Source organism: Cydia fagiglandana, chromosome 19, assembly GCF_963556715.1.
Source record: "Cydia fagiglandana chromosome 19, ilCydFagi1.1, whole genome shotgun sequence".
NCBI lineage: Eukaryota > Metazoa > Arthropoda > Insecta > Lepidoptera > Tortricidae > Cydia > Cydia fagiglandana.
The window spans coordinates 8027381-8164647 of record NC_085950.1 but is presented as its reverse complement, the minus strand read 5'-3'; the positions used below and the strand labels follow the sequence as shown (position 1 = coordinate 8164647).

The following is a 137267-nucleotide window of genomic DNA, read 5'->3' as shown; positions in this document are numbered from 1 at the left end:
AAAGAGAGTGTATGAAGGAGAAGTGGAAGTGGGAGTTGGAAGGGGTAGACCTCGGCGGACTTTCTCTGATCAGATCGGGGAAATCCTGAAGAAAGGCCAGGTCAAGAGCACCCTAAACCGGCGAGCGTGTATGAGGAATGTTAAGAATGTGAAGGAAGCGCAAGGGGTATGTCAGGATCGTAGCAAGTGGAAATCCGTGGTCTCTGCCTACCCCTCCGGGAAATAGGCGTGATTATATGTATGTATGTATGTATGTATGTATAAACCATTCTCCTCCTTTATGCATTCGAACTCAAGACAATAAATTCGTGGACATGGTCATTAACAAGACAAAATGGAGAAAGGAGCAAAGGAGCACGTGGGCTTCTAAAGGAGCTCGGACAGGAGACTCGCGCAAAAGATTGCTATCACGATACAGCGCATCAGGAACGCTGCCTGCGTGATGGGCACCTTGCCGAGGGGCCATGGTCAGGGGTGCGAAACTCCTGACTTCGGTCAAACTCGGCTCCGTTCGGCTCAACATTGCTCCGAGCAATTATTAGGGTTGGCACCACTTGACTTCCTTTTGCGTGCACGGCCGCAGATAAGATAATCACTTGATTTTTGACAACCCTAAATAGCCGAAAGGGATAGTGCCATATGTTAGAAAGAGACAGCATGATTCGACCCTGAACCGCTGTCAAACTTCGTTTTTGTATTAGGAAGTTTCCTTTTTGTACGGTAGTACTATTAATTATTCTGTGCCATGGTTTAGAAGGTAGCTTTTAGGTATTTGTATTTTTTAGTTAGGTTTATTTTTTAAGTACCTATTTATATTTAATATTATTTTATTTTGTTATGTAACTGAAATAAAGTTTACTAAAGAAATGGCTGTTAAACATCATCTTTATTGGTCCATCAGCAGCGATGTGTCGGGTAAGCGTCATGAATACCGTCGTTCGTAGGTGTATAGAGATCCTTTAGGAGTCGTAATCAGATATGGATTTTAGGTACGCTCCAAAAATTTCTTTTTTTTTTTGAAAAATGGTACCTTTGCATACAAATGGGTTTTATATGCGCAGGTAATTTCAAAAAAATATAGGTTTTACTTAACTTATTCTAAACTTTTAGTCTAAATTCCATAGTCTACGAATAGATGTGTTTTATTTGTTTATCAGTCCATCGATTGTGGTTAGTGCTAGGTATCTAAAATATTTTCGGATCACACACACACACACACACACACACACACACACACACACACATTACACACACACACACACACACACATGATACACACACACACACACACACACATGAGGACACATTATGGAATCCTTAAAAAATACTATAACTCGGCCATTATATAAATGTAAACGTCTTAATTCATTCAACTTGGCACTACGAGGCAGTGTCCGTAGGAAATATATTTATTTTCATGCTACATACTTTAATTTGTACATATATTTAAGACCCGAAACAACAGAAGAACCCTTTTAGAACACCATTGTAATAATTTAATTTATCTGTTTATTACATAATATTTACACAGAGCTAAACCCCCGCGAGACGGTTATGGGCGCTGAATCAAACTGGGGTTTAAGAAGAAAGCCGGCCGCTTCCCCATACAAACGTAGACCCCATTTTCCTCTCTGGATATTGACATTATGGAAAATATTTTTTCATATATTTTCCTCTCTGGATTGTTGCAAAGTTGCACATCAACCATAGCTATGCCCCTACGTTTGTCTTTTTAAATTTTTTTGATTAATGTAAAAATTTATTGTCCTCCGATGTGCAAAATGAGCCAGAGGACCAAATCACTTTTATATTTATTATTAGTAACTAGCATGTAGATTAAGTTCAAAACTAACAATATGTGGACCTAATGTTGTCTATTAATAAATAAATTCATTCAACCATTCATTCAAAAATTAGGAGCTAATAGATTTTATACAAAATGTGGAATGCTCCTAACTCTTATCATATTTAATTTAAGAATCTAAAAAAATAAAACGGGCATAGCTGTGGTTGATGTGCGACTTTGCAAATGAGGACTACAGCCTAGGAAAAAAAGAGTAAGTACAAATTAAAACGTGTCAATGCTGTAGTGTCGTCCCGTTCTCTTATATTCTTATATAATTGATTTGAAAGGGACGACACTACAGTGTTGCCACTTTTTAATTTCCACTCTTTTTTTGCCAGGCTGTACGTTTGTGTACAAAGGAGATTTTACGCGAGTCCTACACTTGCGACTTAATTCATGTTTATACTTGGTCAAGCAGATCTTGTCAGTAGAAAAAGGCGGCAAATTTGAAAAATGTAGGCGCGAAGGGATACCGTCCCATAGAAAATTTGAATTTCGCGCCTTTTTCTACTGACAAGATTTGCTTGACCAAGTATAAACATGAATTAAGTCGCAAGTGTAGGACTCGCGTAAAATCTCCTTTGTACACGAACGTACAGCCTGGCAAAAAAAGAGTGGAAATTAAAAATTATCGTTTTTAAAAAAACCTACGAAACACACGGGACTTTTACTGCTGAAAATATGCTGAAAAGATTATTTTTCTGTTTAGGTTGCTGAGATTTAGGTGTCTAACCAATCTGGGTTATTCCCACTAGTTACCACCAAGTTTTTACCAGTGGTAACTACTGGGAATTTTTTTCCCACCTTTTACCACTGGTAACTACTGGGAATAAAAATTCCCAGTAGTTACCACCAACTCGGGTTAGTGGTAACTACTGGGAATTTTTATTCCCAGTAGTTACCACCAAAACTTTGTTAGTGTTAAATACTAATAAAAACAGTAGGTATGAATAGTATAAATAGAGTTATTTTGAATTACCTAATAAAATCACTTGAAAAATCATCTAAATGGATTATTAAAATTATCTTTTAGTACATATATCATAGTTTTTGTACAAGTACCGGTTAAACTGTTTCAATATTTTTGGTCACTTTTAAGGGAGTTTACTAAAACACTAATCGACTTATAATTATTTATTAAATTACTCTATATATTTATACTACACTATTTATAGTGTTTTTATTAGTATTTAACTCTAACAAAATTTTGGTGGTAACTACTGGGAATTTTTATTCCCAGTAGTTACCAGTAGTAAAAGGTGGGAAAAAAATTCCCAGTAGTTACCACTGGTAACAACTTGGTGGTAACTAGTGGGAATAACCCAACCAATCTAGTCTACTGACCGGTAATCTACTGATCTGTTAGGGACTCAACTATCGAAGCTTTTTCCATAGAGCTAACAAAATTTTGGTGGTAACTACTGGGAAAAAAATCCCACCTTTTACCAGAGGTAAATACTGGGAAAAAAATCCACCTTTTACCAATGGTAGCTACTGGGAAAAAAAACCCACCTTTTACAAGTGGTAACTACTGGGAAAAACTAATCCCAGTTGGTGGTAACTACTGTGAATTATATTCCCAGTAGTCACCAGTGGTAAATGATGGGAAAAAATTCCCAGTAGTTACCACTGGTAACAACTTCGTGGTAACTAGTGGGAATAACCCCTCTTCACGTTTTAAAGTAACCGCTAAGGTATGGCTAGAGTATTTAATATGTAAAACAGCGATACAGCCTGGTGACAGTGACAGACAGACGGATAGTGGAATCTTAGTACATAATAGGGTCCCATTATTAATCGGGCACGGAACCCTAAAAATAGACTTAGCATTAGCAAATGCGTGAGTTTTATCTCAAGTAAAGCTATTAGAGAGCGTTAGATTCTTTTTAGGCGTATACCTTCGAAGAATATCGGAATACGATGGTCAAAGGGTCCATCCAGGAGGATTAGGAATTACACGCGAAATGGCCCTGAATACCACAATACAACCAACACAACGCGCACGCACCTGCCGGGTCGCACGATCTTTATTCACAGGTTATACAGGGTGAATTTGTTGCCTATCTAATGGCTCATCTACACGATGGGCCAACGCCGGCCACTCCAAGGGACGCAGCCGTGCGGTAGAATGAGATAGCAATATCACTTGCTCCCTCTAACGCATAAATGCGTCCCTTGGAGTGGACAGCGTTGGCCCATCGTGTAGAGGAGCCCTAAAAAGATCTTCCTCGCGTTGTCCCGGCATATTGCCACGGCTCATGAGAGCCTGGCGTCCGCTTGGCAACTAATCCCAGGAATTGGCGTAGGCTCTAGTTTTTTACGAAAGCGACTGGCATCTGACCTTCCAACCCAGAGGATAAACTAGGCCTAGATTGGGATTAGTCCGGTTTCTTCACGATATTTTCCTTCATCGAAGAGCGACTGGTATTATATCAAATGATATTTCGTACAATAAGTTCCGAAAAACTCATTGGTACGAGCCGGGGTTTGAACCCGCAACCTCCGGATTGCAAGTCGGACGTTCTTAAGCAGGCCACTGACGAGCCTTCCAAATGGATGCCGTTACAATGGATTCATCCAAATAGACGGCATTCTAATATTAAACATTGTACGTTTTTGACATTCACGGACCGATTTTGGATTGCAGCCACGCTATTTGGACTGTTGGAAGGCTCGTCAGTGGCCACCTTTACCGCTAGGCCACCGCTGGTGGCCTATCTACAAATATAAATAAGTATAGGTAGGTAAATAAAATAATACCATCGCCCACATTGTTAACTGTCCATCGGTAAACTTTATTACAAAAGGCAGGTGTACTTTCGTTTGGGCCAAATACATTTCGCCAAATTTCACTTCCCAACAAACTTATCGCAATAGTTTCATTTCCCAAAGGAACCTTTAGCAAAGTCACACTTCGCATATAATTTATTTGGTTAAATTATCATTTGGCATGATTTGACTTTGTCAAATGTTATTAGGACAAAAACTTATTTAGCAAACGTTTTTTATTGTCTAATATTATATTCCAAAAAGATGTTTGGTCAAAATTGTCACTTCGCAAATTTGACAAATAGGCATCTCTATTTAAATTTGTACTTTTTGTTATGTTAATATAGGTACGTTAAATTCTACGTAATTTGGGTAGGTTGGGTTAGGTTTGAACTGCGATTCTCACAAAACGGAACCGCTATCAGAAAAGTGGGTTAGGTTAGGTTAGAACTGTGACCCTCACAGAATCGAAATGCTATTAGATAATTTTTAAGAAAAAAAAACCGACTTCTATGGGGCCCGGTGAAAGATTATGGTAGATGGTGCACTATGTAGAAAAGGAGGTAAAACCAGTACCTACTTTCTAGTAGCATTTCGTTTCCGTAAGGGTCGTAGTTATCTAGCCTAACCTAACCCACTTCTCTGATAGCAGTTCGGTTCTGTGAGGATCGCAGTTCGAACCTAATCAAACCCACTTTGCTAGTAGCATTTCATTTCTGTAAGACTCGCAGTTCTAACCAAACCTAACCCACTTTTGTTCGGTTCTGTGAGGATCGCAGTTCAAACCTAACCTAACCCACTTAACGGCGCATGCGGTGCGGTGTACGGGAGTTTGAGCGGGAGGGGTTTGGCATCATCATACCCACATTTTATGGTAGGTAATCATAGTGGTTTATTTAGTTTAGGTATCATAGTGGTTTTCCGGGTCAAGGTCCGGGTCTCTGAGTCAGAGTCCGGGTCCGAGTCCCGGTCCAAGTCCGGGTCCGGGTCCGAGTCCGGGTCCGAGTCCGGGTCCGAGTCCGGGTCCGAGTCCGGGTCCGAGTCCGGGTCCGAGTCCGAGTCCGAGTCCGAGTCCGGGTCCGAACCGGATCCGGGTATGAGTCCGGGTCCCAGTCCAAGTCAAAATCGAAATTCGAAATCACCAAACATGTACTATGCGTCGTTGAAGAGTTCTGTTCTGATCATCATCAGCAGTTCCACTTCATCAAATGCGACAGTTTTTAATGTAAATGCTTGATTTTATGATGAAAATACAAAAAATTCTATACGTATGCCTTTAAGATTTGAGGAGTTCCCTCGATTCCTTATGGATCCCATCATCAGAACTCGAGCTTGACAAAAATGTGGCTTAAAAACTAAACTTGCTTAACAAACATAACGAAGAGGACAAATCGTCAAACGTGAACTATGCGTCGTTGGAGAGTTCCGTTCTGATCATCATCAGCAGTTCCACTTCATCAAATGCGACAGTTTTTAATGAAAATGCTTGATTTTCTGATGAAAATACAAAAATCTCTATACGCATGCCTTTAAAATTTGAGGAGTTCCCTCGATTTCTCATGGATCCCATCATCAGAACTCAAGCTTGATAAAATTGTGGCTTAAAAACTTAACTTGCTTAACAAACATAACGAAGAGGACAAATCGCCAAAGGTGAACTATGCGTCGTTGAAGAGTTCCGTTCTGATCATCATCAGCAGTTCCACTTCATCAAATGTCACGTTTTTGAATGTATATGCTTGATTTGTTGATAAAAACACAAAAATCACCATATGTATGCCTTTAAGATTTGAGGAGTTCCGTCGATTCCTCATGGATCCCATCATCAGAACTGGATTTTGACAAAAACGGGACCAATCTGTATGCATATACATACAATCAAAAAAATAATTTTCAAAATCGGTCCAGTAATGACGGAGATATGGAGTAACAAACATAAAAAATAAAAATAAAAATAAAAAAAATAAAAAAAATAAAAAACATACAACCGAATTGATAACCTCCTCCTTTGGGATTTGGAAGTCGGTTAAAAAGTGGGTTAGGTTAGGATAGAACTGCGATCCTTACAGAAACGAAATACTATGTACCAGAAAAAGGTCATCGAAGTGGATTAATTAATTTAATAGAATAACGAAATGTAAAAAAATTGCATGACATTTTAAATTAAAATGTGGTGTAAATATTGGTGGTTATTTACTGTTTTTGGGTTACAATGATTACTTTGGTGTTATTTGCTTTAATAGAATAGCAAGATGTAACAAATTTGGTTATCATTTTACATCAAAATGGAGTTTTAATTTTAGTGATCGTTTACTACATATTTTTGGCAGTGAGAAGGTTTTTTTTTTGACGTTACATTTTCTGCAGCCTCCTAAGCTCTCTATTTGTATGTAAATTGTATGCCATGCAATATTTTGGGACATGTAAGTTATGCTTAATGATACATTTGACTAAATAATATTTGGAAAAATGAAACTTGTCCAAGTAATTATTTGCTAAACAATAACTTGCCAAAAAAGACTATTGCTAACTGAACATTTGCGATAAGTTGTTTTGCCAAACATTTTTTTGGGAAATGATAATTTGGGAAACATAGTTTGGGATGCGATACTTTGGGAAACGTTTTTGGCCCATTCGTTAGTAAACCCAAAAGGCATAAGGTCCACCGATGGATAGTTAAGTGTTGCTGTTTGTACATGTTTTTAGGGTTCCGTACCTCAAAAGGAAAAAACGGAACTCTTATAGGATCACTCGTGTTTCTGTGTGTCCGTCTGTCACAGTCTATTTTCTCCGACATTTGAAATTCGATACACACATGTAAGTTTGTGACCCAAAGACGGACATGTAACGTAAACAAATGATTTTTTAACATGGGGCTCTTTTAGGGGGTAAATGCTAATATATTACAAAATTAAGTTTTTCCAACTATCTCGTGTTATAATCAAATGAACGAACTCATTGTGGGGATCTCAAATATATATTTTTTATAATTTTAAGATATAGAGTTTAGAAGTTATTCAAGAAAATAGCCAAATATAACCATTCCCCCTTTATCTCCGAAACTAAGTACTAGGTCTAAAATTTTGAAAAAAATAGACAAAATACTTCTTTACCTATAGATGACAGGAAAACGTATTAGAAATGTGCCGTCAACCGCGAGTTGGACTTAAAGTACGGAACCCTTGGAACGCGAGTCCGACTCGCAAAAACCGATTTTTCAAAGAACTTTCCAGCCAAAACAAACAAACTTAAAATCAAACTGCCTAAGTATCGTACCAATGTTAAATATATCTTTTTGCAGAAGAAAGATATATATGTCATTGTATATTTTATTTTAGGGGTCATAAATTTGTTTCCGAGACATGAAAAGTCCACATCAAATTTTAGTAAGTGCACATCAGCCGGCCTAGCCAAGGTTACAATCGCTATCGCTTCGACAACGAAACGCTTTGTGTCTCTCTATCACTCTTCCATACTAGTGCGACACAGACAGTTGCGTTTCGATCGCTACGGAGCGTAAGCGATTGGCATTTTGGCTACGCGGCCTGACTTATTTCATAAAAATATTTTTTCACAAGCACTAGTACATAGTATCAAACAGAATATAAAGCGGCAAGAAAAAGGTCTTACAGTTGTGTCATACATATGATCAATTTGACTTCCGATATGACGCGGCTTTTTATAAAATGACGTTAGCAAGTAACATGCAGATATACTCCTTAAATTTCTTTATACATATCACATAATCCTTATTAACTTTTCGCCAATGATGCTCTTACTTACACACTTGTCATATTTTTTAATTTTAAGTGTAGGTATTAACTTGTCGATTAATTGGCATTTTGTGCTACGGACTGGATCTTACTATCAGCGGCGCTATTTACAAGCTTTTATTTAGTTTCACCTGACCGTTGTCTGTGTGTAATCAAATCTTGCAAGTTAAATTTGATCCACTTCCCGGTTTCCGATTGAGCTGAAATTTTGCATACATACGTAAGTCGGGTGACAATCCAATATTATGGTACCATCGAACTGATCTGATGATGGAGACCGGAGGTGGCCATAGGAACTATGTGATAAAACAACGAAACCTAATTGTGTTTGGGGTTTTTAGAATTGTCTCGATGAGCATTAGTTGCCTGTGGAAAGAAAAGTACAGTCTTAAAATTAAAAAAAAGTAAAAGCTTGTACCAATAATGAAATTATTGCCAAAAACTTTTTTTAAATACACTCAGCGTCAAAAAAATCGCACATCTTAACTTTTTTCTTTCAAGCGGTTTTAAACCTTATAATATATAAGGCAAGATAAGACCATGGGGCCTTATTTGAAAGGTTATGAAACCCTCTATTGGAAAATGTCGTAAAATGGACGATCTACCCCATACAAAAATAAAATTTTCAGGAAAAACGAATCGACGTGTATTCAGGTTAAAATTGCAAAGAATAAAAACAGTACAAAATCAACAGATACGGAAAAAACAAACTTAAAACTAAACTTAAAACCTAGTGCTGCCTCCTCTTGCCCTCGGAGTAGCTTCCATGTGTTCAGTCATGAGTGCCACGATGCGTTTTTGAGGAAAGTTGTTCCACTCCTCAATAATGGCGTTTTGAAGCCTGTCGAGAGTGGCAGGAGCAGGATCAGGCGACCGAACCCGCCGGTTTAGCTGATCCTAGTGAAGTTCGATTGGGTTCAGGTCAGGGCTCCTTGCTGGCCACTCCATTACCGTGATCCCAACCTCCCACAGTTAGTCTCACCCAAACAACGCAGTGTGACAGCGGGCGTTGTCATGCATAAACTGGAAGTTGGGTCCAACAATACCATCATATGGGATCACATGCTCCTCCAAGAACTCCGTTATGTAATGCCGAGCAGTTAGGGATCCCTGCCTGTGACGACCTTCAGTGCGGGAAATGCACAGGAGATCAGTTTACTCGTCGATCGGAATTGCGCCCCAGAACATGCGAGATCCGTCCCCTAAGCAGACGGTTTCTTCAGTGCAGACCTGCGTAAATTGCTCTCCCTGCCTCCTACACACCCCCCTGCACCTGTCGTTGGTGTAAAGGCACACCCTCGTCTCGTCGGAAAAGAGGAAATTCCTCTATTGTTCAAACGTCCAATCTTCGTGCAGTCGGCAAAATTGCCTCCTGGCTGTTCGATGCTATTGCTTTAATTGGGGGCCTGTAGCAGCTCTACGGGGCAACATTCTCTTCTCTTCCGGCTTTCTTCCGATCGTAGAGATGCTTACTGCTGTTTTTTGAGCTGCTTGAAGCTACTGCTACAGCTCAACAGCCTCGGAGAAACGGTTCTGCAAAGAGTTCGATACAATGTACCTATTGTTTCTAGCGGAAGAGCAGTGTTGTCTTCCAGGTCCAGGCCTCCTGATGTAACCACCAGTCACCTGGAACCCAAGCAAGACTCAACGCACTCGGAAACCGCTTATGTTTAATCTTTCAGCAACTTCTTACTGCCATTATTTTAACTATTGTGTGTACAATTAATTCGCTCGTTCCATTCGCCTCTTCCTAAACTGCGAGAATTTTCCAATTCTAAAACACCATGTATATAAGTTTTCATGCAAACTAACAAAAGGTGTCCGATCAAAGGAATGTCCATGGTATCCACGTATTGTCCAGTGTCCACTACGTTCAGTTTAGCTCACAAAACATATCACACGCGACTATAATCCGATTTCAATTGACCTCTAAATTCCTTACAACTTATAAGAAATCGGGGGTCAGACTAAGACTGGTCTACCTAAGTCGCGAAACCTATTGAACCGCCTTCTATTAAGAGAATAATAAATTTGTTCTATACTCTACGTATATTTTCATAGAATTCAGTTAAAACGGCTTAAGATTCTCACCTCAAATGGATTAACTGCCAACGCGAGATTTTGGTGTGATATTTCGAATAGACATACGCGGTAAAGAATTAATGGTGTACAATTTAAAAAACAGAAATATTTCTACTAATCTTTCTCGAAATCCATTGATCCACCTTTCACTTAAACATACTACTTAAGGGCCCCCCCACATCTGGCGTCTTTCGAGCGTCGGCGTCTGTCGGCGTCGGTCCAGCGCTATGGAATATGACGTCGCTGCGCAGTTGCGTCGACGCTGCGTCGACGTTGCGTCGACGTCGGCCATAGAATTGTAGACGCCGACGCTCGAAAGACGCCAGATGTGGGGTGGCCCTTAAATGACTAAGCCTACGGTAGGCTGAGTAAACTTCCTGAGGATATTACGGAATATCACTGTTTTTATTATTGTGTTTAAGATTAGATAGGTATCCTAGACTTTGAATACAAAAGTTTATTTAGTTTGTATAATGATTTTGAAGGTAATTTAATATTTTATATTTATTTAATAGTAAGAGAAATAAAAAAATTTATATTCAATATTATATTAAATCCAGCTTTAGCCTTCTTTTGCCTTTGAGTAATCTATTTAAAAATTATATGTATTCTAATACCTTTAAACGAGCAATTATTTTTGTTAAATGTATCCGTAAAAATAAATTATTTAATTAATATAGTATTTAAGAACGATTACTAACACCGTTATCCCTATTCTTAGTATTCTTGTTTATTTAAATGTTTATTTATATATACATACATATTATATTATATGACATCACACAACTATCTGACACTCCCCCTCTTATCCCACCATCAAAGAAAGTATCTTATCTTATCACACTTCGTAGATAGATAAATAGTGGCATGTATAGATTATTATCAGATAGCGTTGTATTTACTCGTTGTATCTAACGATCTACCTACTTATTATTTATTGCACACATCTACCGATCAATCTTATTAGAACAGAATATTTAGAATATTTTCATTTACAATAAAAAAAGATCTTACAGACACATGAACACAGGTTATGCCTGTGACTTGGGCTCTTAAAATGCAGTTGACATTAGAAAATTTTACAGAAAATATTATATTGTACAAGTGGGATTAGTATTTTATTTACTTTTATGTTTACATGAATACAAGACGCGCTAGTAAAAAGTGGCAACATTGTCTTACTTTTTTTGGTCTTGAAATACGTTTTGCAGTATAGGGCTTAAGTTTATGGACTTCACATATATTTAAAAACATCATAATCTTTGCTACCTTCAATTATAAGTGTTCATGCCTACTAAAATGTGGGTACATCAACATTTTTCTAACAGTTGCTTTTAACTGTTCTGACATAACCGTTCGTCAGATGTTTGAAACTCACCAAAGGAGTTACACACTAATGTATTCAGTGTATTCACCTTGTATTTAGTATTAATATGAGTAAAAATTTATAGTGAAATGTGTAAAAGAACAAATGCTGTGATGAACTAATGAATCGCTAATGTTCGTCAGAAAAGTAATTCAATTATGATTTTTGGGCCGGTCCATTTTGTGTCATCCCTTTTTTGCTCGATTCGTCAGAAATTTGCAAGCCAAAGAATATTCTCTCACGATAAGTAGGGAGTTTTGGACCTTTTTGCACTCGATCCAATGGCCTTATACCTTGAGATAGCTCGTATCATCAGTTGTTCGTTAATAAACACACACTACACACGTCTCAACAATAGCAACAACAGAAGAAATATCTCTGGCGTGCCGATTGTGAAGTGATGCGCGAAGTTTATTGAACTCAGGTGAGTTGTAGTTGTAATTAAATCTAAAAATAACAAGTATTTAATAGTCTAACTATGGCTACATTCATTTGGCTTGGAAAGTGAACTGGCGTGCCAAATATCGAGATCTGATGAAGAAATGGGTCGGATGTGAATGTCGAGATCGGATGAGTAGAAACCGGTTAAATGTGATGCAACCGTTTATAATTATTACGTATGTTAGTATCTACTTAAGTATTTACGTTATTGTTTATCTAGCTGACTATCTTGACCTATGAGTAGTATCTTTCTTTAAGTAGTATCTACTACAGTATTTACAATTAAAATTGTACCTACTTTTGTACCATCAATATTTTTAGGGTTCCGTACCCAAAGGGTAAAACGGGACCCTATTACTAAGACTTCGCTGTCCGTCCGTCCGTCCGTCCGTCTGTCCGTCTGTCTGTCACCAGGCTATATCTCACGAACCGTGATAGCTAGACAGTTGAAATTTTCACAGATGATGTATTTCTGTTGCCGCTATAACAACAAATACTAAAAACAGAATAAAATAAAGATTTAAGTGGGGCTCCCATAGAGCAAACGTGATTCTTGACCAAAGTTAAGCAACGTCGGGCGTGGTCAGTACTTGGATGGGTGACCGTTTTCTTTTTGCATTTTTTTCCGTTTTTTTTTTGCTTTATGGTACGGAACCCTTCGTGCGCGAGTCCGACTCGCACTTGCCCGGTTTTTTTGTTATTAATTTTCTGGAGACCTCTCATTCACATGACGATGCAATACGTACCTATATATTTTATTTAAAGACGCTGGTTTACATATTGATGTATTATATATGTACTGTAAATATACAGTAGGTACGATCAGAGTTGGGCAAAATGTAATCGATTGACGATTAACGATTAAAATTAACCGACTTATTCGCGAGCAACGATTAAAAGTGACGATTAATTAATTTTAGTCGAAAAGCTCCGACTAATATTGTCACGATTAAATTAATCGTCGACTAATTACCGGCGATTAATTTTTTTAATCGATTAATTAGTTCGATTAATTTTCTCTCGATTAATTTTAGCAATACATATGGTCTTTTTAACCGACTTAAAAAAAAGGACGAGGTGCCTAATTCGTCTGAAACATTTATAAATAATATAAGTAACAGACGAATTTTTATGTATGTTCACTTGGAGACTATTAATTTCGACCGTATTCGATAGGATAGTATCCGTTCGATGTAAGTAGTAAGTAATTACTGCATTGACAAGTTGAAACCTTATAGAAAACAACTGATAAGAGGTAAGTAATGTGTTTGCTCTTTCATACACATACGTCGTTCTCTTTCTAATTTTTATACCTGCGCTACAAGCCCTAAACCCTTACCTAGAGATGCCGCGCTAAGTTATCCGCATTATTATGGTAACCAATGTAACCATCTTATACTATTGAAGCACATTTATAACACTGGAATGGTTTTTAATGTGTACGCAAGAAGTTTTGATTTTTAGTTACATACAAAAATGACCACCAGTGTCCTGTCTACTTTCAATCGAGAGTTAATCGAGAAATTTAATCGATTAATATTAAGATTAATTCAATTTCAATCGTATGTTAGGTCGACTAAATTAATCGCGATTAAATTAATCGCCGATTAATTTTGACGATTAACTTTTTTAATCGATTGATTAGTCGATTAAAAAGTTAATCGATTAATGCCCATCTCTGGGTACGATGACCCAACTTGTTATTGATTTTTATAAATATACTGTTTTGTATTACGATGCTTTTAAATACTTACAACAAACTGTTGCTCCTTTCTTGCTAATTCGGTGTATAATTTATGCGTTTTATCGTTTATATTTATATAAGACATTATAAGTGAGCATTATCAAAATGCTACATTCGTATTTTTAATATACAATGGGCATACTTATCAATGTCAATGAAAGTTTATTTCGGGTAGGTATTTTAAAGTTTTTTGTATCATCTGTTTATGTTACTCTTGCTCTTACGCCCCCCCCCCCACATCTGGCGTCTTTCGAGCGTCGGCGTCTACAATTCTACGGCCGACGTCGACGTAACGTCGACGCAGCGTAGACGCAACTGCGCAGCAACGTCATTTTCCATAGCGCTGGACCGACGCCGACAGACGCCGACGCTCGAAAGACGCCAGATGTGGGGGGGCCCTTACGTGCGATCATAGTAGCTAACGATTGGCCATGCCATTGCCAAGCCACTGCCATGGGCAACTGCGTGAACATAACAGGCCACGCTACGGCACGATTCCTTTGAAGTGTCAAAATAACCGACAACTTCCCGATTTCGCACCACGATAGACAACTGATGGCCAGTCGTCCGCCAGCGTATACCATTACCCCTGTAGACTATAGAGATGGCTTGTCATGGACCATCCTTGACCACTGTGTACTGGAGTCGTTAGAAAGTGACGGCTACTGCAACAGACGATACAAGCGCGACCATCATACGCCCTAAACTTTATTACATTCAAAGAATTTAAAAACTTAAGTAAAATACCCATTAGATACCCTTTATTTTCAATAATAATATGTACATATTGAATATAAAATAACTTATTTAAATCCTCTAGTAGGTCCGCCTGTGGCATGGTACCCATAAATACTTTACTACCTATACTTACTAATTGTAATTGCCTAAGTTAGTTTTTATCAGATACTTACCTCTGAAATCTGTCCCACATTTGAGTCATCCGACAAACAGAATTAAATGGAAAAAAACAGTACCAATCTCCGGCATTGATAAGAACACAGTACTACAGTGACAACCGGGTATAAATAATAATAAATATCATATAAGAATTATTGAGGAAAGCGTAATAACGTGAACTAGTCGAATTTATTATTGGCTGCCAATGCAAACTGACGTTGAAGTTGCAATTGTTACTCTGTTTTTAGTTAATCTGTGATTCGGTGGAGATTTGAGGACATAACTGAGCTAAGTGAGTTTTGATTTCTTTATAGTATTATTTTGTTTTGAGTAAATAGGAGAGGTAAATGTAAACAAACCGTTTTGCTTTATAGTGATTGACGATTAAGCAATAAGCATGCTTAGATGTATCATTGTTTATTATATTAAATCAGGCTGAGGTACTTTATCTGTAGATTTAGTTTTGAGCCACCCAAAGAATAGCATATAATTTGAATAGTATAATTACCCAATGTTTTTATTTTTGGCCACTTATATTGCGCCCACTAAGGTTGTTGGATTAAAATGTTATACATATTATTCACGAACTCTCACCTCGTATGGGTTTCAGTGGCAACACTAATAATATTAGTCTAAAAGCAGTGGGGAGACACTCCTGACTTCGGTCGAACTCGGCTCCGTTCGGCTCAGCATTGCTACGAGCAATTATTAGGGTTGGCACCACTTGACTTCCTTGCGCGTGCACGACCACAGATAAGATAATCACTTGAATTTTGACAACTGTAAATAGCCGAAAGGGATAGTGCTATATATTAGAAAGGGATAACATAATTCGACCCTGAATCGCTGTCAAACTTCGGGTTTGAAGGAAGTGTCCTTTCTGTACGGTAGTACTACTATTTCTTCTGTGCTAAAAGTAGGTACCATCTCAAAATAGGTTCCTGCACGACCGTAGTTAGAAAATGTAAAAACCCGGGCAAGTGCGAGTCGGACTCGTGCACGAAGGGTTCCGTACCATAATGCAAAAAAAAAACAAAAAAAAGCAAAAAAAAAAACGGTCACCCATCCAAGTACTGACCACTCCCGACGTTGCTTAACTTTGGTCAAAAATCACGTTTGTTGTATGGGAGCCCCATTTAAATCTTTATTTTATTCTGTTTTTATTATTTGTTGTTAAAGCGGCAACAGAAATACATCATCTGTGAAAATTTCAACTGTCTAGCTATCACGGTTCGTGAGATACAGCCTGGTGACAGACGGACGGACGGACGGACAGCGAAGTCTTAGTAATGGGGTCCCGTTTTACCCTTTGGGTACAGAACCCTAAAAATGCTAACAAAATAATAATTATCTACACTTTTATAATGAAGAAACGGATCTGCGACATTTCCACGGATCAGAGACCAGATTACGGTAGAGACTGACAGTCCCCGTACGTTACCACAACGTTACCTACGTACCATCGCCCCCACTGTTAACTGTCCATCGGTAAACCTTATTACAAAAGGCTGTGGTCCACCGATGGACAGTTGTGTGTTGGTGTTTGTACGTCCGTAGTTGCGCTCGACATTATTGTAGATGGCGCTATATGCGCGAGTATATATGTAGTTCCATATAACATATAACTAAGCACTTCAAATGGCTTGGGAGTTTATTGATTGATGGTGGTTTTTATACATTTGATATCATAAACAACATAAAGCCAAAGGCATAAACACAAACAAACATAAAGGCATAAACAGCATATAGTCGATATTTCAAATAAGTCGACCATTATTGAATTCATACATCACGACATCTATTGTCGAGTAGCAGCACTAATAATTCATCGACTACGAAAATGATAGGCGTTTTGGCAGGCCTATGGAACTCTCCGCGCGAGCTCGGATTTATACCTACGAATCTGCTCCCGTTCACGGTAGAAAAGCGAGCCAGTTGGTTGCCACACACGCTCACGTACGCACGTCACCGCGCGCCGCACTGTCAATTTTTACGATAGTTACAAGCTACGTAGTACCTACCTACTATTGAATTTCTTTAATTGAACATGTAATGTTTATTAATTTTATTATGTATGACAAATGTATAGTTTTAGATATCTATAAATTTGAAATAGGTAGTAAATTTTTAATTTATTTTGGTAAATGTTTATATTAACGACAGTAAGTTAACTTTACACCGGAAAGTGCAGGGACATATGACCTTTTAAAATGACTATTTCGCAAACACGCGATAACGCATAATCGGAATATTAGGTACTTATAGGTAATTTAAGATTTAGCTTTCCTTTTATTTCACTTCGCTGTTTAAGTAGGTATTTATTTATCATTTCGAAGCGTCAGCAACCCTAGCGTTGTGCCGGTGCGCGCGGTGCGGGGAGCGGAGCGTTGAAGGTCACTCCATTGTATTTTAGTGTAGGTATCAAAACGGTAGGTATTTGCTTTTTCTTTGAGAGATAAGTATCTGTTCGTAAGAACTATTATATACTTAATCTGTGGTTTTGGTAATAAAACTGATGTATGGAGTTAGCACTCTATGATTACTTATTTCTCAGCTTTCTATGAGAATATTAATGAAAAAACACTCAGGTTTAATATCTAGGTGTAACCTGGATGTGCCCTTAAACTAGGGTTGCCATACGTCCCGGTACGCCGGGACATGTCCTGGTTTGAAGCATGATGTCCCGGTGTCCCGGCCCATAAGCAAATTGTCCCGGTTTATAAATCATAGTTATTTAGTAGGGGGCATTGAGACAGACAGACGGCCGGACGGTCAACAAAGTGATCCTATATGGGCTCCGTTTTTTTCCTTTTGAAGTACGAAATCCTAAAAATCTACCTACTATTATCTCGAAAAAAATTTCGCACTCGCTTCGCTCGCGTTTTCATTTAGGTACCTACATTATTTGTGACAGTTAAGTTGAAAGTTTGGTACACATATATTATGTCAATCTATAACCCGAAGACGGACATGTAACGTAAATAAAATGAATTTTAAACATAGGGGGCACTTATTGGGGGGTAAATGAGACAGTTAATAAACAAAGTTTTGCAAATTATATGGTGTTATATATCAAGTCATAGAGCTGTGGGAATTTCAAATATATTTTATTAATAATTTTAAGATTAATAGTTTAGAGGTAATTTAAGTAAATAGACAAAAAATGACCACTTCCCCTCTCTATCTCCGAAACTACTAAAATTAAAAAAAAATATACTAAATAGTTCCTTACCTATAGATGACAGAAAAACCTATTAGAAATATGCAGTCAAGCGTGCGTCGGACTTATTACTTAGTTTTTGATCGTCCCTTACGGGTCTTTTTTAAACATTTCACTCACGTTTCACATCAAAATAATATACATTGTTGAAAATTGTGTAATGTACGGAACCCTTGGAAGGCGAGTCCGACTCGCACTTGGCCGGTTTTCTTTAAATGTCCCGGTCTGAGCCCCCACACTTATGGCAACCCTACCTTAAACGGATCCCCACTATTTTTGTTACTCCTTGTATTCCTCAACAAGACCACAGCCACGCCGTCTTTACAACACGAGGAATGTTACTGTACGAAGATAGACAATCTTTAATGTTAACTTTTCTCGATTATCGCATAATTACGAGTATGTACCTACATATATTTATAAAACATTACATCCAGATTAAGTAAACAGTAAGACAAAGTAAGTTTAATTCTTAATGTCCTCCTTTATAAAACATATGGCAGAAACCATATCTCAACGGTGGAACCGTTCTCTAAGCACCATACTGGGCTGGCTGAGATGTAGGATCAGTATCGCCGTTATACGCGCCACCAGCATGTGTATCCGAGGCACACGCCACCGTTTTAACCCTTAAATTGGCATTGTGCATCACAGTGTACGTTAGTTAGTAAAAATTCCTGTCGTAAACATATCTAATTTCCTAAGCTTTTATTAACAGAAACTACTTAATAATGATGTTATCAATAGTAATTAAATATGTGATATGGCATAAAATTAAAATTAACGTCGCTATCAAAAAATCTGTTCGAAGCGGCGACGCTCGCCAGTACCTCTAATAAGTTTTATTAAATTTTAACAACTTTTCTGTAGGCAAGTTATGATTATTATGTTTTGTGTTTCATAAGAAAGTGGTAAAGTATATGAATAATTGGTCATTTTGTGTGCATAAGGCATAATAATAAAGATAATCACTGGTAAATTGGAATGTACACCACGGTTACCGTTGACAAGTTTGTAAAGATGTACTTACATTCAACTACGGTAACCACCGTGTACGTTGCCAACCTATCTGTACTTAACTTTTGTTTTTAATCTATCGATTTTACGTGTCCTTGTTTATTTAAAATATTTTTAAACAGAATGGTTTCCTTTCTTTGTCTGTAGTATTTAATACTATGTAGATCGCATAAGATTTTAGCTTTAATTCACGTAAAAAATGTATGTTCCGATTATGAATCAGATTCCGATGAGGAACCAACGCGCATTCAAACAATACTATTCTGACGATAGCCCTGATCCACCTTCTATAAATTCTTCTTTGGAGCGATTAAATTTGCTAGACAGCTTGTCGGACGAGGATGATGTCGATAAATATAATCAAGCACGATTTAATTCCGAAAGCACGTTGATTCTCTTTCGAGCGTATTAGAGTTCTGTAATCTCCATCTACAGTTATTTATGGTGCTTTGCCTACACTACACTTCAACACTCATCGCCATTAACTACATACTAGGGCAACAAGAGGTTCATATAAACACGTGAAATGTACCAGCCTGAAAAAAAAACAGAATTAGATACTGCTTTAGGTTACTTTTAGAACTTCCGGATTGAGCTAACTATTCGAAGGACATTGTAAAGCGACGAAGATTGGTAACCGATGAAATGAAAGTTGAGAAACTGTGCCATAAGAAAAAAAATACAAAAGGCTCTGAAATAGCGTCCTAGAGTTACAGACAGTCTTTGGTTTAACAACATGGGGCATTTTCCTGAGAGTGGACCGTAAAATGTACACTACTACAGGGATAGACAAAATTTTATAGCGTCAAATGCAACATGTTCCTTTGTTTAATTGTCGGAGAAACAAAAACACTAAATTGCTTTTAACAATTTCACACTAAATTATGTTTTTTCATAATAATTTACATTAATTTTTATATAATATTTTACTGGCTTCTTGGCAGCGGTAACCAGCGTGTACATAGAACAATGTTACTTTTCTTGTTATAAAATTGGCAACGTGCATGGTGATGTACATAGATTTTCTGAAAAACCGATAATACTGGATTTTTTCAAACATTTTTCTGTAGACCCCCAGACGGTATTAAATAAAGGTATGCTACTATATCACTTGTTTTTACAAATTTTTACTCTTGCCAATTTAAGGGTTAAGTCGACCGCCAGGTGGCTTGGGTTCGACGACGGTGCCGCCCTTCCACACATCGATTGAAACCACTTTTCTACCCTACCCACATATGTATTGCCTAACCCTTTGCCTATGTACTTATGATTGTTTTAATGTAATAAATTTTTGTTATTTTAGTTTCATTCTTAGATAAAATTGTAAAATATAAAACAATATTAGTTATAACCAGTAAACAACTTATTTAATAACTACTTACCAGCGGGGCTCAGAATGTATACTTTTTGTCTCGACTACGCGATTGGACAGTATTACTAAGCCGAATATTAGCCTTTTTGTTTGTGGAATAATGTGGTACTTTTAAGGTACAGTTAAGTATAAAAATATGGGTGCACAAATCATCTCAAAAATATGTCCCATATCTCTTAAATATGTCAGCAAATTAAGAACTATGGGACGTATATTATTTTTGAGTAAGTTGTCTACAACTTTGTTGTTGTTTTTTTGGTTGTTGTGTGTTGTTGTTGTAGTTGTGTAGTCGTTGTGTGTGTAGTCGTTGTGTGTGTAGTTGTTGTGTTGTTGTTGTTGTTGTGTATTTTTACACTCGACTGTACAGGTCGCTTACGCACCTGAGGGCCTTCTACTAAAACGTTAATCTGCCTCTCTGTCGAATGCTCAAGAGCGATAGAGAGGCAGATAACGATTTTCGATCTTTCGTTGTTGGCGGTATCGGTAAGCCTCTAACCTTTAAGATAAGTCGTGTAAATGAACTGATAACATTATATAATATATATTCATCAAGGTCCTGCAACAAAGACATATGTAGCTTCGTATAAGATGAATAAAGTCTAAGGAAAAAACGTGCCTCGGAAATCAAGAAAAAGTCATTCTCGGATAGATGCCGCACACTCCTTTAGCCTATCCTCGGCTAGATGGCGTGACGACACCGATTCATATTTAACAATTTTAACACATAGATATCAGTGAATGTACATGGATCAAAATGATATAAAAATAATTAAATCATTTATCCATATATTGATAATTTTATACATTTTCATTTTGAGTTTTAGTCGTGTGTCGATAGATGGCAGTAAATGTACTGTGACTACAAAATTTACAATGACAGGACCCCTCTACACCTACTAGAGTCTGGCTAGCCAAAAATTGTTGACAGATATTTCGGTGTTGTATCACCAATGAACCGTCTATGATTATAAAAAAAAACTAAAAGTCTGATGTCAAATTATGTCATTCATTCAAATTTTTTGCGGTTTATAAGGGGTTTATTTTAAATAATCTTAATAATTTCTATACTGAGTGAGGTTCGCAAACTATTATTTAAGCTCGTAAATAATTACGACAATGTGCGAAGTCGCGTGTAGCGTTGTATGTTGTATAATGAAAAACTGCAATGTTTACAACTCCTAACCAAATGTAAACAAATTAGGAGGTTGGTGCTCTATAAATATTTTGATACTTTAAGTACTAGTTCTAACATTCGCCTATTACTTTGATTAGTTAAGTACGTGAATTTATTAATGCCTGAATCTCATAAACAGGACAAGTGTATAAAGAAACGGATAAACTAAACGTTCTGAAAAATATCTATAAAATCTAAATCATCATCATCATCATCATCCCAGCCATAAGACGTCCACTGCTGAACATAGGCCTCCCCCTTATGGGGGGTGAATGCCATAATCGCCACGCTTGGCAGGCGGGTTGGCGATCGCAGTCGAGTACACCGAATTTGAGGGACGCTGCTGCCCGTCCACCGGTGGTCTTGGACGTAGTTTAAGGACATACCCGGGTCCATAAAATCTAAATATTTGAACGTAAACATGTGTTTTTCGTTGACTGTACTTTAAATAGTGGTAGAAATTATGTGAGCTGACTTTGAGCGCACGTAAACGCTTATTAAACTTATTTCCTTAGGTACCTTAATTACTTGTGCACAGAAAATCAAAAATATTGTCTAGTATCAAAACTACTATACAAAGTGTGACCAGCCCAAGATTTTTTGAATTTCCCGCCAAATATTGGAGTAAAATTTCAGTAGCCAGACTCTATCTATTCTTTTTGCCTGCAATAATGCTACTCTTCGAATGCCGCAAAAATATGTGACACGCTCTTATGGCTCTACAAATAAGATCGTGTCAGATATTTTTGCGGCCTTCGTGTGTAACATATTATTGCAGGTGACTGTACCTCGGATACAGCCAGAAGATCGTTTTCCAGAAGGTCACGAGTTTTAGGCGATATTTTTTAATTTTTTCACCACACCAGCTCGGAAAGGCTTACTTTGCATTTCAAAAGCTGATAGCAAAGTTGCATTTTATTCACATGTGAGGCAAAGTAATTAAATGCAAATTTTGAGTTGTTTTCTTATGTTTGCTGGTAAAATTGACTTAATGATGATTTTGGATGATAAATATTTAATAACATTCATTTGAATTTGAGTTGGTGTGATTTTGTTTGATATTTACATTTAATATTTGCTTCAGGCTGGTGTGGTGAAAATTTTTGTGTTTCACTCGGGGACAAATTTTGTTTAACCCTTCGTGCTTTGAAACCCTCGCAACGCTCAAGATTCAATTTTTCGAATATCGAATATATATATCAATATATATTCTATGTATTTAAGTATTTGTATATTATATATATCGTTGTCTGAGTACCCACAACACAAGCCTTCTTGAGCTTACTGTGGGACTTAGTCAATCTGTGTAAGATTGTCCTATAATATTAATTTATTTATTTATATCGCAAGAGCGGTTAAACAACAACTTGGCCCCCTTGTAAAACAAATAACTTCCGCGAACATATACTTGTAATAATAAGAAAAAAACCAGCTCTTCTACAGGTATATCTGGTCCACAGTGATGAACGAACATTTTTAATTTGGGGTTCCGTCAAATATTTCGCTTGCCGAAAGGGTTCCGTCACCAAAAAAGTTTGAGAACCGCTGATGTAATACATCGCACTTTCGAACTCCCGGCTCTTGAACCGGCCTAAAACATTGATAACGGCCTAACGGGGTTTGATCAGTAGGTAGGTACGAAAAGTCGTGCCCCGTGATATCATGGTGACATGTCACGTACACCATAATATTTATATCGCTAGCTTGTTTTCGCGGAGGGGTTACAGATATTTTGTGATAATTCGCGAACTATAGAATCATGGTGACATGACCATACTGATATGGCAAGTCACGTACACATGATATTTATAATGGCTATCTTGTTTTCGAGAAGGGGTTGATGGTTCGCGAATTATCTCTATTACATAAGCAGGCCTCTAACTGTCATGTGGCTAGATAACATATGAGTTATACCCGGTGTGGCCTGTAACACGAGCAAATAATTAAAACATAGATTGTACTCCTCAAACGATAACCGTTTTGTTCAACAAACTTGTAAAAATTATGAAGTATTTTGACTCCCTATTTTTCATACAAAATAAATATAATCTTCAATGGACGCCATCGCCACGCCATATCATTGGGATTGACGTTGCTTGTCACGCCTTAAACTTAACAAAATTCGCAATACATTGCGTCTTAGCATAAACTTTAAAGTGAATTAAAAATCAAACCACAAGTTATTTTGAAAAGTCGCTGAACAAATCTTGGTCAGTATGAGGAGTACAGCCTACAGTTTAATTTTTTGCTCGTATTACAGGCCACACCCGGTTATACGACCCTTTTTCTTATAAAGAAAATTACAAAAGTAAAATAGCGCTTATTATCTGCTACAATTTTTACCTGCCTCCTAAAGTTAAGGAAAAACTGATGATTATATTAATTTATTTAATGACATTAGACAAATAGAAGCCATGTGACTACACTACCTGTTATGTTTGTATGATCTGAATTGGCCCCTGAGTTTACCCTCTATTCCTGCATAGCATTAAGTAACTTGAAAGAAGGTAAGCGATCTTGACATGTCTTTTAATTGAAAAACGCTTTTCAAAAATCAGTAACAATTACTTATGAAAACAGAAGAATGTAAATGATCATATTAGATTCATAATTGTTACATATTTGCTGTAACTTATTTTTAATATGTGTTTTTCAATTAAAAGACACATCAAGTATTTCTAATGCTAAAAAAAACTAACTATATAGGTACAATGCGTGGCAACAGTGGGTGTTCACTACATTTAACAGTACCTACAAGCTTGATTTTGGTATAGTTTTCGTAGGTATAGGGATATATACAGCTAATAATAAGCATATTTTAAGAATAAAGAATGAATTAATGTATTTAATTAATTATTAACCTGTCACTCAAAAATAATTAGGAATACTATTAACTTTAACCCTTTAAATACTTAGTTTCTTTTATTTAAGCACTGTTCAAATAATGCCAATGCTAATTAAGTTAATTAACTATATTCAACGTCTTAAATTCACAGAAAACTTCAGATTTATTAATTTTTAGGGTTCCGTACCTCAAAAGGAAAAAACGGAATCCTTATAGGATCACTCGTGCGTCTGTCTGTCTGTCTATCTGTCCGTTTGTCACAGCCGATTTTCTCCGGAACTACTGGACCAATTAAGTTGAAATTTGTGTACACATATGTAAGTTTGTGACCCAAATACGGACATGTAACAAATGAATTTTAAACATGGGGGCCACTTTTGGGGGGTAAATGAGAAAATTAAAAAATAAAGGTTTTCAAACTATATCATGTTACAAATCAAATGAAAGAGCTTATTGTAAGGATCTCAAATATATTTATTTTATAATTTTCGAATAAACAGTTTAGAAGTAATTCAAGAGAATAGGCAAAAAATTACCATCCCCCCCTTTATCTCCGAAACTACTGGGTCTAAAATTTTGAAAAAAATACATCAAATAGGTCTATACCTATAGATGACAGGAAAACCTATTATATAGAAATGTACAGTAAAGCGTGAGTCGGACTTAATTACTTACTTTTTGATCCGACCCCTACGGATTTTTTAAAGAGATTTCACTCACGTTTCACATTAAAAATACATTTTTTAAAAATTGTGTAATGTACGGAACCCTTGGAATGCGAGTCCGACTCGCACTTGGCCGGTTTTTAAAACAAGGATATGTACACAAGGATAAAAATATTGTAATAAACGAAATTAAGCGTTCTAATTAATACTTTATTTGGACAAGATTCGTCAGATCTAAGCGTTCTTTATTGTATTTTCTGTTTATTGTTAAAATGTCATCGTATTTTAATATTGTATGTTTGTTTTCAGAAACTAAACGAGTCGCAGAAATGGTGTTTTTCTTGAGGAGAATCACGAAAAGGTAAGATTTTTACAATGAATAATATGTGTCGTTTTGACTCAAATGGCGTAGACATGAAAAAGACAAACTTTTTCGAGAATTTGCTGCCAGGTAACGAAATAAATTCTCGATAGACCTAGCTGTTAGGTATTTTTTTAATATGGATTCTAACACTTCTATTCTACCTATTTATTTAATGTTTTCCTTTTTAACGACGCAAATGGTGGGATTGTAGTACATGCATTGTACCAAGGCATGTTCTCTTTTTAGATTTAGTTTTTTTTAAGTTTTATATGTATCTAAGTTAGTTAATTCTGTTTTATTTATAGGTACCTAAATTAAGTTTATTTTAAGTAATTTATCTGTTAACAACAAACTATCAAAAAATATTATAGGTAAGTACCTATACTTATTTTACATTAAATACCAGTCTTTATGGCATCTGACATATTTCATAACTAGCGTAACTTGGCAGTTCGCCGTTAAATATAGGTAACTCTATCAATTTATCATTTATATACTCCTCGAAGGAAAATTCCTTAAGTGTTGTAGGTATTAAAGATGACCCCACGATCTGTATGGAATCTCCCTTTCATTTTGCGATAGTACCTAATTAGGTGCAAAAGCATATCGTTATAAATAATAAACAAGCTATGGTCAACTATAGCTTGTTTATTATTTCTAGAAATATTAAAAATAAAACTAATAATCTTAATAGTAAGATCTCGCTACAATGGCGATACCAATAATACCATACAATAATGACACAACATAGACCTATATACCTATACTATAGAAACTCCCTCTTGCTCAATGGGAGCAAAGGTGATTTTTCAAAAGAAAACTGGCTAGGTTTAAAAATTTTAATAATAACACGAAAAAAACGTACAGTCAACTCCTGTTGGCTCATGAATGCGACATATTTTTGAGAAGTTATATGCGACCATATTTTTACACTTCACTGTACATATAACATGTAGTTCCATCGATAATAAGATCTCAGCATGAGGTTGTCATCTCAAGTGACATACAATATCTATATAAAAAAATACTTAAGTAAGGTGCATTCGGGTAATACCGAATGTCGGATAGTTCCGAAATTCAGATGAAAGTCACCCTTAATTCCATCATAAAGTCTCTTTTCGGAATTATCCGACAGTTTTCGACATTCGGAATTACCGGAGTAAACCTTACTTAATGACACTACGTTTTGTAAGGGAAACTCCCTCTCTCTCCAATTATTATTTTGCGATAGTGTTAATTAGCAAGAGCCGTTGTTTATCATTTAACGACGGGGCCAAAGGTGGAGAGGCGCGTACACACACCCCCGCGCTTATCAAGTATTGTGCAATCAACTTAGGGCTACTTGCACCATCCCACTAATAACCCGGGGGTAACCGGTTAAACCTGGAGTTACCACGGTTACCAGTACAATTTGACACTGGGTTAACATATTGTAATGTATATTTTAATTTTCGCTATCCAACGTGGTAACGCGGCAAGTATCATGGGCACCTTTGCACCCGGTACAGCCCGCGGAGGTCTTTTAGATTAAAATATATTAATATTTAGATATATTTAAGTTACTTTTGTATGATTATTTATGTACCTTTAACCTTTTGTATAATAAATAAATATATATATACCTTTTAATTTTATGTTAATATAATTTGTATTGTGTTGTGAGTAATATTATATATATATATATATACATATATACTGTGTGGACCATTGCAGTCTGTACATAAATAATGATTATGATTATGATTAACGGTTAGTGGGATGGTGCAAGTGGCACTTAGAAGAAACTTTAAATAAAACTAATAGACTATGAAATTTTGAGGATTTTTTTGCAATCTCTTAACTAAGCACTTATTAAAAAGAATGTAATTTTTTCGCATTGTTACACTATTTTTTGTCAATGCATTTACATGTTTGTAATTGTGTCGCTTAACTTCAAACTCTGGTAAATCCATTCGACCCTCTTAGCAAATATCTACCCTATAACCTTCTCTTAATACCAAAATCGATAATAATCTGACAGATTTACCCGAGTTTTAAGTTAAGTGACTCGATTATACATACAGTGTGGAAAATAAAATATATAATCTCTTAATTAATATCCATTTTTTAGGGTTCCGTACCCAAAGGGTAAAACGGGACCCTATTACTAAGACTTCGCTGTCCGTCCGTCCGTCTGTCACCAGGCTGTATCTCACGAACCGTGATAGCTAGACAGTTGAAATTTTCACAGATGATGTATTTCTGTCGCCGCTATAACAACAAATACTAAAAACAGAATAAAATAAAGATTTAAATGGGGCTCCCATACAACAAACGTGATTTTTGACCAAAGTTAAGCAACGTCGGGAGTGGTCAGTACTTGGATGTCCGTATTTTTTTTTGCTTCTTTTTTGTTTTTGTTTTTTTGCATTATGGTACGGAACCCTTCGTACGCGAGTCCGACTCGCACTTGCCCGGTTTTTAAACTATGACTCAAATTGTCACAAGCTAACCCTTGAAGTGGCAGGAACCGGCTCACGGACAATTTAAATACGTCATTTGAATTTGAATTGACGTACCTATGACAAGGTTATATTAATATACATTGAAAAGTCCTATATAGGGTCTGTGCGGACAGAGAAGAGTCGTGGTATGTATGGGGCCCAAAAAAATCCACGACTCTTCTCTTTCCGAACACACTCTACCTTCATCACAGAAAAAATAATAATACTATTAGGTACAGAAGACTTAATGTAATAGCACCAGTCATGGGACCTTTAAGAGGAAATTTGGAATGTTTGTGATATTACCCTAATACATGTAAATGGTCTACCGCTTAGCGTGTTAAAATGAATGTCCTATCCGTCTTTCATGTTTCAGGCATGTTGTATCAAAGATACTGCAATTAGTTTCCACATACTTAACAAATTAAATCTATGCTTTTTTTCTCCAGTCATGGACACCAAAGCTCCAGTAATGGGCCCCCCTATAATGGACATTGCTCTATCAGTATAAAATATTGAAATAGGTCATCAGATCAGGTCCATGTTATTTTACCACAATGGTGACACGTGTACTGTAAAATAATTAATTTATAATGTAAGATATAGGTACTCGTAGGTACCTACTTTATGCCTAACACGTGTTCCAACGTATGGCATTGAAATCCGGACTTCAGTTATAGTTCCGTCACCTCTGAACTGTTCTAGAATTAGTTCAAGATTATAACTCTAACCTTCGCAAATTCAGAACTAACGTCACACTGTTTTAAATTTAGAGCTTATAACCATGCAAAAAGGTAACATTTGGCTTGGCACTGTTAATTAAATACGAGCTTTTTGAAATATCGCATCAGACTAACGAGACACCTAATTATTATTTTATAGACAGCCAATTAACGTTAACCTACGACATGCGATTTCCAGTAATATTTTTGTTTACAAATACAATTTATGCGCAGTAGTACCTATGTGTGTGTGTTTTGATCAATTGAGTTCCGCATAATCAATAATGATGAGTAATGATTGTCTATTTATTTTAAATAGGATTCCCGAAGTACAGTCAATGTCAGGAATGATAGGTATTACTTAAGTCGTGCCATCGTCATTAAACTACGTCCAAAAGAGAGGTATGGGCACTGTGGCAGTCATATCGTTTTGTGTGGTAGGGCACAGCACAGCGCATGCCATTCCAGAGCTCAACTGGGGAGGTACCTCCACCTTACCATAGATTATACAATATTACAGAAAACTGCGGCCAAAAAACACTGCTTACCATCAGGGCGGATCGTATACTTGTTTAAAAAAAAAACGTGACTTGGTGCCATGACCAGGATTATTAAACCCCTTTTAAAGCTTGGCTGTAGTCAATCAATCAATACTTTATTTCCAAGAATATGGTACATAGACATACAATGTTGGTTAGTAAAAGGTGTTAGGTCAGCATATTCTGCAGGGATGCATCGGCGTAGAAATATTTACATAACTATGTACATACATGAGAAGTAAAATTTAATATTTAAATTAAAAATCAGTCCGTATAAGATTAGCAATCATTAATTAACAATTCATAATAAATTTCATTTTAAAATTCATCTACAGAGTAAAAACATTTTCCAAGTAACCACTGAACCATTTTTTTTTCAAATTTACATATCGGTAGAGTTTTGAGGTCATCTGGCATTCTATCAAATATTTTTACAGCCATATTACAGACATTTGACTGGGACACTTTCAGCTTCTGCGCAGGTTGATGATATAGCTGAAGTGGCTTCCACATTCCTGCTGGGAGTTTGCATATTAAACACTTCACCATGAAGTGGAAAAAGCTGAGGCTAGTCATCTCCCTCTATTCTTTTCGTCTTCGACTTTCTTACAGCATACCTAGTATACTATTATCAGCATTCTCTTAGATCCTTGATAACAACAGCGTCATTCGTTTTTTCCATTCGTTAAATAAATATTTATAAACAGTTCTTCCTAGTTTATAATTGGAATAACTTCAAGGTCCTACAATCACTAATGCCTTTCAATTGTACCAATTTACAATGTTTGATAGGTAGAATTTATGTTTATTTAGTATGTAGGTATACCTAGGTAATACGATAGAAGGACGACTGAGTAGGGTATTCTCCTACTAGTCAACTCAGTTTCTTTTTTAGAACTGTCAAAACGATTTTCTAATATGGAATATTACACAATGACTTCACGGTCAACTCATCTACTTTTTATAGGTATTTATTTCTATCCGATTAAATAGAACTTGTGTTTAAAAATAACTGCTATGCTATATATATTTTTCTAATAATTATCTGGTGTATTATTTTATAAACAGTGTGAAATAATTTATTGGAAATACAGTCAAACACCCTATCCTCTAGCCGCCCATACGTCAAACCTTGCCAAGCAAAATTAAATTTTATTTTGTCAACACAAAGTTCAAATTAGAATGGAACAGGAGACCTTTTTATAGGTCTCTGGGTGGCTAGAGGCTATTGTAAGTGTGAAGTGTTTAATTTATAGTTTCTTACAGGTCGGTATAAATAGTGTTATTGTAATTGTACTTAGCGCTAGATAAACATTACGTATGCAATATATCACCCATTAGTAATAGAGTACACTATTTAATAACAATAAGATGTTGTGACGTATATCGGATGACGTGTATTTGTTATTTTAATTAATAAACGTCAACTTTTGTAGTTAACTGAAATTTATTTGCAAATGACGCGTCACGCTGTTCGTATGTTTACTTTTTTGCTATAGGATTAAATGTCCTAACGGGACATTAATGCCACCTGGATTGTAAAACTTACTTCTATAAGGTCCCGAATTCTCATTTTGTAGGACCAAAATTCACACGACCGGACAGACGACCTTGTTAAGGTCGCCGGAAGACGCTGGATGCGGGCCGCTTCCAACCGGCACGTATGGAGGTCCAAGGGGGAGGCCTATGTTCAGCAGTGGACGTCTTATGGCTGAGATTATGATGATGAAGACCAAAATTCGGGATTCTCCGATTTACAACTAAAGAAAGGGATAGCGAATTTTCTACCACGCCCCCAAAGAATCTGAAGAAACTAACATAGCAACAAGATACACAAATTATAAATATAGTAGTGTACCCTATGATGGGCGTGGAACCAGTAATGGGACAAAAAACCACAAATCCTGTAAAATAAGTGTCTAAAAGTAGTTAATAAACACTGCCTGTATATTATCATAAATAAGAGTCCTAGAGCTGTTTCAGTTTGAATTTTTATTAAATTTGGTTGTTTTTTAAGAAATTGGCGTCAACCCAAAAGTTGCCGTGTCACTGAAAAAAAATACCATTACGAATTCTTAACAACTTCGCTAAGAGAGGTGAGTTAATTTATTAAATTTTAATTAATTAATACTTGATGAAAACTAGAATGTGTTTTGTTAATTGCATTTACCATGAGATAAGGTATACAACATACTATGTTGTGACTCCACAGATGTCAAAAAATAGTGGTATTTGGCTCAATCCCATTATAGGAGCTGTAAAACTGCATACCTCCTATAATGGGCAATTTACATAATGATGCTTGCCAAGCCATCATTTCATGTTTAAACAATACAGAAGTAAAATGTAGTTACGAAATATGTCAACCAGGAGGTATACTCGGACTTCGGATAAATTAATATCGTTTTTTAGTGTGGGTCAAATCTTGGTAGCCGAGTTTGAGCCACTTTCCCGTTTTCCGATTGAGTTGAAATTTTGTATTCGTAATTAAATATGAAAATCGGATGATAATGCAATATTATGATAACATGGACCAGATCTGATGACCTATTTCAATATTTTATACTGATAGAGCAGTGTCCATTACTGGGGGGCCCATTACTGGAGCTTTGGTGTCCATGACTGGAGAAAAATAGCATAGTTTTAATTTGTTAAGTATGTGGAAACTCATTGCAGTATCTTTGATACAACACGCCTGAAACATGAAAGACGGGTAGGACTTTCATCTTTCAATACGCTAAGCGGTAGACCATTCACATGTATTAGGGAAATATCACAAATACTCCAAATTCCCTCTTAAATGTCCCATGACTGGTGCTGTTACTATAACCATTAATCTTTGTTTTGTGTAACATACCTACATTAGTTCACAGCTCTAGTTGTTTTGCAAAGTTGGTAGGCAACAAGATAACAAAATAAGCTCTGATAGTGATAGTTTTATTTAGAAGCAATTAACGGTCGCTGATGATGATGAGCGTATCGCTTACGGCTTCCATAGTAGACCTTTGCGGTAATATATACCTACTCTGTATCTTTAGGTATTTAAATAAAAGTATACAAAATCTACCCTCAAATGGCTTCTTAAGCCATTATTATGTTTTATCCATTTCTTACAAATACAGAAGTCAAAATGACAGATAAAGACGTAGCGTTTATGAATAAAGGGGTAAAGCTACAGCCCGACCCGAGCCAGGACAATTTTCCAACACAATAAATAAGTACATATGTCACAAGGATAAATAAAATAAAATAAATAAATATTATGGGACGTCTTACACAGATCAACCTAGCCCCAAACTAAGCAAAGCTTTTAGGTACTATGGGTGCTAGGCGACGATATACATACATATATAGATAAATTAGTTAAATACATACCTATATACAAAGAAAATACCAGTGTTGCCAAATCGTACCTTTTAGTACGGTTTTACGTACAATTTTTGGACCCTTCCGTACCTTTTGTGTAAACAGCGTACATCGTTCTAAAATCGTACCTTTTGGCCAAACCGGACAATACCCAAGACTAAGGAACAAATATTTGTGTTCATCACACAAATAAATACCCTTACCAGGATTCGAACCCAGGACCATCGGCTTCACAGGCAGGGTCACTACCCACTAGGCCAGACCGGTCGTCAAATATATCTAGACTTTACAATCAACGAATGTTTGCCGTTGGTTGGTTCTAATTTTGCACGCGCTACGTTCGGAAAAGTACCTACAGTTTCGTCAGCGCCTTATCGGGAGGTGTGTCGACCGGTTATCAACGTCTTATTTATAACTGCACGAGGCGCGTAACGTGACGTTACGTCAGTTGAACTTAAACTTTTAAAGCTGACAACAAGGTTACTTATAGGGACCGTAAAGACCGTGATGACCATGATGACAGAGGGCCTACCGCGAACCACAGTAGACATGTTGTCTCCCTGTCACACTAACGTACGAATTTACAAGTGCGACAGAGAGGTAACACGTTGAACGTGGTTCGCGGTAAGCCCTCTGATCCGACGAAAAGCCCCGTAACCAGTGGGAAGATACTCCTTTCGGACAAACTCGGCCCCAATCGGCTCAGCATTGCTCCGAGCAATTATTAGGTCACCACTTGACGTCCTTTTGCGTGCACGACTATAAGATAAAGTCTTGAATTTAACAACCCTAAATAGCCGAAAGTGATAGGGTCATACATTAGAAAGGGATAGCATGATTCGACCCTGAATCGCTGTCAAACTTCGGTTTTGTAGGAATAGGAAGTGTCCTTTCTGTACGGTAGTAAGTACCTACTATCATTAAAATTCTGTGCTGTAATTATGTCCATATATCAACGATTGTAAGCTTAGTTTGGCTATGCTCCCAGGAGTCCCCTCGTTTCCCTCACTCCACTGCTCTAAACTTCCTCAACATTAACTACTGCTCCTAACATTTAAAAAAGAACTATTTCTGTAACAAAAACAATAAGCTGTCTTATCAAACTGCACAACGGGACTTAATCGCGTATTTAAGTTTTAAGGTTTTGAGATACGCGATTAAGTCCCGTTGTGCAGTTGAAAGTTTAAATCAGTGAATAAGCTGTCTATCCTCGTGCCGCCCACCATACAAAATTATAGCCAAGGAAGTTAGAATCTTGTTGTATTTTCAATTGGGTTGAATTTCATTTGTTCGAAAATTTTACGAGATAAATGAAATCCTACCTACTTTGTTTTTAATTAAGGTTGACATTCCATCGAAACTGAGTGTACATCCTAATGTACATTGGGCGGCACGAGGCTATACCTAATTAAATTATTTACCACAAAACTGTCTATGCCAGACAGTCGTCGCATTTTCTTTTCGTTAAAATGAATAATCGTAAAGTTTTATAGTATGTGTACACATACTATAAAACTTTACGATTATTCATCAGCCAAGAAAGTGGTCTACCACTTTTCGACTCTATTAATCAGATGATAAAGTTGAAAAGTGGTAAACCACTTTCTTGGCGGACTATACAGCCTGACCAGTATACATATAATATATTATCATGACATTAGATAATTCAGTTACGATAAAAACAAAAAAACATTATGGTCAAACAGCGACATCTACTTGTCCTAATGGACTCATATTTAATTTCTGATTTTCCCTCGCTATTTGGATTTTACAAGTTTAGGTAAAATACCACATGATCTGGGTCAGCAGTTATTTGAGAACACCAGTGCAGTGGGTCCGATATCGTTGCCTACTTAACTTTGGACCCGTGTTATAGACATGTAATTAAAATATGTATTAGGTACTTGAAAAAATCGGGAACGATCTTTTATTTATACTGAATGTGGACATCACATCAATTATTAGGATATATCTTGAGTAGGATTGTTAAAAAATACATTTAAGAGTGTTATGGCCAGCAAGTGGCTATCCAATCCATCTCAGAAAGATTGTGAACAATAACCGATATTATGAATTCTGTTAAATCAATCAGAATCATATTTTATTTATTTGGAAAGCAAACAGAAATAAGTGAGCATGAGATAAATTTACAGAGACACACTAAGGACATTCACTTATTTCCAAAACAGCTCTCACTAAAACATGTACTTATAACAGAAATAGACCTAGACAGTCACAATCTGAATTCTATTTAAGGACCAACTTATTCCTGCTGATAATTTGCTGTTCGGCTAATATCGTCTGATCTCAGATTAGATAAGATACCTGACAAAAATTAATGCCCATTAACATTCAGGTCTGAACATAAGTTCCGCCTGTGATGGCTCTACATAAGCGTATCTAAACTGCAAAACGTAAATCAAGACCAAAAAAAGCAAGAGAATGTTGCCACTGCAATAATTTGTTTGTAAAATAGTAAATTCCTTTTGATAAATAATCACGCTAAGATAATTTATTCATTAGTAATTTTACTCCTAGTACATATTTAAAAAAGTACTTTTATTGACCTATTCGTACATAAATACAAGACGCGCTAGTAAAAACGTGGCAACATTTCTTACTATTTTTGGTCTTGAATTACGTTTTGCAGTTTAGGTAGATACTTATACACCTACATAATGACTATAATTACATATGATCATCGATCGATGTTTGTTTACCTGAACTGTGATACTTCATATCGATTGAACTCTGCGCGGATTAAAAGCAATTGTTTGTACCAGATAAAAATACCCTCGTGAATGAGTAAGCGTATTGATAATGCATTGATAACAGTAATTGGACCCGGATTCTCGTTGGAATCCCCTTAGACATTGTTTAAATGCAGCTTTTAATATAGGTACAAAACGAGCCAGTTTGAAAACACCGGACTTCGAGTCAGACTCGCCCACCGAGAGTTCCGTACTTTAGTATTTGTTGTTATAGCGGCAACAGAAATACTTATATACATCATCTGTGAAAATTTTAACTGTCTGGCTATAACGGTTCATGAGGTACAGCCGGGTGACAGACAGACAGACGGAATCACAGGCAGACAGTGGAGTTTTAGTACCTAATAGGGTCCCGGTTTTACCCTTTGGATACGGAACCCTAAAAAAACATTGTTTATTTTTCACTTGTCACCCTATTTGAGATCCTTATAAGAATAAAGAATAGAATAAGAAACGTTATGTGTGAATTATTAACTATATTTTAGCGTTTTTTAGCTTTAGGTCAATTTATTTTAATGGGTTATTCATTTATTCGATGCAGTGTTAATAGATGCCAAAAACTACAGAGGGATACACGAGCTAAATATTTCAGAAATTCAAACTTAGAATTTCTATTGTCACGGAATATCGATATTCTGTAACCATATTTCGAGATTTTTCCATACAGAAAGACAGGTTCCTGAGTATGCAACAGCTATATGTGATGTACCTGTTAGATTTTTTATGTGCATGTTGTCCTTGATTCCGTGGAGTATGGGGCGGGTGCTAGTGTGGGACGCAACCTGCGTAGACACGCTGGCCCCGTCACATCTCCACGGAACCTCTGCGAGGGCGGCAGCTGCTGCGGAGGCGGCCGAAAACGCAAAGGTTGGGAAGTATCGCGGTCTCGGCGCCGAATACATTTTCGTTCCTTTCGGCGTCGAGACCCTGGGTCCGTGGGGTCCTGGCGTGTGAGTCTCTTTGGAAACCTTTCAAAGAGACTCAGGGACGCAACTGGGGACCCGAGAGCTGGCAGTTACCTCGCTCAACGCTTTAGTCTGGCAGTTCAGCGGGGTAACGCAGCCAGCATCTTGGGGACCTTGCCACAGGGGCCTTTTTTAGATTTAGTTTAGATTAGTTTTATTTTATTTTAGAATAGTTTGTATTTAGTTTAATTTTAAGTTATTTTTATTTATTGTTTTTTGACTTGTTGTTGTTGTATTATGTCTATATCGATATAAGTTATAATATTACAAAGATATCCTTTAGGTAGTTAACATTCCTATTTTTAGTCGACTCGAGCAAGACGTGATCTTTAATAGTATGTTGACTTTGTGACATTTAAATCAGAAATATCGGAGCTTTTTAACTCTAAATGTCTCCCGTACACTTATTCGGAAACCTTAAAATATAATACCAATGTAATGTCAATCGCATAACCGAACTGGTACGATTGAGAAGAAGAGTAAAAAAACTAATTTGCAAAATATTTTGAATTTATAATTTAAATAAAAAAATCATGGCATTAAAGCATGTAAATACATTTGTCACTCTGTTATCCCAACTATGAAAACGAAAGTAACTCCATCTGTCCGTCTGTTGCCTCTTAAACCGCTAATATAAACAGATTGAGATGAAATTAGGTATTGTAATAGTTTGAGCCTTGGCGAAGGACATAGGATAGTTTTTTATTAGGTAATCATCATTTCACGTAGACGAATTTGCGGGCAGGTACTAGTTCAGAATAAAACTAAACGAGACTGCAAGTGACGTTGTTATCAATTGGTATCATATTGTACGATTCAGAATATGCCATGGCGACAACAGGTATTTTAACTAGATTTTCTGGTTTCGATCAAAATAACCAAAATTGGTTTTTAACTTAAGTTTAATGTTACTTTAGTAGGTAGATACAGTCGCTACATCTTAAGAATGACTTGTGTTAAAAGAAATTCGACGTGTTGTGTTTAAGAAGTTTAGCGTATGTGGAGATACGAGTATAACTTTTCTTAGGTATTTACATACACACAAACTTAATATACATACCTATAAATAAAACAAAACATGATAAAATAACTAACCTATAAAACTTTTAAACTAAAACAAACTAATCTCTATTCCCCCGCTGTATGGTGCCGTAGATGCTGGCAGCATTTCCTCGCTGCATCGCAATACTTTTACATACCCAGGTAAAACATCGCGAAGCGTCTGGTTGACGTAACTGGTGACCGAAGAGCTGGCGGCTACCTCGCACAACGTATCAGTATTGCGATACAGCGGGGGAAATGCCGCCAGCATCCTTGGTACAATGCCTCAGGGGCCTATTTTAGATTTAAGCTAGTTATTAATTGCGTTTAGTTGTACCACTGTATATATATTGTATGACAATAAAAAAAAAGTAAAACAACACTCACCCACTGAAGTTACTTCCATGTTTTGTTTCCTTATTATGATGTGTCTGTTTGTTTGTATTGCATTTGCTCGTAATGACGATACGTTTCATAACACTTAACATGTTATTGTAAATGTTTGTGTGATCGAATTGTGATTATCGATTGCTATCCGGTTTTTCTTTATAACCTTTATCTTGGTTTTGAAAAGAAATTGTAATTTGTGTTGTCAAAATGATATATTTTCATCAAGGGCATAAATTGAATCCTGAATGAAGCGATGGATTCTAAAGTAGAATCCTGAGCGTAATGAGGGATCAAGTGTTAACGCCCATGACGAAATAACTTTGATACCGTGTGACACATACTGCTTTTCACATCAACTATGAGGAAAATAAAAAAATCTTAGTGTTGACACAATCTGATCTTATACAGATTATTTAAGCTAAAAAATAATGTGCAAAAAAATTTAAAAATTGTGTGCTAGAACAGAAAAGTGTTACTTTGATCCCTTCTTGCAGGGAGGAAAAGTGCCACTTTGATCTCTCCTAACAGGGAGGAAAAGTGCCACTTTGATCTCTCCTAACAGGGAAAAAAAAGCTTTTTTCGGAATAGGTGTGAAAAAACAGTTTTTTTTTCTGTGGCCCTTACTGATCTGGAGGTGCTGAAAATTTACAGTCTCACAGGGTTTACCGCGAAAATTGAACCTGCCTCTCTATCGCTCGAATATGCAAGAGAAATACAAAGGCAACGTTTTTCGATTTTTGGATATTGGCGGTAGGTAGGCCCCTTAATTAAGTGTCAATTGTCATGGGGAAATAGGCACACCTGATTGGCCTGATGCTCCCTTGATAACAGATTCGACACCAAGATATTTGAAACCGTTACGAATATTACATATTTCTTGCAGTTGACTCTATTATACGGCCCTTAGACTCAAGCCTATCTTTGTTTACATTTGTATCTTTATTACTAGTCATTAGTGACATATATATTTAATGACGTCAACGGCTATATATGTGTCGTACGTGCGTATATGTATATAAAACCAAGCCTTCTAATGCAAATAATGCAATGCCTTTCGTTCCCGTCACAAAATGACGCAACAGTGCCTTGAAGTTGCTTGGAGTTGATGAAATGTAACGCATTCTTACCCAGTCTCAGTAACCGAAGCTATACTAGTACTTACCAGCAACATATCTAATAACTATAAACAGTGATAAATCATTAGATAAAGGTTAAAAAACAAGTTTGCATTTGTTTTTAAAGTGAACACGTAACCCTCGACACACCCGCGCTCTCGGCCAATCACAGCGCGTCGTGCGCGCAAGCCCCTGCTATAAAAGAACTCGCGCGCAACATTTTCAAATTATTCCACATTCAAACGCGCACGCAATTAGTTGGTCGTTAAATGGGTGATAAATTAAATACAATAGCATACTATAGATGGCTCGTGTATCTATTTAGTTTCACGAATTCAGAAGAAATTTAGCAATTTTATAATTTTAGTTTTTTTTAATCAGAAAGTATTAATTTATTGTTGTTATTTTAATTCAGTGAACGGTATCTGCTTTAATTATTTCGTAATTTTTTAATTAAACTCTTTAAAAATGCTGCACTTCAAGTCGGTTCCTGAAGACTACGTCAGGCAGTCTGCCAAGTGAGTATGGGCCCATAGTTTGACCTGTGACTTTAATGGCATGAGTTTCATGAAATAATACTTCATAATTAATAAGGAATAATTAAGAATCAAAGAAATCTCTACACTTTCGATTAAGTATTAACTGAAATAAACAGTGTACAAGCAACTTTCTGGAATGGTACTTTTAAAAATTCCTTACCTACTTAGGTACTTTACTTCGTTGGCTCAGCGACCCAAATGAGACTTGGCCTCCGACACTAGACTAAAAAAATCGTTCGCCACATTAATTTTTTCTTTGCAATGTGTTTTATTTTAAACGTATGATGGCTCCTCTACACGATGGGCCAACGCCGGCCACTCCAATGGACGCAGCCATGCGGTATAGTGAGATAGCAATATCACTTGCTCCCTCTAACGCATAAATGCGTCCCTTGGAGTGGCCAGCGTTGGCCCATCGTGTAGAGGAGCCATGAGATACAAAGGACGAAACGACAGACTTCAATATACCGAATGACTCGAACGTCTTGCAGCCAATCAAAACAAAAGCACATCTGACTCATGACAACTTTTATTAATTTCATTAGGTAATGGTAGATCGAGTAATTTCTTGATCTAAAATTCTTAGCTACAAATTCGAAAATAGTAATCGCAATGTACACGCCTGGTATGCCAGGCATAAAGTTGCCTAATACACCGCGCTCAATCTACTCAAGATGAAGGCTGATTTATCTGAAGCGTTTGACAATGTTTCCATTCCGATTCTAGTGCCAAAGTTAGAGAATTGGCATCAGGTGACTTGGGATCAACTAAGTATTTTTTTATTTATTTTTTAGCCAGCTAAGTGCCCGAGTAACATAACATTATCGAATTTACTGATCAGTATTTCGGAGTAGGTACCTCAAGGAAGCGCTCTAGGACCAACACTACTTCACATGTCATTACATGGTTTCCTCTTTCAGGTCGCAAATCTCACTAGCTTTGCGACCGGAAACAAGCAGAGAAGTTACAAATAAGTACATTTTATACAGGTGATATGGCTAATTTTGAAAAATTTAGTCAGTTTTCTGCGGAAGATGTGGTGATGCAGTTTAATTTAAAATGAGTGTTATTAAATATTATCTTTCTACTTAAAAAAAAAACTATCTCCTGCTACCCTAAGATTGGCTCCAAGAGACCGTTGCTACCTTTATTCATAATATTTTTCAAACTCGATAGGTATCATATTATTAAATTACATTACATTATGTTATATTTGTTTCAGATGCGCCCAAGTGGCCCTAAACTGCAGCCGCGCCGCGCACGCGCCGGTTCCGCGCAACGCCAAGCTGCCTCAACTGGCCGCTCTGACACCCAAAGTAATTTTATTTATTTATCTAAAGGTTCCTGTACACAATGGGCCATCGTGGGCCAGTCTGGGGGACGCATTTATGCGTTAGAGTGTGATATTGCTATCCCATTTCACCGCATGGCTGCGTCCCTGGGACTGGGCGGCGCTGGCCCATTGTATACAGGGGCCTTAATCCATGAGCATTTCAAAGTCGACTAGCTGGGCGGAACCCACTCCGACCCACCTATCAAAAACTGCAATTTTTGGGGCCCAACTCTTGGTCGCCTTAAAAAGGGCGATATTCCGCCACCGAAAACCCCCATATAGCTCATTCAAATCGCTGGAACTGTTTCCGATATCCCCGAAATATATAAATAAATACAATATAAAATATATATACAACAATTACGTTTAAAGGTATAATATAAAACATCATGATACGGGGCATAAAGTACCTACCCCGTTTTCAATGCTCTGAAGTAGGTATAGCTAGTCAAGCAAATCTTGTCGCACCTACATTTTTTAAATTTGTCGCATTTTTCTACTGACAAGATTTGCTTGACCAACTATATAATATATGTTCTCGCCTATTGAACTGAACCAAGGACAATGAAGATCCTTTTATCACGGACGATTGACATTGTTTACGAAATAATTAATTAAAGGCGTGTCTCATTGACCAAATAGATAAAACGTCGGTTTAATAGGCGTTTCATTGTCGTGTTCCAGATGTACCTATTTGAATTTAATGAATACCTAGAAACGATAAGAGAGTCCAGGGTCTAACAGAACAAAGACCTTTCCTGTTTTATCCAAGAACAGAGTCCACTGCATTCAAGTACGTTTGAAAGTTATGTTAGGTACAGCGCCTTCTACTTTAGCTATCCAATTCAGAGTTACGATAAAAGTAATCAAAATTATGTAATTACGAATGGCAATATGCAGCCGGCGTTTTACCGTTTTTAAATAGGTACTTACCTATTGAGAATAATTTATTAATACTTAACTTAATCATAAGACAATTAATTAAAATTATTCATAAGTCTGTGCAGAGTTAGCTTGGATGCAGTCTACGTCAGTTTAGCAATACAATACCTATCTGGGACACCGAGCTTTGCTCGGAACACAAAAAAAAACAAAAAATGCGCATTTTCCTCGAGATAAAACCTAACTAGATCGATTTTTCGCCCCCGAAAAAACCCCTATATACCAAATCTCATCGAAATCGATAGAGCCGTTTATAAATAAATTAATAAATATACAAGAATTGGTCGTTTAAAGGTATAAGATTTGGGTTACCATGAAAGTCTAAAATACTATGTGTGACGAATAGCTCTGATGCCTACCTATAGTGTTGAGGTGTAGTGTGATGCCTACCTATAGTGTTGAGGTGTAGTTTTTCGAATCAATACGTTATTTTTAGCAACAAATAATTTGCGTCACCATGACTCTATACTTAGTAATATACGTCACATTTTAAATTCTTTGTTACGAGTATATTCTACCCATGACTATGTATTAGTTTCACTTTTGTTATTTTATAAAATTGAAAGAAGCGATGATAATTACCGCGAAGCGAATAAGTAATAATGCAAATTGACGCGCGTTAACATCTATACAGGAAATTCTTACAAACTTGTTTACACACGAGCACCATATTTGTAAACAGATTGAAACAAAGAAATGTGACATAGCTTGAGTAAAACCTGCGTCATACAAGCATTAAGTATGTAAAAATGTCCACTGTTATCCTGGCATTTTGCCACGGCTCATAGCGAGCTTGGGGTCCGCTTGACAACTAATCCCAAGAATTGACTTAGGCACTAGTTTTTACGAAATCGACTGCCATGTACCTATCTGTTGTGTGCCTACTGCCATCTGAACTTCCAAGTTCCAACCCAAAGGGGAAACTATAGGCCTTATTGGAATTAGTCCAGTTTCCGCGCAATGTTTTCCTTCACCGAAAAGCAACTGGTAAATACCAAATGTTTCGCAAATAAGTTACGAAAACCTCATTGGTACACCTAGATACGAAAGACATGTATTCCTTAAAGCACACATAAGATGAAAGAAATAAAATTAAGAGAAAATAATTAGAACAACAAAACATTAAAAAACGGAAAATTACATATAGTCTGACAAAAAAGAGAAGAAATTAAAAAGTGGCAATACTACTTTCTAATCAATCTATATAAAGGCCCCTGTACACAATGGGCCAGCGCCGGCCACTCCAAGGGACGCAGCCATGCGGTAGAATGAGATAGCTAAATTGCTTTAGTGATATTTCACTTCCTCCCTCTAACGCGTAAATGCGTCCCTTGGAGTGGCCGGCGCTGGCCCATTGTGTACAGGGACCTTAAGAAAACGGATGACACTACAGTATTGCCACTTTTTAATTTCTACTCTTTTTTGTCAGACTGTACTTGTGGCAGCATCTCAAGACTTACCGTTTCCAGGTCCGAGCCTTCGTGGAGCGCAGTGCTGCCCTCTGCCAGCCGGAGCAGGTTCACATCTGCGACGGCTCCGAGTCGGAGGCCGCGGCGCTCCTGCGACTCATGCAGCAGCAGGGGACGCTGCGCCGTCTGCCGCAGTATGACAACTGGTGAGGAATTTTAATAGTTATTTATTTTACAAGGGGGCAAAGTTGTTCTTTAACCGCTTGTGCTAATATTGATACCCGAGCAAGCGAAAGATTCCAAAATTGAACCACGAGCGTAGCGAGTGGTTCGAAAAATGGAATCTTGAGCGTTGTGAGGGTTTTAAAGCACGAGGGTTAAACAAAATTTGCCCCCGAGTGAAACAAAATTTTTCACCACACCAACCGAAGCAAATATTAAATCTAAAATATCAAACCAAATCAAATCCAAATAAATGTTATTAAATATGTATCATCCAAAGTCATCATTTAAAAGTCAATTCTTCCAGCAAACATAAGAAAACAGCTCAAAATTTGCATTTGATTACTTTGCCTCACATGTGAATAAAATGCAACTTTGCAATTAGTTTTTGAAGTGCAAAGTAAGACTTTCCGAGCTGGTGTGGTGAAAACATATTTATTTAATCACATTGTTTGAGAAAGGACGATTAAAAAATTGGGGAAAATCTTACAAATCAACCTAGCCTCAAACTAAGCACAGTTTGTACTCGGCGATATACACACATATATAGATAATACATAACTTAGACACATACGTAACATCGAAGAACAGGACAGTAATAGGGGCATAACAGGAATTTTCTGATTCACATCTTTTGCCAGGCCTCGGCAAGCCTCGCCCTCAACTACATCGTCAGAAAATGCCTCTTTCCATCCCTCGGAATAACTTTTTTTTTTTGTTTTTTACATAATTACTTCTTACTTACTAAATATATGTAAGTATTTCGTTGTCCAATATTCTAAAATATGTTATTCCTCGCAGCTACCTAGCCCGCACGGATCCATCGGACGTGGCTCGCGTAGAATCTCGTACCTTCATCTGCTCCGAGCGGGAGCGCGATGTGGTACCGGCAGCCAGAGCTGGCCAGAAGTCCGCGTTGGGGAACTACATCGCCCCTAGCGACTATGAGAAGGCTATGGCTGAGAGATTCCCGGGGTGTATGAGAGGTTAGTGAGCATTATCCCGTCTTCTAGTTACTGGCGCAAAACCTATGTAGCGGTGTGGCACCGCTCCGCTGTGGGCCTGGTCGAGGCAGTTTACGTATAGGTATGTACCTACAGCGATACAAGACTTCGCGGCGGAGCAATGCCATACCGCTACGTGAGTTCAGTTTAATACAGCGAATTGTCTAAGTGACACCTCTGGAGCTGCACGCGTCATTAGGCAGCGGTAACCGCTCACTATCTGGCGGCCCACTTGATTGTTTGTCCCCGACGTGGTATTAATATAGCTAATTTCAGGATTTTGTCGTCATAGCCCCTCTTTGATTTGTGTTGTTTTACTGACACTTATATTATCTGAAATTACCAGTATTGTAAGACTTCTGCGTTAACCCTTTTTGAATGGTATTTAGGTACTATTTACTTTTTTAACAAGCTTTTATTAGGTCGACCTGTATGTAACTAACTATGTAATGGAATCTTAGGTAACTAATTTAACCATCTTCCAAGGATCGTAGCGTCATGAAAATTGGCAGCTGTATGTATTTCTGATGACAATACAATAATATGGTACTGTCAAACTGATCTGATGATGGAGACAGGAGGTGGCCATAGGAACGTCAACATGTATGTAACTAACTATGTAATGGAATCTAAGGTAACTAATTTAACCATCTTCCAAGGATCGTAGCGTTATGAAAATTGGCAGCTGTATGTAGTTCTGATGACAATACTATAATATGGTACTTTCGAACTGATCTGATGATGGAGACAGGAGGTGGCCATAGGAACTCTGTGATGAAACAACGCAACCTAATTGCGTTAGGGGTTTTTAGAATTCTCTCGATGAGTATTAGTTGTCTGTCGTAAGAAAAGTACAGTCAGAAAAGTACAGTCAGCGATAAAAGCTTGTAACAAAAATGAAATTTTTGCCAAAAACTTATTTACTTGTTTTATTATTTGTATGAACGAAATACTCGTAGTTACCTAATAGTCTCAAATAATTTAATGCAAACATCACATGCTTCCATTCTTTATCTGAAAATTCAATTTTCAACGTCATTTGTTTTTTTAAATTCTGCTAATCGGCTTAGCGCCACTTGCACCATCATACTCATCATCATCATTATCTCAGCCATAAGACACTGCTGAACATAGGCCTCCCCCTTGGACCTCCATACGTGCCGGTTGGAAGCGACCCGCATCCAGCGTCTTCCGGCGACCTTAACAAGCCACCATCATACTAACCCGGGGTTAACCGGTTAAACCATTAACCCAGAGTCAAACCATACTGGTAACCATGGTAACTCCAGATTTAACCGGTTAACCCCGGATTAGTGGGATGGTGCAAGTGACCCTTAGGAGGGCAGCGAGTCTCCTGCTTTCTCTTCCAATTCTCTTTTCTGTTCTGTACAATAACAAGTATTTATTCCAGGTCGCACCATGTACGTGATCCCATTCTCCATGGGTCCCGTGGGCTCGCCTCTATCCAAGATCGGCGTGGAGATCACTGACTCGCCCTACGTCGTGTACTCCATGAGAGTGATGACTAGGATTGGTAAGTGCGCGGAACTTTGAAAGAATAACAGAAGAAATAGGTGCCAGTAAAATCCTTACTTAAATGTTTAAAAAAAGCTGTGACTTAAAAACTTGACTGCCCATTTCTTAACAGTTGCAAAGATTAATGGCATGGCTTAGGTACTTTAAGTACTTATCTGTAGAAAGGATCAGATCCGGTCCGATACTTGCATAAAAGGCCCGCGAAGAGGCTAAATGACATATAATACGGCCCACAAAAAGGAAGCAGAGGCCTAGAAGTAACACCAAGAAAAGTCTGCAGCGATTTTGATAGCCCACGCATTGCAAGTGTCATTTTAAACGTCAAACTTCTATGAAATTATGAAGTATAAATAACATTTTCACTGCATAGGCTATCAAACCTATTAACCTTTGCGTAAAAAAATATGGAGACCCCTGGAATATAAATATTAACGGTTTTCTAACAATCTCACAACAGGCAGCAGAGTCCTAGAAGTCCTGCGTAACGACGAGCAGTTCGTGCGGTGCCTCCACGCCGTGGGCGGCAGCGGAGCGCCCGCCGTGCCCGGGTGGCCCTGCGACCCGCCGCGCACTATCATCCTCCACAAACCCAGTGACAACGAGATCATCAGTTACGGTAAGACACGCTTCTTCTTTATATTTAAGAGCTGTGCTCTTGTCGGTGGAGCAATCTCCAACTCGTTCGGTCCTCTGCCAACTCCTTAACCTTGTGGGTGTTAACGGTATGACACGACCTGAACCTTTTCTTTTATCTAGTTCAAATAATTGATTCTCGGTCTTCCTCTTCCTCTCTTTCCCCCTTTTTCCTTCTATGACGTTCTTTAGGAACATGTCGTGTCGTAGCAGATGTCCAATTAGTACGTACGCCTCTTCTATTAAGACACGCTTACTATTTATTTAATCTTGTTCAGTCAGCAGCAGAAGTATACTCGGGCAAACCTACTTCGTCAGTAGAAAAAGGCGCGAAATTCATATTTTCTATGGCAGGACAACCCTTCGCGTCTACATTTTTTTAATTTGTTCCTTTTCCTACTGACGGAAACGGCTGAACAAACTACGAGTACATTACGAGTATATTAAGTATAAGCAGGAGAGGTAAAAATTTGAGATTAAGAGCGTTTGCATGTAATTAGTTTTAATCAACTATCTTGCTCTAATGTGATTTCCAATCTAAAGGATAAACCAAAGGTTGGATGTTTTACCAACTTATGTATATTTATCGTAAAATTTTTGCTCTCCTCATCAAACTGTCGGATAATAATACTTACCTAGCTTCAATGTTTTTTATGTGATGACCGATCAACTCTCAAAGCCATTCGTCAGTTTTTTCGGCAATACGAGTATTTAATTGCCAAAAGAATGAGATTATAACTGACACGTGTATTACAGGTAGTGGATACGGCGGCAACAGCCTCCTGGGCAAGAAATGCTTCGCTCTACGTCTCGGCTCCGTCATCGCGCGCCGCGAGGGCTGGTTGGCTGAGCATATGCTGGTACGTTCTTCTATTCACTATACCTAGGCTACTCTGTCGGCTTATGATCATCCAGAGACCTGATCATTCTAAGCCTTCCGTACGGCGCCCTTAGAACTGGTCACAGAACCATCTCGTATTTGCGTAGCACATAATTTTTTTTCTCCAACACAAGAGCCAAGACTCATTTTGGGTCACCGCGCCAACCAAGTAAGTATATAATTTTTTCTACATGACATTAGTCTCCTGTTATGTATAGACAATGAGGTTATGTTTTGACATTTGTGTACAAAGTGAGGTAGTTGTGAAAGTTATCCCCCATTGACACAACGCTGACGGTGCTAAGGCTAAGCACCAGTGGCGATTACTGTTAGGTTGAGAGGATAGTTGAATGGATTCACCCGAGTTTGAAGTTAACCGACACATTTGATGACTTTTAAGTAATACAGAGTCTGACTTACGTTAATTTCTCCAGATCGTTGGCATCACCGATCCCCAAGGTCGCAAGCGCTACATCGCAGCCGCGTTCCCCTCGGCCTGCGGGAAGACCAACCTGGCCATGATGACGCCTTCGCTCCCCGGCTACAAGGTACTGGGGACTTTATGTAGTATTTGTAATACTGTAAATAACTCGGCTGCATGTATACTCTGTATCTTTAGGTAATAAAATAAAAGTAAACAAATAATTTGTACATTTTCGGGTAGTTATAACATTTATTCATCAAAACCACCTGGATCTGTCACTGAACGACCTGACTTTGACCTACCTTATTTGATCATGTAACGTTTTCATCTACCCTCAACTGGCTTAAGAAGCCATTTGAGGGTAGATTTTGTTTACTTTTTTTTTAAATACCTAAAGATACAGAATATAGTTAGTGCATAATATTAAATATTGTACACCATAAATATGGTAGACTGCGGAAAAGGACTTGTATCACCATTAACATCTTTTATATTTGTACCTGCGGTCTGAAAATAAAGAATTTCTATTTCAAAGGTGGAATGCGTCGGGGACGACATCGCCTGGATGAGGTTCGACAAGAACGGCGTTCTGCGGGCTATCAACCCGGAGAACGGGTTCTTTGGAGTTGCTCCAGGTTTGTTTCAGATTTGCCACATTTTAAGTGTTATTCATTAGATACGCGACTTTATTAAGATGTAACTAACTAATATGTATTTGAATTTTATTATGGAGGTTAGGAGGTGAATTTTTTTCAGTTTCAGCCCAAGCTGAAAAGTTTACCTGTTAGTAGTCCTACTTTAGTTCGCCTGGCTCTTCTGTTTTCTGTAACTCCTGTCCTGACCATAAAATCCTTAACTTTACGGATCTGGGTACTCGGTATCTCGTAGCTTCGTTGGTGATTTCTACAACGCAACTGCCGGCCTAGCCAAGGCTACAATCGCTATCGCTTCGACAACGAAAAGCATTATGTCTCTCTATCACTCTTCCGTATTAGCGCGACAGTGCAGTGGCGTAACTAGGGGGGGGGGGGGTTGGAGGGGGCACGTGCCCCGGACGCCGTCCAAGGGGGGGCGCCAAAATGGGCAAAAGACTACCACCTCTCCGCCTTGCTAAAGGCACAGCAGGGATACTTTCGTCAGTCGCGTATTTACCACCACTGTGAAGTGTGAAATGCGAATGGTAATCTGGCCCTCCGGCAAATTTGGTGCCTGCCTCGGGCGCCATATCCTCTAGCTACGCCACTGCGACAGTGACAGTTGCGTTTCGATCGCTACGAAACGTAAGCGATTGGCATCTTGACTACGCGGCCTACTTAAATTTGCCTACTGACGGAAATTTATTGACAGAGTATATAAGTAATTAAGTGCTTTGAAAATGTACTAATTGTCAATTGTTTCATTAATCATCTCTATAATCTTTTGCACAGGTACTTCCGCAGCAACCAACCCCATAGCAATGGCGACAGTGTTCAAAAACACGGTGTTCACCAACGTGGCCGAGACGAAGGATGGGGGGGTGTGGTGGGAGGGCATGGGCCCGGCGCCCGAGAGCCTCACCGACTGGAAGGGGCAGCCCTGGGACTCGAGCAAGAAGACGCCCGCAGCGCACCCTAATTCTAGGTTAGTTCAGTGTTGTCAAGATCTGAACTCTAAGGGCCAGTTGCACCAACCACATTTGACAGACTGATCAACGTCAGCCGGCGCACCCTGGCGCTTTACTATGAAACTTTCCATACATAACAATTTAGCGAACTCTTTAACGACATGAACAGTTTGGTGCAACCGACCCTAAGTCTAAGACTTACCGTCGCCTTACATCTTCAAATTTCTTTGGCTAAATGGATGCAATCTTTTGGTAATTTAAAGGGCCATCGGAAGCATCTGAACTAAAGGGCTGTATTGTCTTTGGATGTGCCGATTAGCCCTAAAAAAAGCCCCAAATTGGAAGTCTAAACTCCCCTAAAACTAAAAAGATTTTTAAACCTTTCCGACGCTGTGCCCAACACAAAAGCTGTCACTCTGACGCCACGTCAACGAAGTGTCAAAACTGAAATTGAACTTTATTCATATGCACGTATAGGTTGTTGTTATTGTCTATGTTGCTCTGTGGTCTGTGACCGATTAATCCGTCTTTGGCATTGGACCTGCAGAACGGATATATCAGTCATTGGCGTCCAAAAGGTTAACAATAACATCGTCCACTAGGTTCTGCACGCCAGCGGCGCAATGCCCAATGATCGACGACGCGTGGGAGAGCCCCGAGGGCGTCCCCATCTCCGCCATCCTGCTGGGGGGGCGGCGCCCTGAAGGCGTCCCGCTGGTGGTGGAGGCGCGCGACTGGGCGCACGGCGTGTTCATGGGCGCCGCCATGCGCTCGGAGGCCACTGCTGCCGCTGAGCACAGCGTAAGTCAAACAAAAGAGTTACTTTGAGCCTAGAAGACATTCCTTTTGTGATAATGATTGAATAGTGCTTGGAATTTATGAGTGGTGCTGTTGAAATTGTCTTACACCACCTGCTAAAACATTCCATAGCATTGAAGTCAAATACCTATTATTTGATAATATAAGTAAAATTAATTTGACGTCACAAATAGATAAGATACAGTCCTCGGGGCCTAGCTAAGATGACAATCGTAGGTATTACATCGAGAAATGCCAAACAAATAGAAAAAACCGGGCAAGTGCGAGTCGGACTCGCGCACGAAGGGTTCCGTACCACAATTCAAAAAAAAAGAAGAAAAAAAACCGGTCACCCATCCAAGTACTGACCACTCCCGACGTTGCTTAACTTTGGTCAAAAATCACGTTTGTTGTATGGGAGCCCCATTTAAATCTTTATTTTATTCTGTTTTTAGTATTTGTTGTTATAGCGGCAACAGAAATACATCATCTGTGAAAATTTCAACTGTCTAGCTATCACGGTTCGTGAGATACAGCTTGGTGACAGACGGACGGACGGACGGACGGACGGACGGACAGCGAAGTCTTAGTAATAGGGTCCCGTTTTACCCTTTGGGTACGGAACCCTAAAAACCGCACAAGTGCGAGTCTGACTCACCCACCGAGAGTTACGTACTTTTTGGTAAGTATTTGTTGTTATAGCGGCAACAGAAATACATCATCTGTGAAAATTTCAACTGTCTAGCTATCACGGTTCATGAGATACAGCCTAGTGACAGTCAGACAGACGGACAGTCGAGTCTTAGTAATATGTCTCGTTTTTACCCTAAAAATGCATGTATTGGGTTGACAGATGCTACGAAAAGTCACGTGAATAGTCACTCCATAAATCATTTACGATTTGGCCCCCTCATCTAAATATCCCCTATTTATAAAAAATGAAACTTCAACTTCCAATTCCCTCCAGGGCAAGGTGGTGATGCACGACCCGTTCGCCATGCGTCCGTTCTTCGGCTACAACTTCGGCGAGTACCTGCAGCACTGGCTGTCCATGCCGCGGGCTGGCCGCAAGATGCCCAAGATCTTCCACGTCAACTGGTTCAGGAAAGACCAGCAGGTATGTACCTACCCTTAATCGTATATTTTCCGCATCTTATTAACGTATTTGTTTGATATCTTCAAGGCGTGATTGTGCAGGGACCTTTACCTGTGTATGATATGTCTTGTGAACTTTGCGTTGCACTACAGTCAGGAATCGCATCAATTGTCAAATTCTGATTGGCATTGACAGATTTTGCTTCCTTTTTGCAATAGGGAATTAGGCAAAGCTCTGCGTAGGTGGCACCATTAGCACATACAGTAAATAAACCTCAATGACACATCATGCGTCACTAGGTCAATCACATAGCCTACCGTGAAACACGACAGTCAAAAGTTCGGTTTCTGCCTCTCTATCACTCTTGCTTATTCGATCGATAGAGACGCAGATAGAGAAATTTCGATTTTCGCGTTTCGCGGTAGGCCACCTGTAAACAAACCGCCTTGGTGCATCAATGTCATAGTAAAAACTTGGCCTAGGCCTAGGTAGTAAGTTACTAAACAAATTAGTGCTGTACTCTGGCGACAGAACATTGCAGTAATATTCCCTATTGTCATAAGGCTGCGATTTTGACTTATTTAAGTCACTCAAATTAAGATGAAAAAAGAGTCAAAAATCTTTTATGAAATATAAATAACAATATTTACCTTCTCTCCCATTCACAGTTCACAATATTTTTAAAGTACAATACATCATATACACCTACCAGTCAAATATTTATATCATCCTTACCTTCCAGGGCAAATTCCTCTGGCCGGGCTTCGGAGAGAACTCCCGCGTGCTGGACTGGGTGCTCCGCCGCTGTGACGAGCAGCCCTGCCACGTGGAGACGCCGCTGGGCCTCGTGCCGGCCCCCGGAGCCCTGCCCGTCGACGGCCTCGGAGATATCAATATGGAGGAGCTGTTTAGTATTCCGAAAGATTTCTGGATCAAGGAGGTGAGTTTCTTACTTTTACATACTGATCTATTACCTAGTTAGTATGAGGAGTTTTTTTTTTTCGATGTGCCGCGCGCACAGCTCTTGTGAGCAAGGACCCCGCTAAGGATACGGACGAGCCTTGCTCATATGCATATCTGTCGCCAGTTTTCCCTTAAGGAGTTAAGGTCGGCGCACTTAGTTCCAATACTAATTTAACCCTCTCTCCTCTTCTTCCTCGCGTTATCCCGGCATTTTGTCAAGCTCAAGGGAGCCTGGGGTCCAGTTGACAACTAATCCCATGATTTGACACTAGTTTTTACGAAAGCGACTGCCATCTGTCCTTGTAACCCAGAGGGGAAACTTTATGGGAGCAAAAACCTTCGCGCCTAAATTTATTCTCCTTTTTCTACTGGCGGAAATGGCTTGCCAAAATATACCTATGTATATCTGCTATGACGCCCTTATATTCTCTAGGGGCTACTTGCACCATCCCACTAACCCAGAGTTAAGCGGTTAAACCGTTAACCCAGTGTCAAATAGTACTGGTAACCATGGTAATTCCAGGTTTAACCGGTTAACCTCAGGTTAGTGGAATGGTGCAGGTGGCGCTTAGGGGTCATCCATTAATTACGTCACACCAATTTCTAGGTTTTTTGACCCCTCCCCCCCCTTGTCACACTTGGTCACATTTGGCAAACCCCTCCCCCCCTAGTGTGACGTCACATTTTTTCTACGAAATCGCCAAATCGAATTAAGTAAGTACCTAAGTATTATTAATATTGTATCAAAATATTTTTGACGATATAAATATTAGTAATTTTATAACCCAAAACTGCTTAGGAAAGAAAATTAAACGATTAAAAACTATTTTCGTTTTAAAAACTTGTTATTTAAATGTAGTACAGCGAACTAAATAATTTAAATAAATTTTCGGTTACTGATGAAGTTAAAGTGACGTCACAAAGTTTGTGTCTCCCCCCTCCCCCATGTCACAATATGTCACATTTTCTTGACCCCCTCCCTCCCCCTAAACGTGTGACGTAATTAATGGATGACCCCTTAGTCTTAGTTTTGACCTATTTTTTAACAATTGTTTTTTTTAGGCGGATTCCGTAGAAAAGTATTTCAAAGAAGAAGTGGGCGACGACCTGCCGAAGCAGATGTGGGAACAGCTGGAAATCCTCAGGAGGAACATCCAGCAGTCTTAGACAAACCAAAGATTATCCGTGGACGAACGAAAATTAACCTTATTCACTGTTGAACAGTGTTCAAAATCGATAAAGCAAAACTAACATGTACGAGTATAATTAGTGGTGAACGAGCGAAATTGAATCTTATTTACTGTTGATCAGTGTTCATTTCATAATTAATAAATCAAGACTTAACAAGTAAAAGAGACAGTTTTGACAGATTATACTCCTTATTTTATAGAATCTGATAAAAATTGTATCTTTTAGAATATTTCGTAGCGTAATTGGTACCCGTAGCATCAATTTGGGACTGTATCAATTACCTACTGCAAGAATGATTTAATATGTATTTATTAATATTGTATTATTTATTCACATCTGTCAAAACTGCAGTTTAATCCTTTAGAAGTTTATATAGTTCGACATATCTATAAAAATTGTTTTTAATTTGGAATATGACTGGTCGTATGACTCATCTCATATGTCGTCGTTATTTCAACTAAAGGATTAAAAACATAGATCTCTGGCAAATCATATTTTAATGCATTTAAATTCCACGTATTCGATGTGCCTACAAATTCCTTTAAAATAATTTAGCGTAAGTTTATTTTAATGATGTTTTAATGAATCTAATTAAGATACAATCTATAATCGGAAGAATGAATATGTGAATCGATGAATGTATTATGGCTGTGCTTAGTTATTAATGACGATTTAGACAAAAGGCACCTCTGTCAATTGTCAATAAAGGCTATTTTTTATTGCCTTTTAAATGTAATTAGCGACTTATTGACAAATGACAAAATGGTACCTTTTGTTTGAGAATATTTTTTTTTGACGAAGTTGTATATAGGTTAAGAGCATGCTCAAATAACGCGAATTGATTTTTAATGATTTATTGTAATAAGAAATGAGATTTTAAAATAAACGTTTATTTTTACATTTGTGTATTGATTTTAATGTCAAACCAGTGGTTCACCTAATTAGCAACCTTTCACATAACTTGATTACCTCAATTTCCAAACAATTCGATTGTTAGTGACCAATCAAATCGAATGGTGTGAACGCAAAAAAGAAAATTTTCTAAAATATCAAGTTGGCAATTCGATTGTTTCATGTTTTAATGAAAAACTTTTGTAGGTATGGAGATTGTAGCCAATTTAATTGATTAACCGAGTAATCAGCTATTTAATTGCCCGCACTTATATATCTATCTCATAACTTAATTTCACGTTTGTCTGAGAACACTAACGTCAGCTTGCGTAGAAGATTTCATTGTAAATTATACCTTAATAACTTAACAACAAGGTACTTCAGTATTTATTTAACCTCTAGCCGCCCAGAGACCCATAAAAAGGTCTCATATTCCATTCTAATTTGAACTTCGTGTTGACAAAATAAAATTTCATTTTGCTTGGCAAGGTTTGACGTATGGGCGGCTAGAGGTTAATGTTTTTTGAGAACACAGGCCCATCTTGCGTGGACGCTCGCGCGTATCTCATCAAGAAAGCGTTGTTCAGTTTTATTCAATATTGTACCTTAATAACTTAACAATAAGGTTGAGTACTTATTTCATATATTTTGCTGAGAATACCCTGACGCCATCTTGTGTGGACGCTCGCGCGTATTTAGTCAGGAGAGCGTTGTTCAGTTTTATACAATATTATACCTTAATAACTTAACAATAAGGTTCAGTACTTATTTCATATGTTTTGCTGAGAATACCCTGACTCCATCTTGCGTGGAGGCTCGCGCGTATTTAGTCAGGAGGGCGTTGACGTTCAGCTTTTCTGTGGCGTAACATCTGAAACAATTGAACTTGATAAACTCTCAAATATATACATACAGGGCGTTTTTGAAAAACTAGCCATATTGTGCGTGGTGGTTAGGTAGGTCATACTGAACAACTTTTTATATGGGACCAACCCAGAAAACCCAAAAAAAAATTTGGCCTTCCCATAGAAAACGTCGACATCCACTCGACCAAAGATGTATGAAACGGCCAAAAAATGTTTTGTGATTTCGGAGTCTAATGCTCAACAACTTAAGACTTTCCGGTCAGTGCTACATCTATTGTCACTTGACAGTACTACTACTGGTACTTAGCAGTGCTGATAATTCCGCTACTCGATGGGTCGCTAGTAATTGATTCACTTACTCGATGTACGGCGATATCTGTTCGACGGTCCACTTGGGCTTGGCCCGGAACAGAACCTTGAACCGCTCGTTGATGTTCGCGGGCAGCTCGGCCTCCGTGAAGCCCCACACCACCGGCGGGGAGCTGCTCGAGTCCACCAGCGCTATGCCCCATAGCATTGACTCCTACCCAATTATAACAAACATTATTAGGAGCATTCCATGAAATTGTCTACCGTTGTCCCGTACAAACGCGAAGTTTCTGAAGATTTAAAGGTATCCTAAAAGTTTCCTTTTCTATGACAAATAGTCAAAAATATGCACAGAAAAATAATCGCCTGCTTTAAATGCCGAGAAAAAAGTCGCAACACAGGAAATACAATGCGTTTGTACGGGACAGCCCGTGGAATGCTTTATTAGAGTTAGACCAGGCGTGGCTCACTCCGCGATTTCGTCGCTTTGCTACAGGTAGCTAAAAGTCCATCCGTTCGACCCCAATTTTGGGGTTTGCCATAAGCCGCGCGTGGCGCTGTCGCCACCTAGCGGCCATATCTGTACTGATCGTGACAGACGCGTTTTGTTAGAGAGTGAGTCTTCTGTACCTAGTGCTATTATTTATTCTGTGGTTAGACCAAGAAAAGTTTGATAGCCCACGCAGTGCAAGTGTTATTTATACGTCATCATTTTATAGAAGTATGACGTTTAAAATAACACTTCCACTGCGTGGGCTATCCAAATCGCTGCAGACTTTTATTGGTCTAACTCTAAGAGCACATCAACGTGCACACTAGCGCCACTGCTAAATAATCTTGATTAGTTTTTATTTAGCTGGTTTCGTCAATCTATGCGGCCAAAGTTAAAATGGCCGTTTTTGTTTTGAGTTCATAGATCGACGAATCCACACGACGTGCACGTTGATGGGCTCTTAATAACAAAAAAACCGGACAAGTGCGAGTCGGACTCGCCCACTGAGGGTTCCGTACTTTTTAGTACTTGTTATTATAGGGGTAACAGAAATACATCGATCATCTGTGAAAATTTCAACTATCTAGCTATCACGGTTCATGAGATACTGGTAACAGACAGACAGACGGACAGTGGAGAGGATATAGCCGCGTGCCGCCCACCATACATAATTATAGCCAAGGAAGTTAGGACCTTGTTGTATTTTCAATTAGGTTCAATTTTGTTTTTTAATTAAGGTTGACATTCCATCGAAACTGAGTGTACATCCTAATGTACATTGGGCAGCACAAGGAAATATCAGCAAATATAGTTCACCGACGATGTCATACCCACGTATGGTTATTTTAAGCGCCTTTTGTTTAAAAAACCGGGAAAGTGCGAGTCGGACTCGCGCACGAAGGGTTCCGTACCATAATGCAAAAAAAGGCAAAAATAAAAACGGTCACCCAGCCAAGTACTGACCCCGCCCAATGTTACTTAACTTCAGTCAAAAATCACGTTTGTTGTATGGGAGCCCCACTTAAATCTTTATTTTATTCTGTTTTTAGTATTTGTTGTTATAGCGGCAACAGAAATACATCATCTGTGAAAATTTCAACTGTCTAGCTACCACGGTTCGTGAGATACAGCCTGGTGACAGACGGACGGACGGACGGACAGCAGTCTTAGTAATAGGGTCCCGTTTTACCCTTTGGGTACGGAACCCTAAAAATGACTTACATCTGTTACCATTCCCTCCGGAACTGAATCCCTCCAAGCCTGCATAAACTCTGTCAAATTGAATTTGCCAGCACTCTTCAACAAAACTCTCGCCAAAAACCTGCACACTTTCTCCTGATTATACTTATAATACTGAACCCCATCTTCCTCTACAGACTCTTCAGTATAAAACTTGAACATACTTTCTATAATCGGCGAAGGAACTAAGTCCTTCAAACTTTCTACAGTTATTTCTTTAGATATTCTCTCTAAAGGCCAAGAATTCTCTTCAATAAGGTCGAGCATGTATGATAGAACTCTAAATTCGTAGTCAAACTCAAGTAGTCTATAGAAACCGTCTATTTCAATAGCTTGAATATTCTCAAGTTCCTGATTTAATTCAGTTCTCGACGCTTGGACTTCTTCGAAAATCGCTTCATAAGTTAAAAGCGTAGATTTGTCGATGGCATATTCCAGCTCTGGACCTTGGAATCTAGAAGCTTCTAGCAATTTCTGCAACTTATTTAAACGAGGTTTACACGGTTTCAGTTCGTAATAAGTAAAAAAAGTGTTTATAACTTCTTTGTATTCTATTTTTCTTGGAGGTTTGTCACCTTCATCAGATTCAGTGGATTTGTTTAAGGAATTATTAGATTTCTCAAAGGATGTGTCGGAATCATCCATAGAGTTATTGGCTATGGTCTCATCTAAGCCTGTGTTGGCAGCGAAAAGCAAGTCTGGCACTAATAATAGGCTGTTGGAAGTCTCCGCCTCTTTAACATCGTATGTTTTGGTGGATGTGCAGAGGACGACGTTTTCTTCAGGATCGCCTAAAACGATATGAAAATAAATTGTTAAACATTTGTCTTTCCACAGATAAGGGTCCCTTCTCTAATGGAAAGCCACATTTGACCGATAATGACGTTAACCGACGCGCGCGTCTACAGGCCAATATCCTCCTAAGGCCCAGCCTTACAAAGGAAAAAACCCAGAATTTACCACTGAAGTTTGAACCTTTAATGCAGGGAATAGAGTTCATTTTGGTTTTGTTTGAAAATTAAACGACACAAAAGAAATGCAACTCTGTTCCAATTGAATATTATTTAAATTTCATCGAACTAAATAAGTACTATAGGTAGGACCTTGGGCCTTAGGAGGATATAATTTTTGAAATGTGCGTATGAGCATAAAGTAATATATATGTAGTCTGTGGTTATATGGACGATATAAATAAAATCGTGATAATTAATCTACATAGGTACCTATTTGTTAATTTATTATAAGTCCGTATATGTATTATAAGTCCAAGTAACAGACTGAGACAAAGGATTTATAAGCTAACTGTAATAATATACCTTTGAATACCAGTTCATTGCCCTCCTCGATTTCTTTCAGTAAATTAGCGTCGAGCAGCATCAGACTGAGGTTTTGTTTCTGGCTGCCGGCGTCAGGGAACCTCAATACTTGGGTCACCTCAGTTAGCTCCGACTCGTGGAGTTTTGCAGTTTTTATTATTTTCCTGACATCCTCGGATGTTCTTTCCTCGCTGTGAAAATAATATCGATATAGAATCATAAATGTAAACTCCTAATGAAAACTTAATAGCAAAGTGATACACAGCGGGCAATACGGTGTATTATTAAGCTAGGCTCTTTCTCTCACTCTCTTTCTAAGTACTAGTCTGTGCGGAAAGAGAAGAGTTGTGGAATGTATTGGGCCCCATACATTCCACGACTCTTCTCTTTCCGCACAGACTCTAAGTATTACGTATCGCGATCGGGATTGCGTGATAAATGGAAAATATTTATATTATTTATGTACTTTAGTGCTCTTTTCTAAAGTAAATATTTTCCATTAAAAAGCTGTTCGAATGATTTTTGCGAAAAGTCTGAAATGTTTTTATAATAACACTGGCAACTTGGTTATTTTTTTCAACTAGCAACACACAAGGCCTGACCTTTCATACTTTTGACATATCGAATTCGATTTCGTAAATTCTTCACGATTGCTGTAATATAGTTTTTAGTTTAGTTTAAATTAGTGAATAAACGAAAATGTCTCTTTTTGGTGATATTCTACCGACGATACCGAAGAACGATGAGAAGCCGCAAGGGCAGGGCGCTGCCCTGTCCCCGTACCTTAACTTCGATCCTCACTACATACCGAAAATGCAGCCAGAATTCCTGTACCCTGACGACAGTCATATGGCCACAACAGCTAGAAGATCAAATGTAGCTTTACCGATTATTGGAATGTCTTTTATGACCGGTTCAGGTACGTAATATCATCATTGAAGTTTTGATTTTATAACCTCAAAATTATTTATATAATTGTGCGCAGTCCTTAACTTATCTGTTATTTGTTAGTAACGAAGTAACCAACAGATCAAACATCTTAACAAGTAAACATTCAATATTAGTAGATAACTTAGTAAATTATTCACTGAATTTACTGTTTACAAGGTCATATTTAGTAAACTACTTCACTACTCTCTAACTTAACAAGTATAAGCATAAAAATCAAGCATTATTGGATATTTTTTAGGTTTGGGAAGCATGGCTGGTCTGTATAAAGGTCTACGAGCGACCACGCTGGCAGGACAGACTGGGAAAGTGAGACGAACGCAAGTTGTGAACTACATCATGAAACACGGTCAGTGACAATTTTGTTTATATATATTTATTATCAAAACAGCCATTCAATCGGGTAGTTGATTTGTGTATACATTCTTATAAGATTCTCATACATATACTTATAAGATCTTTTGGCTCAGATTAAATAAAAAAAAATCCAAGGCAGTATGTCAATATACTACTGACAATAGGTTTCCCATACTACTAGGTTTGTAAAGAAATGTTTATGAAATATTCTAGATGACTCCTATTAAAACAGTCTATCAAGTCACCTGTTTGCTATTTCACAACTATTAATTTTATGACACTACTTAAGTTCACATCACTGACTTATATACAAAATAATGGCTTTAAAATGCATCAAACTTCGGCCGACAATCACCTCTGACACTAACTAATAAAATGCTAGTGTATAAATGCATTATAAAACCCATATGGACGTACGGGATTGAACTCTGGGGAACGGCCAGTAACTCAAACCTCAAAATTCTACAAAGGTTTCAGAATAATGTCATAAGGGCTGTAACATGTGCACCATGGTTTGCAAAAAATACAGAGATACATGAATACGTAAAGATTCCAACAATCGAAGAGGAAGTTAACAGATATTGTGTTAAATACAAAGAACGACTAAAAACATACAAACGAACTTGCAAGGGACTTGGTAAACACCAACGACAATCCGAGTAGGCTGAAAAGGTGGCAAATACTGCGGCTAGACCAAAGGCACTAGAAGATAAATTCTATTAAAGTCAAGAGAGAGTATTTAATGGAATACCTCTCAGAACCCTCAAAAGACAGAACATCTGATTATGGCTGAAACAGCCGATTGCAGATAAAAAGAAAAAAAAATGCATCAAACTAATAGTGAACCTTCAAATTTCAGGCACAACAACTGGCTGCACTCTGGGCATTATAGCATCATTCTACTCCTGCATTGCACTCGGAGTAACCTGGATCCGAGACAAAGAAGACACCGCCAACACCTTCATCGCAGCCGCCACCACTGGCATGATCTACAAAAGCACCGCAGGCCTCCGCTCAGTCGGGCTCGGAGCTGCCGTTGGCCTGACCCTAGCAGGCGTATACACCTTAGTTACAGACAACGATAATATATGGAGCAAAGCGCAGTACAACAGATTGTGATCGCACACCGCCTTTAGTTATATGTAAATAAATAGACTGTTAATTTAAGTTGATTTTAACGCAATCAGCCAAATGATTCAGTGCACAGTACTTAGTCAAGCCATGTCTGTGCTTGGATCTAAGCAGGGTCTGGCTTTATAGGTTATGTAACCATGTGGGTTGAAGATAGTGGAATGAGATGATAATTTTATCTAAGGAAATTCAAGCACGCTTTGAAAGGTTATACTTGTGGAATTTTCAGTCTAGGGAAGTTATAGAAAGCCTACATAGTAGCTGTAATCCCTAGGTTAGCCTACAGATAAACTAAACCTAGTGTCAGACCCTGCGCGTGTGTAGTGTGTTCCTGTCAGCGATCGTGAGCCCGTGTCGACGCAGTAGCACAATTATACAGCCTGTTAAATTTTAATAAAACTCATTATTTGAAAAATTAAAACATTTATTTCATTTACATCTTTTTACACCGATATGCTGTAAAAATGGGTAGAGCTTATGAAAAGTATCATTATTAATTTACGATACAAGTGCGGAAAAGAGGAAATTCGAAACGAATGGCGATAAATTAAAACACGACCGAAGGGAGTGTTTTAAATCGACACGAGTTGCGAATTACCTATTCGCACGTGTATCGTACGTTTTACAGTACATATGGCCCTTTAAACTTTTGACATACGCACGAAAAGTGCTATTTTACGCACTAGTGCGGAGAAATAGGACCATATGTACTGTAAATATCATTATGCTACGTCTCCACGTAGAAAACAGAGGAGTGAGAATAAATTAACTAAGGAAGATAGTTAGTACCATTATTTCCACAATTTAATGACTCTTTGTTTTTATAAACCTCTCTACAAAGAAATAAAGTAAAGACCAATATTCAGCAGCAGGTTGTTATCACTATAATTATATACTTTAATGAGGTTCAATATAGTTTTGTCCAAATGTGAGAATCTTTTTCACTTGGTTATATTTATATCTAATGGCTTTATGTAGATTATTGAAAAAGTTTTTGTCTGACTTGCTCTTCCAATAATTTGTGACGTCCCACGGGTAAAGGTACCTTATGGCGGTTGACGCTTACGCTATTATTAACGTCGCCCCAATATTAATGTGGCGCTATGCGACGTAAGCGCCATCCGCCATAAGGTACCTTTTCCCGTGGAACGTCACATTTTCCATGTAGAGACGTAGCATCAGGTCTATTTTTAGGCATTTTTCCCAACATTCCGTGTCGAAATGCTCTCATGGATATATCAGTATTGTAAAGTGGAGAAGATAATTATTTTAAGCTTATTTCATATTGAGCAACGGAGCTAGCACAACTTAAAGGTCGGAAATGCAATACTAAAACATACACTATTTAACGCATTATACATAGTCCTAATATTATACATAACATTATTTACGATTAAAACATATTTTTTGCATTACAAATTCTCATAATACATTCAATGAAAATTTACATACTTAAACAAAAAAACATATTTTTAAACATATAGTTTTTTGCTAGCTAATTAATTTAAATTTGTTAAAGAAACTTATTAAAATTTTGGCACTAATCTTCTTGCAAATAAAACGCAAGCTGATGATTCTTGTTGTCCACGCCATATTAGGCTTTTTCCTAACGTGGTTGGGAGATTAGGTCGCTTAGCGAACTGCGGGCGTATTTGATAGAACAGAAAACAAAATAAAACTGGCGGAATACTACTAACAAGTGATACTGATAACATTTATCTTAATGCCCTCTTATTTATTACAATGAATATGCAACCATATTATGATATATTAATTATATTATTGTGATTACAGCCTGCTTCCGTAGAAATATGTTTGATTTTATTGAACCAGAGACCAGTAAATATTAAAGACTCCAATCAAGTCACTGTTAGGGTTCAATCCCTCAAAAGATTGTTCTTTACTCCACGGTACGTTTACGTCATATTTACTTGACGCTATCCTAGTACAACTGTACCAAAATCAGTATTAACTATGCGTTAGAGCAGCGGTCGGCAACCTTTTAGCAGCCAAGGGCCACATAGTAGTTAACGAAGTTGACGCGGGTCGCACTTTGTTAATATTGATGACTTTATATATCAGACATTTGTCGGTTGTCAATATTACATACAAAATAGCCAGGGAGGCTCGCGGGCGCATGTGAGAGGTTCGCGGGCCGCTTGTTGCCGACCGCTGCGTTAGAGATTCACTTTTATTATGCCTATCGGTTGGCGAGATGATGCGTTCAGGCTTCAGGCACGAATGCATCATCGTTCAGAGGAAATAAGGTCGATATTTGAATGCAGTAATGTTGTAGTATAAATCTACCTTCTTATCTTATAAATGATGTGGTTTCTGGTTTGTATAAATGTACAAATAGATGTCCATGTTGTTTCGTCTAACTCTTAGTTATAGACATGTTTTGTTAATTTCTTTAAAAATCGATCATATCAACCTTTTTTGGTGATTCCATCACAATTTTGCCAAGTTTCATTATATATAAGCTTTTGTAAATCTAATGAAACTTTTAAAATGTCGTTTTCACAACAGGCAGTTATTCTACCTCCATTATTATCTAATACAGTAAAAACTTTGCATTTCTTAAATTATAATTTGATCGAATTTACTAATTCCAATTGTATACATCTATAACAAACTATACAGAATAATATCATATGGGAATACAATTATTATGATTAATTAAATTGACACAAAATCTTACATCCAAATAAAGCATAATGTACAGCTACCAATTTAAACCAGAGACCAGTCAATATATAGAATGCTATTTTCCATACAAATGCGCGTTACTCATATTTTATTATCTTTTCTATATTTCACTTGTCTCTGATTTAAATAGTTAAAGTTAACATAGATTAACTATTTATTATGAATCATGGCTGTAAGATTGTACGTACGTGAGTTATACAAAATAAGTTTAATCCAGGCAGGAATATATTTCAAGTTATCACTTTATATATAACAACCAGTTTGGTTTACTTTACGTCAAAATCAAAAGGGCACAAAAAAAAGCTAAAAACATTCACTTGACATAGGCAGACCGACCGACGGCGATCAGTAAGAATTTGAGAAACCACTTCTAGCCTGTAGCTGCCCAAACATCAAAACTTGCCGAAACAAATGCAATTTTGATTTATCATAATAAAGATTCAAATTAGAATGGAACGGGAGACCTTTTTGTGCCTTTTTATAGGTCTCTGGGCGGCTAGTGGCTAGAACATTCCGTAACTGTCGAGCGATTTAGGGTTCTTGCTAAATTGGACACTCCAATTTAGATAGGACCCTAAATGGCTCAACAATCACGGAGCGTGACCGTACAGTCGACATCAGATATATCGGAGCGGGTGAGGTGCTCAAAATATCTAAACACGCACTCTAACGCCTTGACAATAAAAGCGTGTTCAGATATTTGTGAGCGCCTCGGCCGCTCCGATATATCTGATGGCGACTGTACGTTTTCTTGAGAGAGAAAATTTGTTGCCAGTCGCTTTCTAGACTTTGATAGGTTTCTAAAGATAGGACGCTTTGCACGAGAAATTTATGTCTGCATCAATGTCACTGTGCGAGCTGGACAGCAGTATAATTATTTTATGCGCGTGCGATAGAGGTAGGAACAGGCAGGCCGTTGTACGAAATTCTTCGCGCTTAGCGTCCTTACTTTAATAACAAATCTGAACCACTTGTGTGATGACATAATAGTAGTGTCCGACCGAAGGTTCGGTTTCGGTTTCGGCCAGTTTCGGCCAAAAAATCATGTTTCGGCTGTAGTTTCGGTTTCGGCCAAAAAACGGCCGAACCTTTCGGCCGGGCCGAAACTTACGAAATGGTACTTCGGACAAAGACCAAAAGTTGGGGAATACTTAAGTAGGACAACAATATCTAGACACGCGGCAGCGTGTCAAGCCAAGTTCAAGCAAAGGAACTGGCTAGCCAGCGCCAAGTGTAATATTACACGAACCACTTGGTGCCACTTTTGACCCTTCTATAACTCAAAACATCTTTAACGTAAACACATAAAACTACGTGTGTTTAATTATATCCATAAGGACATCTAGAAGCCCAAATTTCATGAAGCTAGCTCAAACGGTTATAAAGATATGAAGGTCAAAAAGTCGTAAATTTTAAGACTGACTGACATACCTATAGTACCTAAACCTAACCTACTTCCAGATGACCTAGAAGGATGAAATTTGGAATCCAGCTCAGTTATTGTGTGAAAGCGTAGGAAAAAATCTAAAAATTAAAAAAAGTTATAAAATAGGGGGGGTCCCCATACAAAAAAAACCATTTTTTATTGTGACTGACATATAAGTACCTAAACCTAACCTACTTCCAGATGACCTAGAAGGATGAAATTTGGAATCCAGCTCAGTTATGGTGTGAAAGCGTAGGAAAAAATCTAAAAATTAAAAAAAGTTATAAAATAGGGGGGGTCCCCATACAAAAAAAACATTTTTTATTGTGACTGACATATAAGTACCTAAACCTAACCTACTTCCAGATGACCTAGAAGGATGAAATTTGGAATCCAGCTCGGTTATTGTGTGTAAGCGTAGGAAAAAATCTAAAAACAAAAAAAAGTTAATAAATAGGGGGGGTTCCCATACAAATTTCTTTTTTATTGTGACTGGCATATAGTACCTAAACCTAACCTACTTCCAGATGACCTAGAAGGATGAAATTTGGAATCCAGCTCGGTAATTGTGTGTAAGCGTAGGAAAAAATCTAAAAATAAAAAAAGTTAAAAAATAGGGGGGGTCCCCATACAAAAAACCTGTAATACGCGCTAAACAACCAGCCAACGGTGTGTCGTTGGCGGCGCGCGGCACCACATAATTAATACAAAGAACAGTTCGAAGTAAAAAACATGCAGCGGAAACACAAGAAAAAACATTAAATCTCAATACCTGCCTAGTTTTCTTTACAAAAAGTATTGATATCCCATCAAAAACATAAATGTAAAAAAGGAGAGCCAAGTTCAATACAAAAATTATGCTTGGCTGTGGGGTTCGCCGCAAAAAGAATGGAGATTTAAATGAGTGCCAAGTTCTATGCAAAATCCAAATATGTATTTATAGGAACAAAATAACATTATAAACAAGTATTAAACTCTATTTCTTTGCTTTATTGGATACCTATAACAATTGCTGTTATTTAAAAAAAATGTGAGATCTTAAAGTAGGTTAGATTTGGCTTGGCCAGTTTTTATCAGAATTACAAAATATATATGTTGAATAACTTTATAAAATGATTGATGTAATGAAAACTGGCCAAGTCAAATCTAACCTGCTTTAAGATCTCGCATTTTTTTTAAATAACAGCAATTGTTATAGGTATCCAATAAAGCAAAGAAATAGAGTTTAATACTTGTTTATAATGTTATTTTGTTCCTATAAATACATATTTGGATTTTGCATAGAACTTGGCACTCATTTAAATCTCCATTCTTTTTGCGGCGAACCCCACAGCCAAGCATAATTTTTGTATTGAACTTGGCTCTCCTTTTTTACATTTATGTTTTTGATGGGATTAATATCTACATATACTGATTCATGTATAGGTACAGAAATTAATTGGTTTATTATAAAACACAATTCCACTAATGAGGGCGCCACTGGACGGCCGACGCAGTCTTAAGAGGCTGTCAATACTTATAACGCGCACACTGTCTAATTGTATCGGAGTGAATGAGATAGCACTGTCGCGTGTTACTGGGCCCTGGGCAAGAGAATAATAAGAAAACTCATCATCTTCCTCGCGTAATCCCGGAATTTTTGCCGTGCCCTGGCAATGGGAATGGGAGCCTGGGGTCCAATAGACAACTAATCCCAAAAATTGGTGTAGGCACTAGTTTTTACGAAAGCTACTGCCATCAGACTGACCTTCAAACCCAGAGTGTTAACTAGGCCTTATCGGGACTAGTCCGGCTTCCTCACGATGTTTTTCCTTCACCGAAAAGCAAACAGTAAATATCAAATGATATTTCGTAGGTAAATAAGTTCGGAAAAACTTTTGCTTCGTCGAACGTCGAACGTCGACGAAACTGCGGTCTCGCTTTTTAATACAATGGACATTGAGTCTGTGCTCAACTACTTATCCTGAAGCCTGAAGCACGGCTTTGACTTCGCATGAAAGTTCGCCTCACTGGGGCACTTCGGACTTTTAGGCCCAGGTGAAGATCGGTACCTGGCCTTGCGATATTGTTAAGAAAATATTTCGCGCTCGCTGCGCTCGCGTTTTTGGTTGGTGTTTTGGTTGACCCTGTATCTACATGTTAGCCTGACTGGTGACTGAATAGAATTAGACCAAGAAAATTCTGCAATGATTTTGATACGCAGTGCAACTAGTGCAAATGTTATTGATACGTCATAATTTCATAGAAGTTTTGACGTTTAAAATAACACTTGCACTGCGTGTGTTATCAAAATCGTTGCAGAATTATCTTGGTCTTAGTAATTTTCTTAAAAAAACTGCTTAAGTAACATCAATTTCAAGGACATTCGGTGTTGACAGCCCCATAATATGTGTATAAAAGCGGTTTTATGACATTTTTCAACGATTTTATCAAGTTTACAAAAGTTTCGGTTTCGGCCGAAACTAGAGCCGAACATTCGGTTTCGGTTTCGGCAAAAAAACATGTTTCGGTCGGACACTACATAATAGTTACTTACAGTAACTTTAATGACTAATTATACTAGGAGGAAAACATTAGAAAATCAACAAGATATTTACCGGATTCTGTACAAGCTAACTAAACCTTATTGAGTAGCAATGGAAGGATAATAGTTCTCTGAACATTTTAACTAGTGGCTTTAAAAAAAACGAAAGCTGAATCGACATAATAAATAATTATCGAGCCTGCTCACAAAAAATTCTCGAGAATCGCTTGAGAAATGCGACCTGTAGAGGAGTTTAGCTCAACATAGGTACTGACAGCTTCACTCTTGACGACCTAGCAATGTATCTTGCATCTTAAACCAGTTGTTAAGTGTGCATTAACTATCCTAACAGCAAGGTATAGCCCTACAGTAGCTCAACTGAATTTTGCAGTCCGCGCTGCAGCCTCTCAGCCTCGAGGCGCAGCATTCTTCGTGTCACAACCCTGCGTTCAGAATACTCTTCATATCCTCCGGCAACACACAGTTCAGATCATCCAAACGCCTCGCTAGCAAAGTCCGAGTGTTATCTGCTACCGGCGGATTGTTTTTCAACACTTCCCGCAGCTTTAGAACCATATCCACGATTTCCACTTCCTTTTTACCTATTGACCACTGTTTCAAGTCACTCTCAGCTAACGCCTCAAGCTGTAAGGCGTGTAGCTTATTTGTTAAGTTGCTATGCCTCTGATGAAACCAGGCGCTGAAGTTTAGCGTTTTAAAGAAGCTTCGGTATAGTCCTATCCAGTCTCCTTTAATACCGGATGTCAGTTGCGGCCCGGCCTGCTGTAGTGTTGCAAAAAAGTCCTCCGGGTTGAAAGGGTTTGGTATAGGAGGTGCTCGGAACGGTGATATATTCTTTTGCAGCGGCATTAGAGAAGCCATGTACCTTTCTAATGGTATCATGAAGCTTTGAGTTAGTTCTAGCAGGTGTCTCCGCACCATTGCTGTCTGGACTTCGGAGGGACGGTCAGACTTTATCCCGTTATGTAGCTTCTTGATTATAGCTTTATCTTTCTCCAGAAACGTTTTATACTGTGTGTAGACTCCTGGTGCTGTGTCTAATAGCTTTATATTACCCACTTTCCGCAGTTTAGATTTCATAGACGTTGGGTCACCCAACTTGATAGTGTGGGGCCAGTGTTGCAATGTTTTCGTGAAGAATGGATTTGTTACGCCTAAAATTACGCAAGGTGGGTTGTACTGCTTTCTGGTGAACTCTTTGAATTCACTGTCATGTATTGTGAAATATGGTCGGTATTCAGCAGCATATGGAAGAGGCTGGATTAGGTGTGTTAGTGCTTGGACAAGCGCCGAGCACTCAGTCGGAGAACTTGCCATGACCACTATAGGTTCCGCAGTTAGCACAAGTTCCCAGAGCAAATGTAAGTGGGATATGACTGTTGACAGCGCATCAAACACGTTCACATCTTGTATAGAAGCTAATATGTGAGGTACATTGGGAGACATTACTTTAGCTATATCCGAACGTGTGATCTTACCGGTTTGTTGATTAGGAATGTATGACTGGAAAACTGTGCCCAAAACGGGTAGTAGAACATTCTGTCCCGCGTCCAGAACTGGCCATCGATTTATATCATGACAGGCAGCTTCAAGACTACTCTCGCCTTCTTCAAAATGCTTGGGCGCGATTAGTTGAATAACCTTGTAGAACAGGTTTATAAAAGGCAGCCGCGTGAGCAGAATTATGCTCTTCTGGAAGTATCCTCGGGGCAGCGACGGGTCTTTACACTGACGGAAATAGACGAAGCCCCAGTAATGCGTCGCATCCGCGCGTAATGTCGGCACGCTATCCTCGTTATACAGTAACTGCTGACGCGAGAGAGGCGCGCGTGACCGTAGCCGCACGTGAAACTGTGTATCCCCCATACACCCCGAGTTAGAGTCGGGGAACGCCAAGTAACAAATATTGCACTTTTCTTGATCTGTCAATTTGACCCCTGGGGGGTAAACACTCTCCATCGCCTGCCCCAACTCCAAGTCGAACGTGACCACACATATGCAGTGCAGCCAGTCCGAAAACCTGCTCCACTTTGCCTGGAATTCCATCTCCTCTGTGGAAATGTCATTGTCTTCGAAATGTAACCCACAAGCCATGACTATTACTGTAAACACAGACACATAACTACACTTTTAATATTGAATCACACTTTATTCCCCATATTCACGGTGTTCCATAGTTTATCGAGTTATATCCATATATTTTTACGCGTTTTTTCATTGGTAAAATTATAAAAACAATCAGAGCCCGCACAGAGCGTAACAGCTGTTCCGTCAATATGGCCGCGCGCGCCAAAACAAAAGTTTGGTACGTCTGATTTACAGAAATTTATTGAAATTATAACTTTTCATGTAGCAAAAATTATAATCATACATAAAACGCTTACCCTTCTTGCATGTTGTTAAATCTTTGGCACAAATAAGCAATGAAAAACTAACAAAAACGGGTAAATACCGCCGAAATAGCTGCTTCAAGCAATGCTTTATAAATAACGGCGTTTTGTTTATGCATCGTTCAAACAGTTAACAAGTTTAGTTATTTTGAAATAAGCGTTTAGTTTAGACAAAAATGTTGCCACATAAAATATATTGCAATCCTAGGTGTCTGCCTTATTAATCCTAGTACTTACGGATGTAATTGTAGTCTCATGAGCAGGATGTAGCTATCTGCTAAAGTGAGAAAGCATGATAGTTCAGTCTCTGCCTCTCTCTTATTGCAGCCCTCTCTCGCTCTTATGGGACTGCAAGTAGGAACATGAGTACTAGGTTTTATGTCACTGTCACTTTGACATGACGAGTGATATTGTCATAGACTTAATAATATATAAAGACGGTGTCTCAGCGAGCTGTCACTGTTGCCACTTTTGTTTAGTGTACGATTAACAATGAGGCCCACGTTGCTGTAGCCATGTCGATAAAGTCATATCGATAAACTATCGACATTTCTCGCAATTTTAATTTTACTTCAAAGGCTTAACGATACCTAAAATGACCAAAAACGCTTTTATTCTTTATTGTGGTTATCAGATTACAATTTTATAGTCACGCCCCAGCAGGGAACCAAGGGAAAGTTCAGATATTTAATTAAAATACATAAATACCTCCTAAAATAGGTGTTCCGCAATAATTGAATTATATTATTATATTATAATATATTCATTATCCATTAGCATTTCAATTATGTTTATGTTTAACGAAGATATTGAAGCTTCAATTAATCGCTATTTCGTTCCGCTATGTAGCGTTTATCGATATATAACATGATTAAAATCGACTTTTCACATCCCTAAAAGAGCACACATATACGCTTTTACGCAAACATATACAGACTGGGCGCATCAAGAAAGGCAACACTTGATTTGAAGTCCACCTTGTCAACAGTATGGTTGTCCTTTTTTGACAAACGGCATTTTTAACGAGCGAGGAGAGAGAAATTATACTAGTTGCTGCGCCTTGAAAGAGAACAGAAAACGTTGGACCCTTGGATATTGTATATGACGTCAAGAGCTTGCTTTTTTATATCCCTGTAAATTTTCACTCTCAATCTATTTACGGGCATAAGTTTTGTTTTTGTTGTGAAATTAAAAGGAAATGCAAGATTTTGACTAGATTAGTACAAATTCTTACCTTTCCATCGTGGTAAGTTTAACAAATACTCGACGCAATAATTCGTAATATGTTTATTGACCAATAATTATTTCAGATAAATATTGCGTCATTGTTGTTCCTAAATTATTGCGTCAACATTTGCAGTTTGTTGCTCCAGCGTGAAACCGGGACCAGTCGCGTTAATGCTAGCGTGGCGTGAGGACCTGTGAGCGGTTTTGATGATATTTGAGGTCTCTGAAGACAGCTGCGAGATGCCTCCTGCAAAAGGGAGACGCGGCGTCAGCGACGCTGATGATGAGAGTGACGACTACAGGAAACGCAGGGACAGAAATAACGAGGTGAGTGAGGACTATCACAATAAAAGATGGTGCAAACTCTAATAATGTTTGTGACTCATGAAATGTAAGTTTGTTTTCATCTGCTTGAATACGTTGGCACACACAAACTGAAATTAAAGGATCGTAGGGTGATTATTATTACAAAATTATAGCCAAGGAAGTTAGAATCTTCTTGTATTTTCAATTAGGTTGAATTTCATTCATTTGAAATTTTTACGAGACATATTGAAATGCTACCTACTCTGTTTTTAATTAAGGTTGACATTCCATTGAATCTTGAGTGTACATCCTAATGTACATTGGGTGGCATGAGGTTAAAATCGATTTCAACATTTTGGCAGTTTATGTGTGTACTCTTACACCTCAAAACAAACTTTACAACAGCCCAAAAAAATTAGATTTAAAAACAGTCTAAAAAGGTATCTCCTGAATACTCTATAGGGGATGTGTTACCCTATAGTGTATTCATGATATACCTACCTATTTTAACTCCGAATATAAACCTATTATAATATTTAAATTTAATTAAGTATAGTATAGTATAGTGTGACTCCACAGTCAAACAAAATGTAGTTTTGTGGAGCATTGTCTTTAACAAAAAAGTTGTAACTTCTTGTAATAATAAAGAACTAAATAGACTTTTTATCGCCAAAAACAATGCATACGCAATATTTGGGATGTACGGCAGCATGTATCTTGTAAACCTTTATTCAAAGAGCTTAAACTTTTAACATTGCCATCACTGTACATCTATGAAATGTGTATTTTTGTAAAGACAAATCCAAGCCTATTTAATAAGGTGAGTGATATGTGGAGCTTTAATACCCGTTATCCAGATAACTTGTACTTGCCTAGAATAAAAACGAAATTATATATAGAACAGTTGCTATCTGATGGCCATCAGATTATTTAATGCTCTACCGAATAGTCTCAAAAACTTGTCTTTAAGGGAACTGAAAAGAAAACTTTTGCAATGGTTGCTAGAAGAATGCTTCTACTCTGTACCGAATTCCTGAAAAGAAATAAAATTGCCCGTAGCTATTAAGTATGTAAATTATGTAATTAAATGTAATGATTATGGTTTCGTAAAAATAGTTAAATACTAGAATAAGTGTTTATATTTGCATGTCTTTACTGACAAAGCATGTGAAACTCAATATTTCTGTTGTAAATACCTTGTAATGACCATGTTTTTAACAAACAAAAGTTCTGATTTCTGAACTAAAAAAAAAAAATTACTTGATAATTAACATATATGTATTTTTCCACAGGCAGTAAAAAAGAGCAGATTCAAATCAAAGCAGCGGACACAAGAAACTTTCACCCGAGTGAGCAAACTAAAGGCGGAAAACCAGATGCTAGAAGACAAAGTCAAGACCCTCACGAAAGAGCTCCAGTTCCTTAAAGAGTTGTTTCTGGCGCAGGCCACCAAGGCACCAAACCCTAAACTAGAGGGTGTTGATCTGGAGAAACTCCTAGAGGATATACCTGATGAAAAGAAGTAGATTTAAGGGGGACATAGAACTTAGGTCCACTCCGCACTATAGCGTCTTTGGACTTCGGCATCTAGTCAATGCTATGGAAATTGGTGTTGCTACGCAGTTGTGTTGCGTCGAGTAGCAGCCATTGAGTTGACTAGACGCCGACGCTCAGGAAACGCTAGTGTGGGGTGGCTCTTATAGTTCATTTTTTACATTAGAAAGAACTTGAAAGAAGGTAAGCGGTCTTGACATGTCTTTTAATTGAAAGACGCTTTTTAAAAATCAGTAACTATTACTTACGAAAGCAGAAAACTATAAATGATCATATGAGATTCATAATTGTTACATATTTAAGGTAATTTATTTTTAAAATGTGTTTTTCAATTAAAAGACACATCAAGATTGTTTACCTTATTTCTAATGCTAAAAAAAACGAACTATAGGCGCTAAGCAAAACTTAATATCACCTAAGACATGCCGACACAAGCTAAGCTGCTCTGCACGAAGATTCCTCGTGAGGTATCTCATTTGCAGTGGGCCCGCTTACTCAATGCAATAGAAAACTTATCTTAAAAAATTGTACTAATATAATTTAGCTGTTAATTATTATTTATAATGACTATTTAGCTACTAGTATACAATTTGGACATATTGACAGCTTTAAAGGATTAGGACTTAGTGTGAAATTGTTATGATACTTTTAATTCTGTTTTATACATATTATGGTTGTTCTACTAGAACTGAATTTTTAACGCTTTAAGTATCACAGCATGATGTGACGTACTTAGGAGTTTCAAGTAATGCGACGTAATAACGCTAGATGGCGTTAACCTCAATTATACATAGTGCTGCAGACATTTTGCACTAGATGGCGCTGTTATTAATATTTTGAGCTACAATGTCGTTGAGTTTTCACTTCTGCCGGCACTCCCGGAGTGCAACCTGTTGTTTTTTTTATAATGTAAAGTAAATTTGCGATTTCAATGCACTACATGTTTTGTAAATAAGATTTTTTGATATAATATGCGATTTTATAATAAGATATGACAAAATAAAGAACACTCGAATTCATATTATGTTTTATTTAATAAATCACTTAATATTGTACAAATAATAATGCTAAATGAGCAACATTATGCAAATAAATAAAAAGTCCCCTTCATACACATACAGGTAGATAGACGTCTGTACGTCAATGTTGCAAAAATATGTGTACACGACCTTATTGCCCACACATTAAGGTAGTTTGTCGTACATATTTATGGCACACACATTTATAATATGGTGCTATATTATAAATGTGTGTGCCAAATATAAATTTACTTTAATGACGTAAATTATATACTGGTACCAAAATACTTCTGCAGTGTACATATCTAATTATCTATCTATCTAATACCTTTAAACGAGCAATTCTTGTTTTTTTATATATTTCGGATCTCAAAAACGGCTCTAACGATTTCGATGAAATTTGCTATGGGGGGTTTCGGGGGCGATAAATCGATTTAGCTAGGTCTGATCTCTGGGAAAACGCGCTATTTTTGAGTCTATATGTTTTCCGAGAATAGCTCGGTCTCCCGGATGTTACTAAATAAAAGGGGAACATCTTAGTTTTTAGGGTTCCGTACCCAAAGGGTAAAAACGGGACCCTATTACTAAGACTCCGCTGTCCGTCCGTCCGTCCGTTTGTCACCAGGCTGTATCTCACGAACCGTGATAGCTAGACAGTTGAAATTTTCACAGATGATGTATTTCTGTTGCCGCTATAACAACAAATACTAAAAACAGAATAAAATAAAGAATAAGGTGGGGCTCCCATACAACAAACGAGATTTTTGACCGAAGTTAAGCAACGTCGGGCGGGGTCTGAACTGGGATGGGTGACCGGTTTTTGCATTATGGTACGGAACCCTTCGTGCGCGAGTCCGACTCGCACTTGCCAGGTTTTTTAATATATTATAACAAAACAAGCAAATTAACTCTTCAACGTTTTAATGTACATAGGTATATTACACCTTTTAATTATCTACCTTAACATAAATAAAATAAAATCTTAATACATATAAAACGGATTTATATAATATAATTTTTGCGAAACTTTTAGTAATAGGAGATTTTAAGTATTAGCAATATAAAATCATAACTATTTACAACAGTTAAAGTATCACATATTAGCATCTAACAGAAATTGTAATAAAATTATATCCTAAAAATAACTACTATAATTCGTTTTTTTTAGCATTAAAAAGAAGGTAAGCGATCTTGACATGTCTTTTAGTTGAAAAAGATTTTTAAAAATCAGTAACTATTGCTTATGAAAGTAGAAGAATATAAATGATCGTATTAGATTCAAAATTGTTACTTATTTTTAAAACATGTTTTTCAATAAAAAGACGGATCAAGATTGTTTACCTTATTTCTAATGCTAAAAAAAGCGAACTATAGTAGAAAAATATTAGTTCAATTCGCTTTCTGTACTTTCCAAAAGGGGCCCGAATTCTAAGTGCCCAGGGGGCCCCAGCATAGTTTAAGGCGACCTTACTGACGCAATATCTTCTTTTAGCATGAATTGGGACATATTGACAGTATTAACTTTTTGAGAAAAGTATTACAGTAAGGAAAAGTTCTAATTAAAGAAATAATCCGTTAACAGCCAGTACTTTATACATGTTACAAGTTTTAGCGCTAAATACCATATATTTAACCAAGTATCATAAGAAGCATTCCATGGGCTGTCCCGTACAAACGCACTTTATTTTCTGTGTTGCGGCTTTTTTTTCGGAATTTAAGGCGGGCGGTTATTTTTCTGTGCATATTGTTGACCATTAGTCATAGAAAAGGAAACTCTTATACCTGCAAATCTTCAGAAAATTCGCGTTTGTACGGGACAAACCGTACACATGGAATGCTCCATAACCTCAAACTCATACTAACTCCTCGTTATCCCGCTAGATGGCGCTCACTTCCACGCATAAATAACTCCGTCCGCGGCCGCGCTGACCAGGTACGGCTTGTGTCCCTCCGCGACGGCGAGTTCAAGAAATGATCCTTATTAAATAATTAAGTATTTTATACATGTTATAAGTTTTTAGCGCTTAAATTCCGTATTTAACAAGAATCATAACCTCAAAGTCATACTAACTCATCGTAATCCCGCTAGATGGCGCTCACTTCCACACATTAGGATATACTAACTCATCGTTAACCCGCTAGATGGCGTTCACTTCCACACATTGATAACTCCGTCCGCGGCCGCGCTGACCAGGTACGGCTGGTGTCCCTCCGCGACGGCGAGGTCCGTCAGCGGCGCCGCGTGCTGCCACGAGCGCGACTCCACGCTGCGGTACACGTTGTCGTCCATGACCGATACTGGAGGCTGCGACTTGCAGTATTCATTTATTTATTTAGAAATTTAATTCAGACATATTGCCAGTATTTCATTTTTCTGAGAAAAGTATTAGGTACAGTAAGGAAAAGTTCTAATAAAAAAAATAATCCATATTAAATAATTAAGTATTTTATACATGTTACAAGTTTTTAGCGCTTAAATTCCATATTTAACAAGTATCATAACCTCAAAGTCATACTAACTCATCGTAATCCTGCTAGATGGCGCTGACTTTCTACACATTAAGACATACTAACTCATCGTTATCCCGCTAGATGGCGTTCACTTCCACACATTGATAACTCCGTCCGCGGCCGCGCTGACCAGGTACGGCTGGTGTCCTTCCGCGACGGCGAGGTCCGTCAGCGGCGCCGCGTGCTGCCACGAGCGCGACTCCACGCTGCGGTACACGTTGTCGTCCATGACCGATACTGGAGGCTGCGACTTGCAGTATTCATTTATTTATTTAGAAATTTAATTCAGACATATTGCCAGTATTTCATTTTTCTGAGAAAAGTATTAGGTACAGTAAGGAAAAGTTCTAATAAAAAAAATAATCCATATTAAATAATTAAGTATTTTATACATGTTACAAGTTTTTAGCGCTTAAATTCCATATTTAACAAGTATCATAACCTCAAAGTCATACTAACTCATCGTAATCCTGCTAGATGGCGCTGACTTTCTACACATTAAGACATACAAACTCATCGTTATCCCGCTAGATGGCGTTCACTTCCACACATTGATAACTCCGTCCGCGGCCGCGCTGACCAGGTACGGCTGGTGTCCCTCCGCGACGGCGAGGTCCGTCAGCGGCGCCGCGTGCTGCCACGAGCGCGACTCCACGCTGCGGTACACGTTGTCGTCCATGACCGATACTGGAGGCTGCGACTTACAGTATTCTTGGATGACGGTGGTGCCATCTATTATGCGGCTCCTGGAAATACAATTGACATTTTTAGTTTTTAATTCCAAATGTGCTAGATTTGTTGTAATTTGAGTTACACCAGCACACCTCACAAAAACGTTATATAATTATATCCTGCGATCATACCGCCTTTAGGAACATTACCGTTCAAATTCTCGGGCCAAATTAGCACACATACACAATTACGCCTACATTCAAATAAGACGACGCGTTTACAGAGCCTGTAATCAAAGCTGGTAAACGAAATAATAGTCATCTTTATTACAGTACATAGCTAAGTGTAGATGAAATGCATATAATGTCAATAACTACCAATCAGCGACATTAATCCGCTAATAACCTTCTTGCTGTACGTACTGGCCGCTGAGAGTTCGCGGTTCATATTTGATTAGAATATGACTTGGACAGGGATAGATTTATGCCATACAGTGAAGAACCAGTCAAATAATTCACGTATAATAATTTAATGCATATTAAAAGATAACTAGTTAAAATGTTGTTATGACATGACAGACTAACTCAACATAAGTAAATATATCATTGTTGTATAAATGTATTCCGCTATAATAAGTATTTTGTATATTTTATTATCAATCTGCATGGCAGTGCGAAGTCACGTTCAGGTATAGTCTGTCCGTTTTTCTAAGATCAAGTACGCCATAGTAAATGTATGGCGAACTTGATCTTAGAAATCGGACTGGCTATACAGTCTGCAAAATTTACATGGGTACACGAATCGGGTCAAAAATATTTGAACAGGCGGAGTCACAATAAATCCCCACTTTCAGTTCAGAATATTTTATATGTATATAGCCGGTCAAGCAAGTTTGTCGCAAGCAAGTTGTAGAAAAAGGTGCAAAATTAAAATTTTGTATAGGACCACAGCGATTCGCGCGCTTACATTTTCTAAATTTGCCGCTCTTATAATATTTTAAACTTTCGCGTTTTGATTACATATTAACTCACTCAAATAACAAGATTGGTCTTGTTATGTATATAGTTTCGAGTAGGGTGATGGGAGTAAAAGTCAAACACCTTATGTGTGATAGTATAAGAACTTAAGAACGTTTATTCTCTAAATGCCTGCCTATATATACACGTAAGGTTGCGCTTACACAAGCAATATGCGTTTATGTCGCAGTAAACCAAAGCGTTACTGCTAAACATTGAAACTGGCTAATCGCCATATTACATCACATTATACGAAACGAAAATGATTTACGTCGGTAAATCAAGGTTATTGAATATAATTCGCGTTAGACCCGTCTATAATGTGAGTTAATATGTTTGCCGCTCTTTTCTACTGACGGAAATGGCTTGAGAGAGAACCTACATATAGTACAGTAGAGGGTGGATTCAAATGATCAACATTTTCAGATAATGTGTGTATTTGTTAAATTAATTCAGTGAAAGCATGATAGGAAAAATGTATCTACATATAGGAGACCGGGTATGATTATCTCACGGGTTATATCTCATGAATAGAACATATTCTAGATATCTTGCCAGGCATCCACTCAATTTCATGTCTCTCTAATTGGACAGCTTTTTTCCATAGTTCTCTGCGAATAGCATCTTGTGGGAATCTGAATGGAAAGTAATGTAAAATGACAATACCAAATTTGATTATTAATTTGAAATAACTAGGTAGTTTTTTTATAGCTCCATCTCATGAAATAAAAAAGGAAAATACAAATCTGTAAGAAGGAATTTATTACTACATTTATAATTATATAGAAAATACCTAAACCAAACACAAGTTAATAAAATAGTCTACTTCATTTAGCATAACACCATCCCTATTATCCTCGCAATTTAAAAAGTCGTATGTTGTTATGAAAGTCGTATGCAGTTGTTACGTTTTAGCTTAGCACGGTAGTATTGAAAACAAATCGTTATGTTTTTTCCAAATTCTACTGAAATTATCTGTTTACTATAAGTGAAAAGTGATTCCACTGTCCTTGGTATGAACTTAAATAACTTCTGCACCACTTCACGACACATGAATATATTTTTAATTACAAAAAAACGTTGTTTTTATAAATCAATTTAGCCATTTGTCACTGACTGTCATCTCGGTCGTACTGAGATTGCCAATCGAGCAGTTTGTAAGTACCGCCTATCGCGGGGTAGTTTGCGTTGGGTCATAATTGAGCGGACAGAATACTTCCATGTATAGCATTTCGCTGAATATATCTCGTTAGTAGAGGTGAATATATTCCCACGGTTTCTAACTTTATTTTGAAGAGAATCTTTGAAACAATAGAACCTTATCTATTTTTTGAAAACAATGTATGACTCTCAGCGGCAAGTGTATCAAAAACCACTATCTTGTAAAGACTACTACACCTAGGGATGTGTCAGCTCCATCATAAATCTAGTGTGAAATTGTGTCTTTTTAAAACAGACTATTGGCTTACATCTAAGAGCATTGCATTATAATTTTTTATTCATCGCACAGATACTATGAACATAATTCTCACTGTCTAGCAGAACTGTAGCTGGTAAAGACTGGTCTAAAAAACCGGACAAGTGGGAGTCGGACTCGCCCACCGAGGGTTCCGTACTTTTTAGTATTTGTTGTTATAGCGGCAACAGAAATACATCCATCTGTGAAAATTTCAACTGTCTAGCTATCACGGTTCGTGAGATACAGCCTGGTGACAGACGGACGGACGGACAGCGGAGTCTTAGTAATAGGGTCCCGTTTTACCCTTTGGGTACGGAACTCTAAAAACAATCGGGGTAGCGACAAAATGTTTTAAATACCGACCATATTATTGGTTATATTGGGATGTGTCTCATTTTTTTCCCAACGGTTCTTATGTTCCTAGTTTCGATTACCGACCTGTGTTGGTGTTGTGCCGGCGGAGCCAACGCTGTGGAATCCTCAGCGCGCGAGAGGCTCCAATATCTCAGCCGTTGGTCTGAGCCACCAGTCACGAGCCAGGGCTGCCCGTCTGTGGCGCCCGCTACACCGCAGCTTAGGTAGTTGGATGCCTGAAGACATTCAAAACATATTAGAAGAGAGAAGGGGATAGTAGGTGCGAATGAGAAAAGTTATGTACGCGTCTCGTGCTCCTAGAGTCCCTAGTAGCATGCTGTCTCTGTCTAACATAGTCATGTCTTCACCGGCGCCTATCGGCATTGGGCATCATAGAAGCACAATCCTGGTCACGGCACCAAATTGTAACAACCTACTTATTAATTGTAACGTATTTTTTAGTTCGCGTCTCATAAATTAACCGGGTTTTTAATGAACGAAACGGTTTTGGAACGATATTAACAGGTATTTCAATATCGGTTCCGAGCCCTGCTCTCAGTCATGTACCCACCGGCGCCTGGTAGTCGAGCGGCACGGGTCCGGCGGCGGCGGGCCACAGCGCGTGCGTGCGCTGCGTGCTCTCCAGGCACCAGGCCGCCGCGTCGCGGGCTCCGAGCGCCCACACCAGCGAGGACTGCCCACCGCCGAATCCCACTATGCGGCGGACGCGCTCCGCTGTTACAAACGTTCAATAGGGAATATTAGGCAAAGCTCTGCGTAGATGGCACAACGAGCACATACAGTAAACAAACATCAATGACACATCATGCGTCACTACGTCAATCACATGGCCTACCGTGAAACACGACAGTTCGGTTTCTGCCGTATCGAAAGGCAGATAACTAAATTTCGATTTTCGTGTTTACCGCGGTAAACCCTTGTTACTCGTAACAAACCGTCTGAGAAAACTTGTGAAAAAACTGTTTAAAGCACAGTATGTATAAATTAGTCTATGAATTTACTAGAGTCGGTAATGCTGCACTCTGGCGGCAAAACATTGCAGTAATATCCCCTATTATCGAATTACATTATTAACACGATCGAACCTGTGAGTAAAAATTTTAAAATGGCGTCCTTTTAAAACGGAAACGCTGTAATTGTAGTTCAAAGACTAAATTTGACAACTATGCCCCCCCCCCCTATGCAAAATCACGTGTATTTTAGGGGTCAACAGTGGTCAAGGCCAATTTTTATTTGGGTAAATAGTGTAAATACGCTCAGAGCCGATTATTTTGATAGAATAACTATTTGCATAGTTATTCGGTCGGGGATCTAGGAAACGGCTATAACGATTTCGATGAAATTTGCTATATAGACGTTTTCGGGGGCGAAAAAAAACTCACATTTTTGAGTTTATATGTTTTCCGTCTCCCAGATATTACTGTGTAAATATACGTGATGTCTTATTAAAAATAATGATTTATTTAATAAAAATATCTGTGAACAATGTTAGGGCTGATTTAGACGGCGCGCGAACTCGCATGCTATTTTAGTTACGGACTGTTGGTTACGTCCAATTCAACAGACCGGTCAAAAACCGCAATGTAATGAAACTAGCATGCGAGTCGCATCGTCTAAATGAGCCCTTATACTTACAATTAGGATGTCGCACAGAAGTGACCAGCTGGAAGCGCAGGTCCCACACGCATATAGCACCGCTGGAGGTACCCGCACACAGGTACCCGCCCCGCGTGTACATGCACGTGTACACGCCCTGTTTGAGGTCGCCTTAGAGCTTCCATGTGTTGCCTATATATAACATCGATGTAAATGAGCCCTTATACTTACAATTAGGATGTCGCACAGAAGTGATAGGGAGCTGGAAGCGCAGGTCCCACACGCATATGGCGCCGCTGGAGGTACCCGCACACAGGTACCCGCCTCGAGTGTACATGCACGTGTACACGCCCTGTTTCAGGTCGCCTTGGAGCTTCCATGCGTTGCCTATATATAACATAGATGTAAATGGCAGATCGTACAGAACTTGTAAACCAGAGGAAACCAAGTATAATAAGTTATCCTGGTCAGTCATCACCAAATTGTAAAACGACCTATTTCAAGATCAATCTAAACCAGCGGTTGTAGCACGGTCGCATTTTTATCGCCGGTCACCATGCATGTCACGTTCTAACAAGTATATATAATAGATAGATACCCTGGTCACGGCACCAATTAGTAACGCAGCACCTTTTACGAAGTTAATACTTTATTGAGTATTTTTTAATCTTGCCATCTTAAAACTTCGCATTCAACATATTGTTTTAAGTCATTATGTTCAGAATTAAGATTCGGCCTGACCTGGAGCTCTCAGATCCCAGCCGACGACGGTGGCATATAGCGTGCAGTACGCCACGACGCCGCCAGCACACGTCACGCAGCAGCACCCGCCCTACAATACAATAGGAGATTTATAACCTCCTGAGACTATAGTCTGTATCTTTAGGTATTTAAATAAAAGTAAACAAACGATTTGTACATTTTCGGGTAGTTATAACATTTATTGGTTAACCAACCATATACAAAACCGCCTGGATCAGTCACTGAACGACCTGACTTTAACCTACATTATTTGATCATGTAATGTTTTCATCTACCCTCATCTGGTTTAACGATCTATTAGAGGGTAGATTTCGTTCACTTTTATTTAAATACCTAAAGATACAGAGTATGAATGTACATTATTGTGATAAGCTGTCATAGTATTTACTGTGGGAACACTGAGATATGAACTGTCATTAATGTCATGTAACGGACACATTTAGTGTAGCGCTGAATAAAGCGTAATTAATGAATTTACTGTTTTATTTGGCTCCAAAATATAATAATGACAATGTACATAGTCATGATATCTAATTTGAATCGTTCTAGTTTGAATTAAAAGAGTTGATGAATTGCCTAGGTGCTGTCACTAATTCCACGCAGACGAAGTCGCAGGCAAAAGCTAGTAAATAATAAAATGAAAACAGGTACCTCCGCGCCCATCTCAAGCTGCCGGCACTGCGACAGTGTCATGCGCGATGAGCCGGAGTCTGGTCTGTAATAAAAGAAACGTTAAGTTATACTCCGTTCATTCTTAGGCCCACTTGCACCATTCCACTAACCCGGGATTAAGCGGTTAAACCGTTAACCTAGTGTCAAATTGTACTGGTAACCATGGTTACGACAGGTTTAACCGGCTAACCCCGGGTTAGTGGATTTTGTGCAAGTGGGCCTTATTTGCGTTATTTGACACATTATCTTACGACCTAGAAAATAAGTATTTTTATTTATGATTTAAGTTCACTAATGTAGTTTTATAAGTGTCTTGTAACTAACAATCTATGGATCTCAGGAATCTGATTTTTTTTTTTACCTTTATTCATCATTCTTCTTAGGCTAGGTTTTTATAATATGAATATAAAAGTAAAATATAAAAACACTTACAAAACAATAAAAAATACATATAAACACATTATAAAAAAACCTAACCTAGGGTGCCGCCAGCAGCGGGGCAAGGCCCAAGCTACCGGTGGTCAGGGCTGCAGAGAGAGGAACCGGCGGACTATCCGCGCCGTGTCCAAGATCACCGCCTTCTGCATCTGTCCCTTGATCCAACCACCTAGCGAGTCTCTCAAGTTTTATTTTTTATTATTATGGCTGACGTTTATAGAGTTGTAACTAACAAAAAGCGATTGTCACAGCAAGCGATTACGATTGGATGGCACCTAGACTGAGGTATCGAATTGTGACGTATAATAAATTTTTATTTGAGATTTAAATAAAGCTAGAATTATATGGTTTTCCCGCAAGGTATATGCATTTAATACACCGACCGAGTAGGTCGCACCTATAGTCAAAATTGAAACTAACTGGGGATCTATTTTAAAGTTTCTTTATCTTATTTCTGTGTCAAATTTGTTGTCTGTTAGGTGACGATAAATATATCCATATTTAGAGTTTAATTATCCACCTTTTCATTATTTTTATTAAAAGAAAAATAAAAAAATCATATCGATTTATTTAGACGACTACCGATTCATAACGGCCAACCCTAAAATTAAAAAAAATGACGTAGAACGTAAACGTTCGCAGTGCCATTGTCTTCCTTTGTGATTTCCATGTGCAAGACATTTTACGTTGTATTGCTGTTGTGAGTGACATGTGTCAAATAAAGCAAATACAAATGCACGGAGTATAACATTTCGTATGTTTTAGGTGGTCTAAATTTGTGGGTTCAAGCCTCAGTTGTGCCGTATACCTAGAGTAGAAAAAATCGGCCAGGGTCCTTATGATACATATACGACAGGTCAAACCTGACTACAGATATAGTGCATAATTATTTTCATTTCTCATGCTCTGAAAGAACATCATTGTTGTTCTAAAAGGTGTGCAGAAGATAATACGTTTCTACACTAGAGCATTTTAGGTTCCAAGTAAGATTTTTGTAGTAAAGTATAGACTAGGAATTCTATAGACTGAGTTTAGAGCAATTATTTCATGCAACATGATGCCAAAATGCGCGGGACGAGGTGAGCGAAGTCCCGTGGCGTGATTGGTCCGTTCAAAGACACGGACGTCACACAAAGGCTCTTTCGACTCGAACATGGAGTAAAATTGCCGTATGCGTGGCAGAGGGGGTAGCGCGACTATGCTCAGGCTGGAGGATGTTTTGTATGTGTAGTAAACTAACCTGAGTACAAATATGGAGCCCTCCTGGGTGGCGGCGACGAAAGACTGCCCGCCCTCGCAGGCCGCCATTGAGATCACTGGGCCGGCGCCACGGTTGTACATCGCTTTTGATCTGGTAGCAAATGAAATTCATAAAAACAATTTATTTATACAACATTTTAATTATTTAATATTTTGATTTGTGTGTCGCACTACTATCTTAGGGTCGGTTGCACCAAACTGTTCGTATCGTTAAAGAGTTCGCAAAATTTTTATGTATGGAAAGTTTCATAGTATAGCGCCGGGGCGCGCCGGCTGACGTTGATCAGTCTGTCAAATGTGGTTGGTGCAACTGGCACTGTCAAGCAAATCTTGCCATTAGCAAAAGGCGGGAAATTTGAAAAAACGCGGGTTAGCAACACTATTTTCGAATAATTCCAAAATTGCGTGAATACAGCCATCTTGTTTGTTTACATTCTGAATCGTTGCTATTTCAAGACAAATATCTACTGTCACAATTAAATAAGTTTGTACATGATCTGAAGCAAAGTCAAGGTGCCTACAATCAGGCGTGTCTCACTCCGCGATTTCGTCGCTTTGCTACAGGTAGCTAAAAGTACATCCGTTCGACCCCCAATTTTGGTGGCTAGCCATAAGCCGCGCGTGGCGCTGTCGCCACCTAGCGGCCATATATGTCCTGATCGTAAAAGACGCGTTTTGTAAGAGAGTGAGGCTTCTGTACCTAGTACTATTCTTTATTTTGTGACGGTAGTATTATTACATATTCTGTGTCTATAGTTCGTTTTTTTTAGCATTAGAAAGAACTTGGAAGAAGGTAAGCGATTTTGACATGTCTTTTAATTGAAATACGCTTTTTAACTATTACTTATGAAAGCAGAAGAATATAAATGATCGTATTAGATTCATAATTGTTACATATTTGACGTAACTTATTTTTAAAATGTGTTTTTCAATTATAAGACACATCAAGATTGTTTACCTTATTTCTAATGCAAAAAAACGAACTATAGTATTATTACATATTCTGTGTCTAAGGTTAAGATAAGTACTTACTTATTGACATAGGCGTGCTGGGCGAGACGGTTAGCGTCCCATAGTCTCACGGTTCCATCGTCAGAACAGGAACCGAAGAGGTTCTTTTGGCCCGGCAACGTCACCAGCTGGGTCACGCGAGCCCTGTATTGTGAACAAAACGTCAAAACGTGACAGATAATACATTGAAGACCACATTCAGAATTGATTGTATTTTTTTTAATTTAATAATTAATTATTTTTATATGCCATATGGATTCCTTATTGTCTATTACGGAATTATTTTTATTTTATTTATTTATTCAAAAGGAAAACATCGTGAGGAAACCTGCATACATCTGCGAAGAAATTCAAAGGTGTATGTGAAGTCCCCATTCCGCATTGGGCTAGCGTGGGAACTATAGCCCAAGCCCTCTCGTGCTTGAGAGGAGGCCTGTGCCCAGCAGTGGGACGTATATAGGCTAAATTATTATTTTATTTTTTAATTATTTATTTAAAAACCCACAATCCAAACCTCATTGCTACTATAAGGGAACGTGCGCGTTGGAGGGTCTGCCATGTTATGGTTTAAATCGGAAACCTAACCTTGACATTTACACTGCGCCTAAACACTGAGCTCCTGTGCTGCCCCCTACGGTTCACGCACGCTCCCTATAGTCCTAAAAACCGGGCAAGTGCGAGTCGGACTCGCACTCGAATAATGCAAAAAAAAAAACAAAAAAAAAGCAAAAAAAAAAAACGGTCACCCATCCAAGTACTGACCACTCCCGACGTTGCTTAACTTTGGTCAAAAATCACGTTTGTTGTATGGGAGCCCCATTTAAATCTTTATTTTATTCTGTTTTTAGTATTTGTTGTTATAGCGGCAACAGAAATACATCACCTGTGAAAATTTCAACTGTCTAGCTATCACGGTTCGTGAGATACAGCCTGGTGACAGACAGACGGACGGACGGACGGACAGCAAAGTCTTAGTAACAGGGTCCCGTTTTACCCTTGGGTACGGAACCCTAAAAAAAGAAAGTTGTTAAAGAGTAGTTAAACTGACTTGTGCTCATGCAAGTACGCCAGCAGCTGGTTGCCGGGCCGCCACGAGGAAGGCGGGCGGACCTCGTCGCAATTATCCATGCTGTCATCATTCGACCTGCAAACAACAATCATTATTTGTTTTACAAGGGGGCAAAGTAGTAGTAGTAGTAAACACTTTATTGCACAAAACAAGTACATAACACAGAGAGAATACAATGTGTACAAAGGCGAACTTATCCCGTTAAGGGATCTCTTCCAGCTAACCTTTAAGTAACTGAGAGATACATATGAAATGGTAGTCAAACTAAGATAAAATGTACATGACGACGAGACTTAAAAGAAGTAGCTAACCCTAGGAACATAACTTAATACAATGTGATGCATTAGGTGCAAAGACATATACATATATATATATATATACGAAACAATTACATGTCCATAAAAATATTAATACCAAACAACAAAGTTGTTGTTTAACCTCTCGTGTTAATATTGATACCCGAGCAAGCGAAAGATTCCAAAGTTACGAGCGTAGCGAGTGATACGAGAAGTGGAAGTGGTTAAACAAAGATTGCTACCCAGTGAAACACAACTTTTTTCACCACACCAACGCAAGGAAAATACTAACTGCAAAATATCAAACAAAATCGATTCAAAATAAATGTTATTAAATATTTATCATTCAAAGTCAATTCTACCAGCTAACATAAGGAAATAACTCAAAATCTGCATTTGATTACTTTGCCACACATGTGGATAAACTGCATCTATCTCATCAGTTTGTGGACAATCAAGAGAGCCTTTACCAGCATGGTGAATATTATTTTATACGGTGCAACCAGAGGGCTTACCGCGAACCACGTTCGACGTGTTGCCTCTTTATCGCACTTGTAAATTTGTCCGTAAGGTTGACAGGGAGGCAACACTTCGAACGTGGTTGGCGGTAGGCCCTCTGGACTTATAGGGCTTCGTAGGCTATGGCCGACAGTGGCGGTCAATGAGTTATAGTTGGTCTAAAAAAACTATACTCATCTTTTTCTTTTGAGTGCGAGTACTAATTTAAGACAAAGATAGCATGATTCTCCCTATCTATGTTTGAAAAGAGACAGTCCTTTGGCAAACTATAAAAGGAGCATTCCATGAAATTGTCTACCATTTGTCCCGTACAAACGCGATTTTCTGAAGACTTGCAAGTACAAGAGTTTCCTTTTCTATGACAAATGGTCAAAATTATGCGCAGAAAAATAATTGGCTACTTTAAATGCCGAAAAAAAAGTCGCAACACAGGAAATAAAATGCGTTTGTACGGGACAGCCCGTGGAATGCTCCAAAATTGATTATTTTTTACCTTAACGACTTGAGAAATTTCTGTTGCATCCTCGCTGTCAAATTCCGCAGTTCGACGCGACACGGCGCCATGCTATCTGTGATCGTCACCAACATATTATAATATTGTTACAACATATTAAATAATAACTCTAAATTGATAGCACATTACGTAACTATGGCGAAAATTTAAAGGCCGAAAATGTATGTACTGTAAAGGGGCCCACTGATTAACAGTCCGCCGGACGGTATCGGCCTGTCATTTGTTCGGAACTGTCAAAATTTTGTTCTAACTGACAGGCCAATACCGTCCGGCGGACCCTTAAAACTTTCGCAACTCATGTCGATTTAAAACGGGTCCGTATTGGGTCGCATAATAATTGATTGTCCTAATGTAATGTTGCGCATAAAACTCATTTCGCATAATTGTTATTGTGTTGGAAATATTAACATTCCTGAAAAATTATAACACAAACCTAACCTAACCTACCCTATTCTACACAACCTATGCAAAATATTTTCGAAAATACTTTCTGTTTCAGCTGGAGAAAAACCGGGCAAGTGCGAGTCGGACTCGCGCACGAAGGGTTCCGTACCATAATGCAAAAAAAAAACAAAAAAAAAGCAAAAAAACGGTCACCCATCCAAGTACTGACCACTCCCGACGTTGCTTAACTTTGGTTAAAAATCACGTTTGTTGTATGGGAGCCCTATTTAAATCTTTATTTTATTCTGTTTTTAGTATTTGTTGTTATAGCGGCAACAGAAATACATCATCTGTGAAAATTTCAACTGTCTAGCTATCACGGTTCGTGAGATACGCCTGGTGACAGACGGACGGACGGACGGACGGACGGACGGACGGACAGCGAAGTCTTAGTAATAGGGTCCCGTTTTACCCTTTGGGTACGGAACCCTAAAAATATGCGAAAAGAAATTTATGCGTAACATTACATTATGACAATCAATTATTATGCGACGAGATAGGATCCCATTTAAAACACTTCCTTCGGTCGTGAATATGTAATAAGTTTCTTAAGTTGTTGTTAAAAGATATTCTATTGTTATATAAAATCTACCGTGGATGGAGTATCGAGACAAACCTTACTGACGGATGCAAACTTCAATTTGACTCGCCGGTTTCGACCGCCAATTATGACTGATATTACCTACCAATAAAATGGAGGCGCGGACGCTAGAATACCAATTTGTGACGCTAACTGTAACATTCGTTTTTGGGGGCATCTTTTTAATTTAGAGCGCTCTAATATCACTATAAATCTAAAATTGGTGATTAAATTGGAGATTGACGCCAATTTCTTTTCAGATCAAATCGGTCGACTTGATCATCCCGTCTGGACTGGCCTTTACTTACATTGAACGTAGCTCGCGCTGTGTCCCATCTGCGAGTGTGTGGGTATGGAGGCGCTCTGTCGCCCCAGCTGCCCCATGTTACTACTGGACGCAGCTTGGGACTGCTGTGGGGCTTGGGAGACAGAGACAGACTCTGACGCTGGGAAAGACAAAAAAATATAAGAATACTACTCTTTGCGAACATATCAAATTGTTTTATTATGTAAATATTTTGATTTGTGTTCGCCACTGGAGAAGGTTCACTCTTTAAGAAAACGCGTCTATTACGACAGATATGGCCGCAAAGTGGCGCGCGAGCAATCGTCCGTTCCGTAGCGGCGCGCGGCAACCACTACTGCTAGACACCAAAATTAGTGTGGGCCGCATGTACTTGTAGCGACGCGACGAAATAGCTGAGTGAGCCACGCCTGGTATAACTTAGGGCCCCCCCACATCTAGCGTCTTTCGAGCGTCGGCGTCTACAACTGTATGGCCGCGCTCGACGCAACGTCGATGCAACGTCGACGCAACTGCGCAGCGACGTCATTTTCCAAAGCGCTGACCAGACGCCGACAGACGCCGTCGCTCGAAAGACGCTAGATGTGGGGGGGGCCTTATAAGGGCCACTTGCAGCATCCCACTATTATTATTATTAGCCTATATTGTCCCACTGTTGGGCAAAGGCCTCCCTCTTATTCTTCCACGTATCCCTATCCTCAGAAGTCTCCCACCAGTCTGTCAAAAGCGTCAAGCTCGTCCCGCCATCTCCGACGAGGTCTACCGTGACGCCTTACAATTTGTGGGACCCAACGGGTGGCTGTTTTGGCCCACAGGTCTTCCGGCATACGGCTGACGTGTCCTGCCCAATCCCATTTGAGCTTGGCGGCAGTTTCAGCTACATCAGTTATTCCAGTTTTGGAACGTAGTATTGTATTTTTAATGCGATCGGTTAATTTCACGCTCAGAATACTACGTTCCATGGCTCGCTGTCAAAAGCATCCCACTAACCTGGGGTTAATCGGTTAAACCTGGAGTTACCATGGTTACCAGTACAGTTTGACACTGGGCTGACGGTTTAACCGGTTAACGCCGGGTTAGTGGGATGGTGCAAGTGGCGCTCAGTCAAGTTGAAACAACATTTATAGTTACCTCTTATCGAAGTAGGATCGTGTCCTTGTCCGAACATGTGTTGCCACTCTGTGTTCATGTGTGGCTCTTGCGATGTCGACGTTTTGTGGGTCCTCCTGGTCAAATAATCCGAATCAGATTCAAGCATTTTAAATAAATAAATAAATATTGGGGACATCTTACACAGATCAACCTAGCCCCAAACTAAGCAAAGCTTGTACTATGGGTGCTAGGTGACGATATACATACTTATATAGATAAATACATTACATACATAGAAAACACCCATGACTCATTTTATTCGTGATAAACTTAAAACTAAGATTACATACAAGAGTATAACTAAAAAACCGGGCAAGTGCGAGTCGGACTCGCGCACGAAGGGTTCCGTACCATAAAGCAAAAAAAAAAAACGGAAAAAATGCAAAAAGAAAACGGTCACCCATCCAAGTACTGACCACGCCCGACGTTGCTTAACTTTGGTCAAAAATCACGTTTGTTGTATGGGAGCCCCATTTAAATCTTTATTTTATTCTGTTTTTAGTATTTGTTGTTATAGCGGCAACAGAAATACATCATCTGTGAAAATTTCAACTGTCTAGCTATCACGGTTCGTAAGATACAGCCTGGTGACAGACGGACGAACGGACGGACGGACGGACGGACGGACGGACGGACAGCGAAGTCTTAGTAATAGGGTCCCGTTTTACCCTTTGGGTACGGAACCCTAAAAACTACAAATATTAATAAAACTGGTAAGCGTTAAAGTTTACCACGAAATGGGCTCGCCTCAGCATAATACTGACCCGGAAGTCAGCGCTGACCTTCCGGCGAGACCATTTGTGGGCCACGAACGCAGCCGTAATAAAATAATAGTTACTTAAATTTGACGACCGGTCTGGCCTAGTGGATAGTGACCCTGCCTGTGAAGCGATGGTCCCGGGTTTGAATCCCGGTAAGGGCATTTATTTGTGTGATGAACGCAGATATTCGTTCCTGAGTCATGGGTGTTTCCTATAGTTCGTTTTTTTTAGCATTAGAAAGAAATCCACAGAAGTAAGCGTACAGTTTTTATCAGGCTCTTGAATTGTTAATAATTATTGAATTATCTAATGTAGCATGGTCAATACATATAATTTACTTCAAATTATTACCGCTAAAAGTGCCGGATTTGGAACCACAAGCTTACTTCTGCGAAGTTCTTTCTAATGCTAAAAAAAACGGACTATATGTATATAAGTATGTAATTATCTCTATAAGTACATATGTACAGTCAGCAGCAGAAATTGCTAAGCGGGGGAGGTGTTCAAAATTACCTTGGCACGCTTTTATACTCTTAACAATAAAGTCGCGTCAAGCTCATTTTGAACACCTCGCCCGCTTAGCAACTTCTGCTGCTGACTGTATATCATCTGAAATAAATACCTGTTCTGTGACGCATACATCTTGTCAATGGGCATGGCGTCGCCTCCCGTATCGAGTTGTACGGAGCGTGAAATGTTACTTCCGGTCAGTGAGAGACGACCCGGTGCGTCCGTTATGTGCTGAAACAATAATGTCATTGCCTCTCACTCTCTCATTAAGCATAATGTGAGACGCAATACAATAATAATGCAATAATGTCATTGCCTCTCACTCTCTCATTAAGCATAATGTGAGACGCAATACAATAATAATGCAATAATGTCATTGCCTCTCACTCTCTCATTAAGCAAAATGTGAGACGCAATACACATTCGACGGAGAAATTGGTAAGGTGGAATACCACCCTAAGTTATAGCCTACATCTTGTGGGTGGACGTCCTACGCTGCGCTTGCTAGTCCGTGGTCTCAACTAGAGATGCTCCGAATAGTGAATTTGGCCGAATACCGAATACCGAATATTCGGCCCCACCTCTCGGCCGAATACCGAATATTCGGCGACCGAATATTTGGCATGAAATGCGAACATTTTGAGTCACGATTATTATGAAAACTGTTCGCCAACAAATCACAACGATTGCCAACATATATTTTTATGTTGAACAGAATCATTTAATGTAGTTAGAGTCAATCAAATCAGACCCACGATAAAAATAAAATATTCTGTAATCAACAAATGCTCAAAAACGTACCATTGTATTTAACTAACTTTCCAAGAATACATTATATACCTAGTTTTTGGTTATTTTTTTGTGTATTTTTTCTTTTTAGGTAGGTGCAACAGGTATTCGGTATTCGGCCGAATAGTAGGCAATATCCGGCCGAATAGTAGGCAATATCCGGCCGAATACCGAATATTCGGCAAAGTGGCCGAATAGGCCGAATACCGAATAGTTGCCGAATATTCGTGGCATCCCTAGTCTCAACTCGAGCACTTCTTCACATGCACCCCATCGGCCATGTTCTCTGCGCGCAATGTGGCCCGCCCATTGCCACTTCAGCTTGCTAATCCGGTGGGCTATGTCGGTGACTTTAGTTCGTCTACGGGTCTCCTCATTTCTGATTCGATCACGTAGAGAAACTCCGAGCATAGCCCTGTGTTTCAATTTACTTTTCACCACACCAGCTCGGAAAGGCTTACTTTGCACTTCAAAAACGGATAGCAAAGTTGCACTTTATTCACATGCGAGGCAAAGTAATCAAATGCAAATTTTGAGTTGTTTTCTTATGTTTGCTGGTAGAATTGACTTTTAAATTATGATTTTGAATGATACATATTTAATAACATTCATTTGGATTTGATTTTGTTTGATATTTTCCATTTAATATTTGCTTCGGGTTGGTGTGGTCAAAATTGTTGTGTTTCACTCGGGGGCAAATTTTGTTTAACCCTCGTGCTTTGAAACCCTCGCAACGCTCAAGATTCCATTTTTCGAACCACTCGCTACGCTCGTGGTTCAATTTTGGAATCTTTCGCTTGCTCGGGTGTCAATATTAGCACGAGCGGTTAAACAACAACTTTGCCCCCTTGTAAACTATTTAAGTTATTCTACCTGTGTGGAGGAGCCTTGTATCTTGATGAGATGAGCGCTCATGGCCAGTAGCTGGTTCTCAACCTGTTCCGTCATACCTGGGTAAACAAAACTATCAAATTAAGCCTCAATATATTTCCAATCCTAATTGTATTAGGGGCTATTCATAAATTACGTTATTTCAAATTAGGGGGGGGGGTCTGGACATCGGATGACGAAGTAGGAGGAAATGGGGTCATTTGAAGCATGATTTTTGGATGATTACAGGGGGGGGGGGGTCAAAAATCCTCAAAAATCGATGACGTAATTTATGGACAGCCCCTTATAGATAATATATATCCTCCTAAGGCCCAGCTATACAAATTAAAAACCCATAATTTGCCACAGAAATTTGAACCTTTAGTGCAGGGAATAGAGTTGATTTTGGTTCTGTTAGAAAAATAAGCGAAACAAAACAAATGCGACTCTGTTTCAATTGAATTTGATTTAAATTTCATCGAACTGAATAAGTACTTTAAGTAGGACCTTGGGAAAACCTGACCTTCGGTCGGATAACTTCAAAAATGCGCGTTTTCCCAGAGATAAGACCTACCTAGATCGATTTATCGCCCCCGAAAACCCCCCATGAAGTAAAATTCATCGAAATCGTTAGAGCCGTTTCCGAGATCCCCGAAATAAACAATAATTGCTCGTTTAACGGTATAAAATATGAAAATTTGTACATTTGGATATTTTTTCGTAAATCAAGCAAGGACAGAATTGGTGAAATTTGACTTAAAGCTAGCCTAAAAATTTGGATACAGGATCTTTTTATCCCAGACATACAAATGTTCAAGCAGCTTCCATAAATATGAAAAAGTTCTCAGAATCGAATTTAAGCTGTTGTGAGACATACTAACATTGAATAATTTTACGGTTTAGACTCACTTGTTTTTAGTCACTCGCGCGACATGCGACTGTTAATGCTTGAGAAAGGAGACCTAGGCTCTCCGAAACATGTCGCGCGAGTGACTAAAAACAAGCGAGTCTAAACCGTAAAATTATTCAAAGTTCTCAGAACTTTGATGTTTTTTTTAGTTTAGTTTGAAAAGTTCATTTTCTGTAGTTCTTTGTACTATAATAGAGGGTTTACATACAACATGTGTTCATCAGGATATTGTGCAAAATGTATTACCGTCGGAAGCCAATCTTCTGAAGAGGTTCCTGAGTTGTGGCCCCATCTCACTGTACTGCGGCATCACACCTTGCTTCACCTACAATAAAAAAAATTTGGAGCCTTAAGGTGACAGTCCATTTCCAACGACAGCTGCACTACTGTTCATTTTACTATGGTAATTGACAATGACAGCGACGCGTTCAGTACCGGTAGTGCAGCTGCGGTTAGAAATGGAATGTTACCATTACGTGTCCCACAGCTGGGCAAAGGCTTCCCCCCAATCTCTCCACAGATCTCTTTCTAATGCTGTGTCTGGCCACTCCTTCAAAAAGGAGTCTAGTCCAACCATCCATTAACAAAAAATAACAAAGATTAATTCGGACTAGAATTCTATTCACCTATAAACAGAGTTCATAGTATGTATAAGGTTTCAATAACTGGCCATCCTTCAATAACTAGCCGCCTTATACTAAAATGAATTCTGTTTATAGGTGAATAGAATTCATTTTTAGTTCTTACTGAAACCGGCCTGTTACTGGCGAATTACCCTAACTAGGTAACTGAAAATGTACAAAATGCTTGTTTACTTTTATTTAAATATAGATACAGACTAAAGGCCCCGTACACGAATAATAGGGGGCAGCATAGGAGCCGTCAGATTTTTGGCGCGAGGCGTAAATGTGTCGTTTATGCTTCCGATGTAGCCCACAAGATGGCAGAACCTACTATAATATACAAGGTAACGCACCGACGAGAACGGTAGATGGTAGCACTTGCTTTGGCAATGTACATGTGCAACATGTGCACATATGTTTCCAATTCAGGCCACAAGATGGCAGACCCTCCAACGCGCACGGTCCCTATAACTCTAGCGATCTCCCTTTTTACAAGCTTTTATTTACTTTCACCTGACCGTTGTCTGTCTGTATGTCTGTAATCAAATCTAGCAAGTTAAATTTGATCCACTTTCCGGTTTCCGATTGAGCTGAAATTTTGCATACATACGTAAGTCTGGTGACAATGCAATATTATGGTGTCATCGAGCTGATCTGATGATGGAGACCGGAGGTGGCCATAGGAACTCTGTGATAAAACAACGCAACCTAATTGTATCAGGGGTTTTTAGAATTGTCTCGATGAGTATTAGTTGCCTGTGGAAAGAAAAGTACAGTCAGCGATAAAAGCTTGTACCAAAAATGAAATTTTTGCCAAAAACTTATTTCGTAAACGCTTCATAACGCGATGTTTGTTTAGTCGGCGACCAAAGTCAGATACGAACCTTGAGTCTCGCAGTCCGCCTTTCTCTAAGAGTCTGCACCAGCCGATCCACATCTCCGTGACGTAATACCGCATCCAACACTTTCCTAGGAATGGGCTCCTCTAGACTCTCCAATAGCAGCTCGGCTCTATCCACCTGGGGAGCAAGCAAAAAAAAAATGGTCCAGTGCGAGTCGGACGCAAAAAACGACAAAAAAACCACGTTTGTTGTATGGGAGCCCCACTTAAGACGAAACAGGAGCTGAGTTTTAAATATTTTAGGTAAATATACCCGTCTCGCTAACGGAAGCGGCTCCTAAAACTAGTGAGATAAGAACAAGCCGAAAATTCCCGCGTAAAAATCTCAAAAAATGAGGTTTTGTACTCGATTGTTTCCTCCTCCAAAACAACCAATCGTAACCAAATTTGGAAATCTAAATGATTATGAAATTATCTGTGTCGGACCGTTTTGCTTTTTGGCTAATTGATATCAGTTTTGAATACTACGCCTGTCATTGCGGCATAGTGAATGAGGCCATTTTGGCCATTTTTGAAGGGCTCTAGCGCCTTAAAAAACAAAAATATCAAAAAAAGCAAAACGGTCCGACACAGATATTGAAAATATTAATCTGTGTTGAAAAAATCATTGCTCTAGCATCAAAACCTACGGAGGAAACACTCGAGTACGTGTGTATGGAGTAATGACCACTCCTGTTGGCTCTTAAATATTTATTTTATTCCGTTTTTAGTATTTGTTGTTGTAGCGGCAACAGAAATACATAATCTGTGAAAATTTCAACTGTCTAGCTATCACGGTTCATGAGATACAGCCTGGTGACGGACGGTGAAGTCTTGTTAATAGGGTCCCGTTTTTATACTTTGGGTACGGAACCCTAAAAAGACAAGAAGCCAAGCTATTATTAGGACAAGTAAATATAATTTAAAAAGCATATAGGGTACATCGCCAATTATTAGCCAGTTTTCAATTACTGGCCACCTATACTAAAATGAATTCTGTGTATAGGTGAATAGAACTCATTTTTGTAAGAGGCGGCCAGTTATTGAACGAGTGGGTTGTGGATAAATTTCAGTTACTGGCCATTTTCCTTATACTGAAAATGAGTTTTATTTATCTGTAAATAGAATTCATTTTTGGAATAGGTGGCCAGTAATTGAAAACTGGCTAATAATTGGATTTTCGTACCTTATATACTAAAATGAACTTTGTTCACCTATAAATAGAAATCAAATTAAGTGGCCAGTAATTGGGGGGTGGCTAGTAATTGGCGATGTACCCTATAATGATCTATTTTATTAGAAAAATCAAATCAGTTTCTTTTTTCGAACTGTCAAAACGATTTCGCATGTGACGTCACAATCAAATTACCTACTCTTTGTAGTTTTATACGGGTTTTAAAATATAAAGTGTGTCTAAAAATAACTGCTGTCTACGTTTCTCTATTAATCTTCTGGTGATTCATTTCATGAAAGGTGCAAAATAATTTATTTTAAATACAATCAAGTACCCTATACTATTGTAGCTACTACAATAAATACACACACATACACCTCCGTGTCTTGTATATTACGTACCTGTATGAGCTTGTGTTTGAGGTGGGGCCACACCAGCGGCGATATCTTGCAGTTCACGTCGATGGGGTTGAGCAGACTCGCCACGCAAGCGATCAAACCGCACACTTCGTGTCTTGTATATTACGTACCTGTATGAGCTTGTGCTTGAGGTGGGGCCACACCAGCGGCGATATCTTGCAGTTCACGTCGATGGGGTTGAGCAGACTCGCCACGCAAGCGATCAAACCGCACACTTCGTGTCTTGTATATTACGTACCTGTATGAGCTTGTGCTTGAGGTGGGGCCACACCAGCGGCGATATCTTGCAGTTCACGTCGATGGGGTTGAGCAGACTCGCCACGCAAGCGATCAAACCGCACACTTCGTGTCTTGTATATTACGTACCTGTATGAGCTTGTGTTTGAGGTGGGGCCACACCAGCGGCGATATCTTGCAGTTCACGTCGATGGGGTTGAGCAGACTCGCCACGCAAGCGATCAAACCGCACACTTCGTGTCTTGTATATTACGTACCTGTATGAGCTTGTGCTTGAGGTGGGGCCACACCAGCGGCGATATCTTGCAGTTCACGTCAATAGGGTTGAGCAGACTGGCCACGCAAGCGATCAAACCGCACACTTCGTGTCTTGTATATTACGTACCTGTATGAGCTTGTGCTTGAGGTGGGGCCACACCAGCGGCGATATCTTGCAGTTCACGTCGATGGGGTTGAGCAGACTGGCCACGCAAGCGATCAAACCGCACACTACATGTCTTGTATATTACGTACCTGTATGAGCTTGTGCTTGAGGTGGGGCCACACCAGCGGCGATATCTTGCAGTTCACGTCGATGGGGTTGAGCAGACTCGCCACGCAAGCGATCAAACCGCACACTACATGTCTTGTATATTACGTACCTGTATGAGCTTGTGCTTGAGGTGGGGCCACACCAGCGGCGATATCTTGCAGTTCACGTCGATGGGGTTGAGCAGACTGGCCACGCAAGCGATCAAACCGCACACTACATGTCTTGTATATTACGTACCTGTATGAGCTTGTGCTTGAGGTGGGGCCACACCAGCGGCGATATCTTGCAGTTCACGTCGATGGGGTTGAGCAGACTGGCCACGCAAGCGATCAAACCGCACACTACATGTCTTGTATATTACGTACCTGTATGAGCTTGTGCTTGAGGTGGGGCCACACCAGCGGCGATATCTTGCAGTTCACGTCGATGGGGTTGAGCAGACTGGCCACGCAAGCGATCAAACCGCACACTACATGTCTTGTATATTACGTACCTGTATGAGCTTGTGCTTGAGGTGGGGCCACACCAGCGGCGATATCTTGCAGTTCACGTCGATGGGGTTGAGCAGACTGGCCACGCAAGCGATCAAACCGCACACTACATGTCTTGTATATTACGTACCTGTATGAGCTTGTGCTTGAGGTGGGGCCACACCAGCGGCGATATCTTGCAGTTCACGTCGATGGGGCTGAGCAGACTCGCCACGCAAGCGATCAAACCGCACACTTCGTGTCTTGTATATTACGTACCTGTATGAGCTTGTGCTTGAGGTGGGGCCACACCAGCGGCGATATCTTGCAGTTCACGTCGATGGGGTTGAGCAGACTCGCCACGCAAGCGATCAAACCGCACACTTCGTGTCTTGTATATTACGTACCTGTATGAGCTTGTGCTTGAGGTGGGGCCACACCAGCGGCGATATCTTGCAGTTCACGTCGATGGGGTTGAGCAGACTGGCCACGCAAGCGATCAAACCGCACACTACATGTCTTGTATATTACGTACCTGTATGAGCTTGTGCTTGAGGTGGGGCCACACCAGCGGCGATATCTTGCAGTTCACGTCGATGGGGTTGAGCAGACTCGCCACGCAAGCGATCAAACCGCACACTTCGTGTCTTGTATATTACGTACCTGTATGAGCTTGTACTTGAGGTGGGGCCACACCAGCGGCGATATCTTGCAGTTCACGTCAATAGGGTTGAGCAGACTCGCCACGCAAGCGATCAAACCGCACACTTCATGTCTTGTATATTACGTACCTGTATGAGCTTGTACTTGAGGTGGGGCCACACCAGCGGCGATATCTTGCAGTTCACGTCGATGGGGTTGAGCAGACTCGCCACGCAAGCGATCAAACCGCACACTACATGTCTTGTATATTACGTACCTGTATGAGCTTGTGCTTGAGGTGGGGCCACACCAGCGGCGATATCTTGCAGTTCACGTCGATGGGGTTGAGCAGACTGGCCACGCAAGCGATCAAACCGCACACTACATGTCTTGTATATTACGTACCTGTATGAGCTTGTGCTTGAGGTGGGGCCACACCAGCGGCGATATCTTGCAGTTCACGTCGATGGGGTTGAGCAGACTGGCCACGCAAGCGATCAAACCGCACACTACATGTCTTGTATATTACGTACCTGTATGAGCTTGTGCTTGAGGTGGGGCCACACCAGCGGCGATATCTTGCAGTTCACGTCGATGGGGTTGAGCAGACTGGCCACGCAAGCGATCAAACCGCACACTACATGTCTTGTATATTACGTACCTGTATGAGCTTGTGCTTGAGGTGGGGCCACACCAGCGGCGATATCTTGCAGTTCACGTCGATGGGGCTGAGCAGACTCGCCACGCAAGCGATCAAACCGCACACTTCGTGTCTTGTATATTACGTACCTGTATGAGCTTGTGCTTGAGGTGGGGCCACACCAGCGGCGATATCTTGCAGTTCACGTCGATGGGGTTGAGCAGACTCGCCACGCAAGCGATCAAACCGCACACTTCGTGTCTTGTATATTACGTACCTGTATGAGCTTGTGCTTGAGGTGGGGCCACACCAGCGGCGATATCTTGCAGTTCACGTCGATGGGGTTGAGCAGACTGGCCACGCAAGCGATCAAACCGCACACTACATGTCTTGTATATTACGTACCTGTATGAGCTTGTGCTTGAGGTGGGGCCACACCAGCGGCGATATCTTGCAGTTCACGTCGATGGGGTTGAGCAGACTCGCCACGCAAGCGATCAAACCGCACACTTCGTGTCTTGTATATTACGTACCTGTATGAGCTTGTGCTTGAGGTGGGGCCACACCAGCGGCGATATCTTGCAGTTCACGTCAATAGGGTTGAGCAGACTCGCCACGCAAGCGATCAAACCGCACACTTCGTGTCTTGTATATTACGTACCTGTATGAGCTTGTGCTTGAGGTGGGGCCACACCAGCGGCGATATCTTGCAGTTCACGTCGATGGGGTTGAGCAGACTCGCCACGCAAGCGATCAAACCGCACACTTCGTGTCTTGTATATTACGTACCTGTATGAGCTTGTGCTTGAGGTGGGGCCACACCAGCGGCGATATCTTGCAGTTCACGTCGATGGGGTTGAGCAGACTGGCCACGCAAGCGATCAAACCGCACACTACATGTCTTGTATATTACGTACCTGTATGAGCTTGTGCTTGAGGTGGGGCCACACCAGCGGCGATATCTTGCAGTTCACGTCGATGGGGTTGAGCAGACTGGCCACGCAAGCGATCAAACCGCACACTACATGTCTTGTATATTACGTACCTGTATGAGCTTGTGCTTGAGGTGGGGCCACACCAGCGGCGATATCTTGCAGTTCACGTCGATGGGGTTGAGCAGACTCGCCACGCAAGCGATCAAACCGCACACTTCGTGTCTTGTATATTACGTACCTGTATGAGCTTGTGCTTGAGGTGGGGCCACACCAGCGGCGATATCTTGCAGTTCACGTCGATGGGGTTGAGCAGACTGGCCACGCAAGCGATCAAACCGCACACTTCGTGTCTTGTATATTACGTACCTGTATGAGCTTGTGCTTGAGGTGGGGCCACACCAGCGGCGACATCTTGCAGTTCACGTCGATGGGGTTGAGCAGACTCGCCACGCAAGCGATCAAACCGCACACTACATGTCTTGTATATTACGTACCTGTATGAGCTTGTGCTTGAGGTGGGGCCACACCAGCGGCGATATCTTGCAGTTCACGTCGATGGGGTTGAGCAGACTCGCCACGCAAGCGATCAAACCGCACACTTCATGTCTTATCTATCAAGATAACACAATATTACTTGTATTATATTATTGTATTCCTGTTTTATTTTCTCTCTTTTGTTTTCTTTTATAATAATTCAGCCTATGTACGTCCCACTGCTGGGCACAGGCCTACTCTCATGCGCGAGAGGGCTTGGGCTATAGTCCCCACGCTAGCCATGCGGATTGGGGACTTGGCACAGAATAAATAATAGTACTAGGTACAGAAGACTCACTCTCTAACAAAACGCGTCTGTTACGATCAGGACAGATATGGCCGCTAGGTGGCGACAGCGCCACGCGCGGCTTATCTCGGCTAGTCACCAAAATTGGTGTGGAACGGATGTACTTTTAGCTACCTGTGGCAAAGCGACGAAATCGCAGAGTGAGCCACGCCTGCACATGGTTACTTACCCATAGATTTGGATGGGCGAGGTAGACAGCGCTCTCTGCCACTAAGTCGCATAGGGATTGTTTCGGTAGGAGCCCTAGCTCGGCTAGACTGCTGGTAGCTCGTAGGGCTTTCGCTATTATCCACTCCGATTGGTCCGTTAAACCCTGCGGGAAGACAAGACAATAAGTAATTTTTAACAAAAAATAACTTATTTGACAACAGTTCAGAAATGATCAATAATACCTAAAACACTTGAAGTTTCCACGATTTCTCCAGAATTTAGCAAATACTAGTAAAACTGAAGACTCATATTTGGATATTTTATTACTTAATCTGGTAGAATTATTGAAATATGGCGTCAGATCAGATAATGCAATTTTTCAATAATTCTTTAATTTCTTGCGAAGTCTAAAAATCTTCTTTCTCTTTAAAATTATTGACAAGCTTTTTTCCTGCCAGTCAAATTAGTTTTTTTTTAGGGTTCTGTACCCAAAGGGTAAAACAGGACCCTATTATTAAGACTTCACTGTCCGTCTGTCTGTCCGTCTGTCTATCTGTCCGTCTGTCTGTCACCAGGCTGTATCCCATGAACCGTGAGAGCTAGGCTGTTGAAATTTTCACATATGTTGTATTTCTGTGGTCGCTATAACAATAAATACTAAAAACAGAATAAAATAAATATTTAACGGGGGCTCCCATACAACCAACGTGATTTTTTTGCCGTTTTTTGCGAAATGGTACGGAACCCTTCACGCGCGAGTTCGACTCGCACTTGGCCGGTTTTTTTTATTCTCACCTGTTGCAGTAACGGCATGAGTATGGGCGCGGCGTGTTGGCCCACATACGCCGCGACGCCTACGACACGTTCAAAGAAGCAGCCGCGTAAAGGCTTGGCCACATACAGAGCGCGACGCAGCGCCGCGTCCGCGCCGCGTCCACGCCGCGCGACCGCGGCACATGCTAACAGGTTACCGACGTCAAACAGACTGCGTCCCGCCGGTATCACGCCCCGCTTCTGTCGCGCCCCGCGCCGCGCGGCCCCTTGCGTCCGCGCGGCGCGTGCGCAGCGCTGCGCCGAGCGAACGCGGCGGCCCGCCGCGTCGCGCAAGGTCACATCAGTAGGATCGGACGTTAGGCAGCGAGCGGTGCGCCGCGTTCCCGCGCGGCCGCGCCGCGTTCACGCGCGCCTTGAGGGCGTGTTGAGAGCGTGAGGCCGGCGCGATCGGCGCGCGCCCTGTTTGACCAGGCTTCGCGTCGGCATCACGCGGCGCGGACGCGGCGCTGCGTCGCGCTCTGTGTGTGGCCAAGCCTTAACGCCGCCTCCTCCTTGTCGTTCAGAAACGTCTCCTCTCTCTTCCCCTCCCTCTCTCTCTCTCTCTCTCTCACCTGTTGTAGTAACGGCATGAGTATGGGCGCGGCGTGTTGGCCCACATACGCCGCGACGCCTACGACACGTTCAAAGAAGCAGCCGCGTAATGCCGCCTCCTCCTTGTCGTTCAGAAACGTCACCATGTGCGATAGGATCACGTCGTTCGCTGGAACAAAATGGACATTTCATGTATCAAATCAACAAGGGGTACTATTGCAATGTTCTGCCGCTAGAGTGCAGCACTAAAGCTCTGGTTTCCTAGGATAGCGGTGCCGTCATATAGCGGCCGTCTCCAAGCTAAATAATACGGCTAAATATGGATGTCGTAGTATTTGTGTGGAGACGTCCGCTATATGACGGCACCGCTATCCTAGGAAACTAGAGCATAAGCTAGCTAGTAAACCATAGAGTAACTTATACATACTGTGCCTTAAACTGTTTTTTTTTGACAAGTTTCCACTGACAATAAAATATGACATCGATGCATCAAGGCGGGCTACCGGGAAACGCGGAAACCGAAAATTAGTTATCTGCCTCTTAATCGCTCGAATAAGCAAGAGTGATATCTCTAGTCTGGTCTGGTCTGCCGGCCTAGCCAAGGTGACAATCGCTTGCGCTTCGCCATCGAATCGCTTTGTGTCTCTCTATCGCTCTTCCATATTAGTGTGACAGTGACAGTTGCGTTTCGTTCACTACGGAGCGTTAGCGATTGGCATGTTGTCTACGAGGCCAGGTTAGATAACGAAATTTCGATTTTCTTGTTTCGTGGTAGACCCCCAGATTGTGAGGGATAGCGGTAGTGGCGCCCCCTACGCGGAGTTTCGCGTAATATTCCCTATTTCCGACACAAGGGACACAAGACCAGACGATTCAACGGAGCCGCGCCGTTTTGTCGCCAAAATCGTGTATCCTCTAGCCGCCCAGAGACCTATAAAAGGGTCCCCTATTCCATTCTAATTTGAACCTTGTGTTGACAAAATAAAATTTCATTTTGCTTGGCAAGGTTTGACGTATGGGCGGCTAGAGGGTATAATTTTAAGTTTATGAAATTTATGTGTATGTTAGTTTGTAAGATCTATATCTCTTTGCCTTTGATCCCTGATAATAACGATTTTTTTTTGAAGTGAAAACTTCTTTAGCGGCGCTGTACACTTTTTGTGATGGGGAAAAAATGTTAAACTCGCGACAGGTCACGTGACCGACAGATTCGACAGATTGAAAATTCGTAAGACGGACACGTGACCTGATCGAAAAACTGTTACAATGTCATTGAGTTTTTACTTCTGCCGGAACTCCCGGAGTGCAACCCGATGTGTTTTTTTAAACCAGTTACTAGTAAAAAAAATACACTAAAATGAATACGTACCTTTTTGTTTCCCAAAGAATATACATAGTTTAGTGATGCCGTTGTCGACTAGTGCTCTCTTCACGACCGCCTGCGAGTCCGTGAGCAGGTACGAAACGGTTGATCGGACCTGCGATGCAATTAAAAAAATATTGAGAAAAAAATACGGTTGTCTGTAAAGTCGGTTTACGGACGATAATTTTGCGTGATAACGTCATAAGAAAACGCGGCCGTAACGTTACCATGGAGATCCGTCCACGACGTTACCATGGAGATATGTCCACAACGTGACACTTTTCCGAGCATGCTGCCGGTGTTCATCGATTTATAAGGCCCACTTGCACTATTCCCCTAACCCGGGGTTGACCGGTTAAACCTGGAGTTACCATGGTTACCAGTACAATTTGACACTAGGTTTAACCGCTTAACCCCGGGTTAGTGGGATGGTGCAAGTGGGCCTAAGACGATATCACGTCAAAAATAGGGGTGATTTGACGATAACATTCATCGTACTATATATTTTTAAATCCCGACGCAAAAATTAAAAAAATGTATTACCTATATGTTAGACGCCAATGTCTGTCTGCTCTCCAACGGATGGATCTATTTCGATGCGGTTTTGTTTACGTGCAAGCGAGTCTCCTTGTGGTGGTTCTAAGCTATGTTTAATAGAAATCGGCTACTTTTTGACCTCGCCATTTTGAAGTGCGGAGTAAAGATTTATGTTTAACGAAACCGAGAAAAAGTATCTACTCATGTGGGAGGTATTTTTTCTTAGTTTCGTTCACTGTATAAATACACGTGAGGTCTCCTTATACCCCCCTCCCCCAACGTGAATTTTTCGTGACGCCCCCTCCCTATCGAACATCGCACAAGCCCCTATCCCTGTCACACAATGTTAAGTATATAACATTTTATAACAGCCATTGTGTGAGCACCATAGTACCAGAGATATATATGACTCCGTATAAGATAAATAAAGTCTAAGAAAAAAACGTGCCTCGGAAATCAAGAAAAAGTCATTCTCGAATAGATGGCGCACACACCTTTGGCCTATTCTCGGCTAGATGGCGTTGATATTTAACAATTTTAACACATATCAGTGAAAGAACATGGGTCAGTATGGAACAATAAAAATTAAAAATAATTACTCCGTAAACATATTTTGATTAATTTATACATTTCCAATTTTATTTTAAGTTTTAATCGTGTGTCGATAGATGGCAGTAAATGTACCGTGACTTCAAAGTTTACTTTGGCAATAGCCCTCTATACTATCTATTCTCTTTGATAATACGAACCATTTCGTGCAAAGCCGACAGCTCTGTCTCATAATTGATGGCTGCCTCCTTGTCGACCATATTCTGTGTCTGGTCCAGGAATCGAACCGCAATCTCCGCCAGTTTAGCTGGAAAACACATACATTTAATCACTTGTCCTTATAAAACAAAGTCACCCGCCGCGTCTGTCTGTTTGTGTGGTTGTATGTTAGTTTCTGATAAACTCAAAAACTACTGAACGGATTTACATGCGGTTTTCACATATCAAGTAGATGACGCTTATTTCAATATTAAACACATATCAGTGAAAGAATAAGGATTAAAGTCAAATGGCGTGATTCTTTTGTCGAAAGATGGCAGTAAATGTGCTGTGGCTACATAATTTACCATCACAGTAACTCTCTTAACACTATTCTCTTTGATATAACTGACCTATATTGTTAGCGTAAGCGATTCGAACAGTCACTGAACGACCTGACTAACCTACTTTATTTGATCGTGTAGTGTTTTCATCTACCCTCACCAGGCTTAAAGAGCCATTTGAGGGTAGATTTTGTTTACTTTTATTTAAATACCTAAAGATAAGGGGGTGTCCCTTATTCATAAACGTTTACTAAAGTTGGCAAGCCGATAATAATCGTTTGTCCCTTTCCATAATACAAATACGTCGAAAAGGGACAAACGTTTATTATTGGCTCGCCAACTTTAGTAAACGTTTATGAATAAGGGGGACAGAGTATAAGAAGGCGTGGCTCACTCCGCGATTTCGTCGCTTTGCTACAGGTAGCTAAAAGTGCATCCGTTCCACCCCAATTTTGGGTAAAGCCATAAGCCGCGCGTGGCGCTGTCGCCACCTAGCGGCCATATCTGTGCTAATCGTAACAGACGCGTTTTGTTAGAGTGAGTCTTCTGTACCTAGTACTATTATTTTATTCTGTGGTATAAGACAAGGGCAGAGGATAGTTACCTATATTGTTAGCGTAGGCGATTCTAACGGGTACAGCGGGGTCCGTGGCCCTCGGGGCGAGTTCGGGCAAGATGTACTCGGGGAAAACGTTGCAGTCCGACTTGGGGAGAGTTGTCACGAGGGAAAGGCAGCGGGCCGCGGCCGACACGGCGGAGGCGCGCACGCGGGGCACCGAGTCGTGGGAGAGGTGGATCTGGAAATAGGTTATTTGTATAAAATTTCAATACATTCTTAATTTCATTTCATTTCATTTATTTATTTCTATAACAATATGATATTGTGTTAGAAAAATCTTACAAACTAATACATGCACATAATTAAAATTATACAATAACAGCAGGACCGGACATGTCAATAATTATAATTCCAAAAACACACTTAAGGCGCGGTGTGTAGTAAAATGCGCTTTTTTGTAACCATATTTACAGACTTTTACAAGGATTTCATGCATTATTTTCTAGTATGTATAACTTTAGTCCTTGAACTACGTTATTGCTTGTCAGAAACACAACGGCTCATTATTTTCTCGATAGAATCTTAAGTTGAAAACATGCTTAAAGCTGTCTTTTGATCCATATTTTAGAAGTACTACGACGAAAATGGATATGAAACTTACCTCATTCGATAGCTTTTAAGTAAATCTTCGTTTTTGCTGGTCCTTTTATCGATACGTTAATCTTTTCATTCATAATTTTATGAATTCAACTTTTGCCTACTAAATTACACCCTACGCGGCAATACCTTGCGCCTATTCCCCGCGCCAGTACGCCCGTGGCCACTGCCAGCGTCGGACCTATGCTAGTTTAGTGGACGTTTCATAAAATGGGTAACCACTGTATAAATATGCAAATATGTTATACACACAATGTTTTTCAACATTCTTACGAAGAAAAGCAAAATAATTCTTAATTACTGTGACATTTCAGACATTCGCCCGTCATATTGTCAATTTATAACAAGTTGGGAAGCAAAGGCACACACCCGTCTAACCAATCCGGAATTCAGTCACGATTGATAAATTGTGTAAACAAATTTTATTAAAGGCTATTTCAAATTGAATCATTTTTAAACATATGTGTCCGGGATTCAAATACCTATGTGGGAGTGTTTAGTGTATGGTGGTACCCTTCGAGCAACACCGGCTTCCGAGTGGTACCTAACCATTTCACCGCTTTTAGTTTCCGAGTTACCTACATGCGTTTTAAGGGAAGTGGTCGAAAAATGCCTAAAATGGTTTTGTGTTTAATATTAGGTAAGGTAGAAGTACTAGTGCTCGACGCTGCACTAGTATTCGACATGGGTATAGTGTGTAGCTTTCAAATAGAGCTCGACGGCTAATCCTTTTTTTTTATTATGAATGGGCTTACTCATGGCCACAGACTCCTATTGTCTATTGTTAAGTAAAACCGCTCATGCCACGTGCCACAACCACCTGCATAAAAAATACGTACTCCGGTTACTGAGTGCGGCGAGTCGAACGCTACAGAACCAGTCTAAAATGTGTCATCGAGATGACACAAAGGCGCGTTATCGGAGAGCGCACCTACACTGGTTTTTTGAGCGTTGGCCTAGCCGGCGCTCAGGTGCCAAATAAAATAATTAAGACCCTTTTTTGCACGTAAGTAGCACGTGCGGTTTTACTTAACAATAGATAATAGGATTAGCCGTTGAGCTCTATTTGAAAGCTACACACTATACTTTATGTCAAAGTAATATAGGTTAAATTTGAACGGCGACGATCTTTCTGTATTCAAATTTAATTCTTGTCACTTTGACATAAAGTGCCCGTGTCGAATACTAGTGCAGCGTTGTGCACTAGTACTTCTACCTTATTTCCGCCAAGTCCGTACCGTGCTATATGGAAATTTATTCCAAAAAATGCTGTTTATATACCACACTGGTGGCAAGCCAGCATACGACCCGCATTCACCATAGCCTATGGACGCCTGCAGCTACGGGGATGTGACACATCATGCCAAATGTTGATTGATTTTATATAAAATAAAAGTCCCAATATATAAAATAAGCTTTCATAAGTAATAGTTACTGATTTTTAAAAAGCGCCATTCAATTAAAAGACCTGTCTAGATCGCTTACCTTCTTTCAAGTACTTTCTAATGCTAAAAAAAACGAACTACAGTATTCCTATTCCTCCTTATTTTCAATACCTACTTGCCCGAAATTGACTTCTAGAATTAGACCAAGTCTGCGACAATTTTGATTACACACGCAGTGCAAGTGTTAATCATAATTTCATGAAGGTTTGTCGTTCAAAATAACACTTGCACTGCGTGTGCAATCAAAATCGTTGCAGAATTTTCTTGGTCTAACTCTATTATATTTTTAAGGTAAGTACTTAAGTACTAATTTCTGTCTCATAGTAATTGGGTATAATTTGATTAGGTTCTTAGTTTGTCGGGGTATACTCTCATATTGTATATAATTTCATTAAGTACTCATTAAATTACGAATTTGCTAATAAATCTTATTCGATATTATTTGCCGGAAAAAATCCCGGAACTGACAAATCAGAATATTCAGAATACCGATGGCGCCAGAATAAGGATGTAGACGTGCTGCGCGGGAATGGTGCGGCGGGGCGCGCGGGGCGCCCGCCCGCCTGTTCTACCACTCGTCTGCTTCACCCCCTCGGAAACGTAAAACTCAACTATAAGAGCGCCTTAAACCAACAAAAAAAGTAGGTACAAATAAAGTAATAAAAATGTCATCATTAAAAGTGTAAAGTTACATGCATGATAATTTTGTAAAAATCAGTTTAATTTGCAAAGATCTCGTCAATACTGTAAAAACACCCCCTCAATAAAAATATCTTCAAGTGCTTATTAAATGTCTTATAATCTGTAATGGCTTTTAGATTTGTAGGTAGTTGGTTAAAAATCCGGACAGCCTGATACCTTACACAATGCCTTGCTACTTGTTGTTTAGGGCAGAAAGAGTGCTTTATGTTTTTTGTTCGTGATTGAAGGCGCAACTCCTGCTCCGCAGAAGACTCAAAGTTAGCGATATTTTTCACAAAGTCAGTTAATAAAACGAGGACGTATAACGAAGGAGCTGTCAGGATATCTAAACTTGAGAAGTGATCACGGCAAGATACCCATTGTGGTATGCGCATTATTGTTCGAATTGCTCTTTTTTGTACTACAGTGGCTTTATTTATATTGTATTTGAAGCTGTTCCCCCAAAGTTTGATGCTGTACCTCAGCCTGGACTCCACTAGCGCATAGTACACTACTTTTAGCTGTTCAATCGAGAGTTCTTCCCTTAGACTTCTAAGCGCGTAGCAAGCAAGGATTGTGTTTTCTACAACCTCTAACTCCGGTTTCCAGTTTAGTTCAGCATCAATACGAATACCAAGAAATTTAACAACATCCACAATATCTACTGTTATTCCATCTATGATAACTTCTAGCTTGTCAGTTTTTTTTGTGTTGTTTTTGAACAGCATTACATTTGTTTTCCTAGCGTTAAGACTTAAATTATTTACATTGAACCAGTACTGGAATGCCGCAAAGGTCTCATTTATTAATTCGCTAAGCTCATTCATACTATCGGAAGATACAACTCCACTAGTGTCATCGGCAAATAAAGTTAATTTGCAATCAGGCACTCTGCTGTCCATATAGTCAACTAGGTCATTTGTAAACAAAATGAACAGCAGAGGCCCTAAAATCGAACCCTGCGGGATGCCCCTCTTAACACTAACATAATGAGATCTAACCGCACTCTCAAGGTTGTTCTCAAGGTTTTTTATCTCTACAAATTGCTTACGGTTTTTGAGAGAGAACTATTTAGCAGTCTAGCAACATTACCCCTTACACCGTAGAATTCTAATTTTTTTAAAAGAATGTCATGGTCCACCGTATCAAATGCGGAGCTGAGATCGAGGAAGAGGCCTGCAACTCTTTTTTTGTTGTGAAGCTTTAATATAACGTCATCCACAAAGCAATCGACTGCGTCTGTGGTGGACTTATTTTTCTGAAACCCAAACTGCCTAGGGTTGATAATAGTATTTTCTTTCAGATGTTTCAAAAGGCGGGAATTTATTAGCTTTTCAAAGATTTTTGATAAAGTTGGTAGAAGAGATATGGGCCGATAATTTTTTGGGTCAGATTTACTACCTTTCTTATGAACTGGCAAAACTCTGGCCACTTTCAACTGATCTGGAAACACGCCGTAGTCAGAGCATTTATTGAATAGGTAAGTAAGTGGGCCCATGAGTATGTCATTGCACCTTTTAATAACTGTTATTGGGATCTCGTCATACCCATAAAGCAGTATCTAAACTTAATGCAGTATCTAAACGCAGCCGTCGGGCTCGGCTAGTGTTCGGAAGCTTTTTCTAAAGCATCGCGCATACTCTGTATCGCGGCCAATTAGAGGCGCCTAAGGCACTGGTCCCACCGCGAGCTAGTAAGCTATGAGCTATCGGCTATAAACACGAACAAAAGATAAGCACTCCCGTGTAAATAAAAGAGACACGGCGATATTTATAGCTCACCGCTGGGCGAGTAACTATAAACATCGCCGTGTCTCTTTTATTTACACGGGAGTGCTTATCTTTTGTTCGTGTTTATAGCCGATAGCTCATAGCTTACTAGCTCGCGGTGGGACCAGTGCCTAAATTTAAACCACCTTTTGTACTGATCAAATATTTCAAATCACTCTCTCATCAGCCTCCATACCAATAACACACCGCTTCTGTATTTAACCGATCGCTTACCTTCTTTCTAATGCTAGAAAAAACGAACTATACGAATTGAAGCTGTTTAAGTATTTGAGTCGTCGAGATCCGGACCTACACGGCGGCTACAGGTATAAATAAAAATAGTAGCTACTTTATGTGACTGATACATAGCTACTAACTAGGGGCTCTGTGAGACCCCAGCTTAAAACTTAATAAATGCCGCCATTTTCAAAATTTTCCAAAATTATTGTTGACAAAAAAATAATAATAATCGAACGTATGTCTTCTTTCCCCTGCCCTTATCCCACGTTATGTGGGGTTGGCACAACATGTTTTTCTCTTCCATTCTCCTCTGTCTTTCGTCAGCTCAGGCACTCACTCCTTTCTTTCTTATATCCTCTTTCACACAATCCATCCATCGTTTTTTGGGTCTACCATACGCTCTCCGTCCATCAACATTCATCCCTAACATTCTTTTGCCTATATGGCATTCATCCCTCCTCATTACATGCCCATACCACGATAACCTAACACTCCTCATTTTCTCCGTTACTGGAGCTACTTTCAAACATATGTACAAGAGCATTATTCCCCAAGGTGAAACGGAGACCTTCCTTAACGTTCGTAGATTTTGTTTACTTTTATTAGGGTTCCGTACCCAAAGGGTAAAACGGGACCCTATTACTAAGACTTCGCTGTCCGTCCGTCCGTCCGTCCGTCCGTCTGTCACCAGGCTGTATCTCACGAACCGTGATAGCTAGACAGTTGAAATTTTCACAGATGATGTATTTCTGTTGCCGCTATAACAACAAATACTAAAAACAGAATAAAATAAAGATTTAAATGGGGCTCCCATACAACAAACGTGATTTTTGACCAAAGTTAAGCAACGTCGGGAGGGGTCAGTACTTGGATGAGTGACCGTTTTCTTTTTGTTTTTTTTTTAATTATGGTACGGAACCCTTCGTGCGCGAGTCCGACTCGCACTTGCCCTGTTTTTATTTAAATACCTAAAGATACAGAGTATAGACGAAGTCACGGGCAGAAGTTAGTAGCTAATGGAACTTACCACATACGGCAATATACGATCCAGAATAGTTTCGGAGCTGGAATTCTCGCACAGAAGTTGTAAAGTCTCCAACGCGCGCAGCTTGGACGTGCAGTGTTGCAGGCCCCTCGTGCAGGAGGTCACGAGGGACGTGATGAGGATCAGACCCTCGCTGTCTGGACCCAGGTCTGGCTTCTCCACGCCTGAACAAAAAAAAACATTTTACAGTACTATATCGTCAGGTGACAAGCAAATGTCACTAATTACTAAAAAAAATTTAAACAAAAATCGACCTTATTTTAGTGGTAATATGGTTCACTATGGCTATGAATTTGTGGTGGTACTTAGTAACTTTTGCTTGTCACCCGACGATATGGTCCTATTTTCCCGCAAAACGAGTGGCAATAAATCAAAACACGAGTTGCGAATTACCTATTGTGTAAAATAGCACTTTTCGTGCGTATGTCAAAAGTTGTAAGTTGTATGTACTGTAAAACGTGCGAATAGGTAATTCGCAACTCGTGTTTTAATTTATTGCCACTCGTTTCGAATTTCTTCTTTTCCGCACTTATATCGTAAATAACTATTTTGTGTTCTAAACCAAATTCAAAACGCGCATTACTGATGTTGGAACTAAGTCCGCCAAGCTGAAATGGGACCCATAGAGGTGGGCCAAAATAATCACGGTATGGGTGCCGCAAGACGGGCGGGGATTTGGTAGGCCCAGACGGAGATGGCGGGATGACCTGGACGCATATCTTAGCGAATGGCCGGAAATTACTCAAAACCGAGACGAATGGAAATCAAGGCCTTTGCGCAGCAGTGGGACACCGTATAGGCTTATATGATAATAATAAAAACCAGTTTTGTCCAATGAATAATTTGGAATTACTATACTAGCAACTAGAGGCGTCATGGCTGTTATTTTTTGTACAAAATTGTCGATTTTTGCGCGGGGGGGAGGGGACGTCAAATGTATTGCTATTTCTACATGATTTCTTCGTAACGTACAAATAGCCATGTCAGTCAATACAAAAGTTTGCACAATTGTGCAAGGTTTTCGGCAGAGGGGTAAGCTCTTAAAGGCGACCCCAGTTATTAAATGCTCTAAGACAATAAGAAATTTTAATTACCTTTTTCATCTTCTTCTTTGTCCACAATATTCACATTGAGCACTTTGAAGCCATCTTTCTTCAGCATGTCTATGGTGTCACTCTTGTCTGTGGTCTCTTCCACTAGATCCTGGTAGTTCTTGGTGTCTGATGGCTGGGTGAAGATTCTAGAAATTAAGAATGGACGGATGAAGGGGGTTCACTTCACAAAAAGGTCTACTTTGTCGGTGACGTGACGCGTATGACAGGTACCTTATTAACCTCCAGAAATCTGTATTATATGATTATATCTTCCTCGTGTTGTCATAGATTTTGCCACGGTTTTAAAGAGCCTGGGGTCCGTTTGGCAACTAATCCCAAGATTGGCGCATGCACTATTTTTCACAAAGGCGACTGCCATCTGACCTTCCAACCCAGAGGGGAAACTAGGTCTTATTAGGATTAGTCCGGTTTCCTCACGATGTTTCCTTCACCGAAAAGTATGAAATATATGCAGTATAAGTTCAGAAAAATTCATTAGTACGAGCCGGGACTTGAACCTCCGTATTGAAAGTCGTACGACGCCCTTTTCGCTAGGCTACCAATGCTCTAACTAATACCTAAATTTATTTAAACATAAAAATAAAATTGTAAATATAACTTACTTTATAATGTTCTTAATGTCCTGATGGATTCTGAGTATCTTCTCGTCTGGAGGTAAAATGGGTTGCGCGGAGAATATGAGCATATACGACTGCAGGAACGAGTAGAAATATTCTGGGAACAATCTGGAATAAAGCGGAATTTCACAGATTATTGGGTAATATTACAGTGTACATCAAATCATTTATGCGATGTGACTGTGAGATGTAGACCTCGCACTCATTTTTAGGGTTCCGTACCCAAAGGGTAAAACGGGACCCTATTACTAAGACTTCGCTGTCCGTCCGTCCGTCTGTCACCAGGCTGTATCTCACGAACCGTGATAGCTAGACAGTTGAAATTTTCACAGATGATGTATTTCTGTTGCCGCTATAACAACAAATACTAAAAACAGAATAAAATAAATATTTAAATGGGGCTCCCATACAACAAACGTGATTTTTGACCAAAGTTAAGCAACGTCGGGAGTGGTCAGTACTTGGATGATGCTTGCTTGCTGATGATTTTTTTTTGCATTATGGTACGGAACCCTTCGTGCGCGAGTCCGACTCGCACTTGCCCGGTTTTTTAAATAGGTATTTAGTAAATAGGAGATTATTTAACAGAAGCGACCCGAGTCCAAAACTTATTTATTTACGATACATGTATGTTTTTGGGTCACACACTTTCATATGTGTAGCATTTTTCTACTAAATCAGTCCAGTACTTTCTGAACAAATAGGCTGTGACAAGTGGACGGAAGGAGAGACACACGAGTGATCCTGTACGGAACCGTAAAAAGATTCCGGCTCGTTGATAACCTTCTTTTCAAGCATAGAGGTACAATAATATAGAGATGACACGGGGGGAGGGGCCAAACGACCGAACGAGATGCACTTATGGAAATTTCAGTAGCAGTAGCAGAGAAAGCAATATTATTGCTTGTCTTTGTCACAGTCTCACTTTTTGTTTGTTCCCCACCAAAACTTTAGTATGGTTTATAGTGGGCAACAAATAACCCGACCGAATTACGTAGATTGTTTTTGGTACGTTGTCGGGAATGTTAAACGTGTTTTTAATATTGTCGCTTTGCGTATGTTTTGTCCCTCACGGAGGCACGCGTATAGCTCATATATGTAATACTAGGTCTATGTTTTCAAGTCTGATAATATTTGTAAGATGCTGAAGCGTGGTTCAAAGTTGACGCACTTGCCCCTCGCCTCGTCCAAGTACAGCTCGGCGCTCCGGCGCTCCTTAGGGCTCCGCTCCGTCATGGAGTGCAGCAGCCCCTGCAGCGCGGGCGACGCTCCTTCTAGAGTCATGCTAGAGGGTCGCGGGGACCCGTTACGGTACGCCAGGAGGGCTGGGAGGTCTAGCGCTGGGGTCCCGTCGTTCCACAGTTCTAATAAGGCACACCTGAAAAAAATTTATAAATTAAGTACCTATAATTGTTACCAAAAGATCCTAAGGTATATTCGGGTGCTTTCGAAAATCACCCATTACATTTAGAGTACATTTTTTCTAATTGACCGAATACACCTACTTGACAAAACAGTGTCACAGAAAGTAACAAACAAAACCGGACCAAGTGCGAGTCGGACTCGCCCACCGAGGGTTCCGTACCTTTTAGTACTTATTTGTTGTTATGGTGGCAACAGAAATACTCATCTGTGAAAATTTCAACTGTCTAGCTGTCACAGTTCATGAGATACAGCCTGGTGACAGACAGACGGACAGTGGAGTCTTAGTAATAGGGTTCCGTTTTTACCCTTTGGATACAGAACCCTATAAATGAGACATGTGTTGTATATAGTTTCTATGTACAAAACATAGTACATAAAAACAAAGTAACTTATCTTTAAAATAAAACTAAAAACTAGAAGTGTCACGGGTGTTCGCTCGGTATAAAAAACCGGTCAAGTGCGAGTCGGACTTGCGTTCCAAGGGTTCCCCAGTTCATACATTACCCAATTTTCATCAATGTATTTTTTTATGTGGAACGTGAATGAAACGTCTTTAAAAAACCCGTAGGGGTCGAATCAAAAACTAAGTCATCAAGTCCGACTCACGCTTGACTGAAAATTTCTAATAGGTTTCCCTGTCATCTACAGGTAAAGATGTGTATTTCAAAATTTTAGACACAGTAGTTTCGGCGATAAAGGGGGAAATGGTGGGACAGACAGACAGACAGATGGAGTGATCCTATAAGGGTCCCGTTTTTCTTTTGAGCTATGGGCAAGTACCGTCTTTACGGTGCCCAGGGCCCCCATCCTCAGAGGGCCCCGAAGGACAGACAGTATAACAGTATATTTTCTCAAAAATGGACGGAAAAGTCGACTTTGCCGTCTAAAAAATAGGTCGCGAAGCGCGTAGTTTATGGTCAGTCAAAAATTAAAAAGTTAAAAACATTGCAGTCTCGATTTTGGGACTGCAATGTTGCATACAAATTCCATTATTTGTCGAGTTCCAAACTTTTTAAAAGTTGAAATGACCATATCAAATGAAGGCACAGGCCCATTAAACAGCCAAACAGATGATTAGTACCGCGACTATTTAGATGTCTCAAATAGGTTGGCGTATATTTGGCAGAAAAATACACTTCTATTTTTTTATTAAAAAAAAAAGGCGGCAAGGGCTTTTTTCTGTCAAAATATATATGCAAGAACGTTGCTTTTGTAAAATATTTCTATGATATTTATATTTCTTGCACCATTTTTGAGAAAAGCACTATATATGACTCGGCTGGAAGGCTACTTGCTGGCTTCGGATTCAATTAAACGGACTCCCAAGGTCGTCCGTTTAAAACGAATCCTCAGCCTGCAAGTTGCTACTTCCGAGCCTCGACAATAATGTACTATTGATTAGCCATAATAAATAGAAGATCATAGTAGAAATTCTTATGTCTGCCTAAAGGCCCCAGCATAGTTTAAGACGGTCCTGGCTATGGCACCCTAAAACGGCTAATAGATTTGGGGACTTACCCAGCTGAGAAGATGTCCATACTCGGCAGTAACTCTCCCACCTTGCACGGAGACTCACTTAACAACAAGTTACTGTTCCTATCATCATTCTGAAACAATCAGTTTTCATTTTATACAAAGCTTCAATTCGAAATCGACCTTATCAATAACCGAAAATATGGTACCATTTAGCTGAAAAGTCACAGTTTTATTTATTATTATTTATTATTTATTTATTATTTATTTATTGGAAAACCAACAGCACATGAAACATATTAGCACTATGTATAAAAATCGAAGGCCAATTATAGGTTTATTTATTATGAGAACAACAGAGTAAAATGTACATAAGATTCTACTAAAAACTAACTTACATACTAAAACATGCATTTTCCTCCTTAAATTCAGTTTACAATTATTAATAGATGGGTCATTCTAAGTTAAGAGGTAATCGCTTGTATGAAAAAGTGGCACAACATAAATGTTTAAAATTTCATCTAATTATACAATATTTATATTGAAACAACTCTTTTATGTATATTTGTAAGCTAATCAGTCATTTCTTTAATTTTATACCATTTTAGAAGACACCAGGGGAGAGACCGTACTTTTTCTATGTAATAAAGAGAGAAGGGTCTCTCCCCTGATCTCTTTAAAAACAAACAAAATCGAAATTTTGACCAGCCGTCTTACAAATTCGAGCAAATTGAAGTGTAATGATTCATTTAAACAAGAATTCATACCTCCACTGTACATTTTGGAAAATTATGCGCCAGGGGAAAGACGCCAGGGGAGTGACTTTTTCATGTCAAATCAGATATAATTGCGAAAGTATTTATTGTAAATAATTAAAATAAAGTATTTATATAATCTATGCATAAACTATAGTAAATATACAAATACAATTAAGTATTTATAACAATAAGTTTGAAATAAAACTGACCAGGGGAGATACCACTTTCATAAAACAACATTGTCAAGTAAAGAGGTCAATGATCAAAATGACTGACAATCGGAACCAAAAGATGACTGTCGCAGGGTTAGTGGTCAGTATTGAATGAAATGCATTGCTATTGGGATTAAAATGGCAATAATTAAAATTATAAACCCAATATTTTTACATTTACATAGTGGCCAGGGTAGGAGACATAGAATTTGGGGGACAAAATTTAACATAAATATTTTTTATGAAAAAGAAAAGTTTAAAGGATTTTACTAATGAAATTACAATCAATATTTGTTTTAATTTATGAAGTATACCAAATTTAATGGATTTATGGGTTTTACATCTGGATAAAATTACTGATTTATTGAAAAACCTGCAAAGGGACAGGCCAGGGGAGGGACATTTTGCATGTTTGAAGTGCAATTGTGGTCAAACTGAATTAATTAATTAATTGAAATTGACTGTATATAGAGGAAATGCAATTTTTTAAGGGAAATTACCATAATTTATTTAAATTGTTTTAGAAAAGTATGGATATTTATCATGGACACCATTAATACCTCTTAACTTAGAATGACCCAGATATTTTCTATTGGCACGAACCATTAGTAAAAAACAAACAATTTGTACTATCTTATGTCTTAAGGCTATAGTTACTTATACGATTAACTAACAGTCTTCTTGGATTATTCCAAGGATTTGCTTTTTAAATTGAATTTTGGTAGTGTCGAAGAAGTACTACTACTTACTTACTTGGTTGGCGCGGTGACCTAAAATGAGTTTTGGCCTCCAACACAAGAAGAAGTCGAAGAAGTAGTGTTGAAGAATTGAGCGTGAGTGTGTAAATGTAAGTTCGAGATTATGTCAATGTGTAATGTGTAGTAAGTAATACGTAGATTACACACCGCTCGTCTTGGGTCGGGGGACACAAACCGCTCCGGAGCGACATAGCACAGCCGGCGGCGGGACGTGTCGAAGAAGTAACTGAAGTCGGCCGGGTTGTCGTCCGGTACCAATGTTGGTTACAAGCGGGAGGGGTACATAGCGCTCACATGTGGCGTATAGTGACGAGTGAGACAGATATAGTAAGAATGAATACATACCGCTCGTCTTGGGTCCGGGGACACAAACCGCTCCGGAGCGACATAGCACAGCCGCCGGCGGGACGTGTCGAAGAAGTAACTGAAGTCGGCCGGGTTGTCGTCGGGTAAGAATGTGGGCTTGAAGGAGGCGATGTCCGTGACCAGCACCCACAGCCATGACGTCACCATAATGTTTTCCAGCTGTAGAGGAAAATAAATATTTAATTTGATACCTTTGAAACGGCTGTGAATATGAAATGGGTTCAAAACCCTCATAATCATAATGATTGTAAAAAGAAACTCTTGCATATGCATAAAGTGGGAGCCTAATAGGAAAACATTCAACAGTCTTGTACAGTCGCCATCAGATATAACGGAGCGGCCGAGGTGTTGTGTTAAAATATCTGAACACACACTCTAACGCTTTGACAATAGTTAGAGTTTAGTAATAGAGGCGTGTTCAGAGATTTGTGAGACCTTGGCCGCTCCGATATATCTGATGGCGACTGTATAACATTATTGGACAAATAAAAAAACCGGGCAAGTGCGAGTCGGACTCACGCACGAAGGTTTCCGTACCATAATGCAAAAAAAAAAACAAAAAAAAAGCAAAAAAAAAAACGGTCACCCATCCAAGTACTGACCACTCCCGACGTTGCTTAACTTTGGTCAAAAATCACGTTTGTTGTATGGGAGACCCATTTAAATCTTTATTTTATTCTGTTTTTAGTATTTGTTGTTATAGCGGCAACAGAAATCTATCACGGTTCGTGAGATACAGCCTGGTGACAGACGGACGGACGGACGGACGGACGGACGGACAGACGGACAGCGAAGTCTTAGTAATAGGGTCCCGTTTTACCCTTTGGGTACGGAACCCTAACAAAACGTCTGACACTTTCTGCCAGGGACCGTTACCAAACCAGTATAACTCTCTTTTCTTCCTCGCGTTATCCCGGCATTTCGCCACGGCTCATGAGAGCCTGGGGTCCGCTTGACAACTAATCCCATGATTTGACGTAGGCACTAGTTTTTACGAAAGCGACTGCCATCTGACCTTCCAACCCAGAGGGTAAACTAGGCCTTATTGGGATTAGTCCGGTTTCCTCACGATGTTTTCCTTCACCGAAAAGCGACTGGTAAATATCAAATGATATTTCGTACATAAGTTCCGAAAAACTCATTGGTTCTAGCCGGGGTTTGAACCCGCGACCTTCAGATTGCAAGTCGCACGCTCTCACCGCTAGGCCACCAGCGCTTATTAAGTGCTTATAATTAAGTGCCAAAATATACATAAAAACATAAGCAACAGGAGTTGCTAAGCGGGCCAGGTGTTCAAAATGATCTTGACGCGACTTTATTGTTAAGAGAATAAGAGCGTGTCAAGGTAGTTTTGAACACCTTGCCCGCTTAGCAACTTCTTAATTTGTATGAAAAATATACCGGTATTGGGTCCCTGCTTTCTGCTGAGAGAAAAAGAAACTGTTATGTTATCTCTGTTTCTCTCAGCTACATGATGTTGCGAATATTCGAATCCGCATCCGCCTCCGCGGAACTTCCGCATTATTTTCAACATCCGCATCTGCATCCGCACCCGCATAAAATCGCTACGGAGCATCCGCATGATGCGGATGTCGACCAAGTCGGTAACAGGAACGTATTAGCGGCAGCGCCGGCGGCGTAAGTGCTAGTTAATTTCGTCATTATAAGTCGTCTAGATCCAGAAAAGTTGGCCAAGTTACTGTTTATTAAATAAAACGCACTTATATTCTTGCTCAAATACTAAACGTTTCGTTTTTTATAAATAAAAAATGCTAAAAAAGTAATATTTGACGTTTTTTATAAGTACCAAATCTTGACATCCGCATCCGCAGAAGTGAGGCTTTAAATATCCGCGTCCGCGGATGTAAAAAAATCTGCATCCGCATCATCCCTGTTGATGAAGAGGGGGGAACAAAAAGGCATCTTACCTTGATGTCACCATGGCATATCCCAAGTTTGTGCATCCGGTGCAGAGCGTAGAGTACTTGGAACGTGATCCACTTCTTCTCTAGCACCGTTAAGAAGGGCCGCGTCGACATGCGGTCGTACACACTGTACTTGCAGTACTCACGCATTAAGAGGCCAGCTTTGTCTGTTAACTGTGGAAAAGGATAATATAAACATGGGCAATGGCGGATTTACCCTAAGGACCAGTAGGCCCGCCTAGTGCGGCAAGATATTAAGGGTGGCAGTTTATAGATGACAAATAGGCGGCTAGTAGTTACTACAGGGCCTGGGGCCTACGGCGGCCTACACTGCAAATCCGCCACTGAAGTTGGGTCCACATCTGGTGAATGCGGGTCGCGAACTTATCGTGAACGGCTCGCGTATTGCTCAATTTAATTATATGAAAAGACAGTCAATATTTTGCAAATTTCCTAGATCTGGATGCATCTTTATGTAGACTAATAGGACTAGTTTATCCATCCATCCATTATATATCACATTCAATTTAGCTATGTTTATATATTTAATTTTTTGCTACATTATCACATTAGGTTTAGTAGGTAATTAGGTATAATGATAATTGTATGTGTTGAAAATGTTGAAATAAAATAATAAATTTAAAGTTCCATGCCAAACTGGCAAACTTTTTGATTTCATGTAAACAAAATTTCAACAGACAACTGAAAATTTAACCTTTTTTAGGCTATTTAATATCAATAGGATCATCAATCAAAAAAATTGTAGAATATTGACAAGAATGTAAAATTATAAGATCAATTCATATTATAATCTAGATCAGCAGTCGGCAACCAGCGGCCCGCGAACCTCTCATTTGCGGCCCGCGAGCCTCCTAGTTGTATGTAATATTGCCAATGACAATATTTGATAAAGCCATAAATATTAACAAAGTGCGGCCGGAACCACTTCGTTAACTGATATGTGGCCCTTGGCTGCTAAAAGGTATCTATAAAGTGTTAAGAAAATTTTCTTTCATAATTATGAGTTATTATTATTATTTGTATGTCTTTTCCATATCTCGGGACCATGGGGTCCCGGACCTTTGGGAGGCGTACGTGGGGCCGAAGCCAACAGCGCAGAGGCCCTTTAAGACACTTTAATCTAAAAGCAAGGGATACACGTGGCGGATACCATCCCCGAGCGCACAATGTGATACATCCGGAGATGGTCCCCGCCAGGTGCAAAGACTATTGCAGTGCAGCACTTTTGTGCTGCGATAGGAACTAAGGTCATGGGCTATAGATTTGAAAGTTGGATGGACTGGATAATGGGCTATGGGAGAGACTAGCGGACACCTGCCGTGACAATCAGTCTCAAAATTGTATCAGACAGGTGGTGACTCGCCAACTCATTGAGTGGGCCCCGCAATGGCCGCACGCACAGTGCGACAACAGGGCAACACTTTGGAGTGGCTGTGAGGTTGTCGAGAGGTGAGTCTGCGGTAGCCAGATCCCGGTAATCCGTTCAGCAGGCCGCCGGCGTTATGACATTTTACACTTCCAACCTGGAGCATAGGTCCCGCTCTTGCGACTCCACTCTGGCCGGCCAATCAAGGCAAGCACAGAGGCGAGGGCCAGATGACAGGGCCCTCTGGAATAGGGGTCCGCGGTGTCGCCACTCACCGTCAGCTCGCCACAAGCTGCCCCCGCGGGGTTATTATTATTATAGCCTTATATATTCCATATCCTTTTTAGTATGGCTTTGTATTTTTAGAACTAGATTTTTTTTTAATTATTATCTCCGTTTTAAAACTCTCGGGTCTTTCGAGCCCGGTCATTTATAAGGCGTGCGTGGGGATATATATATTATTTATTTCTTTTTTATTTTTATTTTTTTTTATTTGTTTATATGGATCCCTCTCTGGGTGAAGGCCTCCTCCAGTTTTTTCCAACTTTCTCTGTCTTCTCCTGTCTCCATCCAGTGTTTTCCGGCTATTTGGGTAATGTCTTCGGACCAGCGTTTCTTCGGCCTGCCGGGGGGGCGTTTTCCGTGTGGTCCCTTCCATTTTGTGGTTTGTATGGTCCACCTTTTGTCTGTCATGCGAGCTACATGGCCAGCCCAGTTCCACTTAAGCTTGAGAGCATGGGTAAGAGCGTCGGTTACCTTGGTTTTTTCTCTGATTCTTGTGTGTCGTATTTTGTATATTTTCCGCAGCCCCATCATACTTCTCTCCATAGTCTAATTATGAGTTACTTAACCATAAGCTTTCTTTATATTTTCCTTAGCTATTGTACTGAATGACAGCCCAAACTCACATCAATAACCTATTCAAAGATACTTACTATAACCCTCTGAAACGGCAAACAATTGAACGCAGAAACCAGCTGCTCCTTAATCTTCAGAATCCGTTCCTTGTGCTCGGCAAGTGGCAACGACGGATCATGTACCGCAAACACTTTGGCTACAACTAAGCCCTCTCGTGATCGTGCCCGAGCCACTTTTAAAAAACGTGTAGAGCCGAGGCTGAAAGAAGAGCATCAGTTAAAAAAAAACTCGAATACCCTCACTCTGCCTACTATATAAATGTTTGCTAAGGAATTTTAAACCTATAGTTCGTTTATTTTAGCATTAGAAATAAGGTAAACAATCTTTGTGTCTTTTAATTGAAAAACACATTTTAAAAATAAGTTATGGCAAATATGTAACAATTATGAATCTAATACAGTCATTTATATTCATCTGCTTTCATAAGTAATAGTTTTGATTTTTAAAAAGCGTTTTTCAATTAAAAGACATGTCAAGATCGCTTACCTTCTTGCAAGTTCGGGGTCATCCATTAATTACGTCACACGAATTTCTAGGTTTTTTGACCCCTCCCCCCCTCCTTGTCACACTTGGTCACATTTGGCAAACCCCTCCCCCCTAGTGTGACGTCACATTTTTTCTACGAAATCACCAAATCGAATTAAGTAAGTACCTAAGTATTATTAATATTTTATCAATATATTTTTGACGATATAAATATTAGTAATTTTATAATCCAAAACTGCTTAGGAAAGAAAATTAAACGAATAAAAACGATTATCGTTTTAAAAACTTGTTATTTAAATGTACAGCGAATAAAATAATTGAAATAAATTTTCGGTTACTGATGAAGATAAAGTGACGTCACAAAGTTTGTGTCTCCCCCCTCCCCCGTGTCACAATATGTCACATTTTCTTGACCCCCTCCCTCCCCCTAAAACTGATGTAATTAATAGATGACCCCTTCTTTCTAATGCTAAAAAAAAACGAACTATAGTTATTTTATTAATTGGGTAGAATTTAATTTGGTTAAGTAATGTGGCGACTGGCGGGAGCATGCACAAAGCTGTCGAAAGACAGGGGAGGCCTTTGCCCAGCAGTAGGACAGATTATAAACTACTAAAAAAACAATATACAATGAGGCAATGTAATGCTACTTTGTATGATAGGTAAGGATTTTGGATATTGCAATAAGACCTTTTCTAGCAATGAAATCAATTAGTACTTGAAACATATATGTGTATAAGTAGTTGTTGACTATATTGATAATTTTATTACCTCATGTCAAATGTAAGATCCGCATGGTCACTTAAATAATGCTCCACAGGGTATATCTGCGACGGAGCTAAGCCCATCAGCTGATTCCCCATTTTGATCACCAATTCACTTCTAATGGACTAGAACTTTTACATTAAAAATATGTTTACAAAAGTATTATTAATGCACATTTGAGTTGAAAAAGTATGAATGTTATGAGTTCATATCCTTTACTAAAGAACGGGAAAGGCTAAATTAAAACTAAATACGTAAATAATTAGAGATATTCACAAATTTCGTCTATTTTCAAAACAAAGACTATTTTATTTTGACAAGGGAGCTAGTGACGTTTGTTGTTTTTTTTTTAATGAAAGTGTTTGAGGCAATGAATTTCCGGTATAGGTTAAAACTCACGTTGAAATGAAAATGTTGTCTTTCTCCATCTTTAACCCTCTTGTCGTATAAGAGTGATAGAGATAGAATTTGGAATAAATACTCTTATTTGGAATTTCGAATTTTGTAATAAATAAGACATCAGATAAATGATAACATTTATATAAAAAAGAACTATAAAAACAAAATATAATATTTCAAAAATAAAATAAAATAACATTTAGTATTGCCAGCTTGCGTCTCAACCATAAACAAGAATACACCTCATCAATCCGGCTGTCACTTCACTTTACTCTATGGTTTCTGCTGCTGCCTTCAACAAACAATCCTTCCACCCATTTCCAGTGATTTTCAAGCCGTTTGCTACAAATATCTAACAGAAATGACATCGAAAACCGAAAAGGACCGGGCCAAACAGATCCAGGACCGATGTCAGAACATATTGATGGTTATGCTGAAGGACGAAGACAACAAATATTGTGTTGACTGTGATGCTAAAGGTACGATGATTCTCAAGTTTCCTATTCGCTTTGAAATATTATTTACGACGAAGGTAGTTGCTTAGAAGCAGTAATAGATAGCTAGATGACTGCTAGCGGACCGTATCGTAATTAGGTCCTTGAACTCAGTCAGCCGTGAGGTCTTCATAGATTGGAATCAATGACTCATGATATCCTTAAACAATTTAGTTATTATCAATACCAGGTCTCAATTTACGTGCACTTCCGTCCGTCGACGTCGTCAGGTAATGCATTACTCGGTTCACTGACATTCCATTTAATGTCTTGATTTCTGGTGCAAAATTTTTGCCAAATAAAAGAGTCCATATTTGCCAGTAATGAAATTGATGAATATCACAAAGTTATTACATTGTCACTACCAAAATAATGTAATACTTTAAAGAGTATTATTTTTTTTAGCATTTCTCCAGTGTCATGGTCATGGTCATTGAGTCTTAAATTTATTTAAACATTCTCTTCTTTAAGAAAAAGAAAAATGTAGAATGTTTTTCAGATAATTCCAAATGATTTTATGGCTTGAATTTGCATCCTTTTTGGTTGCTATATAAACAAAAGAGATGTAACATAAATGTTTATGCAAGTCCTGTGCTATGTTTATCAAAAGCTTGTAACTTGTAATACAAGTGGAAGTCCCTTTTTGACAGCTTTTGTTAGAAAGGGACTTCCACTTGTATTACAAGTTTTTGATAAACAGGGCACTCATAACAAACCGTAAAGAGAATTAGTAAAAAGTGACTAATATTGCTACTTATGAATTTTACAAAAGTGAAATGAAATATTGAATATTTTATTTTTACACATTGTTTCCTTATCTACTGATAAGTTACTACACTAGAAAGCTATTATGTTATCTATTAATTGTTTAAAGTTATCTCTAATACTAATACTCTTACATATGTCAACATACACACATACATACACACATACATACATTACATACATACACACATACATACATATTTATATGTCATTGTATGAATGAGACTATGAATAAAATGCCAGATGTTTTATAGCTCATATTGTATACAGAGTGACTCGGCCCACGGGCCTTGAATCTGTTCTGCTTTTCAACTAAACCAATTTAGATGTAATTTTTTTCATGGTCAACGGTAAAAATATGGGTGTAGACAACTTACTCAAAAATATGTCCCATAGTTCTTAATTCACTGACATAAGAGTTATGGGACATATTTTTGAAATGATTTGTACGCCCATATTTTTACCGTTGACTGTACATATCTACTACTTATTTTATATATCAGAATTGTCATACAAACTAATTGTTTTCAATATTTTATCATCACAAATGAATTTATTTTCAGAGGTTACCATATTTTAATGTTCGACATATTAAAATGACTTTTACATCGCCCCAGTGGCAACTGTCAAAGGTTTGCATAGATGGCGCCTGTATAGGTTTCCCCACTCTCTAGTTTGTTCTATGAAATTAGACATTCAGGTCATAAAATTCGAATAAAAAGACACAAATCTAGGGATTGACAGGTAAACCTATGCTATCTGTAAAATACTTGGACTGGCAAACCCCATTTGTCAAACACATCTGTCATTTCAGTACAGAATAAATTCTGATTTAATAAAAACAAAAATGACAGACTTACCCCCTTATTCATAAAACTTTACGGGCCTGATTTAGTTAAATTATGTTTTACCCCTTTCTTACAAATATATAAGTCAAAATGACAGATAAAGACAAACAATTATTAGCTAATTGAGGTTTGTAGCGCGTTTATAAATAAGGGGGTTAATGTTTTAAAGTTTACTCTACAAAGTAATATGTGACGTCCCACGGGTAAAGGTACCTTATGGCGGTTGGCGCTTACGCTATTATTAACGCCGCTCCAATATTATTCAGGCGCTAAGCGACGTAAGCGCCAGCCGCACATAAGGTGCCTTTTACCGTGGAACGTCACATATTATTGTTTTTCTTACAAACAGCTACAAATTCAAACAAATGTGCCATTAAAAAACATTTATTTCACAATGTTAAATAAAAGAGGAAATCACTAATTACACTTTCCTGTCTTTAACCCCGTTTGGGTTAATTTCATGTAGATTATGCTTCATATCATAATGTTTTATGAAGTCAAGGTAGCATTCCAATTATAATTGAGATCATGTTCAAACTCCATTAAGGCTTGTTCACGGAAAAAAGTAGCCAACTAAAGTTGAGTTTTCTTAGGTATATAGAAAGTTTTTGCAATGCTACTACCTGACATTCCAAAATAAGTATGATAAAGTTTAAGTAAAATATATATTAGTTGTCATTGAGTAAATAAAATCAAAATGCCGAGAATAAATGAAAATATTCGTAAACTAATTATAGTCGCCTATCGTACAGAAAGGGTATTGCGATGCGGCAACTCGCAAAACTATATAAAATATCCAAAGACGGTGTGCGAATAGTTATAAATAAGTTTGGGCAGTTTAATATGCTAGGTGATCTGTCAGGTCGCGGCCGCAAAAAAGGCTGCGTGAAGCCAAAATTAGACGCGGGCAATGGGCATAGTCGACTTGTTCTGCTAAAATCGAGATATAGCCAAAAAGCTGAAGACTTCGGTTGGAAACGTGCAAAATGCTAAAAAAAATAATAATTTACAGACCAGAAAGAAACAAAAAATCCCAAAAAGGACCCCTGCCCAACTCGCAACAGCGAGATCTCGAGATAAAACTTTGAACAAATTTTTAACTCAAAATCACGACCGATGCATTTTAATGGATGACGAAACTTATGTAAAAAAAGATATGGGAATCTTTCCGGGGACTCAGTTTTATACATGTGTTGCTGGCGAGGATGTTTCGGAATAGTATAAGTCCGTGGCTTTTGAAAAATTCCCCCCTTAAATCTTAGTATGGCAAGCTATTTGCTCATGCGGGCTTAAGAGTTTGAGCTTTTTCACTACCGGCACAATCAACGGAGATGTCTACCGACAACAAAACTAAAGGATTCAGATCGAAGGTCATTGGCGTGGGGTAGCCCCAGTGGCGTAGCTAGTGGGGGGCGGCGGGGGCAGTCCGCCCCGGGTGTCACCCATTCAGGGGTGACACCCGATCGTGAACATCAGTAGTGCTACCTATAAAAATTCGTAAAATGAAAGCGATGGAGTAAGGACCCCCCCCACATCTGGCGTCTTTCGAGCGTCGGCGTCTACAATTCTATGGCCGACGTCGACGCAACGTCGACGCAACTGCGCAGCGACGTCATTTTCCATAGAGCTGGACCGACGCCGACAGACGCCGACGCTCGAAAGACGCCAGATGTGGGGGGGGCCTAAATCCTGAGCTATTTAACAAAAATTACAACTACTCTTTTTAAATATATTTTACAATTTTGATTGAATTTTGGGGTGACACCCACAATTTCCGCACCGGGTGCCACTCATGCTAGCTACGCCACTGGGTAGCCCTTTAATGAAATGTATCGAATATTGGTTACAGGGCCGCGCTGGGCGTCATGGAACCTCGGTATATTCCTGTGCATCCGCTGCGCCGGCATCCACCGGAACCTGGGCGTGCACATCTCCAAGGTCAAGAGCGTCAACCTCGACTCCTGGACCCCGGAGCAAGTGGTACAGTATATCAAGCTTAGAGAATATAACCAACGGAGTGGTCATTAACAGGCGTTCCCCTCTGTCGAAAAAAGGCGGCCAATGGTCAACCACAAGTCAAACACATGTATGGACTGACGTTTATCTGACATGGCTATGTTGACGTTACGTATACATTTGATGTGCCCCTCCCCCGCAAAAAACGGCAGACTATTTTGTACCGAAAATTATAGACATGGCGTCTCCGTTGGTTATATCCTCTAAGATATCAAGTTTTAAGGGGCCCACTGATTACCAGTTCGCCGGGCGATATCAGCCTGTCGCTTGTTCGGAACTGTCACCTTTTGCGTTTAACTGACAGGCTGATATCAGCCATAGCCTACTGAATGATTAAGTAATCAGTAGGCCCCTTTATACACTGTTTAGCCTAAAAAACCTTATTTGAGGAGAAATTTTTACAGATGATGTATTTCTGTTGCCGCTATAACAACAAATACTAAAAACAGAATATAGTAATTATTTAAGTGGGGCTCCCATACAACAAACGTGATTTTTTTGCCGTTTTTTACGCACTGATACGGAACCCTTCGTGCGCAAGTACAACTCTCACTTGGCCGGTTATATTTTTATGAATAGTATTCTATACAATCGTGATATAGTAGAGCTTTTCAGTCGAGTACCGTGCATGTTTAGGCAACGAAGCTTGCTGAGTTACCTAAGTAAGGTGCGAGATTAAAAAGCTTGATTATATCACTATTGTATACAATACTTTTTCTGCGAGTCAACATAATAGTTATTTACGATACAAGTGCGAAAAAGAGGAAATTCGATCATTTATGCGAATTACCTATTCGCACGTGTATCGTACAACGTTTAGTACAGTAGATATGGCCCTATAAACTTTTAAGATACGCACGAAAAGTGCTATTTCACGCACTAGTGCTGAAAAGTAGGGTCATATGTACTGTAAATAATATTTTTTTTTTCCAGGTATCCCTCCAACAAATGGGTAACTCCCGCGCGCGCGCCGTGTACGAGGCCAACCTGCCGGACTCGTTCCGTCGGCCTCAGAACGACTCCTCTCTGGAGGCCTTCATCCGCGCCAAGTACGAGCAGAAGAAGTATATCGCCAAGGAGTGGGTGCCGCCCAACCCGCCTAAGGTCAACTGGTCAGTATTATATCCATACTAATATCACGCGTGGCTCACTCCTTGATTTCGTCGCTTTGCTACAGGTAGCTAAAAGTACATCCATTCCACACCAATTTTGGTGGCTAGCCATAAGCCGCGCGTGGCGCTGTCGCCACCTAGCCATCGCCAAGGAGTGGGTGCCGCCAGCCCCGCCCAAGGTCAACTGGTCAGTAAATATTATTATCAGAGCCCGGAATTTTCGCGGCAAAACAGAAGACTGTCGCAATCTTGCTATTCGTTTTTTTAGCATTAGAAAAAAGGTAAGCGATCTTGACATGTCTTTTAATTGAAAGACTATTTTTTTAAATCAGTAACTATGACTTATGACAGCAGAAGAATATAAATGATCGTATTAGATTCATAATTGTTACATATTTGTCGTGACTTATTTTTAAAACGTGTCAATTAAAAGACATCAAGATTGTTTACCTTTTTTCTAATGCTAGTAAACGAACTATAGCGACCATAATGTGGTATTGAAGTTACTTGGGTCTAATAGACGACGTGATAGAATTCTATTCGATCTATTGTACATTATTTCATTCTTATCATGCCGCGTTAATGAGGCAAATCGCTGCGTGCGAATGAGTGGTATGTCAAGAATCTTTACTTCCTTGTTGTATCCATTTCTTCGTATGGACACATACCTAAACGTAAGGACAATCGAACGTAATATGATAAATAAATAAATAAATAAATATAAGTAAATATTATAGGACATTCTTACACAGATTGACTAAGTCCCACAGTAAGCTCAAGAAGGCTTGTGTTGTGGGTACTCAGACAACGATATATATAATATATAAATATGCACTTAAATACATAGATAACAACCATGACTCAGGAACAAATATCTGTGTCATCACACAAATAAATGCCCTTACTGGGATTCGAACCCAGGACCATCGGCTTCACAGGCAGGGTCACTACCCACTAGGCCAGACTGGTCGTCAATGATAAAATATGACTTGCTGATGAAGTCAGGAGCACGATTACAGTCAAGACAGCATCAACTACATAGTGGTGGCCAAATATATCGGGACCATAGAGGTACAATAACATAGAGATGACACGGGGGAGGGGCCAAACGACCGAACGAGATGCACTTAGGGCCCCCCACATCTAGCGTCTTTCGAGCGTCGGCGTCTGTCGGCGTCTGATCAGCGCTATGGAAAATGGCGTCGACGTTGCGTCGAGCAGCGGCCATAGAATTGTAGACGCCGACGCTCGAAAGACGCCAGATGTGGGGGGGCCCTTATGGAAATTTCAGTAGGAGTAGCAGAGAAAGCGGTTTTATTGCTTGTCCTAGTCACAGTCTCACTTTTTGTTTGTTCCCCACCAAAAATTTAGTATGGTTTATGGTGGGCAACAAATAACCCGACCGAATTACGTAGATTGTTTTGGGTATGTTGTCAGGGATGTTAAAACGTGTTTTTAATATTGTCGCTTTGCGTATGTTATAACGTGTTTTTAATATGTCGCTTTGCGTATGTTGCGAGCAGAGTGTCACGCGAAAAAAAAAAGATTTTTTTACTATACATAGTTGGTCAAACCAATTTGTCAATCAGTAACAACCAGGAAAACTGTACTCATCCTTTTCTTTTGGGTGCTAGTACTAGTGTAGGACAAAGATAGTATGATTCCCTCTGTCTATGATTGAAATGAGACATCATTTGACAAACTATGAAATACTTATTAAAAATATTATTTTCAGGGACAAGGAGATAGATGAGGAAATGGAGAGGCAGAAGCGGAAAAAGAAGTCGACCTCGTCGGGACTGGGCCCGCTGCCCGCGCCCACCAACGACAAGAAATACAACGTAAGTACAAGAAGATATTTTTCACCTCAGCAGCTCGAACAAGGGTACTTTGCTTCTGAAAAACAGTGAGCAAAATCGCATTTTGCTCACGCTCAAGGTTCTAAATTAGAATCACTCGCTACGCTCGTGAATTTATTATATAATCTTTCGCTTGCACGGGACTCAAAATAAGCACTCGAAGAAATATCAAACTTTGATCTCTTGTTGTACAAATAACTATTTTAGGGTTTAAAACGGGACTCTATTACTAAGACTGCTGTCCGTCCGTCCGTCTGTCACCAGGCTGTATCTCACGAACCGTGATAGCTAGACAGTTGAAATTTTCACAGATGATGTACTGATGTACTGTTGCCGCTATAACAACTAATACTAAAAACAGAACAAAATAAAGATTTAAGTGGGGCTCCCATACAACAAACGTAATTTTTGACCGAAGTTAATCAACGTCGGGCGGGGTCAGTACTTGGATGGGTGACCGTTTTTATAGATAATGGTACGAAACCCTTCGTGTGCGAGTCCAACTCGCACATGGCCGGTTTTTTGGAAGTAAAACGCCCAAGAGTAAAATCGTATCCATTTCTACCCGCTTCATAGATTCTTCTTGAACTGATCAGTTTCGTTCTGATCAGGCAATCGTTTGAGGTTGTTTTCTTCACCTACGTTAAAATGGGAGTATGTGACACTATATTTTTTATCACTGATATCTGATCAAGCTAAGAAGCCGATATTTGGCATATTAACTATATATTCAACGGTATATAATACAGATTTCTGCAGGTTAATAAGGTAGCTGCCATACGCATCACTTCTCCAACAAAGTAGGCCTTTCTTGTGGAATGCCCAACGATTCTGCATCTGTATATTTCCATGGCATCCCTTCCCCCATCCTACATGCCTACTATTCTCGGCTAGATGGCGTGACGACACCGTTTCATATTTAACAATTTTAACACATAGATATCAGTGAGTGAACATGGGTCAAAATGATATAAAAATAATAAAATCATTTATCCATATATGTATATTCATTTTTTTGATAATTTTATACGTGTTTATTTTGAGTTATAGTCGTGTCGATAGATGGCAGTAAATTTACAGTGACTACAACATTTACTATGACAGGACCCCTCTATACTATCTATTCATTTTGCTATTACGTTCTACAGAAATGGCATATTTCTTTTACAGAAATCGGACGTAATTCCGAGCATACCAAAGCCCAAATCATCGGTCAGCCCAAAGCTGGGCCGGAGCACGCCCACAGCCCAAGCGGAACCCTCCAAGCCCACCAGCTCCGCTGACCTCCTCGGGCTGGACACCTCCAAACCCGAAGCGAAGCAAGATGACATCTTCTCCAGCTTTTTCTCCGCTCCCCAGGAACCTGTCGAGCCTCCTAAAGAAGTCAAACCCGACTTAAAGGCAGAGGAAGAAAATTTCTTCAAACAGCCCGCACCGACTGAAAAGGAAAAGAACAAATTAACTAAAGACAGTATCCTAGCTCTATATAGTAAGACTCCTTCTAATTTAGCCAGCCAATTCAATCAGCAAAGCTTCAACGCGCCGGCGCAGAGCCAGTTCAGCCAAAGCTTTAATCAACCAGCTCAGTTCAATCAGCAACCAGCTAATCAGTTCAGTTCAAGCAATTTTAATCAATCACAGTTCCCTCAACAGCAAAATCAGTTCGGTTTCGCTAACGCGTTCCAAACGCAGCCTTTCAACAATGCGCCTCCACAAAATGGGATGCAACAGGCACAACAACAACAATTTAATCAGTTTCAATCGATGCCCGGCCAGTTTCAACAGCCCTTCGGACCACAACAACAGTTTAACGCCCAGCAAAGTTTCCCTCAAAATAACCAATTGTTCAACCAGCCTCAACAACAACCGTTGTCTCAGCAATTCGGCTCCTTAAACTTAGGCCAGGGTTTCTCTAGCGCGTTTCCGAACGCCAATGTTGCCAGCAATAGCACTTGGCAGTAACTTGTTTTTAAAGACGTTCCTACACGTTATTTTTTTTATGTGATAGTTTGTTTTATCTATGGAGCATTTGTTATCTGTGCAATGGAGCCGATTTTTTCCGATTGTACTGGAGGACAATAATATGGATACATGTAGTTGCGAATTTGCCGTAAGAATTATTTAGCTCGTTAATGTATTGCTATTAAAGACATGACTAACTCAAAAATGCTCTGGATATTATATCAAAAAGTACGCAACGCGCTCGAGAACAGTACTCTTGAAAAAAAAATGCTTGACTATAAAGTCGGTTTACGGACGATAATTTTGCGTGATAACGTCATAAGAAAACGTGGCTGTAACGTTACCATGGAGGTCTGTCCACAACTTGACACTTTTTCGTGTACGCTACCGGTGTTCATCGATTTATAAGACGTTATCAAGGCAAAAAAATCACGAGAAATGTTTAGATCTCTCTATATTTTAACATATCGTGTTAAGCGACTGTCATCTGGAGTATTTTGTGATGTCCTATATTATAACTAATCGGTGAATTCGCATATTGTCAAGGATTGTAAATAATTACAAGCAAACTTACTTTTTAATAAGAGGTGTAAGTATTGGTCCTTAATTTGTGATTCACATTAGACGTGTCACATTTCTGGTTAGCACTTTGGATCTAACGCACTGTATATTGTGTTCGTGTATTTATATTAATTAATGTAAATTCTGAAAGTACCCTAATAATGGGGTTGGCCGGTGGAAGTTTTTAGCAGATGGCGCCATTATAGCTTGCCCCGTCAATCCCTAGAATTATGTCAAATTTTTGTTTTTTTAATACCCTGGATGCCAGCCCTTTAAGCCAAATCTCATAGAAAAAGGGGCAAGCTATGATGGCGCCATCTTTGCAAACCTTTGACAGTTGCCAACCCGAATACCTACACTTCATATACTTATGTCAGATTTGCCGAGATACTTAGATGCAATAATGGGGTAACTATGGAAAAGAAGATATTTAGAAAGTCGCAAATGTCTTCTAAACTTATATTAAATCAAAAAGTTTCAATGTTGTCATCGAATATTGTTCATCTAGAATATTTTTAAATAAACATATTGTATATCTAATACCTTTCAACGAGCAGTTCTTGTTTATTTAGCTATATTTCGGGGCTCTCGGAAACGGCTCTAACGATTTCGATGAAACGTGCTATATAGGGGTTTTCGGGGGCGATAAATCGGTCTAGCAAGGTCTTATCTCTGGGGAAACGCTCGTTTTTGAGTTTATATATTTTTTCCGAGCAAAGCTCGGTCTCCCAGATATTGGTTTTTGAAATGATCCCCTTTTCCGAAGTTAACCCAATACATATTGTGATGACTAGCATTTCTTGAGAGAAATAGTTTGATGACGCATGGTTGGTGCCTTTCGTTATCACAAGGAATACTTAAATTTTATACTTACCTACACATGTTATTCGGTTGGCGGGCCTGTGGTTCATACGTTGATAAAATTCAATACAAGTTTGAAACACGAAAAAGATTGGTCTCGAAGTGTTATCGCTAACGCTGCGTAGCGAACGAAACGCAACTGTCACTGTCACACTAATATGGAAGAGTGATAGAGAGACACAAAGTGATTCGATGGCAAAGCAAAGCGCAAGCGATTGTCACCTTGGCTAGGCTGACAGACCCCGCATAGCCAAAATAAAATGTGTAGGTCTGTGTTTTACAGAATAGATTAATAGTTTATTTTTTAAGTAAACGTGGAAGTTAAGAACCTATTAACCTCGTCGTCTTAAAATTGTAGTCATTATTGTACTTCTAAAATCGCCCTTTATGTGTGCCGCCAACTTGTATAAAATGCTGACAAGTCTGTCAGTTAGAACAAAATTTTGACAGTTCCGAACAACTGACAGGCCGATACCGTCCGGCGGACTGTTAATCAGTGGGCCCCTTAAGTTATAATTATAACTGTTACACTTGAGGAACTGTCAATTGCTCAAAAAACTGCTATCCATCCAATAGCAATCTCGGCATTTCGGGGTTGGTCTCATAGTAAAAGTTGCTCAGTATAATCCCAAAACTATTTTGGAACCTCTGTATATCATCCTCATATTATTAAATCAAAAGTTGGTAGCTCAGATCTCGGGTGTGATCAATGATTACTAGTTTATAGGTTCGATGCTATGATATAATTTAATTCAGTATTTGAGTCCATAATTTTTTTATATTTATTTTATAAATTGGATTAAATAAATTTTATTTACAATTATTTTCGACTGAAGTCACTATTTTTCTTGTAATTTTAATATTTTTAATGTAATTCAGGTCGATAAGACTGATGTCTCCCACAGTTGCTTTGAAACAGGGTCGTTGGTTACACTTTTTGCACAGAATACAGTCGCCATCAGATACATCGGAGCGGCTAAGGCGCTCACAAATATATGAACACGCCTTTATTCTCAAGGCGTTAGAGTGTGTGTTCAGATATTGCGAACACCTCGGCCGCTCCGATATATCATAGAGACTGTACATGTTTCAATATGAAATAAAAATGTAGACTTTTGTGCAGAGAGTGTAGCG

The 137267-nt window shown here is 39.3% G+C and overlaps 7 protein-coding genes across 9 annotated transcripts; 4 read left to right on the top strand and 3 right to left on the bottom strand.

Annotated features, from left to right (window-relative positions):
• The first annotated feature begins 25553 nt into the window (after positions 1–25553).
• On the top strand, positions 25554–53667 carry LOC134674247 (phosphoenolpyruvate carboxykinase [GTP]-like). Of its 2 annotated transcripts, none has more exons than XM_063532311.1 (14): positions 25554–25572; positions 40729–40822; positions 43251–43396; positions 44214–44398; positions 45828–45950; positions 46410–46568; positions 47342–47445; positions 47900–48013; positions 48425–48524; positions 49317–49509; positions 50095–50293; positions 51258–51407; positions 52129–52326; positions 53412–53667. In XM_063532311.1, the coding sequence occupies exons 3-14, from the start codon at positions 43350–43352 to the stop codon at positions 53514–53516; spliced, it is 1677 nt and encodes a 558-aa protein (XP_063388381.1). In that variant the 5' UTR covers positions 25554–25572; positions 40729–40822; positions 43251–43349; the 3' UTR covers positions 53517–53667. The 2 variants fall into 2 exon arrangements, with proteins under 2 accessions (XP_063388381.1, XP_063388379.1); XM_063532309.1 differs by lacking the exon at positions 25554–25572 and adding an exon at positions 39192–39485.
• A 711-nt stretch (positions 53668–54378) lies between these two features.
• On the bottom strand, positions 54379–70304 carry LOC134674249 (sister chromatid cohesion protein DCC1). Of its 2 annotated transcripts, none has more exons than XM_063532313.1 (5): positions 70155–70304; positions 58655–58845; positions 57321–58129; positions 55657–55820; positions 54379–55302 (listed from the first exon to the last, which is right to left on the bottom strand). In XM_063532313.1, the coding sequence occupies exons 1-5, from the start codon at positions 70163–70165 to the stop codon at positions 55197–55199; spliced, it is 1281 nt and encodes a 426-aa protein (XP_063388383.1). In that variant the 5' UTR covers positions 70166–70304; the 3' UTR covers positions 54379–55196. The 2 variants fall into 2 exon arrangements, with proteins under 2 accessions (XP_063388383.1, XP_063388384.1); XM_063532314.1 differs by lacking the exon at positions 70155–70304 and adding an exon at positions 59797–59820 and having other exon boundaries at positions 58655–58841.
• On the top strand, positions 59247–61511 carry LOC134674250 (mitochondrial import inner membrane translocase subunit Tim23). Its single transcript, XM_063532315.1, has 3 exons — positions 59247–59573; positions 59844–59951; positions 60819–61511. The coding sequence occupies exons 1-3, from the start codon at positions 59354–59356 to the stop codon at positions 61076–61078; spliced, it is 588 nt and encodes a 195-aa protein (XP_063388385.1). The 5' UTR covers positions 59247–59353; the 3' UTR covers positions 61079–61511.
• On the bottom strand, positions 68073–70010 carry LOC134674248 (protein DENND6A). Its single transcript, XM_063532312.1, has one exon. It carries the CDS (start codon positions 69862–69864, stop codon positions 68185–68187), a length of 1680 nt encoding a protein of 559 aa, XP_063388382.1. The 5' UTR covers positions 69865–70010; the 3' UTR covers positions 68073–68184.
• Positions 70305–71273: 969 nt separating the features above from the next.
• Positions 71274–74266, top strand: LOC134673774 (CCAAT/enhancer-binding protein gamma-like). The gene is made up of 3 exons (XM_063531798.1): positions 71274–71406; positions 71521–71714; positions 72986–74266. The coding sequence occupies exons 2-3, from the start codon at positions 71595–71597 to the stop codon at positions 73217–73219; spliced, it is 354 nt and encodes a 117-aa protein (XP_063387868.1). The 5' UTR covers positions 71274–71406; positions 71521–71594; the 3' UTR covers positions 73220–74266.
• Positions 74267–77283: 3017 nt separating this feature from the next.
• Positions 77284–125556, bottom strand: LOC134673781 (phosphoinositide 3-kinase regulatory subunit 4). Its single transcript, XM_063531807.1, has 31 exons — positions 125263–125556; positions 124023–124203; positions 121704–121874; positions 119755–119934; positions 117727–117815; positions 115955–116161; positions 114769–114891; positions 114146–114291; positions 113034–113215; positions 107260–107452; positions 106314–106420; positions 105034–105142; positions 103685–103833; positions 102319–102462; positions 101803–101919; positions 96264–96398; positions 95003–95081; positions 93850–93926; positions 92300–92418; positions 90896–90990; positions 89769–89906; positions 88416–88491; positions 87087–87182; positions 86060–86182; positions 85008–85118; positions 83309–83372; positions 82637–82727; positions 82127–82282; positions 80850–81013; positions 80363–80514; positions 77284–77523 (listed from the first exon to the last, which is right to left on the bottom strand). Exons 1-31 carry the CDS (start codon positions 125352–125354, stop codon positions 77316–77318), a joined length of 4074 nt encoding a protein of 1357 aa, XP_063387877.1. The 5' UTR covers positions 125355–125556; the 3' UTR covers positions 77284–77315.
• Positions 125557–125914: 358 nt separating this feature from the next.
• LOC134673748 (stromal membrane-associated protein 1) lies at positions 125915–136968 on the top strand. The gene is made up of 5 exons (XM_063531765.1): positions 125915–126134; positions 129612–129742; positions 130712–130890; positions 132626–132731; positions 133920–136968. The coding sequence occupies exons 1-5, from the start codon at positions 126017–126019 to the stop codon at positions 134709–134711; spliced, it is 1326 nt and encodes a 441-aa protein (XP_063387835.1). The 5' UTR covers positions 125915–126016; the 3' UTR covers positions 134712–136968.
• The last annotated feature ends 299 nt before the right edge of the window (positions 136969–137267 follow it).

What these genes read in the sequence shown, in the direction of transcription:
- LOC134674247 (XM_063532309.1), top strand. Translation starts at nt 39,436, where the DNA reads ATGCTGCACTTCAAGTCGGTTCCTGAAGACTACGTCAGGCAGTCTGCC. An exon ending in GAGAGTGATGACTAGGATTG is followed by an intron (nt 45,951 to 46,409) that starts GTAAGTGCGCGG and finishes ATCTCACAACAG; the next exon opens with GCAGCAGAGTCCTAGAAGTC. An exon ending in GTTCTTTGGAGTTGCTCCAG is followed by an intron (nt 48,525 to 49,316) that starts GTTTGTTTCAGA and finishes TCTTTTGCACAG; the next exon opens with GTACTTCCGCAGCAACCAAC.
- LOC134674250 (XM_063532315.1), top strand. Translation starts at nt 59,354, where the DNA reads ATGTCTCTTTTTGGTGATATTCTACCGACGATACCGAAGAACGATGAG. An exon ending in GTCTTTTATGACCGGTTCAG is followed by an intron (nt 59,574 to 59,843) that starts GTACGTAATATC and finishes GATATTTTTTAG; the next exon opens with GTTTGGGAAGCATGGCTGGT. An exon ending in GAACTACATCATGAAACACG is followed by an intron (nt 59,952 to 60,818) that starts GTCAGTGACAAT and finishes TTCAAATTTCAG; the next exon opens with GCACAACAACTGGCTGCACT.
- LOC134674248 (XM_063532312.1), bottom strand. Translation starts at nt 69,864, where the DNA reads ATGGCTTGTGGGTTACATTTCGAAGACAATGACATTTCCACAGAGGAG.
- LOC134674249 (XM_063532313.1), bottom strand. An exon ending in CGGAGGGAATGGTAACAGAT is followed by an intron (nt 55,821 to 57,320) that starts GTAAGTCATTTT and finishes ATAATTGGGTAG; the next exon opens with GAGTCAATGCTATGGGGCAT. An exon ending in CAGATATCGCCGTACATCGA is followed by an intron (nt 55,303 to 55,656) that starts GTAAGTGAATCA and finishes CAATTGTTTCAG; the next exon opens with ATGTTACGCCACAGAAAAGC.
- LOC134673774 (XM_063531798.1), top strand. Translation starts at nt 71,595, where the DNA reads ATGATATTTGAGGTCTCTGAAGACAGCTGCGAGATGCCTCCTGCAAAA. An exon ending in GCAGGGACAGAAATAACGAG is followed by an intron (nt 71,715 to 72,985) that starts GTGAGTGAGGAC and finishes ATTTTTCCACAG; the next exon opens with GCAGTAAAAAAGAGCAGATT.
- LOC134673781 (XM_063531807.1), bottom strand. Translation starts at nt 125,354, where the DNA reads ATGGGGAATCAGCTGATGGGCTTAGCTCCGTCGCAGATATACCCTGTG. An exon ending in CAAAGAAGAAGATGAAAAAG is followed by an intron (nt 113,216 to 114,145) that starts GTAATTAAAATT and finishes TTTTTTGTTCAG; the next exon opens with GCGTGGAGAAGCCAGACCTG. An exon ending in ATTCTTTGGGAAACAAAAAG is followed by an intron (nt 103,834 to 105,033) that starts GTACGTATTCAT and finishes ATTTTGTTCCAG; the next exon opens with CGAACGACGTGATCCTATCG.
- LOC134673748 (XM_063531765.1), top strand. Translation starts at nt 126,017, where the DNA reads ATGACATCGAAAACCGAAAAGGACCGGGCCAAACAGATCCAGGACCGA. An exon ending in TGTTGACTGTGATGCTAAAG is followed by an intron (nt 126,135 to 129,611) that starts GTACGATGATTC and finishes TATTGGTTACAG; the next exon opens with GGCCGCGCTGGGCGTCATGG. An exon ending in CCTGGACCCCGGAGCAAGTG is followed by an intron (nt 129,743 to 130,711) that starts GTACAGTATATC and finishes TTTTTTTTCCAG; the next exon opens with GTATCCCTCCAACAAATGGG.